Source organism: Siphateles boraxobius, unplaced genomic scaffold, assembly GCF_051911475.1.
Source record: "Siphateles boraxobius isolate OS27281-9 unplaced genomic scaffold, OSU_SipBor_1 12, whole genome shotgun sequence".
Taxonomy (NCBI): Eukaryota; Metazoa; Chordata; class Actinopteri; order Cypriniformes; family Leuciscidae; genus Siphateles; species Siphateles boraxobius.
In genome coordinates this window covers 2,719,490-2,863,668 of record NW_027508722.1, presented here as the reverse complement: position 1 = coordinate 2,863,668, position 144,179 = coordinate 2,719,490, and the positions used below count along the sequence as shown (strand labels likewise).

Here is a 144,179-nt window from a genome sequence, read left to right as displayed (position 1 = left end):
TGGTTACTTCAATGTTAAGGTTGGTTTGTGTTGCTACTGTTTTCTTATCTGTGCCTTCCAGCACCATGGTGTTGTGTTTGGCTTATTTAGTTTAATAAAGTTTGGCTGCTGTTAATGGATCCTCTACGTGCTTCCTTGTGGAACCAACCCTTGGCAACTGTTCAAAAGTGTGGGGTTGGCAAGATATATATATTTTTTCTAAGAAGCCTCTTGTTATCACCAGGGCAATTATTGATTAAAAAAACGTAATTTAAATGTACTGTTTTCTATGTGAATATATTGTAAAATGTATTTATTTCCTGTGATTCAAAGCTGCATTTTCAGCATCCAGTGTTGCCAACTTAGCAACTTTGTCGCTATATTTAGCGAGTATTTAGACCCCTCTAGCGACACATTTTCAAAAAAGCGACTAGCGACAAATCTAACGACTTTTTCTGGTGTTATTGGAGACTTTTGGAGACTCTCTGACGTGAAAGCACATATCGTTCTTACTCTTCTCAACGAGCAGCGGGTGCTGCCGTGGGTCCCACCCCCATCCCAAAGCACTCACAGGCGGCCCAGTCCTCGCGCAGCAGCCCCTCCCAGCTGCAGTTAGAGCACCCCTCCTCGTATAGACTGCAAAAGAATCGCGCAAATGAGTCGCTATTTTTAGCGACTTTTCAAACGTCACTCACTCTAGCTACGTCTACCCTGTTCAGTAAATGGCTGAGAGGAGCAGCAGCACATTCATCTGTTGAGCGCACGGCCGCTGAGAGACATGAATGAGCAGTGTTTTTCCACGGATTTATCACTTATCTGCTTTTCTTTTTTATTTTCATTAAATAATTTAGTTTCCTTCCTTTTCTTGTGCTTACTGTATTACTTGTAATACTCACTATCACAAAGCTTTTGTTCATCCGGCTCCCGAACTCTCTCAATTCAGATAATTTTCCACATTGGCCTATAAAAAAATTTAGTCATTCACTAGGCCTATATCATAGCTACTCGTTCTATTGTCTGACAAAACATATATAGGAAATGAGAACAGCTTTATTTTACATTCAGCTATATTATATTTTAATATATTAAATACAGTATGTGAGCTGAGCGTTAATTTATAGAGAAAACACATTAGACAAGCAGAACGCAAGTACGACGCGATAACGTCACGAATATGCTAATTGACGTATGACGTCATCTAGCGACATTTAGCGACTTTTAGGGAAGGCGTTAGCTACTTTCCTTTGAAAATAGTTGGCAACACTGTCAGCATCATTACTCAGTGTCACATGCTCCTTCAGAAATCATTCTAATATGCTGATTTGCTGCTCAAGAAAAACAAGAAAGAAAAACAAAGATGTTTTATTGACCCTAAAACATTTTAAATGGTAGGATAGAAATGTTTTGGAAAAGTTTAGTTCTACATAGAATGAAAAAGAGAAAGGTCACACACGGTCAAGTCCATGAGTGAAAACTTGGCTTATAACCTTGAAATGTTCCTCCTTTAGTGTTTATTCTTCCAGTATTATCCTCTAAAGTTAGACTAGGCATCTGTTAATCAACCTGTTATCAAGTGTACACAGACAAACATAGATGGAAACTCCCAGAGTTAGCGACCAACACACTTGAAAATTGAAAAAAAACATATGGAAAATTCAGAGAAGGACCGTACAGGGGGGGAGGGGGGCAACCAGTTGTCCTGGGCCTTGTGATGAGTTGAAATTTTATATTTCTAAATGCATATTCATCTTATTGTGAACAATTCATCCATGTTTCTTTTTTATTTTATTTTTTAACCATAGTTTAATCAATATGACATAAGTGGATCTTCCAGTAAAACACCAAACTTCTCTCTGGTGACATCTGCAGGACTTCTCCTATCATTTAGTCTGTTAAACTCCACCCCTTTAAGCACATGCTCATCTGCGTCTATTTTTGAGAGCCTTTTCACATCTTAACTTCCAATCATCACCTGCTGCATAGAACCACGTCTACATTTTTTTTTTCTTTTTTTGATAACCTATCACGCTCAAATGTATCCTACAGGGCCATTGGGAGCAGTTTTGTTTTGTTGTCCTGATTCAGAGAGTAAAGTACAGCTTACAGGAAGCCTGACCAGAGATGATGTCCACATGTGTCATTCCTCGACGGGTTTGGCAAAGCATACCTCTTCAATGTGAATGTCAGCCACTGCTGCATTTATTTATAAAGGTGTTTATCAAGGGTTGGCTATTTCAGCCTCTAGTCTTGCACATTCTTATGCACAGCTGATTGTGTCCCTCGGCTGACAGTGTGAGGAACAGGCAGAACAGAATAGCTTGTTCCTCAGTGTGTTTTGTCTTTGGTTTTTATGAGGGATGACAGCAAATGTGATGAAGTAATAAAATTAAGTGTTTTAGAGACTTTACAGACTTTATCAAAGAATTTGCTGATTTTTTATCGGAGTTAGTACTGGCTGCAGATAAAGACCTAATTGTTGGTGATTTTGATATACATATAGATAACGAAAAAGATGCATTGGGATTGGCATTTAGAGACATTCTGAACTCTATTGGAGTTAGACAACACATGTCAGGACCCACTCATTGTCATAATCATACTTTAGATCTAATATTGTCACATGGAATCAATGTTAATGCCGTTGAAATTCTGCAGCATGACATCTCAGATCATTATCTAGTCTTAAGTCTTAGCCAAGGTTGCAAAGCCGACTCTGTGTTACAAATATGTTAGAACTATCACTTCTGCCACTAAATATTGCTTTATTAATAATATTCCTGATCAGATTCATCTCCTCAGCATCCTAGATAGCTTAGAAGAACTCGATATTGCAACAGAAACTTTTGACTCTCTCTTTTCCAGCACTTTAGACACAGTTGCTCCTTTGCGCTTATAGAAGATTAAAGAAAATAGTCCAACCCCGTGGTACAACGAGAACACTCAGGCCCTTAAGAGAGCAGCCAGGAAAATGGAGCGCAACTGGAAGAAAACAAAACCAGACATTTTTCGAATTTCGTGGAGAGAGAGCATGGTTGCGTAGAGAAGAGCCTTAAAAACTGCTAGATCTGCTTATTTTTCGACTCTCTTAGAATGAATCAATCACAACCCTAGGTATTTATTTGACACAGTGGCTAAAATAACAAGAAATAAAGCTTCTACTTCTGAAGTTTCCAAAGAGCATTGCAGTAATGACTGTATGAACTTCTTTACTTAAAAGATTGATCGTGTTAGAGAGAAAATTATAACTATGCAACCATCTACAGTACTACAGTATCGCATCAGGCAGTGCATTGTAGTGTCCCTGAGGAAAAATTCCATTCATTCATTGCAATAGGAGAGGAAGAATTGTCTAAACTCGTTAAATCATCTAAATCAGTGGTTATCAAAGTGTGAGGTGCGGGGGGGGGGGGGGGGTTGGGGGCGTAAGGATACTGCAGGGGGAGCGTAGGAGAACGTAGCAGAAAAAAGAAAAAAAACAGCCCTTGCAATGACGTTCAAGTGTGTGAATAGCACACTTGAACGTTCAAGTGTGTGAATAGCGGTCAGCGCTCTGCCTTAATAAAGCGGCATCAAACTGCAATTACACTGAATTGTTCTTCTTCAGACCATTGACTTGTCAAGCCCAACATGGAAGTTGCTCGCCGTAGAAAAGCACCTCTTCATCGGACCGAAACTCAAGCTGCTATTGTGAACGGGGCGCTCCGCTGCTGTGCGTGTTCCGGTGAAAAGACGAACAAGAAGCTGAGCTTGTGGCGTGAGGCGCTGTCAAAGCAGTCATATATTTGCGCTTTTATATATTGTTCATCCAAAGCATCACTGAAATATTTAAATGTTTTTGTTGATTTAAATTAAAAGTTAAGTTCTGTATTATTATTCTCTCGTACTTTTATATGAAATAATGACATTACAAAGTTTAACTATTGCAGGTGTTTCTCATTGCACGTTTTTATTTATAATTTTTTTTTTTTTTGGTGGGGGGGAGTTTGAGAACTAATGATCTAAATCGACAACATGTATGTTAGACCCTATACCGACTAAGCTACTGAAAGAAATGCTTCCAGAGGTCATTGATCCTCTTCTTAATGTAATTAATTAATCTTTGTCACTAGGATATGCACCGAAAACTTTTAAGCTGTCCAATTAAACCTCTTATTTAAAAATCTCAACTTGATCAAAGAAAATTAGTCAATTACAGGCCGATCTCAAATCTACCCTTTTTGCGTAAGCGCCGACGTAAGCGCCAGTGCCGTTGGGTGAAATGCAGTGGCCGGCTGGTGAGGTTGAAGGCCCGTCTCGTGTGTTGTTCTACACCTTCTTGGACTGAGTTTGGAGCGTGCCTAGCCTCGTTATTCCTCGACGCTCGCTGGACCCTGTCGACGCCTGGCTGATACCTGTCGTTGGCCTGGAAGAGGTATTCCAGCCCCGCGGCCCTTGCTCTCCTCGTCCCCGTTGGTGTGGGGTGAATCACTGCAACTTGCGGTCTCTGTGTCGGGCTTCCTGGACAGCCATCGCCGCCGACCCGCCGGTTCCTGCCAGGATCGGGTTGGTAAATGCTAGATCACTAGCAAACAAGACTTTTGTATTTCTTCACGTCCCGAGGATTGGATTTCCTCTGTGTAACTGAGATATGGCTGAGTGTTGGTGAGTCCAGCGCTTTCACTGAATTTTTACCCAATAATTGCTGTTACTTTAACTCTCCGCGGACTTCAAGCCGAGGAGGAGGAATAGAGACTGTCTATAAGAGTCATTATAAATGTAAGCAGCTATTGCTGTCATGCTCTTTCACCAGCTTTGAACGGAGTTTATTTGAGCTTGAACGCTCTCACACAGTGTTGTGTGCTCTGGTCTATCGGCCTCTCAAGTACAATAAGGATTTTTTAATGACTTTTTTCTGATTTCCTAGCTGAAATCATGCCTAAATATGACCGTGTTCTTATTGTTGGGTATTTTAATGTTCACGTTTGTTGTCCTGATAAGCCAATGGCAAAGGGTTTTCTGAACCACATTGATTCCTTTAATCTTCTCAATGTAGGCTTATACAACTTGGACCATTTACTTAAAAGGATTTTGAAGACATGTTTAATTTGAGAAACATTACTATCCAAAGACAATTTAGACCAGTACTTCTCAAAGTCCGGACTCGGAGGGAATTCAATCCGGACCCGCCTCCATTTCATATTTCAAGAGCACCAATTGTGTGTAAGGGATTAAAAGTGTGGATTTCCTACTTTGATAAACACATGTTAAAATCATTCGTTTAGTTTTTTATGTCTTTTTTTTAGATGGTCCGAAATTAAAGCCAAGGCGAGATATTTAAAGTTTTCCTCCGTGATTAAAGTTGCCATGACATCAAGTTAGCCTATGACTTTTGACTTAATCGGGCGCGCCGCGACACTTCACCGCAGTAAGCGTTTGAATGGGTGTGGAGGATGTCATTGTCCAGGAAAAGAAAAGTTGAAGAGGGAAATAGACAGAGAGATATGCGTTCATTTTGCCCCAATCCAGTACGAAGCCATTCTGTTTGATTTGTAACTAGACAGTTGGAGTTGTGAAGAGTGGAAATGTCAAACGACATTATGAAATAAAATACAGACATTTTGTACGGCAATATACACAAAATACAGAGGTAGGAACAGCAAAACCCTGTCTTCTTTCTTCCAAACACTGAACCTCATCACACTGGTGCCGAAACCCGGGAAGGAAGAAGATCGTCGGGCTTCACCAGGCACATCGTGAAGCACTGCTGGGCATGAGGGATGACCAGGAGCGATGGTTCCGAGCCCTCGTCCAAGCCCAGCAGGACGACCGAAAGCTGTTCCAGAGCTGGATTGACGGGGGTGTTCGGGCCACTCCACCTGCCACAGCCCCGCCCACTCACGTGCCTCTAAACAAATTGGGAATCCAGTAGGATCCAGAGGCTTTCCTTGACCTCTTTGAGAGGTCCGCAGAGGCCTGTGGTTGGGCACCCGTGGACTGGTCAGTGCGGCTGATTCCTCTCTAAAGTGCAGGTGGCCTCACAGCAACTACCAGTCCAGAACCTTTCAGAACTACCAGTCCAGAGCCCGTCTTGGCTTCAACGAGCCCAAAAGGGCCCACGTCACTCCTCTCCTCATCTCTCTGCACTGGCTACCACTTGCTTATCGCAACAAGTTCAAGGCATTGACGCTTGCTTACAGATCGACCACAGGCTCAGCTCCCTCCTAATTTCACTCACTCCTACGAGTCTACATCCCTACCAGAAGCCTACGATGGCCACAAAATGACTCTGCAGAACATACTCATTCACGGTTCCATGCTGGTGGAATGATCTCCCCACCCTCGTACGGAATACAAAATCCCTGACAACATTCAAAAGACAAAAAAAATATTTCCTTTTCCTTTAAATCCTCCCTTGTCTGGCTTATGCTACTCTGAACTTTGTATTTTGAGTAATTCTTGCATTGTTTTTGCCTCTCCACAATGACTTGACTTGTCTTTAGTCATCAGTTGTAAGTCGCTTTGGATAAAAGCGTCTGCTAAATGACTAAATGTAAAAAGTAAATGTAACCCCTGGTCTATGAAGACCTGAAGCGCGCCCTCCTGCAGAGGTTCGGCCGGAGTCCAGAACAATACTGACAGAGGTTCCGATCTCTGGTCACTGGACCTCGGGTAAACCGGCCGATCCTTCATGACGGCGCAACAGCTCCGGGACTCATGCCGCAAATAGCTGATGGCCGGGGGAAGCGACATCGAGGAGGTCATCGACAAATTAGTGCTGGAGTAGTTTGTGACGTGGCTTCCGAGGAAGTTCGCACAGTGGGTCCAACGTCGCTGAACCAGGCCATCCAACTGGCGGAAGACCAGACGGCGAACCCCTACCAGCAGCTTCTCTCTCTCTCTCTCTCTCTCTCTCTCTCTCTCTCTCTCTCTCTCTCTCTCTCTCTCTCCCTTTTCCCCTGTGTTTTCCACCTTAGGTCACAAGGGGGTTTCACGCCCCGACTGGCACCCCGATGGAGGAGTGGGCCAGCGGCAGAGCTGACAGCTGGTCCCAGAGCCCCGCCCAGGGGGGCTGGGCTAACAACTAACAGCACCGGCACAACTCCCATTCCTCCGCTCTCTCCACGCCGATTCCTTGACCTGCTTCTTGCCACTAGGCAAGGGAGGTTTGGGCCGGCCTGTTGGTGTTGTGGGGACCCGGGTCATTTTATTGATCGGTGTCCAGTGACAGAGGTAGGGACAATGATCCAGGTACCGGACACTCCGCAGGCCGCCCCTGATCCAGCTGGCCTGTATCAGACACCTGTGAGTATAAAGGGGGGTACGTATCAGTCTTTGGTGGATTCAGGATATAATCAAACCTCCATTCATCAAAGCCGCATGGTTAAAGTTCGGTGTGTGCACGGGGATGTGGTGAATTATCCCTTAATGTCGGTGGCTAATCAATTTCAGGGGCAAAATCATAATGTATTGGTGGCGGTTAGCCCGCTCCTCTGTCATCTGCTCATTTTAGGGACAAATTGGGCAGACTTTAGTATATTAAAGGGATATTTGTGTGCGGATGTCTCTTGGAGGGAAGGGGAGCGGGAGAAGGGGGCGGTTACTCAGGTGGGTGAAGCTGAGCCAGGACCAATGGGAGATGAGACAGGGGAACGGAGTGCTCTTGAAAGGAGAATCTTCTCAGAGTGTGATGATTTTACCCTGGAACAGTCCCAGGACAAAATGCTCAAACATGCCTTTGAACAGGTCTGTTCCATCGACAGGCAGCTTCTCCAACCAGATCGACCACTCTCATATCCTTATTTCGCTATTTTAAAAGAAAAGTTGTATCGAGTGACCCATGACACTCAGTCAAAACAAGATACGACTCAGTTGTTGATTCCAAAAAGCCCTCGGGAAATGCTTTTTCAGGCGGCTCATAGTAATCCAATGGCGAGGCATTTGGGACAATCAGCAGCACTTAATCGTCTAATGACCCGATTTTTCTGGCCGGGCATTCACAAGAACATGCGCGTCTTGTCGGGAATGTCAGTTGGTAAATTCCATGGCCTCTCCAAAAGCACCATTGTGCCCACTTCTTCTTATGCAAGTCCCCTTCGAACGAATTGGCATGGACCTCATCGGGCCATTAGAAGGATCTGCATGGGGGCATCGCTTTGCATTAGTTCTGGTGGATTATGCAACATGATACCTAGAGGTAGTGCCGCTACGCAGTATTTCCACAAAGAGCATAGTGGGCGCACTGTTTCAGTTAATCTCCCTGGTGGGAATCCCGAAAGAGATTCTCACCGATCAAGGCATGGCTTTTATGTCACGGACTATTCACAAACTTTTCGAATTGTTGGGCATTAAAACGATTCGCACTAGCATTTATCACCCACAAATGGACGGCCTGGTGGCCACGTTGAAAACCATGATTCAGAAGTTTGTTCAGGAAGACAATAAAAAAATAGAACAAATGGCTAGAATCCCTCTTGTTCGCTGGCACAAGATCCCGCTGGCACAATCTCTCGCACTGGCCCCAGGAGGAGATCACCTCTCACCCCTCCCAGATCACTGATATGGCCAATTTACAGGAAGAGTTTGCCGATGTGTTCTCGTCCCTGCCTGGGCGAACAGAACTTATTCAGCACCATATTGAGATGGAGATGGAGGTGGCGTAGTAGTGCTCAGCCGGCCATATCGATTGCCTGATCGATACAAAAAATCGATACTTTAAACAGTTGGAACACAGCAGAACAGCTGAAGTAACCAAACTTTCCAAAGCATATAGTGGTACTGTACAATAAACCCATTTCTTAATAAATCCATTTTAAGTCAGAAATCATAAATATTTATAGTTCTCTTACAAGAGGTTATCTCGTATTGTGTAAGTTGCTTACGCTATGGGTAAAGTCATCTTTTCTCGAGTTATTGAAGCCAAAAATTATCCTAAATTTTGTATTTATTGTCAACTCAGTGCAGCAGCTAGCAGACCTAGAGCAGGCTATCTAGCGTGCTCATTGGTTGCTCTGCGGCAACTGCAGCAGCCTACCGTTGAGCCAGGCGTGATGTCGTGCCCTCTACACGTCACAGCCCGCCCGAATGGGGGTAGCTTAGCGTATATAAGTCAGGCTCTGAGGCTGCAACTCTGATTTTCATCTCTTCAGCGAAGCTCTTCGCATCGCTTGATCCTGAGAGAAGCTGCCGCCGTTGAAACCAGCGACTGCAAGCAGAGGAAAGCGTCTGAGGAAGCCGGTCGAACTCGCCGCTTTCAGCCATCCATGCCTGCTACGCTATCCAGCGACAGTATCCTTTGCTCTACTGTGTGTGTTCGCCGCTGTGACACTTTTCCTAAAAGAGCTCCGCTCAGCACCAGAGACCGCCATGTGATCTGCGCTCTCTGCCTGGGACAGGAACACGCAGCCCTTGCGCTCTCGTCAGGGGGCTGCGTCCATTGTGAGGAACTTCCGATGTCGACCCTGTGGGCTCGACTCGAAGTTTTCAACCCTGAAGCTGTCTCTCCGCCCTTCATGACACCGCGCAAGAACAAGCGCCGTTATCAGAGGCAACCGGAGATTGATGTGGCTGTGAAGCGCTCGCCGGATCCTCTCCCTTGAGCCTCTCTCTCGCCTTCTCCGCCCCCCCTCACGGACGCGCAAATGCCGGCTCCCGCCCTCACTGCCGCCACTTCAGGGGACGAGGCGGAAGACGACGCCGCAGGTGACAGCTGCTCTCTCCTGGCCTCGGACAGTGAAGACTGGTCGGGTTCTCACCACTCCGCCTCTTCCTCGGCCCAGGAATCCGGCAGCAAGCGTGCTGGTGTGGACGCGGAGCTTTTGCGCCTTCTCTCTACGGCCGTCGACCGGCTCGGCATAGAGTGGTCACCGCCGAGAGAGCGGATTGGCCTGCGGATTCTGAACTATTTGGACGATTGGCTGATTCTGGCACAGTCAGAGATAGAACTTTTATCTCACAGAACAGTGCTCCTCAGTCATCTGGAAAGCCTGGGTCTCACGGTCAACTGGACCAAGAGCTCATTACTGCCCGGTCAGTCAGTTTCCTTTCTGGGAATAGAACTGGACTCTGTGGCTATGACGGTGCGGTTATCGACACAGCGCACGCGCCGTGTTCGTCAACTGGCCACGTCTTTCCAGTAGGGCAGCATCGCTTCTCTGAAAACGTTCCAGAAAATGCTGGGCTGTATGGTCTCAGCTGCAGCAGTGCTTCAGCTGGGCTTACTGCGCATGCGCACGCTACAACGCTGGTTGAATGCTCGAGTGTCTCACCGAGCTTGGATTCTAGGCTGCAGACGAATCAGAGTGACTCAGAGCTGTGTCTCAGCTCTGCAGCCCTGGTTAGCCGCTGACTGGTACCAGCGGGGGGTGAAGATGGGAGCCGTCTCATATCGAAAAGTCATCTCGACGGACGCCTCCAGCCAAGGTTGGGGCGCTCTCTTCGAGGGCAGACCGGTCTTTGGCCTGTGGTCAGACCTAGAGAAATGCCTTCACATAAACTGTCTGGTGATGATAGCGGTCGAGAACGCGCTGAAGCACTTTCTCCCACTAATAGGAGACCACCATGTTCTAGTCCGATCAGACAACATGTCTGTGGTGTCATACGTGAACCGTCAGGGCGGTGTCAGATCCAGGAATCTCTACGATCTGACGGAACGCCTCCTCGTATGGTCCCAGCACTTTCTGCGCTCGCTGAGAGCCGCGCATGTGCCAGGCCATCTGAACGACGGCCCAGACAAACTGTCCAGGAAAAACGTTCCCCTAGGGGAATGGTCCCTTCACCCCCAAAAAGGCCAGTTACTGCGGCGCCTTTTTGGGAAAGCGGAAGTCGACCTGTTTGCGTCGAAAGACAACGCTCACTGCCCAATGTTCTTTTCAAAGAACGAGGACACGCTGGCCCAAATATGGCCCAGCCTCCCACTCTATGCTTTCCCTCCGGTCTCTCTTTTACCACAGGTAATCAAGAGGATCAGGGAAACGCGCCACTCGGTGCTCCTGGTAGCCCCGCGATGGCAGAACCAAGTCTGGTTCCCGGAGCTGACGCGGCTGTCACACACAGCCCCTTGGCCGATTCCAGTGAGGAGAGATCTCCTCTCTCAAGCCTGCGGCTCAATCTGGCATCCCTATCCAGAGCGCTGGTCTCTGCATGTATGGTTAATCAACGAATACCCGTTGTCTTGCCAGAAGGAATGATGAACACGATTACGCAATCCAGGGCTCCCTCTACGAGGTGGCTCTACGCGTCTAAATGGTCCGTGTTCTCCAAATGGTGTGCCGAAAGAAATCTGGACCCACGGACATGTGGGGTATCGTGGTTGCTTGGTTTCCTTCAAGAGCTGCTGGACAGGGCCAGGTCCCCCTCCACGCTTAAAGTTTATGTGGCGGCCATTGCAGCATTCGCTGAATCAATGCACGGCCAGTCATTGGGTAGGAACGAGCTGGTCATTTGCTTCCTACGGGGAGCCAGAATGATGAACCCCCCACGACCCCCGTCGGTTCCTATATGGGATCTTTCTTTGGTCCTAGAGGCCCTGAAAGCATACCCCTTCGAACCGCTAGACTCTGTGGACCTAAAGTACTTCTCGCTCAAAACTGTGACAGCTCTGTCATCAGTTAAACGCGTGGGGGATAAACGCGGGGCGGGCTGGGCCTCCCCGTCCACATTTGTTAGGTTTTTTAACCTGGAAGTCCCCGCCTTGCAGGCTAGACTTCTGTCAGTGTGAGTGGGATGTACGTTTTGCCCAGACCTGATCGTGCGCAGACTACTCTCACGTGACTTAGCTCTCCTGGTTGAGCTGCACTATATGGATTGATATGTCTAAAATAGACCGGCAAAGCCCCTCTGTATTTCCTATGGGTGCTTATGAACAATGTCCTGGGCCGCGTTGCTGGCCACCTGATTCCCACTTATCTATGTTCCCCGGGACTCCCTGGGACTCATGAAGTGGATGCTGGCACGCACGGCGTTGACAAGGGGTTCTCGTAACGTAAGCAACTTATGCAATACGAGAGAACCTCTCATAAGAGAACGTACTCGGTTACGTGCGTAACCTCGGTTCTCTCTAGAAGAGGGAAAGAGTATTGCGTAACCTGCCGTGCTGGCGCCACAAGCGTTTTCGCTTCAGTCGATGAAAACCAGAGTTGCAGCCTCTGAGCCTGACTTGAGCAACCAATGAGCATGCTAGATAGCCTGCTCCAGGTCTGCTAGCTGCTGCACTGCGTTAAGGATATTTTAAGGATAATTTTTGGCTTCAATATCTCGAGAAAAGATGACTTTACCCGTAGCGTAAGCAACTTACGCAATACTCGTTCCCTCTTCTAGGGAGAACCGAGGTTACGTACGTAACCAAGTGCGTTACTTACAATGTTTATAACTTAAATGGGTTTAATTTGTGGTATATATGCTCTATGAATATTTAATTATATTATATCTTACTGTTAGGGTAAAATGGTAAATATAAATGCTATATTTACATTAGGTCTGATTCCATTATGCTCTTTACACAAATGTGATATTGGATTGTATAACCAAGTGCACACTAGGACTGAATATTACTACCCTTTATTGTTTTAAAGGGATAGTTCACCTCTAAATAATTTTTTTTTACTCAATCTCATGTCATTCCAAAAATTTGATAGATATTTTAAAGGTATGTTTTAACTGCTTTTGTCCATACAGTGAAAGTAATTGGGGTTCAAAACAACAAAACAACATGCAGGGTTAATGCATGATGATACAATTGTCCTTTTGGGGGTAAACTAGCCCTGTAAGTTTGCATCATACTGTACATCTGTACAGCAAAGGTCTGTTTCTGATATACTTGCAGATGCAGACAATAAATTTCAAACTGGTTTGAAATCTGGCCAACCAGATTGGCTATCATGCATGCTCAATGTTTGACTAGCGAGAGAGCAGAACTGATGATGAGCGCCAGCCAATGAAATGACAAAAAGGCCCAAGATGATGGCGAAAACAGGGGAGCCAAAACAATTAACATGCCATCAAATAATCAGTTAGCTGACTCCATATAACTTTCTCCATATTTTTCAGGTAGATGTGTTTTGTGCAAAATCACTCGACCACAAACCCTTCCTCCAATTTACACGTTTGTTGACGTGTTGTCATGAATCAGTTATCATGCTGCTATGTACGTGAGTCTGTGAAAGAACTGATTTTCAGGATCATAACAACAGCGTGCAGCAACATGACAGAAAACAAGAAACTGTAATTTATTTATTTTTAAACGTGTGCAATTGTGACGAGCTTCAATCTTGTAGCATGTGCTTGGTCTAAGAGCAGAGGTTATAGAGGACAAAATCAGTTAGTGGTCTCCTTAGTCGTAATATTCATAACAGACCTTCAGAAGATATCCTCTTGTTTGAAATATTAACCTTGCACAGCTGCCGTTATCTCAGGACCCTGGCAGGAATGTGTTAGGGAGGAGGAGTTGCTAAAAGAAAAGAGATACGGTCCAGATGATCTTCAGGCACTGACCTCGCCAGTTTTTCCCTAACTTCAATGTGGCACAGTGGAACAAAGTGGATCTCATAACAATATTTTTGTTCTTCTGTAATCCCTCACCCTACCTGCTGCTCTCAACCAATGGCTGAACTATAAAGCAGACAGTCTAAACTCTTCATTAATCAAGTTTGAAATTCCCATCTTGTCCGATGACCTTTCTGGAAAAATGTATAATTAACTGCTTATATGTTAAATGATTATGAACGGCTGTTACAGTTAAACAAATATTTTGCTTCCTATATACATTTTTACAGTCTATTTCAAGAACAAAAACACAAATTGTCTCAAGCAAGACATAAAACACAGAAATATGAACCCTTAAAGAAATAGAATCTTTTGCACACACTGGTAAACCTAACAAATGTCCATAATACAGCACATTATTGTTGACTTAGTTGTGTAAATCTTGCCATTTATTTGCATACTATCCCTTGGTTACTCAGAAAAGTTCCCTCTAGTTTAGATTTGTACAAATACAATTTTTTTGTGAAGGAAGTGAAAGTTTTTGAGGCGGGGCATTCTCAATTGAATTATCGATAATTTTCCCGAATTATGCAGTTATCTTTCTCTTTAGTTTTGATCACTCATTTTCCAAAGTCAGCTTAAATTGCGAATACAAATAAAATTTTGAGGGAGCACCACAGAAGTTGACTCCACACATCAATGTTGTCTTCCTGAAAATTGTTTTGTCACCATTAGGGATTAGTGTTGATTAGTGTTTGCTTTAATTGAGCATTCATGGGACTTGCCTTACATTAATAGAAGGGCAAGAAGTCATGTTCTGGGGGCTGTCAAAGGAAGTCTGTGGGATAGGCTACTTCTTGAAAACTTTTTAAATAATTTGCCAATTTATGTTTAAAGTCCCCATAAAAATCAAAAGGTTTGAATGAATATGTTAGCCTTACTGTTATCTATAAGCTAGTGTGCTCTAAAACAATGAATTCGCATTTAGAAGATATAAGCATTCAAAACGTACAGCCTCACTCTTCCTCCAATATGGATCAATGATTTTTATGACATCACACTGCACTTCAGCTTCTCATCAGATTTGATCAAATGTTTAATCACTGCCATTTGAATTGTAATACTTATTTATTTTATTTTTATTAGGGTAAATCTAGAAGCACGTGTCTACTCTTTACGGAGGACACAGGCTTCTACATGGGTGCACTGATAAATGCCCTAATATGATAAATGCCTCAATATGTACATTTTACATTGAATGTTTTATACCTGCATTGGAACATGTTTTAATGACTTTCTCTGTCTGTACCAACGGGACGTTCACCTTTTTTTCTTCATGCGTCAATGCGCTGTGGAACAGTTGAGCATACTGAAAAGTAGGCCTATATTTTCTAGTTATGCTTGAGTTGACTATGCTATGCTGTTTAATAAGGTTGGCAACTAACATGTTTGGTTTCTCTTGAAAAGGGACCAGGCTTTCCTACCTTTTTTTTTTTCAAAGTCACTGTTTTCCTGTGATTAAGGCCACGTCCACACGAAGCCGGTGCGTTCCCTATCCGATTTTTTTTTTCCCTCGTTCTAAAAAAAAACTCCGTAAACACGGCGTCGTCTCAAGAAATATCTGCGTCCACACGAAACCACTGAAACCGACTGAAAACGGTGTAGTATATATGCCAGACCAGTATGGGGCACTGTAATTGTGCCACAGAGATATACTATACACGGAGAATAAGACTTTGAGCATGCGCATAACCTTGCGCGCTGTATACGAACCAAGAAGAAGAAGACGAAGATGGCGAACGCAAGAACTTCAAGAGCAAGAGTGGAGTCTTTCGTATGGACTGACGATGAAGTCGAACTACTACTTAGAGTCACACTCGACTACAAGTCCACTAAGCTGCAAGAAAACGTTGACTGGGAGTCGTGTCACTCCAAATATTGTGATATAACGGACGCGTTTCAGGCACAGTATCCAGGAGAGCTAACCGAGAAGGATTTCCCTCACGATGCTAGCATGGTCACAAAAGCCCAAGTCACCGCAAAGATGTAAAATATACGCAGCAAATACAGGCATGTGGTGGACACAGGGCGTCGAAGTGGTCAAGGACGGGTAGTACTCATACTTTATGAGCTTTGCGAGGAGATCTGGGGTGGTTCGCCTGCTACACGCTCCATCGACGCCGGCATCGAGACAGGTGACCTGGAAGAGTCGTCTACATTGACAGTGGAGCTGCCTTCCGATTCTTCAAACTCCACTGAATCCCTCGACTGTCTTCCATCTGCGGTTGTAAAGCAGCGCCGGGATTTGCTCCAGGTAAAAATTGCTCCAGGTTTATGATTTCAAACTTAGCGAGTATGAATGTGTGAGGCAATATGCAAAGCGCTTTGGTGGCCATGGGTCTGTTGAAAGCGCTGTATACATGCAGTCCATTTACATATGATACAGTTTGTTTGATGTGGGCAAACATGAAAAAGATTCATTTAATTTGCTAAAAAATGTTTTGATTGTTTTGATTACTCAACTTGAGGGTGAGTAAATGATGACACAATTTTCAACTTTGAGGTGAACTATTCCTTTAATTTTAGTTCAATTTAATGCATTTGTTTAAATGTAGCTAAAATCCATTGTGTGGAACCACTTACCATAACATTTAGTAAATTCAATTAATTAATTTTTTTTCAGTGTAGTTATGATGGATGCATGTTCTTTGTGTAGGTGTGTTGGTTTAAGGCATTATTCACATAGCTTTCTGAACTTATTTTGCGTTGTAATAATACAAAATTTCTTTGATATATTTAAGGCAAAGTTGAAGACAGCCATAGAGGAGACAGGCTGAAAAGGAAGGTTTCCACTGATCCGGCAGAGGAGGACCTTAAAATAAAGAGGAGGATGTTGGAGTTGATGGAGGACTCTTCTCGACGCAACTCCGACAACATGCTGCAGATAAATACAAACATTGCTAACATTACCAGCACCATTCAGGAGGGTTTTTCCTTCATGAGGGAATTATTACAATGGCAATTTACACCCACCCCCCCCCCCCCCCCCCCCACCCACCCCACAGCAGCAGTGGTCAGTTCCAAGGGCACCCCGCATCATTCATGAACACATCACCACACCCTACTACACCAGCCTTCCTGCACACACCTCGGCCCGATGAACCAGCAAACCAACCTCGACAGTACCGCCCTGAATTCTACACACCTACACCACATGTCACCCCACTTCAGCAAACATCATTTTCATACAGACGTGCACTGCTGCAAGATGACACAGAGTGACTGCCCTGTTGCACTATATAATTCTTGATTTTAAATTGTTTGCACTGCACTTCAGTTCTGTGCATGGTTGCACTTTATACAGTTTGACCTGTTTTGTGTAATTATTTTACCTGTTGTAGTTGACATGTTGTATATAGTTATTGTATTTTGTGCACTGTTGCACTTTATACCTGTTCAATATTACCGTTTTTTTAAAATGGTTCTTTGACCTAAATATTTATTTTCCAATAAAAAAAAGTTCTGGAATTTTTGCAGTCATTTATTTTATCAAGACATATTCAACACAACACTTTCAAAATAATCATTAGTACATTTTCCAAAGGTAAGTAGTGTAAATACTTTAAAAAAAAAACTGAACAAAATAGAAGAAAAAAACTGGATGGCCAGCATTTTTAAGGGTCAAGGTACTTTGTGAGTACTCTCCTCACTCTCTTTCCCTCTCCTTCATTACAGTCTTTGAGGTAGTTGTTGCATTGTGTAGGAGGCTGTAAGTCTTTATCACCTTGCATCGTTCCCAACACAGTGTGTTCAGCCACAGTCTCCTTAGTTTTCACAAAAATTGTGGAGAACAAAGCAGGCATAAATGACAAAGGGCAGGTCCTTCAAGTTGATGTCCTTAGGCTTTTTCAGTGCAGCAAATCTGGCTTTTAGACGACCAAAAGCACACTCAATGACCATCCGTGCCCTACACAAACTTAGCCCAAAGTACTGTTCTTGAGGTGTGGAGCCACCGTTTGCATATTCCTTCATCAAGTAAGGCAGCAGAGGGTAGGCTGGGTCACCAAGAAGATAAATTGGTATGTCCTCCTCGTTTTCCACAATTTGTTTTTTCAGAGGAGGGATCTGGCCAGTCTTAAAGTACAGGTTGAGCTTTGAATTAGCAAAAACCCGTGCATCGTGTACACTCCCGGGCCAGTTTATCACAACATCCATAAATCTGTACTTATAATCACAGACCGCCTGTATATTGAGAGAATGTTTTCCTTTCCTGTTGATGTAGTCCATTGAGTTGGTAGATGGCTGCTTGATTTCTATGTGTGTGCCGTCGACCGCTCCCAAACACTGTGGCATGCCATGAGCACTATGGAAACGCAAAACCAGATCCTCGGCCTCGGACTCTGTAAAAGGCAACTTGATGTACTTTGAACCCAGGTGGACAGCGATCGCTTTGCACGTTTGCCTGACAAAAACAGACACAGCCTGTCGTGACACGCCGAAGGCGTTAGCAGTCTTCCTTAGCCGTCCCTCGTCGCTCAAATAATACAGAGTTAACGCAACCCTTTTGAGTGTAGTAATTGGTCCCCTCATGTTTGTTGTTTGCCCTTCAATATACGGACTGAGTTCCTCGCTCAAGGCGACGAGAGATGCTTTGGACATGCGGAAATTCTCCCTCTATTCATCTTCCACAACAACGCCATTGACAAAGTTGTCCCACCAACTGCTAGTTCTACCTGGTCTTATCCAAAATTTTCTCCTGGTTGCTCTCCTGGTTGTCTTTCGCGGTGGATCTAAGAGCATGTGGCGTATGGTGTTGTCCATTATCGCTTGTTGCTCACCACAGTTGCATAGAAGCAATAGATTTTGCTGTAATAAAGCTAGTAGGCTTAGTAGCTTCTGCAGCACGAGCACAATCATGTAGTCCGCCATTATTGTTGTTGATGTTACGTGTGACGCAGCCGACACGTGATGTGATGACATCATCGTTTCACAAAATATACGGATTGGCTGTACACACGAAACCGCAAGAGTGTCGTTTTCAGATTCATCCACTTTGGGACCCGGTTTCAAAAAATAGCGGTTTCACTCTCCCAAAACGCCGGATCCGTGTGGACGAAACGCCAATACGATAAAAAATTTATACGTATACAGCGAAACGCGTCTTCGTGTGGACGGGCCCTAATAGGCATTTCTTATTTTCTTCTTCATTGCTTCTTGTTGTTTGATCATTTGTTTGGTTATCTGTGATTTTGCTCTTGGGCCTACCACTCATGTGCCACATTTATAGTAGCATTGTTTTATTTTCTTGACTAAGTGTTGCCATTTATGCTGGTGGTTCTCCTCCCTAACTAAGTCTTCTGGGTAGGCTATCTCTGTACAAGGCCGGATCCACACTGATGCTTTGCTCCTTCTTGTCAGGGGACCACACTGGAAGAGACACTGAATGGGTGTGACACTGTGTGATACTTTTTAGTGGTATCTAAAGATCTTAAGTGTGTAGAGCTTGCTGTGTTGCATGCTTCGACTGGTGTTGGGTTGCTGTCTCCTGTTTCCGTCTCCTCAGGGTCCTCCTGAGCAGGGGTTTGGAATTGGCTGATCCGATCTTCCTAGACTGAGGAAATTCCACCAGTCATTTATCGCAGTATTTTTTTAGATCCGTCCTGCTAACTTTTCTACACTTTTTTTTTTACTAAAATATAATTAATTTGGAACACATTTACATATCTGCCTCTTGTCGACTGTCCCTTTGCGAGGGAAAAACATAGAATTAGCCACACTATATTCAAAGGGAGATTTGTGGTTCCTCCTGCCCTCCATCAGGTGGTGGCGTAGTCAGACTAAAGAAGGAATACTGTTTGGCAGGTACTACATATGCTTTCCACAGGGGCGAAGACCTCAAAACATATCGGACCAATTTGAATTCTGCACAGAATGCTATATTTTTAAGTGATATGGAGGAGATTAGGAGGAAAGCTTTGTCGAGCTCAACGGCTCTAGCTGAGCTGTGATATAAACTAAACGCTATTGGCTATTTTTTAAAAAGGGGAGGAGCAGTTAAATATGTCTGTCATCCTGTGTCAGTGGAAATTACGTCACCACTTTGAATAATGCTGTGTGTTTCAAGGCACTTCAGTGGGCCTTTAATGTTGTAAAGTTGCCATCAACTTTCAGCTATTTCATCTATATCATGGACATTTAACATTTGTAAAAAAGAGGGCTGATAAAGGACCCATAAAATTCTGACAATACCTTGAAAATGACCTCAACATGATTTGTGTTGAAACACACAGGCATCAACATTCAGCATGCACAACCCCATAATTGTAACAATCAAATTATTTTATATAGTTAGATAAGACTTTGGACATTGGACAACAGTTTGGTAATAATGACAACAGACAACAACAGCAAATAAAACCTGAATGTAGCAACTGCGATGTACTTGTTGCTGAAAATAGATAAAGAGTATACTCTTCCGTTTATTCCAGGTTTCCTCGAATATTGCCCCCGGATTTGAGGATCCCTCCCTGGTTTATACAGTGAAGAAATTACAATATCTTTAACATCACAAGTTAAAAGTGATATGGCGACAAGGAACATGTTTTTCAAGTTATTGTGATGCCACAAAAGAAGAAATCATGCTTCCTGGATGATGATCCAGTAACGTGTTGTACAGTACAATCAGATTCTGCATATTGAGTGGCACTCTGGTTCTAACCATAAGTGTAATATCATGTTTTTTGGATTGCAAGTACTTCAATACATATTAAAACATTTAAAACAAAACTTCTCAAGTCAAAGCAGTGTGGCATTAGCCTTGCAAGCCAGACCCACATCAAGATGTTAGGTCTGGGAACTCACCATTGGCATGCCTCAATTCAAGGGGCAGGATAAACAGTTGTCTTTCAAAATCCCTCTGCACGCAATAGGACAGCGCTACAACCAACCAGAGCAACGAACGGTTGTGGCTAGGTGAGTCCCATACGTTTTCCCACCAGTGTCGAAAGACCGCTGTTCGCCAGCAGCAGCGGCCATCTTCTTTGTTTTCAAGTAGCAGGGAATTCACGCCCAGGAAAGTCACATCTCTGCCGTCATTATATTAAGCCCGCCCACCAACTCTATACACGATGTGATTGGCCTGACTAGAGTTTGGTTTTTCCAGCTCGAAAGCCAACGGAGAGTTGCTAGACGACACTGGCTGCAAAATAAATGTTGCTGCCGCTAGGGTGCGTCTACAATTCTAGGCTAGTGTGGCATATAAAAGTAAAACATTAAAACAAACATATTATATACATTATACATATTATAGCAATTATTATAGCATTATACATATTATAGCAGTATATAAATTTACTACTTGAACCCATATAAGTAATAATATTTGACAATATTCAGACTTAATCACAAATTAAACATACAAGTAATCCATTTATTAATAACAACTTTTTTAAAATGTTTCTCTGACTACAATAAATTTATATTCTTTAATTCATATCGAAACTGTATTTTTCAAACTGATCCAGCTACTGACCATTTGCGTTACAGTGTTATTTTAGCATCATTGATATACTATTATAGTTTTGTTATTATTTTGAATTTTATTTGTATATTTTCTGTTATCATTTTAATTTTTATTTATCATTAAGTTATTTTAGAACGTCAACAACTGAATGAAATGCTGCCTTGGCAACTGGCTGATATATATATATATATATATATATATATATATATATATGTGTGTGTGTATATACAGTATTAAGCAATGAAAAAGTTTTTTTTATGGATTTAGTTTTACCTAAAGGGACACTATGTAGTTTTTCAACATTCATAATATATTTCCAAGACCCTTGAGATGGTACATCGACTTACAATTGGTTGAATGACACGTCTGCCATCGCTTTTACTGGCACTATGTAACTTCGGGTTTCGGGTAGGAACCCGAGCACAAAAAGAACTACAAAATTCGACTGCTTTACGGCATGCGTCACTTCCCCCACTTCCTCAAATTCTGACGTGAGAGCCCAACTAGCGTTTGATACCCGTCTGTATGTTTTTGTCATGGGCGAAGCAACAAGTAAAAGGAAGAAGGCAAAGGTTTTGTCAGAGTGGACCAAAAGAAGAAAAAGGGAGAGTGACAAATTAAAAGGCCGGACGAGGATCAATATTGGAGGGAACTTTCTCTCTCTAACTTATCCTCGTTCTTCCAGTAACATGCACCCTGTCACAAGCGCAGCAGTCAGTCATCTATAAAGTGTTTATAAATTTATAAATAAATCAGGGAGTCAGGGAGCTGACTACCGCGCGAAATGTAAAAGGCTGAATAACATGGCAGGCAATGGTACTGAATCTATCTGGCCCTCCATTTATCTTCATGAATCAAGTGATGCTGGTAGAGTAGCGAATTATCAATCTGGTAGCTAGTAACGTTAAACACAAACATGCTAGTTTACGATGGTTATAATAAATAATCTTTCAGGTTAACTATCCTAATGTCTGCAGGCTGATAGTCATGTTTGTTTATTTATTTTTCTGGTGAAAGTGTCTTGCCTCAGGCTATAATGCAAATCGATTTTCAAAATTGCAATAATCATGTCTAACGACATCATAATGGACATTGTTACGAAATAATGCGATGTTCATGTAACTTTATTGAGGTCATCTGGCATTTTGTAATGTTTACATTACACTCAAAATACACAAATGAAATTATACAGTAGGCTATTGACTATTTACTTGTAATTTAGCTGCAATCAAGTAAAAACGTTATAAGCCATTAGAGACGCTCTGCGTGAGTGGTGGTCTATTTACGACAGTAACGTTAAATACAAGTACTCTACCGCGACTCATGGGGGCGCTGTTTGACAACAACGGAATTCCTGCATAGTGTGCCTTTAATGATAATAACCACTAAAATGAGTGTGGCACATTATTTTTCTTATGTATCCTCCTTGTTATGCTGTGTCTTGACTAACTCAGAAGCAAAGTTCACAGCTGTTCTTTTGTTCCCAACTATTTTTATATGGAGGCTTTGTTTTGACAGTCTTGAGTCACTACATTATTTTAAACCAGTGAATGCAATATTTATTATTTCTTTACAGTAAAATCAGATCCATTATTGAAACAAGCCCTGCCTAAGTAATCATACACCTTGTGAGTGATGCTACTGATACAGTCAAATCAATCATCATCAAACTTGCAAATCACCAGAACAATCTTCACAGAGAAAGAACTCAACCTTTTGTATCAGGCCACAATCCACATTGTGATTCCATAATGAATACAGAAAACATACACAATAAACATATAATTTGACTTCCAGAAAGTCCTTATCAAGGGGATGAACTTTGTGCTGTATTATCTTGCAAGTATTCTTCTCTATATGGTTTTACCAGTGCCCACAATGAAGACTTGCGTGGCATTAACTTTCACAACGGATTACTGGCAGCTGATAGACTGGATTTCTGCCAAACAAGCCACTGCAAACATGCAGCTTCCCATGTAGGCACTTGGACTTAGCCCCATAGAAATGAAAGCACTGCAAAGAGAGAGTTCTTTCATTCATGAGTAAGAAACCTAAATGTTGTAGATTGTCTCATCAAAACAGGTGAAAAAAAAATTACAAATGTAAATTGATTCAGTGAAAGCAATGCAACATTCTTCACATGGCTTTACACGTAAAACAGTGTCAAATGTGGTCATGCATAATAATGTATTGTAGGAAGTAATTGGTTACATAACTGACATTTGAGTCTGGTAATTGCTTAGGTTCTACGTGCCACCGGTCAGGGGTGCTTTTTCTCATATAACTACCATAGTACGATGCATTGTTGGAGAAATAATAACTAGCTAGTCAAGACTGTTTCCTGCTATCATGTTAACATGGTCACACCTCTGTCATTTTAAGTTGGTTCAACAAAATATACAACTGTCGTTATTGATGTCACATGTACACTCACCGAAAGGATTATTAGGAACACCATACTAATACTGTGTTTGACCCCCTTTAGCCTTCAGAACTGCCTTAATTCTACGTGGCATTGATTCAACAAGGTGCTGAAAGCTGCTGTTATTGTTGCTGCTGCAGAGCAATACAGGACTTGCTACTGCCAATACATACACGACACGCTGCTGTGAGCAAGTAAGTCATACTGCTGCTATACAATATAGCATTACCCATAGCAGATCTATACAGGTGGAGCTGGGGAAGGTGGAGTGTTTCTGAAAGTGCACTGCAACTGCTACAGCAAATGCTGACCAGCATTTGAAGGTTGAGCAGCGAGCTCATTGGCTACTGACACAGCAGGAACCAATCAGCTGTGCTGTAGAGAATGATGTGATTGCATGTAGACTGAGTTGGGATTGACCTATAAGCCTGCGCCATCTAGAGTTTCAAGACAGAACTTTGTATTTAAACTGGAAATTATGATTTTCAATTAGACCAATATAAAACTGCACTTTAAAAACTGCACAATATAAAACTGCCAATCTCTAGATATGGTGAAGGGAATGTGATGATGTGGGGATATTTTAATTCCAAAGGCCAAGGGAACTTTATCAGGATGCATATTATCCTGGATCCATGAAATAACTGGCCTTTAAAAATACAAATCTGCCTGGCTCTATGGGAATTTAACATAGGGGTGTCCTGACTTATGCACCCTCTATTTTAAGGAAGAACATTTATTTATTTATGATACATTATTCATACACAAAGAAAATTGGTGTCCTTAAAGATTGGATTTTTCCTCATTTTTCTAATTAAGGCATTAAGATCAATTTCCAAAAGATTATTTTTTATTCCTCTTTTTAGGCAACTTTAGCATGGGTGTCCTAACTTATTAACATCACTGTATGTCAAGCTTCTCATCTGCATTTCGTGCCTCTATCCAGACATATTAGTCATTCCAAATGAATAACTGATACGGTTGATGTGGCTTTGTTTTACAATGAATCATCAAAGTCAGATGCCCTCAATGAGTTCGCCAAATGAGATTTATTGCCAAGTTCCAGTGGGCTTTACGCAATGACAATCACGTCCTTTATTCCAGAAATGTCAGTTCCCATTCACAAAGACAACACATATCACATGGCCAAATCACGCTGCTAAACACACTGAGCCATTGAAAACGGTGTCATCTTCTACAGATTATTGGATTACATTTATGTTTACACTTTATTTTGATGATCCCCTTTAGGCATTCTGTTGACATTCTTGCAAAGTTACTTATAGTCAATATAATATCTGTTGGGGACCATCATGATAAAGAGTTAGCAGATATTAAGCAGACAGTCTACTAATACTCTAATGAGAATTAGTTGACATGCATGTGAAATGTTACTTGGTAAAGAGAATGTCAAAGGGATCCATCAAAATAAAGTGTTACCAGATTTATACTTTACATTTCCATCTTCAGTGCTTTTAGACTGTGATACAATTTGATTTCTTTTTCAGCTCATTTCATTGATATGATTGCCATAAAACATATTACAAATTGATATTACAGCTTCACTATTTGTGTAACAAAATGCATTCAAGTTATTTAAATCTGTTATCTTTTCCAGTTGATCCATGTGTTAATTAAAAAATTGAATCTTTCTAGTAAAGATAATTGCAATAATATTCAATGAGAAATTTCTCACTGGTGATTTATTTTGTTTGGATGGGAATAGGCATTGTGGGAAAATGCTGCAGATGTCATTGAGCCTTTGGACCTGAACATGGGGAGCGGCTCTTTCTTTGTCTTTATGACATTCTCCAGTTCTTCATTTGTATGAACAGGGTCAAATATGTTGTGCTTGGGGAAAGAGTTGTAAAAGAATGTCCAATGCCAATGTTGTAATACATTATGTATTATTAACATAAGGCATTAGTCGTGTGATTCGTTTGTACTGTGGCCAACACAAATACTTTTCTAACAAATCACTAACAATGTAACCAAGGGCCCTTTCCTCACAACTTAGTCTTGTTGGGTTATAAAAGCCAACAACATCAATAACACATGCCTATACTCTTCTTTTTTCTTCCTTGCCTCCAACGTAGAAATTCACAGGAAAGATCCTGCGGTGAAGCATCTGCTGGGAAAATATGTTTTCATGTCCCAAAGAAATCAGCCTGCACGAAACCGTTATGAACGGACATGAACACTGTAACCACATCAAGATCCTCTGCTTGTCTTACTAACACATAGGGTTTTTTTCAACCTTGGTAGTTTTATTTCCCAGGTTTTGTTTGTGTGTTTGTTTGTTTCAGAATTATTATTGTTAACTAAAACATTTAACGGTAGTTACATTTTACTGAAATAAAATAATAAAAAGTATTGTTTAATTTCGTTTAATTTGAAGTATAAAAATAACTAAAACTACACAAAAATAATACAAACTCGATAGACATATTTTTTAAATAATTATAAAAATTACAAATACACACAACAAATTGTAACCAGATTTAAAGTGAAAACATAAAACATAAAAACTAAATTAAATTAAAAATCTTAACAAAAACTATAATAGTACATTAACCGCTTATTTTTTAATCCCCCTGAACACTTTTCACCATAAACGATTATGAAAATAGCATATCAGTGTTTACATAAATCATGACAATCACGTTTACATTCTGCCGCGACCAAATAGAAAACTTTTTTTTTTTTCTGAAAAGTTAGCATACTTGCTTACCATGGAGCCAACAGCATCAGATTGGTTTATCGAAACATTAATACATAACAGGAGAAAATACAACAGGAAACAGAATATGCATACAAAGCAAACAAGCTTTGTTGTTATGTGAACAGTGATGCTGTTGTATGAGGATTCTGAGCATGCTCAGATGATCAGAGCTCCCTCACTGGTCAGTGTGCGCTCATCTCACACGTGCGTATGCAGAGAGACGAGGAAACAGGAGATGTCCTTTAAAAAACAACAGAGACAAACATCTTGCATCTTGTGAGCATTTCAGTATTTGATTTTAACATTGTTTTTTTATCTGGAATGGACATATTTGTATAATTGTAAAGGTACAGGACAGGTATTTGTCATTTATGCCAAACACCCAAAGAACGAGAATTTGCCCTTACAACACCTGAGAATACAGGTGATGGACACAACTCGTCTCGCTTTCAATTCATCAGTGTGCATATGAATTGGTCGCACAAAACAGGTTGTTGAACTGGAATGACAGGCAGAATTCAAAGAAATTCAAGATTCACATGATAACAAAAGGAATTTTAATAGTCCAATATAAGCTTACAGATATGACAACAATTTAAAATAATTTACAATTCCATCTTATTATCCTCTTCTTTCATTTTATTTGATGGAATGAACAAAAGTCTATCTATAATCACACCATGGTCCTCATATTCATGAAACACAAGCAGAATTAACTTTTGGGTTGCACTTTATTTTACTGTATGTGTACTTACAGTGTAATTAAAGTGTACATAAAAAAGTACTGGGTAATATAAAGTAACTACATGGGTTAAGAAAAGGTTTAGGGGTAGGTTCAGGATCAGTACTAGTTATTACCCAGTTAGAAAGTAATTACATATTATTTTCATGGGGAAAAGGACTGCAATACTGTAAGTGCTTCCATTTTTTGTGCAAATCTTTCAGTTATGTTGACGTACATTTTCAGATTCATGAAAGTGTATATATATATAATATATAACGAAATATATATATAACGAGATACAACATATTAATATGACCCACACCCAGGACACACTTAAATTGATGATAATGTGGTTATGACGGGATGGAATGACATGACTGATCTATTCTACTCTGCTGTGGATGGAAGAAGACAGTGGCCCTGGTTTGTGGTTTTAATAGTGTTTTCCACCCTCTAGTGGTCTTGAAAGAAAACAGATCTAATTTCTGATTTACTACTCAACTTGGGAAGACTGGGTTAATATGTCAAATAGCAATGCCAGATGGATTGATTGACAGGTGTTAGCCATCATTACATTATATCACCTGAAAGGTTGGAGACAGAACAACAAAATTACAGTTACTGTTTATGTGATATATTGTTGAAAGTGCTATATAAATGAAGGTGACTTGACATCAAAAGAAGAGTATGAAGTTGTGTAAAAAAAATATTTTAAAAAACAGCTCAGGTTGTTCCTTTGAATGTTTTTCACTTGTATTTAGTTAATTTTGTTAGGTGTAGTTGTTACCTTTATTTTTTTAAAACAGGTGAAATTACAGTACTGTTCGATATATATATATATATATATATATATATATATATATATATATATTCTATGAGAAGTCTTAATATCTAAAACATGTTTGCCTATCAGGGAAATTGGTCTTGTTTTTAAACCCGGTAAAGCCTGACATATGAAATAATTAAAATATATAATATGTTGGTGGGCCTTAAGACAAAATCTTTTTTTTTTTTAAATTTAATTTATGGCACATATCATATAAAGATAATATGGAGCTCAAAATCTCAGTTTTATTCAAGAAATCAAAAATTAGCAATTCAGTGCAGTTGCTGGTATTTATATGACCAAAAAGTAAGATGAAATTTTGATGCTTGTAAAAGTAAATCAATGAGATCTTTATAACAGTATAGCGACTACTTACATAAAATGCATATGAATATCAATGGTCACTCTATCTGCCAATGTTATGGTCATGGATGGTTGCAGGAAGGCAGGCGGAGATATTTTCCAACACAAAGGTTTAATAATAATTAAATACAGGACAGCAGAACAGGCAGCAAAACACTAAATATAATGGAGATCAGACAAAGACTGACTGAACTAAAATACAAACACAGATGACACTGATTTACAGAACACAGGTGATACAGATGAACCGATAATGACAGTAGACGACATGTGACGACAGGCAGAGAAGTCCAATGACAACAAACTAAACAGAACATGCCCCTCCCCACAAGGCTGGCAACAGGAGTGGGCGAAGGGCTGGAGAAGGCAGGCAGAATATCTGGAGAAGGGTTAGGTTGAGAGGTGATAAATCCAGAGGGATGGATGAAGATCCATGGAGGCTGAAGGGCAGGAGGTTTTAGGGCGATGACAGACAGAGGAGAAACCGATGGGGGAAGATGACAGGGAGGAGACGGAAGTTCACCGGGCCATGGTCGAGCAGAGGGTTCAGAGGGACACGGGGAAGCTGTTGGCTCGGACGACTGAGGTGTAGACGGGTACACAGAAGGGTGCGGTGGAGACAGAGTGACTGAGGACCAAGGAGGAGCAGAAGGGAGTGAGGAGTCCAATGGAGCCGGGGGACGAAGGGCTGGGGCGTAGCCAGAGGAGTGCAGTTCAATGGTGAGGGTAGGTCGACGAGCGACCAAGGCGGATCCGGGGGGACGAGGGAGCCTGGTGGAACTGGTGAACTGATGAGCCACGGCGGAGATGGAGGTCGGAGCCTATGGACTGATGGGCCCATGTGGAATCCTTGTGGAACGCAGTGGCTGGAGTTGGATCCCAGAGGATCCACTGTCCAAGATGGTGCTGAGGACTGGAAGCCCTCAGCGAGCCCACCATTCCACTGGCGTGTTGAGGGCGAGTGATGGGAATGACAGGAGGCAGAGGAGAGGAGGATGATGGTTGGATGATGAGAGGCGGCGGGAGAAGGAGGTTGGGTTGGAGCTCAGGCACCGTGGACAGCTTTAGGCTAGGGGACAGACTCTGGCTCGGGGACAGACTCAGGCTCGGGGACAGGAACATGAACAGTTCTTGTGGCAGGGACAGGTCTAGGGACAGGTACATGCTCTGACATGGCGGCAGCCATCCAGGCTGAGGGCTCAGGTGGTGCGGCGGCGGCAGCCGCCATCTTTGCCGAAGACACAGGCACGGCTGATCTGGCGTGAACAGTCTTTGGCTCGGTAGGCTTAATGTGAAGCTCGGCGGGACAAGGTGGCACGAGACTCTGGAAGGGTGGTCTCGGAGGCTGCTGGTGATGGTGGTTGTTCTCTGGATCGGGACACAACGCCCACCTGGCGATGGCTTCCCTCCAGCTTAGTCCATCGGTGTTTGGGAGGTCGATGGACTGGGGGAAATTGGCCCCAATCCAGAAAAGCAGCTTGAGGGTTTCATCGTCGAGGGGGCTAGTGACGGCTCGATGAACAAAGTTCTCCAAAAAGGAGAAAAATTCCATGCTCTCTTGAGCTATGGCGACAAATATAGCCCTGTCGTCCATACGGGCTGGTCCGATCTTCTCTCACTGGTGGTTGCAGGAAGGCAGACAGAGACGAGGATATTTTCCAACACGAAGGTTTAATGTTAATTAAATACAGGCAGCAACACACTAAATATAACAGAGATCAGACAAAGACTGCCTGAACAGATGGAACTTAAATACAAACACAGATGACACTGATTAACAGAACACAGGTGATACAGATGATGATGATGATTAACTAAACACAGGTGATACAGATGAACTGATAATGACAGAGAAGACAACACGTGACGACAGGCAGACAAGTCCAATGATAACAAACTAAACAGAACACCACTGTGACAATTATGTCTTAGTTAGATGATAATTAAATGCTTAGTTTTATGATCAAAACTGTAGTTTTATTATATAACATATAGTGCAATACAATACAATGTTGATTGAGAGATGTATCATAACGCATATGTGGCAGCTCTATGATTTGATAGGGGGAGTGTAAACTGAAACACAAATTTACACCTCTAAAATGCTCGACTACACCACCCCAGAGGCAACATTACCAGGGAATCGCCTTTCAGAATGATTTAAAGCACACAAGTTCGGTTACGGCTGAGTCAAGATCAGAAACAGGTGTAGTACAAAAATATATAATTTTATTAACAACCATTAAACAGCATGTACCAATAGTCAAGGAAAAAAAAAGGATATCACTGACACACTGCTACACCTGCTCCAGGGCTGAGAACCACTGCCTATCCTCAAGAAACCACGGCAACCACACGTGCACTCACACTGCACCTCAAATGTGAACCACCGCACACGGAAGAGGAAACCGCCACCAAACAGAGAGGAAGGCTCGTCCACACACACACACACGGGTCTGGGTCCCCGACCCCCCTGGAGAGAGAGCGAAAGTTCCAATTAAACGTACACTTATTCTCCTAAAACTTGGTACTCAAAAAGAAAAGAAGATGCAATCATAAACACACAAAACCTTAACAAACAAAATCAAATAGGAAATGCACAACTAAGTAAATTCACAAACTGGGTCGAAGAGAGATTGCTTAATGACTGAGTTAAAGTACTGGGTAGGCAATTAACCAGATCACAAAAAAACTCAACTATCCCACAAGAAAATAATAGTAAAAAAAATACACAGACGTATTGACCAAAAGAAGATACAAAAAAAGAAAATACACAAAGCCGAGCCAACCAGGCTCAGGATGTTAAATAAACACATTCACAGAGACATAACTAGCACAAATAAAGAAAAATAATTTGCCAGAATGAATCAACCATGTAAATTATACCAGGTCTCATTCACAGATATCATAAAGAAACAGAATAAAGAAATAAACCAATTAAAGGGAAACATTAAAACACAAAAGCACTTTCCATCTCGACATTGGCTAGTGAATTGCTAGTAATGGTCAAACCGTTTCGAGGAATTGTGGAGGAAGAGAGAGCGAGTTACGTTGCCGAATCTGTGACACACCAGGCGGCCACTCCAGCAGACGTTTAGATTGTCCAGCTTCGGAACTCACACATAATATCGGCAAAACGCCACGCAACAGCAAGTGAGCACTGATCACCGGCAAGGTGCAGTCGATCCGACGGTCTATACTGCAGCACCCTGCTGAAGGAGATTCAGCACGCTTCAAGCGTCGTCATGCGAGGATATATCCGCCCAAATCCTAACCATACGAACAGCAACAAAGAACGCTGCAACGGCAAAAGGGAACAGCCAACAGAAAGCCCACTGCAATGTCCCGCACTCTGTCATATCACGGAAAGATAAGGAAAAGATTAATTAACCCACCCCATAACAACACGAGTAATAATAAACCATTATTACTAGAATCAGAGGCTGATTCTTGCAATTCCATTAGTAAAAAGAACATCATGGCATTTCAATAAAGATTTGTCATGGCAAAAATGTATGTCACACATACCTGAAGCCCTATTTTAACCATGTCCCACTTTCCAAACACCAAAAGGCCTAAGATCATCCCAGCAGTAGATGCTATTGTTCCTCCCCATGAGGATGATTTCACAGCTAAAGCTGCAGCTCCTCCCATGGACACACCAGCCGCTCCAGCCGCCCCACACAAAGCCCCCGCCGTACCACCTACTCCCAGCATCAGCGGCAATGCTTCAACAATCATCAAAACAACCACTGCAATTACAGATGACCACACTATCACCTTTCCTCCAGCCTCTCGTGCCATCGGACCGCCGACTGTTGCACCTAAACCAACCTGACAAACTTCTGACACAAAGAATCCTGCAGAAATTGCCTGTATGGAGGATGAGTGTGTCATCCAGATGCTAACATTCTCCTTGCTTATGTTTTGTCCTGCCCTTCGCATTTTTACAGCCATGCCTGCCACCTCCTGTCCGGCATGAACAGTCAGCACAGCAATGGCAAATGTGGCAAACATTGCCATGCATCCCGTAAACATCCAAAAGCTCAAACGCCGTGACCTCATGAGCCAAAACGACATGCTCAACACCAACACTAACAGGATAACAAAAACAAATCTGTAATCTCCAAACCCAAAGATGCCAAAGCCAGTGGTCACGAATGCAGTCACGGTCATCGGAATGCCAGATAATGCAAGAAACTCCGTGTATTTGTCCACCGCTTTGAGCAGCCTTTGTCGAGAAGTCCTCTGGTGCATTTCCAGTTCAACACCCTTCCTTTGCTGTCTCTTAATTTCTTCTCTTTCTCTTTGCTGGGCCTTCCAAGCCTCTAGATCTTCCTCTTTCTCCATCTTGCAGGCAATAATCCGCTGTTCAGTTTCCCTTTCTACCCGCTGTCTTAGATCTACTTCCATAGCAAATAGATTCGCTTGTTCTTTCTTGTTAAGTTCAGTAAAAATTCCACAGAATTTCCATTCCGTGCATGTAAACTTCACAAAGATGTACATTAATAGTTTTAAGACTGTGAAAATACCCAATGCCCAAAGCAGGCTGACCATCCCGTAGCTCATGCTCAGTTTTTCAGTGACGGCCCCTAGTGCTGCACCGCTTGAGGTTGTGGCGATGCCCGCGGCCAGTCCTGCTGATGCCCATCCCTCACTCGTCCTCACTCTTAAAAGAAACAAGGCCACAGAAGCGGCTCCGATGACCCCCGTTACTACCGCTGTCATTGATGTGATGAGCGCAGTAGTTCCTAGAAGCAAGCCCAGTCCCAGAGCCCCAACACTCTTAATGCAAGAAACGACGGGATTCAGATGGGTTCCGGAGATGATCCCTGTCATAATCTGATTCACTGGCATCTCTATGGCTCCCAGCGTACTTCCAGCCACTGATCCAAGCACAAAGCTAATGGCATACTCCATTACTGGGCTCTTGCTCTCTGGAAAAAAGTTGAGAACCAGCTGTTACAAGTTATTAACATCAAGTCAATAACAGAAAACACTAATATTGACTTTTTTACCAAAAGCTAAAGGGTGTAATTCCTGTGCCACTAGTGTCACTAAACGGAATAATCACAGCATTTTTTGAGTGACCACAGAGCAAATTTCTCAACTTTTTGTCCCTTTGTTTAAACGTGTGTGTTGACTGAAACATGTCGAGCCAGTTTACCCAGGTGCCATAGAACATGATGGTGTGTGTGTATTGTGACAACATGCAGGTTGTAGTTAAATATAATGTGACAACATAGGTTTTAACTTCAGTCAACAAAACTGTTTTCCTTAATATTGAAGTAACAATTATCTCATTTTGCAATAAATACACTTTATTCACACTTTAATTATGTGCCATTCATTATACAGAATTGTCAAGTCATTGTCAGTGATTGTCAGTTTAGATTAAATGTTTGTTAATCAGAATTGCCCAAAACATGTTTTAAACTTTTGCTCCTAGTTTTTTTAATGGTCATCTTAAATGCTCTACCTGTAGAAAGGTATGTGTACTGTAAAATGTCCATTAACTTTTTTTATTTTATGATTTTTTGTCAATATTTATTATTTATAATGTATAGTATTATAATATATTAGTCTCAATTAATATGCAGTTTTATATCAAGTGCATGCATAATAAATAAATAAGAATTAACAAGATGGTACACAAAACTAGTTTTAGATGGAATTTAGCATATCACACCAGAGGACATTTCAGCTTTCTAAAAGTATTCCATGTTAACTATACCCAAATATCTATTTCAAAATTGAACAATGGTAAGGAAAAACAACCCTGCAGATATTATAATATCTCATCTGTCCAAACTGCCATAAATGTACACCTTAGCAAATCTTCAATAACAGCTCTAACCTCCAAGTTTTATAACTATTTTCCACCATTGTTAAATGTTAATCGGGCTTTGTCTTACTCTGCTGTGATGGCACCATGGTGATTCGGGCAAACAGGTAAAGTCCTTTCGCTTGAGTGTGTAGATATCACTCGCCCCGGCTCTCTCCTTTCCTTCAGTAGCTGAGACAGCAGCTCCTTTGCTGACAGCTCTGTATGTGTGTGTGTGTTAATACCAGTCATGTTTTACCTTGCGAGGACTTTTTTTTTGGTCCCCATGAAAAAAAAAAAAAAACAACAACAAAAGCTATCATACTAAATTATTATTATTAGTAGTAGTAGTAGTATTATTATTTTGAATATGTAAAATTGCAGATAGCTTTTTGTAATGGGTGGAGTAAGGGGAGTGTGTGTGTGAGTGTGTGTGTGTGTGTGTGTGTGTGTGTGCGCGCGCGTGTGCGTGTGTGGCCTAAAAACAGCTTATAAATCATACTAATTGATGTTTTTTGAAAATGTAAACATGCATATGGCTAGTGTAAGGTGGTATAATAACTTATACAGCTTGTACACTTATTAATATGTCTATGGAAATTCCCCATAAAATAAAGTTGCCGGCGTGCACGTGATGAATGTTTGTGTGGGCTTCCTTGATTCCTGGTTACTCTCAGGAGTCCTAATTTTATCTAACTATTTTAAGGAGTTTTTCTTTGCAACGTAGCCTTTGTTTTTTTTTTATTGGGGGTTCGTGATGTTCTATCATGTTTTGCAATGATCGTGACAGGGATAACTTTTCACGAAGAAAACTTCGAAACTAAATAGAGGCGGAACCTTTCCTGAGCGCCTCTGGTTTCACACGGACTGTTTAGCGAGTACTTGTAAATATCAGAAAAGATGGCGACGCTCATGAAGAAGCCACATGTCGTTGTTGAAGATGGAAATGGTGAGAAATTGTACTTTCACAGTCAAATTATAATGTAGCACACTTAGCATGTCCGTTTTCTAGGTTACGTATTATTAATCGTTAATCAAACGAACGAGCTTGACACAAACTGTGTTTAACTCCCTTCCACACAAGCGGTGATTCAAATTCGTTTACAGGATACGTATTTAGAATATACAATCATCCTTTTTGCAATATTTAGTGACTTGTTAGACAGCTGACTTGTCTTTGCTAAAAAGTTTTTTTTATCTCAATTTATTAAATGTCAACTGGCTAGAATTACACAGTTTAGGGTCATTCTAAATTTACGCACACATACAACATGTGACTGCAGATTCTCTCAACTAACTTCATGGAGTGCATCCTGAGATGCTGTTTACATGCTATTCATATATTTGAATAGTATAACAAATTTCAAGCATTTAAGCCTTTTGATCAAGAGATTCTGAAGATTCAGTCATTTGTGATAACATTTCACTGCTTGTGTCTAACATTTGGTACATTTTAAAATTAAGCAGAAACTGCTTGAACATTAACTGTGATGCCATTACAATGTATAAAATTGATGTTGCATTGATTTTTTTTCTGTGATCTGGATGTTCAGAGGAAGAGTATGGAGTTTCTGATGACAGCATCAGTAATGATGGAGAGAGTGGACCAAGAAGTGATCAGGAGGGATCCGATGAGGGAAGTGATGTAGAAGACAGCGGTGATCAGGATAGAAAGAGTGAAGACGAACAGAATGGAGATGCTGAGGAAAATCCAAACGCTGGATGGGCTGAGGCCATGGCCAAAATCCTGGGGAAAAAAACGCCAGACAGCAAACCCAGCATCCTCCTGAAGAACAAGGAGCTGGACAAGATCAAGGAGAAGGAGAAGAAAGAGCGTCTTGAAAAAAAGAAACAGGTGAACCTAACAATGGGTATAATTTGACCTTTAGCAAAGCTGGGCTTTACCAAATCTCACATGAATTTAAAAAAAATTGTGAACAGCAATTTCTTTCAAATCTAGACAGGGGTCACATTTTATTTAATATTAAGCTATCAAGGGCTGGAATGAACCGTGACATAGCAAAGCATTTTTATCTGCTTTTTTTTTTTTTTTTTTGGTTAAGAAATGTTACATTTAGCCAAATGCTTAAAGGAATAGTTCACCCAAAAATTCAAATTGTCATCATTTACTCACCTTCATTTTGTTCCAATCATGTATAAGTTTCTTTCTTCTGTTGAACACCAAAAGAAGATGTTTTAAAGAATGTTGGTAATCATACAGTTGACGACACCCTTTGACTAGTATTTTGTTCCTACTATGGAAATCAATAGCCACGTCAACTCTTTGATTACCAACATTTATCAAAATATATTTTGTGTACAACAGAAGAAAGAAACTCATACAGGTTTGGAACATCTTGAGGGGGAGTAATGACAACATTTTTGGGTGAACTATCCCTTTAACACAGTCAAGGGAAATAAGTGTAAACTAAGTGTACAAAACTGTTAATCCCTATGGTACTAAAAACACTTTAGCTACTGTCACTTTTAAGAATCAGCACGTAAATGACAAGAAATTTCATTCATTTTTTTTGGAGCAAACTTAGATGTTGCTTAATGATGTTCTACATATTCAATTGTGAATAATGCCTGCATAGTTTTATGCTCAGTAGGAACTTCTAAAGATTTGAAGTAAGATTTAAAAAGGCTGTAAAACACCTGTTTTCTTCATCGCATTGGAGAGGTGTTAAAGGCACATCACTCCAGAACATGTTTTTTATACATGTATAATGTACAGATTGATAAGAAACGGACATGGGAGAATATGTGCCGAGAGAAGCCTGATGTGGTTCGAGACCGAGAGCATGAGAGGAACCTACAAAGAGTTGCTACCAGGTGAAACCTCCTACAGTTCCCTTTTACTAACACTATTGTGATTAGCCAAGCAATTTATGACCTCTTGTGCTATTTTTAAGTTGAATGTAGTTCATTGTTTCTTTGTGTGATGCCTTTAGAGGTGTGGTGCAGTTGTTCAATGCACTGAAGAAACATCAGAAGAATGTGGATGAAAAGATGAAGGAAGTTGGGGGTTCAGAGAGAAAGAAATCCAAAGTTCTGTCCACCGTGTCCAAGAAGGACTTCATTGATGTACTTCGAGGAGCAGATGTGGCTCACGCATCGACCATGAAGAAGGAGAAAGTGGTGAGATTACTTCCCCATACACTTGCTCTCTCTCTCTTTCCTCTTCCTTTTTACATGGCACATTTTCCTTGCTTCAAGTCAACATTAAGTCAAAATGTTCTCTATTTACCAGTGTTGTTATTGTAAACTAAAACAAAATCAATTTAATTAAAATATAAATATTAAATGAAAAAAATAGATATGTCTTGATATTTAACTGAAATAAGATTAAGTTGAAGTACTAAAAATACCAAAACTGAAATAAAAAGTAAATTCAAGATAAATGTAAAATGTTTTACATGAATTTGAACATTGTTTGTCTTAAAGCACCACATAGACCTAAGCCCCTTCCACACAGAGATTCCGGAAAATACACGGATAAAGTGTCCTGGGATTTGACCCGGGTTCGTTTGATTTTGGTTCATTCACACTGCGAGTGGTTTTCCGGAATCAGAGAGTGCGTTCACACACAACCCGTAAAAATCCCTAAAAGACACGTGACATCGATGTGACATGTAGCCTAATGTCTCAGCAGCGTCTATAGTTTGCTTATGAGCTGCGATTTCTCTCTGGAGAAACCACGCTTGTGGATTTTTCCCTCTGATTCGATCATAAACTAGCGCATTACGTACCGTTTCACTCCTGCTTTCACTTCACTTCAGCGTCATCATTACGACACGGCACTGATTACGGCTTCTGTTCACACAGCGCGCGTTCCGGGACTGATCCCGGCAATGTTACTAGGTCCCCAACCCAGCATCAATCCCGGGTCGTGTTTGCGTTCACACTGAAGGCGTTCTGGCAATTTCCCGGGATCAACGCGCTGTGTGAAAGGGGCTATATAAACAACATTATAAGCTTGATTTTCACTTTAATTTCACTCATTGTGTTCACTTGCTGGCACTGTTTACATTTCAGGCCTTTTTGAATTAATTCATGTGTGTGATTAAAGACTGATTCTTCTAACTTGTTCTGTTGATTGATCGTAGCGTCCTGTAGAGGTGAAAGTGGAGAATCCATCCTGGAGCGTGTTAAAGGATGATTTCATGATGGGCGCATCCATGAAGGACTGGGATAAAGAGAGTGATGAAGAGGACAGACATGAGCCTTCTGAAGACTACAGCAGTGAATCGGACTGATCCATGTACATCGTGTAGTCCATGCATACAAGTCCTTTTCCAGACCCTCCGCACAGAGAGAGAAGACTCGACATTACCCAGAGTTCTCAGAGGGTGGATTAATGATACTGGAGTAGGGACAGACACTCATCTGTAATGTTGCCCTGATCTCCTAGTAAAGATGGGTCTTTTTTTGAGTGCATTGATGAGTGCTGCAGGTTAAGCCCAACTTCAGCACTCTATTTCTGTATATAGTCATTTATATCAGTGTTTTTTTTTTTTTTTTTTGCTAATAAATCATTTCTGTCATTTCTGTTGTCTTTTATATTGGTGCAGTATATCATGTTGCAGATAAAGTGAGCAGTACGGAGAATCATGGCTGTTAGTTTCAAAATATTAGACCAATCCAAATATTGCAAATTTACAATTTAAGAGAAAAATTCCCTTTATTAAGTGTTTATAATGTCATGTTCTTTTTGCCTTGTTTTGGTAAAAATGTGTAAGATACTGGCTTCGTTCTAAAGTAAAATTTTCATGCTTTCGACAGGCAAGAATTCTCTTGCACATAACATGTTGTTCAGCACAACAATGTTTATCCTTGCTACTAGCGAACATGGGATTTTCTTTAACGCTTTGTGGTTTTGTTCTTGGTTTGACGATGAGATGTCATGCAACTTGTCCATTATTTGCCTAGCTTCTATCATTTGATGAATTTGTGCACAAGTACTGTATAGTTTAATTTGATGCTGAGCCCTTAACAACAGAAACCATGGGTGCTTTTCATTTCTTATTTGTGCATCCTCATTTCCTTTCCTAGCGTTCTCCCGTCTCGTCTCCACACACCGTAGGGTGCAAGAAAAGAAAATGAGGAATCGAGGGAAATCTTATTTCTATATTGGAATATTCTTGATCATGTGAGTTTCGCTTAAAAGCGTCATCAGCTGTGCTTAAGGGATCTATAAAAGTTTGGTTATTTAAGAAATTCATAATAAAGCAAGATGCCCTTTTAAAATATGAGAGATGTATTGTTTATTTAAACTGAAGAGGTAAAAAAGTTAAAATTAATGTGAAGGGAGAGGAGAATGGAGGAGAAAGTAATCAAGGAAGCATGCATTTGAGAATGGAGGAGAAAGTAATCAAAGAAGCATCCATTTGAGAACTGAAAAGCACCCTATGTTGTTGGGCAAGTTCATAGACCGTTAAACTTTCCAACTTTACCCAGCACACCTGACTGGTAGGGTGCTTCTCATTTCTTATTTGTGCATCCTCGTTTCATTCCCTTGCTTCTAAACCTCCCTCGCTCCTCGTGTCTGATCTCCACCCCTTAGGATGCGAAGGAAGGATACACCGTGTATCCTCACTCATGACTCCTCAGGAAGATCCTCGCTCCTCATTCCTGAGCTCCTCGCGGGGCAGTTAGAGAATTTAGATGTCCTTCCAGTTCGATCAGTTTCCGGATCACGAGCTGGAGGAGGGAGGAAACGGGGAAGCATCAATGTGAGTATTGAGAAGCACCTGAAGTTTCTAGTAAAGGTCCAGAAGACCTGGGTTTAAGTGTGTTTAATAAGGGTTGAAGCTAAGCTCTACAAGACAGTGGACCTCCAAGAGCAGAAGAATCCTGATTTGGATACTTTTAATCTGATTGTTACATTAGGTGTGAAATGTGTAGTTCATCACACATCTCACAGTCTCGAAATACTTATTGGACCACTGTGACCTTAGTCGGGGTTTAATTCTGCTTATGGCTTCTGCCTACTTTCCCCAACACACCAGCCTAGAAGCTTCTAGTAATCCTGAAGATCTTGATAAGCTGGTTCAAGAGTTTGATTAGGTTTGGAGCTGGATAGTGGCCCTTCAGAAGTAAGGTGGACACCATTGGCTTTAGTTGACCACAAGGAGGCGCTGCTGTCAAAGTAGTTCAGTGTTTATCCGCTGGTTTGACTCTCTGACCTCCATGAGAAGCCGGTTCTGTACATGCATTCTGAACTCCTATGGAATTCATACTTTCCATAATGATATGGGCCATATGGTGTATTCTATTCTCTTCAGCTCATTAGGATTGTAGGTTGTAATATAACTGGCCCTTTAGCAGAAGTGCACTGTTGGCCTCTCTGATTGGAGGATTGCCAGGAGTTGACCTCTTGCCGGAACGACAGTTGCGCTGATTCTAGACTTTCTTTTCTTTATCTCTCTCAGTCCAGCTATGTGTACACACCCAGTTGAGATATATTTACCCAGTGTCTGACAGGGTACGTTAGAGGGTACAGCACTTTTAAAGGCCCATTTGTCACTACAACACTGTGACCTGCCACTCAGGAATGCCCGCCCTCTCCAGGGCATGTTGACAGAGTGCCCTAGAAAGGGTCAAGCTCCTCTATTGCTCCCTTACTCATCTTTTCATAGTCACGAATTGCCTGTATCTCAAAATCTCTTCCTCATTTCATCAGCTTGCTTAAGTCAAAGCAAGTGATTGTGAGAACTATCGGTGGACCATGCAGACGAATAATTGTTTTGCAATTTTCAACACTTAATTTGATTTGGCTTATTCCTTAACATCCTTAACCTTTTTCTCCCTCAGTCTTACATCTGTCTTTGTTGGTACTGATTTAGTGATAACATCTGGTTTACAGCAGTTGGTAGGGCTGTCGGTGGGGTTCTGAAGGCCTGTCATTCCTGATAGATTACTGGAGTGTGGGCCCGGCACAAAAGGCTTTGGCAAATGATGATTTTTTTTTAAACATAAGCTCAAGCGATGGGAGAGTAAATCAAGCAGGTGCTTTGAGGGAGTCTGCCGTTACTTGTTCCACACAGAGAATCTGCCTCAACCCTGTGATCCAACCTCCCAAAATGGGTTATCAGCTAGATTTTTATGCACTGATGCAACAGCTGGGCCTGCTTTCTCGTTCCTTATCAGTTGCCTGTGTCATAACAGTAGTAATAACATAAGCTATTTTTTTCACACAAAAAAAATTGTACTATACATAATGAAGCAAGATAACAGTTCAGATTAGATGAATGGTTTTATACTAAGACTTCTCTGTCTCATTTCATTGAATTTATAAAGGTTATAAATATAAACTGCACCACACTGCAGAATAATAAAGTCAGTATTTTATGCCTGAAACCTTAATGCTGTTTGCCTGATGATGGATATTATACACGAAGACAGTGAATTATGATTGATAATTTCATTGTTTAAAAAAAAAAATCAACCCTGCTATCATGATTTTGTTCTGTAAACAACTGATAAGTGGGTGTTTCTAAAAAAAAAAAACTTTAAACACTTTCTGAGAAGCAGAATCTTGAACACACAAGACTTGTCAAATGTCAAATTAAAACTAAAACTAGTAGGCTAACTTTCTGAAGGCAGAATTATCTCAACTTTATTTAGCTTAAATAAAAAATAATTTAGCTTGCAGCATCATTAATTAATTGGATCAATGCTAATTGAAGTTGCAATGTAATGAAATAACGATTAAATACATTACATAATATTTAAAATCTTACAAAAATCACAGTTTAATCACAAACTTTCAAATGACCCGGTTAGTTTAATTTATGTTTTTTGTCTATTATTTCCACTTTATCCCCAATGTTAATCATCTGAAAGACTTAAACTAAACACTACAGGTTACCTATCACATGTAACACTTTAATAAAGTAATACATATTTACAGTATGTTTTGTTGATGTGCCACCTTGGACTAATGGTTACATGAGCGTTTTTACGCAGTTGTAATAGCCTGTGCCACTTTGGCGATCTCGAAATCTTTTTAATGCTATATTTTGTGGTTTACTTTGACTTTCCATTGGGGAGGTTCAAATTAGGAGGCCAGGCCCCCCAGTCTGGTTGGGCCAGAGCTAAAGTAGCTTACCCAGTCCGTGGGCGTTAGGATCTGGCCGCAGTGCTGAAGCGAAACGACACGCTGAGATATTTACACTGAAGTGCTCGGTAAACCCGCGCGCTGCGAATCTCCCGGTCTCACCGTGATGACCACAACCACGTGGTGAAGTCAGTCCTATATAAATCTCTCTCTCCAGCCGGCTGCCTTCAGATGTACATGTGAGTGCTGGCACAGGGACCGTTGTTTTCCACCAGAAGGAATGGAGGCGTGCGTAAACCGAAAAGGAAATCGCTTTTACCTGCTCTTACAGTAATTTACCCCACCAGTCCGTACTCTTTTCTGTTCCACGACTTTAGGACGCGTGAGACGGGTACAGCTTTATTTTCTTCAGCATCTGCCGGTGCCAAACGCGCAAACCTGTGCGTCAGAGGAGAGGCGATGCGACTTGCGGAGTGAGCAGAGGCTTTTCCTGGACCTCCACATCTTCTCATAGAGTGAGGGTGAGTGGGAGGCGTGATTGCGCGGCCGTTTGGAGAGAGTTCGCGGCGCTCTGATGCGGTGGAAGTGCGCGCAAAAAGCCCGCAGGCGACGCGTCTGTCATCAACAACTGCATCAACGGAGCTCTGAGAAGCAGAAACTTTTGATGGCCGAATCAATAACTGTTTTAGTGCCCCGTGCTTTTGTGCACTTACTATGAAGTGATTTGGAATGAGGATCTTAGTTTCTCGCCAGAATATAACGGATCTGACAGACCATTTCATGTTGGAACCTCGGATGGATTTGCAGGTACAATAGAGAGAGAGACGTTTGCCATTGATAATAGTGCGCAAAGTTTGAAGTTGGCAATATATATTTAGTTGAAATGATTGGGCTTCTGCGTGACTGAATTCATTAATTACAATTTTCAGACTCGCTTCTGGTACAAAAACAAAGGCACAAAATGAACTTGTACGTCTTGAGTCTCCTTCTGACCTTGGATTTAGCCACAGTGGCCGTCAGTTTATCCACATGCAGCACTCTGGACATGGACCAGTTCAAAAAGAAGAGGATCGAGGCCATCCGCGGTCAGATCCTCAGTAAGCTCAAGCTGAGCAGTCCTCCTGAGATCTACCCCGAGCCCGAGGAGGTGTCCCGGGACATCATCGCCATCTATAACAGCACACGGGACCTGCTTCAGGAGAAAGCCAACGAGCGCGCGGCCACCTGCGAGAGACAGCGCAGCGAGGAGGAGTATTACGCAAAAGAAGTGCACAAGATAGATATGCAGCCCTTCTACCCTGCCGAGAGTGAGTGTTTCAAACCTGTTTCGGGGTTGGGGTACGTGTAACTGAAAGCTTGTAGGTTCTAACCTCGTCATCACTGTGCATTGGGAGTGTAAGTCCAGTAGTGTAAATAGGATCTTATGGGCCCAGTAAAACACACTTGATGGGCTCCCTGCCACCCCCACCCTCCCTCAGTCCAAATAAAAGAATACAAATAGGAATACATGAAAACAGTTTTATTCCATCAATGTTTGCAATACGCAGATCATCCCAAAGCACCTTTTTAACTATCAAAGTACCAACAATGCACAGGATAATTTAGTGTCTTTGTGGTATTTTATTGAGTTTTAGTATAATTTCACTTTGGATAAAATGCATAAATGTAATATGTGTGAGAGGTTACAAAATTTAAAATTGGCATTAACTCAGTTACCACAATCTTATAACATTGTGGCTGGTGGTTTCGGCTGTCCCAGCACCTGGTTTATGGTTTATTTTCTTCTTTATGAGATTTGTATTTTAAAATGTCCTACATAATTGAAAAGAAAAAAAATGCTGCTTGATGGTTATAGGCTGGAGTACTCCGTTATTGTTGTCTAACGTGAACCTCATGTAAAGTGGGATTATTTTACTTTGCTAACTATTGCCAGACTCTTGACTACATTCTAATTGACTAGTTTGTCATTTAGGTCACATATTAGAGGTTCAGTCCCACTGGAATAACCAGGCTCCTTTTTCAAGCACACAGTGGCAATGCGTCACCCCTTGGAGGGGTTTAAATCCACAGGCTTTCAGTTGCAGCGCAGATTTAACCACTGAGCCACAGTCACCACATCACAGGCTATAGTGTGGTCTCCCCTGATCAATATTTGTGCAGCTGTCTGCAGTGAGGACCGTCAACCCTCCTGCACCATCTTCACATTATTTACGCAAATTAGCTGGGCTGAGCAATCATTTGAAAGGATATTTCATGTTCTCTTTTAGCAACCCATGTTATCCCCCCCCCCCCCCCCCCCATCACACACACGTTTGAATAATGCTTCTCAGTGAACTGAAATACTTCCCCACTGTGTCTTGAAAGTCAGTCCTATTTAAGCAAACCAATGCTTTTAAATGTCCTTATTGTACCATTAATTATGTAATTGTTTTGAGTTCCCGGATCAAATGTGAGTATACAGCATAAAAAGCAAAATAAATGAGGAGATATTTTATGCCCCGGGGTATATTTTGGATTAAATGTTATTCTTGGCTCTGCTGGCTGTATAAATACTCCAAATATGAATAGAGATGGCCCAGTGCCAGCCCCAGTCAGTTTACAGGATATAAATAATCCCATGTCAACAATCAGAGAAACACTGATTATTTTAGAATTGAACTTTGGCAATATGCACTTTGAGATTGTGGGTTAGATCACAATGGCTCTGCTCCAAAACCTGAGCTGCCTACGTAGTTAGCATTTGAAGGCATCATATGCACGCTCCGTTGGATAAAGTATAATATGCATCACTTTTTTGTAATCAAATTCAGTGACTTTTTTTTTATACACCAAATGGATCAAATCCGCTTTGTTCATTCTTGAAGTGAACTTTTGCCTGTATGGTGATTAGATTCACTGTTTTGGACGTCTGCCTTGAACTTGAGCATGCGAGTACAGAATGGCTCGTCTGGTTTGTGATGTGAGTTGTCTGCGACAGGTTTAAAGCAGTCTCATATGTGTCCCTACTGGGTATTGCAATCCCAGAATGCATTGCAACGAGCTCAAGCGAAGCGAAACAGAAATGTTGATTAGGATATAACGGGGCTAACCTTAAGGGAAATGTACTTTCCAGTTCTCAATCTAAATTCTAAATGCATTTAACAATGCATAAAATAATATAGTTTAAAAAAGGAGAGATTCTGAAAGCTATGCAGTAGTAACAATACATATATTTTATTATATGATATGATTAATATTATTTTTAATATGATAGTTTCATTACAAAGATGGTGTTTATCTCTAAGCTGGACACCCAACCTAATAAATTATATTTAACTTCTGAATTCTAACCATATCATGATAACAAATGGAAAAGTCAGACAGCTATTTATTATCATGTTAATTATTGGGCCTTTCGTCCCAACAGCAAGGGCACCTTTCACCCCAAATACCAAACTTTTACATAGTCTTCAGTTATTGAAAATATGTTGATTTAATTACTTGAACAAAACTGAAAATCATTAACAAGACCTTTGTCTCAAAAAATATGTTCAGCAATTGTATCAATTCTCATTTGCTACATAAATTCACTTTATTTTGATGGTCCTTTTAACACATTATGTTGACTATAGCTCTCAGTAGAGTATTAGTAGACTGGTAGGGTTAGAATAAGTTGACATGTATTTGCAAAGTTACTTATAGTCAGTAGAATGTGTGTTGAGGAGCATCAAAATAAAGTGTTATCAGATATTAAGCAGACAGTCTACTAATACTCTAATGACAGTTAGTTGACAAGTAGTTGCAAAGTTATTGTCATATTAAATATTATACTTATTGTCAACAGAATGTTTAAAAGGGACCATAAAAATAAAGTGTTAACCATTTTAAATATTGAATCAAATTAGCGCAGAATGATTGCATCAAGAATCAGCCAAATTTTCATGTGAATCGTGAAACAACGATGTTTAGAAAAGTGCTGCGGTAAGTTTTGTGCTATATAGCGGTTTTAGAGGAAAATAAAATCAATTGCGTCTTTTACCACAGTGTGAATTTAGCCCCGTTGTACTCTATAAATATAGTTAAAAAGTATGGACGAAAAAATAGTTTTGTCTACTTAAAAATGAACAAAATGTACCAAATATTTGTGTGTTATGTATTTTATTTAAAGTTTACTGGTGTTAGCTTAGCAACTCGCTAACATCAAACTTACAGAAACCAATTGTGAGTCAAGCATCCAGTGCACTTCCTGTGAGGAGTGCTATTTGTAGTCACTGATTATGTAGAGCGTTCCAAAATGGTCAGTGGTGAGATTCCATTTCAGATCAGAATCCTTAGAAGGCAGCTGCCTATGAAGATAGTGCAGATCCTGGAGCAGAGCCAATGTGTGGCAAAGAAACAAAGAGCAAATAGAAAAGAACGAAGAATATGTAGGACATAGTTAACTTTTTCCTGGACTTGGAATGAAGTGTTCTGTGTCAGAATAATGTGCTGGCTAATAAACACGTACAGGCTATCTGCCTTATTTGGTTGGGGGCCAGGAAGCGCTCGCAGGGCACAACGGCACTGGAAGCCACACAAATATGGGAGAGAGAAAGAGAGAGATATAGAGTGGGGCTCATGCGGAGACAGAGCGCTGGCAGAGCCCACACAGCACTATTTAAACTCGAGAGCAGTGTGCGTATGCCACATGCTCCATGGAAAATTCCAGCCTGAGACCCACTGTTGCTGGGGTGTGGAGCTGGAGTCACTGAGAGGTTCGCCCCTCTCCCCACCTCCAGACAATCTCATGTGCTCTTACAAATAAAGCTTGTGAGTTCAGCAAAGAACTCTCCTCTGATCGAGAGTTGCCTGGATGGTTCTGCGGAGTTTAAAGGTGGCCTATTATGCTTTTTTTTAAACTATTTCAACTCACTTTCTAATGTTGTTGTTTGAGCATGAAAAATGTCTGCAAAGTTCCAAAGCACAAAGTCACTCCAAAGGCAGTTATTCTGAATATCAGTGTTAGTTAGTAGTTAGTAGTGTGTTGAAACTGCCGGTTATGGAAAGGGGCGGGACATTTCCCAAACAAACTCGAAGCGCTTGACCAATCACAACACACTGATCCAGCCGACCAATCAGAGCACAGTGTGCTTTTCAGAAGGAGGGGCTTCATAGAGACAGGAACTAAACAGAGCGTTACTGACAGACTTGGAAGAGCGGAGCTGCAACAATGGAGAATATGGGGGAAATTTTGTTTTTTGAACATTCAAGCATGAAAAACGGTTCTTATAGAGCACAAAAACAAAATCAAGGCTTTGTAAAAGGGCATGATATTGCCTCTTTAAAAAGTCATTGTGGTGCATTATGGTTTTTCAGAACAACATGGTATGAGGGTTCTTTAAAGCACCAAAATAAAATGTTTCACTTTTAAATATAAAAGCTATATATTTGAACCGATCAAGAACCTTTAACATCCACAGAACATTTCCATTCTACGTGGGGTTCTTCTGAGGCGAAAAATGTTCTTTAGATTATTAAAATGTTCATTACACTAAGACAAAAATGTTTCTTTTAAGAACTGTTCTCTGAAAGGTTATTTGGCTTGGGGCAGCAAAAATGGTTATTCTATGGAATTTGATACATACTGTAGGGTTAATTATTTTTTAACGGTTAAAAATTTTAATATTTTTTAAATAAAACACTTCTGCTCACTATGGCTGCATTGATTTAATCAAATATACAAAACAAAATTGATATATTATTAAATATTATTGGAATTTAAAATATTTGTTTTCTATGTGAATATATAGTAATTGATTCATTTGATAGAAACATTTCTGATTATTATCAATCTTGAAAACTGCTGTGCTGCTTTATATCATTTTAGCATTATTTTATAAATAGAAAGTTCAAAAGAACAGTGTTTATTTGAAAATTTATTTTTTGTAACAATGTATTAGTCTTTAGCTGTAACTTGATCAATTTAATGCATTCTTGCTGAATAAAAGTATTGTTATTATTATTATTATTAACATTATTTCTAAATCGGTTTGAGGTTAAACCTTTGAACATTAATATATGTTCTTGCATTGATATAGTTCTTTTGGGTGTAAAAAAGTTTTCCAATGAAACCATGCTTTATAACCCGTTTTGGTTCTAATTGGAATCATTATTTTTAACAGTATTTTTACTCACCAAATTGCATCAATTTTCAGTTTACAGCTTTATTATTAGCAATAACGTTGCTCATACATCATTCACAAAGTGAAGTTTCCAACAGTAAACACACACAAACACACACACACACACACACACACACACACACACACACACACACACACACACACACACACACACACACACACACACACACACACACACACAACACCCGTTATTTACTGCAGTCTCATGATACATGGATTTTTCTGCCCCGTTATTTAAGAAACAAACCAACTCGTTCAAATATCGTCCGTCCTGCAGGAACCTCCATTAAATCTAATGTCCCATACTGCTCAACAGGTCCGCATGTTTTCACTGTTGTATTAAATGTCCATGCATGCATAAATGCTAACATACCGTGGCCCCACCGGTCTGTTTTTAAACGCAGGTCTCTTGGAGCCCAGTACAGAGCTCCCTTGTGACTGTACACAGGAACACAAGGCCGTCTCTGTGCACCGGGACCAGGCTCTAGGAAATGGTTTATGTTGCAGCCGTTTTATGACTTTGTGTGGTTTATGCTGTTCAAGAGTATATGACTTAGTATATATGTGCTTTGAGTGCTTGCTGAAGTATGCTCTCTGTTTGCGCTGGATATCAGCACCATATTTTTTTGCCAATAACACACCTAACCTGTTAAAAAAATGACAGTGAGTCATTGAGCAAAAACAGCTGGACGTGGCTGTTAAACTTCTTAGCGTTATCTCCTCCGAGCAACTACAATAACACTCATGATTACACTGTTAAACCAACTTTCATGCAATTAATAACTAGCCAAACAAAAGCAATATCTTAGCATTAACCCAGCTAACAGGGAATATTCTCAGAAAGTTCATGCAATATTCTCTCAGATTTATGAACAAACGTTCTTCCAGTAACGTTACCAGAACATTCTTTCAAAGTTATCTGCTATTTAATAACATTCTCAAAACATTAGCACGAAAACATACATCATTCATATACATTATCTAATATTTATCATTACCATTGCATTGGTGTGAATGGGCCTTTGGGGTTTGAGTAAGTAGAATAAGTTGACATGTAGTTGTAAAGTTACTTATAATCGGTAGAATGTCAGTTGATGAGCATCAAAATAAAGTGTTTTAAGCAGATATTAAGCAGACAGTCTACTAATACTCTAATGAGAGTTAGTTGACATGGAGTTGCAAAGTTACTTATGGTAAGTGGAATGGAGTGGAGTGGACTCGAAATAAAGTGTTACCAATGTGGGTTTTTTTTATGTCATACAGTTACTTTTGAATGTTCTCTGAACATTCAGCAACATTTCCATAATGTTTGCAATATGATCAAATAGAATATTCCCTAAACACTCGCACAACCAACAAAAAAAGTGTTTAAAACATTTAAAATGCTGGACGTTTTAAATGTTAAAAAATATAATTTAAGGAACTTAATGGGAACTTTGGCATGTTTTGCATATTAGCATATTAGAAAAATATTTTTGTTATCAGGCAATATAATTCATGCTCCCTATGATTTGCAATATAGCTTAAATCTACATTTTCATAAAAGGAATTAGCTAAATTGAGCTTTGCAGTTTTAGATTGACTTGATCATTGATTTAGTTTGTATCATGATTTGGCATCGTAGAAATGAAATATTTTGAGCTCCTACACTCTTTTAATGATTGTTCAGTACAGAAACCGTAGATAAAAACTTTCCAGTTTTCATATAGACAGCTTCATATGATTTATTATAGACCATTAATCATTACAGGAGTTTGTTCAATATTTGATTTGTGTTTATTTAATCACTTTCCAGACAAAAATTCAGTCTTACAGGAGTGAATGTACTGAACTATAGCAAGATACCTGTAACAGTGTAGTTCATAGAGTAAATATACGTTGTCTCCCGTACATTACACATACTAACATACATCTAAATGTTCCTCAAAATGAAGAATGGCTGCAGTCAGTGCCAGACGGCTCACTTTCAACCCTGTGGGTAAAATCACTGAGAATGCCAAATGATCCAGATCACACTCAACTCATTTTTCACTAATATATCATTAACAAGCACTTTGCTCAACATATCAGTCATTATTGTACAACCAAATGAAGGAATGTTTGTGAAAATGAATGAATCAAGTTTTCATTACTTCATCAGAATGTACATTAAGTAGTGATTTGTTGAGAGTTATATAATGCACTAATGTAGCTACATTGATGAAGTTATTATGACGTGTTACCCAAACCTCTGTGACAGTGAGGTTTTGTCTCTAAGCAAACATTCAGTCATGAAAAGGTTTGCAAACACCCTAAATTTAAACCTGCATTGAAACAGTATTGCTTCTGTTGCTATTTCTGCTCGTCTGAGGTCAGCCGTTCTGTTAGTTTAAGAGCAAAATAATTAGTGCCTTTTAACACTGTTGTAGACAGAAGTTCCTCTTTTATCTCTGAGAAAATTACAGGGTGTACAAACTAATTTGTTACACATGGCAAACGGAGCTGAGCTAATTTTACCCAAATAACAAAACAGTCCAGAGAATATCTGCCATGCTGTATAAACACGCTCACAAGTTGATACTAAATGAATCATAGATCGATGAGAAATTAAATAGTAGCTAAATGATCTGAAGATCTTATCATTTGAAACCTAACACACTTACTTTAGAAAAGTCTGCTCATCACCTTTTTGATCAATCGGAGTGACATTCAATTATTTTCTTTGTGCAAATACAGGATCCTCTGTGTGTATGCAGTACTGCTTGTTTAGAAAGTTGAAATTGTTCTCGAGTGTGTTTGGAGTGCATGGGTGTAAGAAGTGTGTCAGCATTTGTGTATGTTCCAGAAGAGGCCGGTGCGTGTGCATGACGGATTATGTTTAGTGACTCTGAGAGATCTCCTAGTGCCTCTCCCTCTGTAAATAAACACAGCCGTGCAGACAGGCCATCCCAAAAACAACCCAACACACCAGAGCGAGTGGGCCAAGGGCGGCGCTTGAACCTCCATTGCACTGCCTGTCACAGACTCACGTCAGCTCTTCTGGGCCTGCGTGGCTGTTTTTTGAGGGATATTGATGGATACAAAAGGAGAAAACTGCAGGGAGAAAACGTGCATGACATCGTACAGCCAGCCAATCAGAGCATGGGTAACACTTTATTTCGATGGTCCACTGTAGACGGTTGACTAAGTATGAGTAACTTTGCAACTACATGTCAACTAACGTTCATTAGAGTATTAGTAGACTGTCTGTTTAATATCTGGTAACTCTTTATTGTGATGCTCCTCAACAGATATTCTACTGACTATAAGTAACCTTGCAACTGCACGTCAATTTCACTGCAAAAAATGCTTTTCTTACTTAGTATTTTTGTCTTGTTTCCAGTCCAAATATCTAACAATTCTTAAATCAAGATCCATTTTCTAGATGAGTAAAATGACATAAGATATGATGTCTTGTTTTCTGGGGGAATTCATCAAAATTAAGTGAGTTTTTGCTTAAAAAAAATAAATTATCTACCAATGGGGTGAGAAAAATTATGTTAATTAAAATAGAAACAAGGTTATTTTTCTCACCCCATTGGCAGATCATTTTGCTTGTTTTAAGCAAAAACTCACTTAAGTTGTATTTATTTCTCCACAAAACAAGACTTAATATCTTACGTCATTTTACTACTTTAGTAAATGCATCTTGATTTAAGAAATGTTTGATATTTGGACTGGAAACAAGACAAAATACTAAGTGAGAAAAGTATTTTTTGCAGTGTATTAACCTGAACCCTAACCTAACAGTCTATTAATACTGTGTGGCTGTTTCAATACAGCCGATTTGAGTGATATTGATGGATACAAAAGGAGTTAGATCTCAATCAGAACATGGGTAACACTTCGATGGTCCACTTTAGACGTTCGACAAACTATAAGTAACTTTGCAACTACATGTCAATTAACACTCATTAGAGTATTAGTAGACTTAATATCAGCTAACTCTTTATTTCGATGCTCCCCAGCAGACACTCTACTGACTGTAAGTAACTTTGCAACATGGCAACTTACTCTACTAACTGGAACCCTAACAGTCTATTAATAGTCTAATGAGAGTTAGTTGAATGTCAAAAGTAGACCGTCAAAATAAAGTGTTATCAGAGCATGTCATCCACCAGCTTTGATTCCATTCCCACAAATGTATATTGCACACAAAACTGGAAAGCATTGTATTGTACTGGCAAGCTCTAATCTGTCTAATCGTGGAGTTTAGGCAACTTCCAAGAGTAGAATGTTTTCAATCACACACTGCCTGGAAACAGTTGCTTGCAGGGTAACAGGTTGATACAATGAGTTTTGTCTCAGTAGCAAGTGAACTAGATATTCACAGAAGATGTGCATATTCCGCTTTGCTTTCGGAGTTGTCAATGAAATAATTGGCCGGTTTCACAGACAATGTTTTAGTTAGACCCAGACTAAAATGCATGTTTGAGCTGTTTTAACTGAAAGCAACTTGCACAGCCATTGTTTTGTCTCAAGATGCAACCAGTAATGTTTTTTTATTTTTTCAATTTAAATGCCCTAACTGAACTAAGGCCTAATCCTGGCTTAATCTAAGCCCTGTCCGTGAAAACGGGCCATTGGTTCTTATCTTTTGGTCTTGCAGAAAATGTTTTCTAACCTATTATTTTAAGTTTAATATTTGAAGTCTCTAATGCTCACCAAGGCTCCATTTATTAGAACAAAAATACAGGGAATTTTTTTTTTAACATTTAAAATAATTGTTTTCTAGTTTAATGTCGCATGATCCTTCAGAAATCATTCTAATATGTTGATTTGTTGCTCAAGAAACATCTGATTAAACAACTGATTAAAAACATTCTGATTATTATCAATGTTCAAAACAGTTGTGCTGCGTCATATTTGTGTTGAAATTGTGATAAATTTTTTCAGGATTCTTTGATGAATAGAAAGTTCAAAAGTTCAACATTTATTTGAAAGATAAATATTTTGTAACTTTATAAATGTCTTTACTGCTGCTATTGATCAATTGAATGCATCCTTACTGACCCCAGACTCTTGAATATTAGTGTATTTTTTTCTCTCCACACAACGACCTATTATTGTGGTATAATCTATATCTAACATAACATAAATGCACCTCTAAATGGAAGCTAAAAAAAACAACATGTTTTACATGTCATTCAGTCTTTTCTTGTCTATATGGGCGGTTCTTTACCAGAATGAGCTGCGATGTGGACCAGACTTTTTTATAGCAATTTAGTCAGTGGTCTGGCTGAGTGAGATTATCCACCAGCTATTTATTTATGAACGTCTACTTTTGCACATGTCTTTGGGTTCCCCTCAGATGTGAGTGCGAGCTGTTGATATTATGAAAGCTTGAGGAGAAATGAACCAAGTTGGATCGGAGCATTAGGAGTAGACTGAGTGCAGATTTACCGCCTGTGTGTGTTATAAAGAACATCCTGATCACAAAATCCTCGGCTTCCTCAGAGCTGCCTTGAGAGATTTGATTTTGGTCAACTAAACATCTCTCGGTGAGATTCTTATTGTCGAAAAAGGGGGACTTACTACTTACGCAAGACCTGGACCCTCTTCTGCTTCTACTAGGGAGCTAGCAACAGCCAAACTGCATTGCGTAACAGGGAAAGAGTGAAAGGGGGTGAGACAGAAAGAGTCTGAGTAAAGGATGAGAGAGAGAGAGCGATTGTGAAAGAATAACAACTGTTCTTCCAACGCTTTTATACTGTTTACAGGCAGAGTGCAGGTCTCATGTAATACAATACTCTAACACGAGCTCAGCACAGTGTGGGAATGAAATCTGGGGCCCTTCTTCGTGTCCAGGGCCTCGAAAGAAGTGAGAAAGGAAGATCGAGATGCTGTGGGAGGTTAGAAAGTAGAGGACCGGCAGATGTTACTTTTCCATGCATACTGAGCTTCCAAAGAAAGACAAATCAATTTTTTGCACACAATATTGTATACCACACAATATTCTATACCACATAATATTCTGTACCTCGTAATCATATCTGCACGGAGATCATGAGTATCAAATATAATCATCAGGCTTTTGAGGTCCAAGGTTTATTTGTTCATCTTTCAGTCATCAATGCCCCATAAATAAAAACTACAGAGTTTTTGATCATAAAACTAATCACCTTTCTAAGACGTTGTCACGATACCACACACAGGAAACAGGGGTAGATCCAATAGCAGTTTATTCGGGTAATCCAAAATCATAAAACCAGTCCAGGCAGGGGTCAAAACCAAAAGGCAATCCATAAACAAGAATCAAAACAATAAAAGGCAAGAACACAGACCTCCAAAGTGGTGTGACGAATAACAACGACTCCGTGACAAACACTAAAACAGACAGGGTATATATACACTCAAACTAACAAGGTGATGGGAAACAGCTGAGTGCAATGAACTGATGAGTGACAGACAGAATGCTGGGAAATGAAGTCAAACGTGAAAGACACCGTGAGAACGAGGACCTCTAGTGGCAACCCAGGGAACACAAACCAGACACTGTGACATAACCCCCCCTCTACGGAGCGGCTACCAGACGCTCCAAGACCCACAAAAAACAAACAAAACAAGAGACCAGGAGGGAGGTGGAACGGTGGAGGATCAGGGGGAGGGATGGGGGGCCAGGTCCATGGAAGGGAACAGAAACAGGGGGTGATGGTTTAGCCGGCGGCCAGGGCGAAGCAGACGGTCCATCGGGCGGCCAGGGCGAAGCAGACAGTCCATCGGGCGGCCAGGTCGAAGCAGACAGTCCATCGGGCGGCCAGGTCGAAGCAGACAGTCCATCGGGTGGCCAGGGCGAAGCAGACAGTCCATCGGGCGGCCAGGGCGAAGCAGACAGTTCATCGGGCGGCCAGGGCGAAGCTGACAGTCCATCGGGCGGCCAGGGCGAAGCTGACAGTCCATCGGGCGGCCAGGGCGAAGCTGACAGTCCATCGGGCGGCCAGGGCGAAGCAGACGACCCCTCGGGCGACCAGGGCGGTGAAGACCCCTCGGGCGGCCAGGGCGGTGAAGACCCCTCGGGCGGCCAGGGCGGTGAAGACCCCTCGGGCGGCCAGGGCGGTGAAGACCCCTCGGGCGGCCAGGGCGGTGAAGACCCCTCGGGCGGCCAGGGCGGTGAAGACCCCTCGGGCGGCCAGGGCGGTGAAGACCCCTCGGGCGGCCAGGGCGGTGAAGACCCCTCGGGCGGCCAGGGCGGTGAAGACCCCTCGGGCGGCCAGGGCGGTGAAGACCCCTCGGGCGGCCAGGGCGGTGAAGACCCCTCGGGCGGCCAGGGCGGTGAAGACCCCTCGGGCGGCCAGGGCGGTGAAGACCCCTCGGGCGGCCAGGGCGGTGAAGACCCCTCGGGCGGCCAGGGCGGTGAAGACCCCTCGGGCGGCCAGGGCGGTGAAGACCCCTCGGGCGGCTCCGGCTCAGGAGCAGACACTGGCTCCGGCTCAGGAACAGACACTGGCTCCGGCTCAGGAACAGACACTGGCTCCGGCTCAGGAGCAGACACTGGCTCCGGCTCAGGAGCAGACACTGGCTCCGGCTCAGGAGCAGACACTGGCTCCGGCTCAGGAGCAGACACTGGCTCCGGCTCAGGAGCAGACACTGGCTCCGGCTCAGGAGCAGACACTGGCTCCGGCTCAGGAGCAGACACTGGCTCCGGCTCAGGAACAGACACTGGCTCCGGCTCAGGAACAGACACTGGCTCCGGCTCAGGAACAGACACTGGCTCCGGCTCAGGAACAGACACTGGCTCCGGCTCAGGAACAGACACTGGCTCCGGCTCAGGAACAGACACTGGCTCCGGCTCAGGAACAGACACTGGCTCCGGCTCAGGAACAGACACTGGCTCCGGCTCAGGAACAGACACTGGCTCCGGCTCAGGAACAGACACTGGCTCCGGCTCAGGAACAGACACTGGCTCCGGCTCAGGAACACACACTGGCTCCGGCTCAGGAACACACACTGGCTCCGGCTCAGGAACAGACACCAAAACTGTAACAGCCACAAGAACAGACACAAACACAGAAACAAACACTGGTTCAGGAACAGGCGCTGGCTCTGGCTCAGGTACAGCAGACACAGGCTCCGGCTCTGGAACAGGCATTGGCTCTGGCTCCGGCTCAGGTACAGCAGACACAGGCTCCGGCTCTGGAACAGGCACTGGCTCTGGCTCTGGAACAGCAGACACTGGCTCCGGCTCTGGAACAGCAGACACTGGCTCAGGCTCAGGAACAGCAGACACTTGACTCGGGACCACTGGACTCGGGACCACCGGCACTGGGACCACCGGAACTGAGACCACCGGACTCGGGACCACCGGGTTGTTGGGGAGATACGAGGCCCTTCTCCTCCTCCTCCGTCCTTGATGGCGAGCTGCAGCCTCAGTACTAGACGGGACCAGGGGCGAGGACTTTGGACTGGACAGGACCAGTGGTGAGGAGGACCTTGGGCTGGACGAAACCAGTGGCGAGGGCTTTAAGATGGACGGGACCAGCGGCGAAGATCTTGTGCTGGGCGGAACCAGCGGCGAGGATCTTGAGTTGGACGGGACCAGTGGTGAGGACCTTGTGGTAGATGAGCCCCACGATGATGACTTTGTGCGGGGTGGAACCAGCGGTGAGAATCTTGTACTGGACCAGTCCGGCGGCTCCGGATCAGAAGAATGGAAAGGCGGAGGATGGTGTCGTGGAATTTGTCGACCACCTCCTCCCCTGCAACCTCCCCGAGTTCCGGAGAACTTTGCCAGACGAGTCCCCAGAAACGACTCACCATCTCTGATGGACGAGTTCGCTGAAGCCTTAGCCGCCGCTGCTTCCTCAGTCTGCTGGGCCCATAAGCCAAAACATTGAAAAATGTTTAGTCGAGGCGCTTCCTCCCCGACCTGCGAACCTCCTCTCTGTGGTCCCCTTCCTTCCCCATACACAGGAGAAGGGTTATGGAATCCCGAACTGCTGGATCTATTCATCGTGACGGAGTCGTTCTGTCACGATACCACACACAGGAAACAGGGGTAGATCCAATAGCAGTTTATTCGGGTAATCCAAAATCATAAAACCAGTCCAGGCAGGGGTCAAAACCAAAAGGCAATCCATAAACAAGAATCAAAACAATAAAAGGCAAGAACACAGACCTCCAAAGTGGTGTGACGAATAACAACGACTCCGTGACAAACACTAAAACAGACAGGGTATATATACACTCAAACTAACAAGGTGATGGGAAACAGCTGAGTGCAATGAACTGATGAGTGACAGACAGAATGCTGGGAAATGAAGTCAAACGTGAAAGACACCGTGAGAACGAGGACCTCTAGTGGCAACCCAGGGAACACAAACCAGACACTGTGACAGACGTATTATTGGGAAATATAGAGCAACAAGTGGTACTTATAAGCATAGTATGTCAGTAGTCTGTTGTACTGTTATAATTATGAAAATCTAATTTATTTACATTACAAGATATCAGAATTCCATTGCACTCCCCCCCCCCCCCCCCCCCATATATAAATATCAGCATCTGCACCAAATTTCATATTTTTGCTCAGTTTGAATCTCTGAAAAAAAAACGGAGCTGTTTTTCCTCCTCTAGCATGAGCTCCATATTCTCACTATATCATACCATATGAGCCATAAAAGCCTGATATATCAAATGTGATCTTCAACAAAAAAAAAAAAAACAGATTTTTAAAAACTATTTATTAAATAATTTATAAAATAACTATTCCATTTCAAATGTCAGGCTTTACAGGGTTAAGGATTTGAACTCTGGTGTTAAATTTCATCCAGAACCATTTGTGCTACAGATATGATTCCTCAAATAACACAGCTTGTTGAGGAGAGGTGTGCTATACATACATGTACAGGCACCCAAGTCATTTACAGAGACTTGAGAATAGACTCTTGACTTTTTTGGTCAGTAGCCTAAGCAACCACTCATAACACTTTGGCAACCATTGAGAAAACCTTGTACTACGGGGCTGTTGAATGCTTGAATCTGATTGGTTGACTAACAATCTAAGGTGTGCAATTACTTTTCAGGGAAACTCACGGCTAAAGTAGTTCCAGACAGGTCTTGACCGCAATACAGTTCTACATCACTTTGCCAAATGATTTCAGTTATTTCAAAGGTCCTTACAGGCTACCAAAATAACCAAAACGCACAGCGACACTGACCAAGGAAATAAATATATTAAACAATAGATTTTAAAATGACAGATTATTTCCATGTTTTTGCCACAAAATTACGTTTTATTATGTACAGAAAGCACGTACTCTTTCTCCCCCTTAAACGCACATACAGTACGGACACATACTCGCACAGAAACGTGTTGTCAGTGCTGCTCTGACGATTTTATCGGTAAAATAGTTGAAATCTTTGACAACAATGACATTTCTCACTAGCGAGGTAATAACGGCCCTGTTCTTGAAGAAGATAAACGTACAGTTTCACTATACGCTGCTGAACACTGTTGTGAGATGCACAGACTCGGGTAATTCACACATGCTTGATAACTCTCTCTCTCTCTCTCTCTCTCTCTCTCTCTCTCTCTCAAAATGGCATTAATTACTGATTAAGTCTGTTATCAGTGGCTCAAAATGACAAAATTACATTTTAGAATTAGCAATGGAGGCTTGGGATTTAATGCGAAAGAAATTAGTCCAACACAAGAACGTTCATCTGAACAATGTTTCGAGTTGTGGTAACCATAATATAAATGGAATAATTGACTCCAAGCCGTTGAATTATTAGAAAAATAATGCACACCCGAGGTGGTAATGCGTGGCCGTTACACCTTGGGTGTGGATACATAATCAAACGTTGTTAATTATCAATTAGTTATTACTCTTATAACCATTACTCTAAGAGTAACTAATTACTCTTATCTAACAATAAAAGTTCCTAATAGCACCTTAAGGGTGCATATTACTTCTCTAAGTGTATTGCTTTCAGAGACAAGCAGTTGTACCCCTAAAGGTAAAAAAAATGCACAGCAACATTTGCATGGCAAGAACTAATCACACTTTCTTCAAACAAAACAAAAAACAAAAAAAGAAACAAAAAAGATCCCTTAAAATTTTTATTTTTTTTTGCAGATTCAAATTAAAGTGCCAACATTAATTCTTCCAGCTCTTTGTCTATCATTTTTCTGTGTGTGTGTGTTTTGGACGGTTGCTCAGAAGGAGTCCTGCGGGGACTAAGCAGCCTTCATGGAAGGGTCTTCAAGAGTATGGGGTATTTTTAGTTCCTAGGGATTATGAACAGAGTTGTTTTCAATTTGCTATTGGCAGGTGAGCATCAGGACGGAGGGAGGAACTCTTCCATCTCACATTCCCTCTCTTTATTTCTCTCTCTGTTTTCCCTCTCAGTGACTTTTCTCCCTCCCACTCTTTCCCAGTCTTTCATTTCTTTCCCAGCATTCCCTTGTCTTCCCACTCCCACTCCTCTGCCCTCACTGCTTAATCTGGCTTCCGTTCGGCCTCTCAAGGCTTCGACTCTCAGTAGCAGTTTTTTTTGGGAGCTACTTTGGCTGATTCAACGCAGTGTTCGAGATAGGAAAAACAGTGTTTACTAACAGGTGCAAGACAAGCGACTCTCCAAATGTCCTGTACATACAACAGCAGACAGGAAGAAAAAAATGTCTGCATGAACAGGTCACCAAAGTCAATTTCCAAAGTCAATTTCAAAGTCAGTTGAATCATTTTTTATTTGTGGAATGCAGGTATACTAAATGTCTTGACTTTTCATTGCATTACATTTTTATTTCTAAAAAGCAGCTCCCAATGCTTTCATCCTCTGCAGCCAAAGATCTGGCTCTTTTTTCTCTCTTTCTCTTCTGCACAAACACTTAACTGGAGTTTTGTCTAGCTTTATGACTGTACATTGCCACTATATTGTGGCAGTTTTCATTATATTGTGCCAGCAAATCGGTTATCGTCATATTTATGTCAAAGACGTAACAGACAACTATAGCTGTTATGCAGCACAAATTTCAGCCAAACCCTGAAAATGCATGCTATATGCTTGGGTTATATAGTATGCTGTTGGCAGTCTCTGAGTTTTAACAGAATTTTATGTGGTGCTTTAAACAAAACTGTCTCCTGTTTTCTGCTGCTGTGTAATTTTAGCCTTGGAAACTAAGTTACTCACTATTTAAGTAGCTAAACTACAGTAAGCCTAAGTAGTTAGTTTCACTATAAGCTACTAATACAAAGCAGCTAACACCATTTAAGATATGTGGGGGAGGTGGGCTATATCAAAGCTATTTCAAGGGGTAATATATATTTTTTATAACTATCAGATGACATAACTTTGTTATTTTTTTCTCTCCAATCTGAACATTTGAACAGATCAATTTACCCTTTTAAATACCACTTTTAGAAAACTAGAAAAAAAAACAATTCATAAACACTTCCTTTTGAAGGTTTGGGGTCAGTTTTCAATGAAGCCTCTTCTGCTCACCAAGGTTGCATTATATAAGTAAAAACAATAGTATTGTTAATTATTTTTTCCAATTTAAAACATTATTTATATATTGATCATGTAGTGCTTTTCCGGAAACGTTTTAGTTGGACATTCGTCCAACATTTTTAAATGTTACTGCTTGTTGTCAAAAGTAAAATCTGTATAATTTTTGAACAATAGAATGTTCCCTTAAATGTCACATGTAACCAACCCTCTTAAAAAAGGGAATTAAAAACAACCCGATGGGAAACCCAGTGCTGGGTAAATATTGCACAGAACACATGCTGGATTAAAGTATCCCAACCAATGTCAGCTCATATTGACTAAAAGCTGGGTTAATTTTACCTCATACATGTTTTTTTTTTTCTTGCAGCAAATGTTATTTATATATTTATTTAATTTTTATAAATTATATAGCGGAGCAAAACATGCCTCCAATGTAATTGGGGAAAAAAACTACAGATGTTCTTGTCTGAACAGTAGGCTAATTATTGGATACACAAGAGAATGCAAACTTTAAAGTTGTTCAGTGAAATCACCTGTGGAAGTTTTCTCTCAGAACAGGAGACGAAATCATCCGGTTTTATACAGTTTGGCAAACAAGCAGGGAGTTACTATAACCCTAGCAGGCTGGGTACTTTGTGTGGTAGTGTGTAATTTCCATTATGGGTTACAGAAAACTTCCCAACACCATGCAAATAAGCCAACAAATTGACAAAAAATATTGTAAGTTTTGAATGCTCAGAGAACCTTACGAAATAACATTTTCATAACTCAATGGGAATCTTAGCAAAATGTTCTTAAAACTTATTTATGTTACTCTAAAAAATGCTGGGTTGTTTTAACCCACTTTGGGTCAAATATGGACAAACCCAAACGTGGGGTTAAAAATGTAATGTAAAAATCTTAAAGGAGCCGTATGTAAGAATGTGGCCAAAACTGGTACTGCCATCACTTTCAAATTACTGTAGAGCGGTGTATCCCCTCTCCCTCCTCCCTGACTCGAGGTTGCCAGATAGGCTGCAGGATACAGCAGGAACGTAGGCTGCTACAAGAAGCTTTTTCTGTTAATTATGTTTATGCTTCAAATGAGAGATGTTTTGCAAAGTAATTATATATCGCAAAAATTTACTAATGGCGATTAGCCAAATATAATAGTAAAGATGTACGCTCGTATGTGACAGTAGATTGTTAGAACAGTAGCTGTTAGTATACTAACGGTAGGTATCTGTCATTAATGTAAGTACAAGCACACGCCTCTGTCACTCTGTGTAACCGATATCAAAGATACAGCTATTCATTTAGCTGACGCCATAACTGAAAGCGACCAGCTGTATTTTTTAACTTACCCTGCAGAACACGTCCATAACGCTAAAATATTTGATGTGAAAGATTACGTGTCATTCTATTATTTTTAGCTGTAGAACTTGCATGATAAACAATAATGGGCGTGCTAATGTTGTTTTCCTCAGCGTCTCAGCATAATAACAGAGAAACGGGCTCTGATAATGCATTGCTAATGTTAGTAATGACGACTCGCCGTTTTTATTACCCCAACAATTCCTTACCTTTTCAATTCGATGACCCACCTCCTCCATATGAATTAACGTAACGTTAACTTGCACGAACATGCATAACTTTGTTCGTCTGTCATGAATATTTGAAATGTCTATTTACATCAAGTACAAGTCAGCCAAACATAGATGAATCTTACCTGTCCAGAAGTAAATTAGCAACGTTGGCGTCCGTCTTCAAATTCTTCTCCGTTTTCAGCCGTCTCCATCTTTGAAAGGCATCTCCTATACAGATCCTTGTTTAATTTCGGACTTTGTCACGAAGTATTTCGGATTCATAACGAGTTTTTTTTTTGTTTCGCAACGTTAGACATTTTTTTATCCGATTCCGACACGTTTGTAGCTGCAGCTGTGGTAACTAGCAGAGCTGGCAACCCGGATGCTGCAACACTACTGACTTGGTGATTGGTAGATAGGTGGAGGGTGGCGCCAAAACACAACATGACAACATCAACATCAGTTGAGGGCTGCAACTTCACTTTTTAAATGACAATATCCTGGCCGGACTACTGTTGTCAGTGATATAAGTATTTGAAATGAACATGATTTCTTAATGTCTAGTGACATATCAGGGCCATTTTATGATTAATTGAAATACATTTCTTACATACAGCTCCTTTAATTATAGGCTGGGTTTGTCCATATTTGACCCAAAGTTGGGTTGAAACAACCCAGCAGTTTTTAGAGTGTATGCTCAACTGAATGGAAAAAGTAGCTCATTATTGGAAAGGCAACAATGTCTTGAAAAGAGTTTAACTACTGTCATGTTATTGAAATGTTGTTCTAGTTAGTACAAGAAGTACTACTGTCGAACAACACATCCCAGCAGCAGCTTACAGTGTGAGGTTGACCTCTCCACCTCCGGTCAGCGTGCACTGTCCCGTTCCCTCTCCCTTACCCTCACAGGACAGGACGAGAGAAGCGCATCCTGCTGAGGGAACGGGGGAATCCGAGAGCATGTCTTACAGAAGTGAGAAATGCTCAAAAGTAGGTCAAATGCTTTCCCTCCGCTCTCCTTCCCGGAGTTTTAGCACAGTGCTACCAGTATTTGGTCTCAGTTTCCATTTTCAAATGGTAAAAATGACTCTGAGGTTGCAAACGGTTGCATCCGGCAATTTCTTAAACTCATAAATCAGGATCAAGTCTTTTGAATATGAGCAAATGTTTGAATATTTTCCTTATAATTCACTGCTTGTAAAAACTGAGAAAACAAATATAACCCCATAAATAAGGCCCTTAATGTCATCGTTTTATTGAAGCCACATGCCGTGCCATAAGTCTCCACGGTAACTAAAACTTATACCTTTGAAAATAATATAAACACTTTTCTGTGTGTCTATGTGTTAAACATAAGTAAGCTTCTCTGTTTGTTTTGTAATATTTAAGGCTAAAAAGGTTTTTTTGTGTGTTGGAAAGCTCCTCTTTTGCTTGCTCAGCTGTTTAAAGAAATAGTTCACTCAAAGAAAAATGGTAACACTTTATTTTGATTTTCAACTTTAGATATTATTCTATTTATATTCTAACTATAAATAACTTTGCATCTGCATGTCAAGCAGTCATTAGAGTATTAGTAGACTTAATATCTGCTAACACTTTATTTTGATGCTCCCCAACAGACTACTGACTACAAGTAACTTTGCATGTACATGTCAGCTTATTCTACTAACCCTAACCTAATACTCTAATGAGAGTTAGTTGATATGTAGTTGCAAAGTTACTAGTTAGTAGAATGTCTAAAGTGGACTATAAACATAAAGTGTAACCAAAGCCTCTACAAACATATGGTAGCTTTGTATGGGGAAACAGACTCAAATTTACGTTGTTATTCAGTTAAAATCGTATTTTCTGCTGTAGCTTTCAGATCTCGACATGATGGTGAGTAAATGGGACATAATTTACGTTTCTGAGTGATCAATCACTCAGAAGGAAAATTGGTTCCAAAGCGGCACCAACTCTTTGCTGGACTAGAACCGTTCTTTTACCACGTCAAGCTTACGTCGGGGGCTGGGGGCGGGTTTAGATGTGTTCTAAACATCTTTTCTGACCATAATATAGGATCGCAAAGCCAGGAGAAACATTTGCAGAAACATAATTTAGTCCGCCATTGTAATTGTTATGCTTGAAGTTGGTGCAAGCGTTTCTATTTTTTTTTTATTTAATCTTTTTTATTGAAAACATTATGTAAGCAAAGAAGAAAACAGTCACAATATAGAACAAATAAACGGAAAGAAAAAAAGACACAAGACAGGGGTACATAACTAATCAGAAAAGATTACGGTAACATTTTATTTCGATAGTCCACTTTAGACATTAAACTAACTATAAGTAACGGTGCAGCTACATGTCAACTAACTTTCATTAGAGTATTAGTAGACTGTCTGCTTAATATCTGCTAACACTTTATTTTGTTGGTCCCCCAACAGATATTCTACTGACTATAAGTAATGTCTCGGGTTATGACTATAACCCTTGTTCCCTGAGAAGGGAACGAGACACTGCGTCGAGAATCAACTCTTTTGGGACGCTCCCTTAGCGTGCGCCTCTGAAGTATGAATGAAACTGTTCCAATCCTGATTGGTGTTGCGTCATGACGTAACATGTGACGGCATAACCGGATGCATAAAAGCGACGCCGGCACACACACACACTAGCCTAGCGATGAAGCAAGACGCTCTAAGGCCTCGAGGGGCGTGGCAGGACGACGCAGTGTCTCGTTCCCTTCTCAGGGAACAAGGGTTATAGTCATAACCCGAGACGTTCCCTTTGGAGGGAACTCTACACTGCGTCGAGAATCGACTCTTTGGGGAACGAGTGCCCACTAGGCCACGCACCGAAATAGGCCTCTCCCGGAGTGAAACTGTTTAGGCACTCAGCAAGGACTGAGCACGTGTGCACCAGGCGTACAAGGAAGGTTGAGACTGTAGAACCTAATAAAAGTATGTGGAGTAGCCCAACCGGCTGCCTCACAGATCTCCTGTAGAGGTACTCCCGAAAGAAAGGCCCTAGAGGAAGCTATGCCTCTAGTTGAATGGGCCCTCACGGCTAAAGGTGAAGGCAAGTCGCGCACCTTGTAAGCCTCAGTAATAGCCTGAAAAATCCAATTACTAATAGTCTGTTTGGATGCCGGGAGCCCCTTCTTAGGTGACCCAAAACATACTAATAATTGGTCCGACCTTCTCCAAGAAGAGGACCTCTCAAGGTACATGCTCAAAGCTCTGACGGGGCAGAGCAAATGAAGCTTCTCTTCTTCTGCCGACACATGAGGCGGAGGATGGAATGCCTGAAGGACTGGAGACCGAGCCGCATTAGATGGAACTTTAGGCACATAGCCCGGACTCGGGTGCAAAAAAGCTTTTACTCTGCCTGGGGCAAACTCCAAGCAAGCTGGTGTCACTGCCAGGGCTTGGAGATCTCCCACCCTCTTAAGTGAGGTAATAGCCAAGAGAAATACCAATTTTAGCGTTAAGTCCTTAGGCGAAGCCGACTGCAAAGGTTCGAAGGGGGCCAGGGATAACCCTTCAAGAACTATTGCCAGGTCCCAGGCAGGAATCCTGGACCTGCTTGCCGGTCTCATCCTCCGAGTACCACGGAGAAAACGAATGACCAACTGGTGCCTCCCCAGAGGCCCATCACTCAATGGCGCATGGAAAGCCGCAATGGCAGCCACGTACACCTTAAGTGTGGAAGGGGAGAGACCCGCAGAGAAACGATTTTGAAGAAACTCCAGAACTGAAGCCACTGGGCAGTTAACTGGATCTAACTCCTGTTCTCTACACCAAGTGGAAAATACATTCCACTTGAGGCCATATAATCTCCTAGTAGACGGAGCCCTAGAGCTAAGTATGGTTTCAACCACTCCAGTTGATAGACCAGCATCTAGGTACTGAACCCCCTCAGAGGCCAGACCCACAGCTTCCACAGCTCTGGGTGAGGGTGGAAGACTGTGCCCTCCGCTTGAGACAACAGATCCCTCCTCAGAGGAATCTGCCATGGCGGAGCTATCAGGAGTGATATTATGTCTGAAAACCATACTCGGGTCGGCCACAATGGGGCAACCAGAAGTAGACTGATGCCCTCTTGACGGACCCTCTCCAGGACTGCCGGAAGCAGAGCGATCGGGGGAAATGCGTACAGGCGAAGCCTCGGCCAGGCCTGTACCATGGCATCCAACCCCAGTGGAGCTGGATGCGAGAGGGAGAACCAAAGTGGACAGTGGGACGTCTCTCGAGACGCAAACAGATCCACTTCCATCGGTCCAAACCTCTCCCATATTAGCTTCACCACCTCTGGGTGAAGTCTCCATTCCCCGGGCCTCAGCCCCTGCCTCGACAGGATGTCTGCTCCCTGATTCTGAACCCCCGGAATATACATTGCTCTGATAGACAGTATTTTCCCCTGGGACCAAAGAATAATCTGATGCGCCAGTCTGCACAGAGGGCGCGATCTGAGTCCCCCTTGTCGGTTCAGATAGGCTACCACAGACGTATTGTCTGATCGTACTAAGACATGGCAACCTTTGATGTCTGGGAGGAAGCTCCTCAAAGCCCTGAACACAGCCATCATCTCTAGGCAGTTTATATGCCACGAATGATGATGGTCCTGCCACAGACCCCTGGCAAAGCGGCCATCCATGACCGTGCCCCAGCCAGTGAGGAAGGCGTCTGTCGAAACGGTTTTCCGGCGACCTGACACTCCCAACACTGGCCCTTGGGATAGGAACCAAGGTTTCTTCCATATTTGTAGAGAATGAAGGCATCTGCGCGTTACTCTGATTATACGAAATGGATTCCCCTTGGGAGAAAACCCCTTGGTTTTTAACCACCACTGAAGGGGCCTCATGTGTAGAAGGCCCAAAGGAATGATGTTGGATGCCGCTGCCATGAGGCCCAGCATTCTTTGAAATTGCTTTACAGTGATGGCCTGGCCTAGCTTTAACCTGGATACCATCGTCAGAATCGACTCGATACGTGCGGGAGACATTCGTGCCTGCATCGTAATCGAGTTCCACACGACTCCCAAAAACATCGTGCACTGGGATGGTTCTAGCACACTCTTCTTTGTATTGAGTCTTAACCCCAATTTCTGAATGTGGCCAAGGACGACATCTCGATGCCGAGCTGCCACCTCCCGAGACTGGGCCAGAAAGATAATTCAATATACGGATGCCTTGAAGTCTCAGTGGAGCAAGGGCTACATCCATACATTTGGTGAATGTGCGGGGAGAGAGTGCTAGGCCGAACGGAAGAACCCGATATTGGTAAGCTTCGCCCCCGAAAGCGAACCTCAGGTATCTCCTGTGACATGGAAGGATGGAGATGTGAAAATAAGCGTCCTTTAGATCTATCGTGACAAACCAGTCCTCGGATCTGATCTGACTCACGATTGCAGGAATGGTTAGCATTTTGAACCTGAACCTCCTCAGAGACCGGTTCAAAACCCTGAGATCTAAAATTGGCCTTAACCCCCCATCCTTCTTTGGAACTATAAAGTACCGGCTGTAAAACCCGGACTCCCTGTCTAAAGGATGAACACGTTCTATGGCTTCCTTTAGCAGCAGAGTCTGTACTTCTTGTTCCATCACCTGAGCCTGCTCTGGAACCACTGTAGTCTGCACCACCCCCGAAAACCTGGGGGGGCAGCGCGCGAACTGCAGTCTGTACCCTGATTTTATTATATGCAGGACCCATGCAGATATGTTGGGAAGATGATACCATGCCTCTACAAAATCTACTAAGGGTACCAGCCTCTCGAGACTGGCCTCTGGTGTTTTTCGAGCATTTTTCTCGACTCCCTGAAGCGGAATACCGGCAGGGTGTAGTCGAAACGGTTTTTGTGACCACAATTGATGCTCTTTCTTTGTTATAATATTTTCGCTGGAAAGAGATGCGGCCCGAAGCGTCGTTGACGGCGGGCAACCTACATCGTTTCCTAGAGGGCTCCGCTGCGAGAACAACCTCGGTTGCTCTACAGCGGAGGGGACAGCCCTCAGAGGTCCTACCACTTCGGTTAGGACCTCTTTCCCGAAGCCCTCCTAGCCTGAATGACGTCCCTCAGGTCGCCTTTCTGGCTGGAGGACTTCGATTTCTGAGAGTGTTTCCTCTGTTGCCAAGCTCTAGGAGGAGGGGCTCTAGAGGAAACGCTCTCTCTTTGCTCTGCTCGGTGTGAGGAGCTGGCTGATGGCTGGGGCTGATCTCTTGGCCCCACCCTACTAGATTTAGACTTCGCCTTACGGGGGAGGTACTGCTGGAACGCCGCAGATTGTTTCTTCGCCTCCTGAAACCTGTCGACGACCGATGTAACGGCGTCACCGAACAGGCCAGAAGGCGAAAGCGGCGCGTCCAGCAGAAAGGATCTATCTTTTTCCTTCATACCAGATAGATTTAGCCACAGATGTCTCTCCGTGGCCACCATAGCTGCCATAGAGCGGCCAATGGCGCGGGCCGTCTCTTTTGTGGCCCGGAGAGACAGATCTGTGGCTCTTCTCAACTCCGCAATATCCTCAGGAGTTGGCCCCTCCCCCTCATCTAAATCTTTCAGGAGGTCGGCCTGGTATGCCTGCAAGAGTGCCATAGAGTGCAGACATGAACCAGCCCGACCTGCCGCCATGTAAGCCCTGCCTATTAATGCAGATGTATCTCTGCAGGGCTTACTAGGCAGCGCCGGGGTTTTTAGGGAAGATGCAGACTCAGGGTAAAGATAACCCGCTAGAGCCTCCTCCACTTTAGGCATCTTCCCATAACCCAAATCCCGTGCCCCCACTACATTGCTGTAATCCACCACACTGGGATTGGAGACACGGGATGAGTGCGGTTTATCCCACGATCTCGAGATCTCTTTGTGGAGATCGGGGAAAAACGGCAAACCCCGGCGCTGAGGTTGTGATCTGTGCTGCAGGAAACGCTCATCAATCTTGCTTCTCACTTGCGTTCCCTGCTCATCATGTGGCCAGCTAATGTTGAGTCTGGCCACAGCACGAGTCACAACCTCTACCACCTCCTCATAACCTTGGCCGTGAACTGGCGCACCTAGATCACGGTCATCATCTTCAATACTGAGCACATCCACTTCCTCGGAAGCAGAGAGCTCAAGCATTGGGACCTGATCATGGGCAGGAGAAGCCGCGATGCGGGCTCCTGCACCACTCTCAGGGGCCACGAGATCCTCAGATGAAGAATGAGAAGGTGCCTCAGCAGTCTCAATTTCATCTAAAAGATCCCGCTGCGAACCCCACGATCTCAATCGCCGCGCCGCCTCAACAGACGTGGGACCAGAACCATGGGGAACGCGAGCCTGACCGTGCTTATCAAAGCACGCCAGCCGGGAGCGCAGCACTCTAATGGGATGGGAAGTGCTTCACAGTCTACACAAGCAGCCCCCTCGAGAGCTGCTCGTGCATGCTGCGCTCCCAAACAATTCACACATAAAGCATGTGTGTCCCCACCCGTGATAAAACGAGGGCAAGGGTGCACACAAGCTTTAAATTGTTCGCTGGCCATTTAATCAAACTTTCTGTGACAAACAACACCAAATAAGACAGACAGTTTTCAACATAGAGCGCTCGCTGAAGAGCGAAAAGCTAGTGTGTGTGTGTGCCGGCGTCGCTTTTATGCATCCGGTTATGCCGTCACATGTTACGTCATGACGCAACACCAATCAGGATTGGAATAGTTTCATTCATACTTCAGAGGCGCACGCTAAGGGAGCGTCCCCAAAGAGTCGATTCTCGACGCAGTGTAGAGTTCCCTCGAAAGGGAACTCAGCAACTACAAGTCAACTTGTTCTCCTAACCCGAACCCTAACACCCAACCCTAACCTAACAGTCTACTGACAGTCTACCACAGTCTACTAATACTCTAATGACAGTTAGTTGACATGTACTTGAAAAGCTATTTATAGTTAGTAGAATATCTAAAGTGACTATCGAAATAAAGTGTAACCAAGATTGCACATCAAAGGAAAAGATTAAAAGACTTACATATTTCAATTGTTTTTAAAGCCTTCTTGGTACACGAGTTAGAGATAATCCCAAAGTAATGTTGTACTTGCAAGCGTTTCTAGCTAAGGCGTATGGCGTCGTACACAGTGACGTAACGACGTCGTTCGATTGGCACTCTAGTCAGTGGAAAAACAAACCGGTTCTGAGAAGGTTCCCAAGTTGAACCAACACTGAACAAACTTTGAACCAGCACCAGTTCCGAACCAGTTATTTTTTGGTGGAAAAGGGGTAACTGTGAAACACAGAACACATATTGTCATATGATTTTATGGTGAAATTTGTTATTTGCGTATTTCTTCCCAGAATAATGCTTGCTGGCTGATTTGATTCAGTGTGAGAAGCGCAGACCGAAACACTGCCGGCCAAAAAAAAAAAAAAAAAAAGTTGAAATAGGCAAATAAGAGTCAATGATTGGATCATTATCGCAGTGATTATTATGTTTCTAGCATGTTATATGTTTGGCAACAGTTCTTCTAACCCTAACTGATGGGAGTGTGTAGCTTTTTATTTCTTAATCCACCATGTAGGAAGACACATCATAGCCATATTCCAGGATGACAGTCAGGATTCATCAGGCTCAGATTGTGAAATAATGGTTGTGAGGAGCATGAAGAATCATTTTCACACTTGCATTGTCTCTTCTAAGTCCAGACATTACATTCACTTAAAAACTTTGGGATGTGCTGGAGGAGATTTTACAGAGTGCTGGACTCTTACATTGTGAATACAAGATCTTGACCACCTCTTGAAGGAAATAAATTATGTTATTTTGATATTATTGCAAATTACATGCTAGAAACCTAATAATCTGCACTAATGATCCAATCATAGAATCTTAAGCATTTGCCAATGTAAATCAGTGTATGTGAAACAGGCATTTGTGAAAGTAAAAGGTTTTAGATGTCGAGCTACAGTGATATTAATGCTTTATCAATTCTGTTGATACCCAGAAATACAAGTTGTGATTTGCTTGCAAACTGTATGCCATTAAATTACAACGTGATTGTTATTTATTATAATCCCACACAGAGCTATCATGCCTGAGGAATCAAGTTGTTCATTGAAAATACTTTGATTATAGTCAAAAGTAAATTAAATTTACTTAGATATTGCTCAAATGTTATGTGCTTCCTTAATGTTGTGCCAATTTTTCGCTCTGGTATCAACTATCAATATTTTTCAGGGTAATGCATGCATTAATTGTTGTTAACAAGGCCAAATAGCTTTTCCTCCAGGAGTTTTGGCCCCTAATGAGGCCCGTGACAGACGACCTGAAACATCTGTAGGATATGAGTGGGGCGTTTAACTGTAATGTAGATAGGTATACGCTCAAGTGTTAGTGTGTGTCGTGGAGGAGCAGCGCTGTATGTGTAATTTGATTCAAACGCTAACTCTTTTCCCGTCAACCACACATCTGACAGCGTTTTCCAGCCGGAGAGAGAGATTGTCCGCTCACCACAGGAGTTATTTCGAGACTGAAGGACGGAGAGCCGTGTCATCGAGCAGACAAGCTCACTAATCTATCAGTTTCATTAAAGCCTGCAGGAAATCCAGCACACAGGAAGAAGGACTGGGGTCAGTGGGGGAGCAAAGGACACTGGGATGCATTACTGGCACAGGTGTTTGATCAGTGAGTGTTCAGATCAGTAACCAGGATGCAGTCTCCATGTCTATTTAACTACTTAATGCCTTCAAGATGTATATTCCACATAGGGTAAACAGCTTATTCACCGACAGGGCTTACGGTTTCAGTGTTTAAAATGGACATGATGTCATGGCTTCACAGATGTGCTTAAGAGGGTTCAGTTAAGGTTTATATATTGGAAACTGTGCAGAAGCGTCAGATAAGTGTTTTTGATAACTTAACACAGTGAAGCTCTGTAATGTCTTTCCTCTCAGGAAGGAAGCTCTTGTGAGATCAAGCCACTGTGCATATTATTTGGAGCACATCACAAGTGCTCCTCGTTCACAAAGACTTCCTGAGTTTAAGATCCAAGTGTTTGCAAACCTGATGAGCGATTTATAGGAACTTTAAAAGTCTATTTGTGTGTGTGTGTGTGTGTGTGTGTGTGTGTGTGTGTGTGTGTGTGTGTGTGTGTGTGTGTGTGTGTGTGTGTGTGTGTGTGTGTGTGTGTGTGTGTGTGTGTGTGTGTGTGTGTACGAATCATTAATCAGGGCTATTGCTCTTTGTGGGCGCTTTATATCGGGTTCAACCAGTTAAATTTCAGAAGCAGATCTGACTAATCTTTTCCAATGTTATCTCTTTTTATTGAAAACCTGTTACATTATCACACCATTTTTTTGGATGTTTGGTAACGAGGTGCTATCAACGAGTTTATGTAAGCCAGTAAAATTCCTTAGATGGGAATATTAAGCCCTTGCAAGATATTTTCATTCTTGCACGATCAAAAAGAAAATACGGCCAGCTGAGAGTGTCACTTTCACTTTTTATAAAACCTATAAATTCAGGTCATACAGAAGTGGCCAAAAGTCATGTCTGGCCTTGGAAAATTGACATCTTCACATCTTATTGAAATATTATTAAAAATGTCTTAAAGATTTTATAAGCGTTATGAGTAGTTGTGCTTGGAATCGATTTTTTTTTTTTTTTGATACAATGAAACATGCCAAATTGTACAGACATCATTTTTGGTCAGGCTGTCAGGAAAGAAACTATGGACACATGCAAAAACAAGAGAGAACCAATGGAATATTAATAACTGATTATGATGTAGTCAATCTGCTTTTGTGTGCTTTTTTTCATAGTGAAATAAAACCTGTAGTTCTACTTTGCCTTTTTTTAATATTGCTTATTCCGCAGCTAGCCATATTTTAACCATGTTCATACTTTTAGCTGGATAATTGTTTAATAATGGTTAATAGTGAACTATGACATGATTTAATTTATGATAAATATGCTTCACATCGAGTTCATTATTTTATGTTAAAACTTTGTAATGCAATTCAAAAGCATAAATCTTACATTGAGGCCTAAATATTTTTTGAGTGTGTCACATGACCTTTAATTTCAGATGACACGCCCATAGCCATCTGGGGCCAGTTGTTCAAAGGTAAACTGATCGGATTTTGGTTATCGGATTGGATCAAATCTTGAAAATGGGTTGTTCAAAAGGGAAAGAATGAGTCTGACATCAGATTAGATCATGGAATCCAATCCTAATTTTAATCTGGATCAAACCTTCAGTTTGTGTTGTTCAAAACTTGTCAGTATGATTTGGATAGCTTTGATCCAAAAAAACAGTATTATCCTGATCCCAACAGGGGATAGGATTTCAAGGTGGATTCCAAGAAGAAAATGTAGTAAAACTTTTAAATTGGTCAAATAATACTTTTGTATCATTTAGTGTATATATACTTTTATTTATATTTTGCACTTGACTTGTGTAACCGTTGTAACAGTGATAAAGTAGATAAAGTAGACATAGGCTACCAATAAAGCTATTCAGTAAAGTAAAGTAAAATTGAAAAAAGATTTTGTCCCCATGAAATAATCCCCCAAACAGATTTCAATAACAAACAAAAATAATATAATTCAATTTTTCTGTCATTCATCACCGTATATTAATTTCAAAGAAACAATCATCAGAGATGAGCCTGTCAAAAATAATTTCTAGCAATTGCATACTATACGTCCAGTCAGTCCCTCATTCAAAAAAAAAAATTTACGACATTTTCAAAATATCTACAATGTATTTTTTTTTTTATCTGTTGTGGCTCAGATGAGGGGTCATAAAAGAAATTTACGAATGGAAGTGGATGTTTTTGTTATTTTTGTGTTTTGTCTCAAAATAAGAAGCATTTGCAGTGACTCCATATTGGCTCTTCTACCTGTTCTTTACATAGCTAAAGGATATGTTGTCCCATTTAGAGCACTGGTAATCCGGATTTGGTAATCTTGAAAACTGTGTATCTGGATCAGGGTGACCCAGTCCAATGTTGCTTTGAAAAACCGGCATGAAAGTAAGACGGATTACCTGATCCTGAATAGGAAAAAATGGGATTTCCAAATCCAGATCATTTTGATCCAGATTAAATGTTTTGAACAACTGGCCCCTGGACATAAAACTTAAAGGCACATTCTCGATCTTGCATACTCTAATCTGATTGGTTGGCTGACTTTTGAGGAAGAACTAATCACTGAATTTTCAAAGCTTTAGGTCAGTCGCATGTAATCATTGAAAGAGTTTGATGTTGGAGGCACTTAGGAAAGATTAAACCACATGTCCACGAGTAGCACTATATGTTCTGCTTTGTTTATGCGCAATAATCAGTACTTATCACTTTTGGATGTCTATACACATTCTAATATTTTCTGTGTTTCTCTGTAATTATAATAAATTCTCTCTGTGTATGTTAATGTGGTTCTGATGAGTTTGTTCAGACCACAGCGGCACCACATGTAACTAATCATTTTTATGTCACGTTCATATAAATCAGCGGTTACAGAGTCTCCGCTACTGAATCTCTGTAAATCAGCGGTTTTCTTCCAGCGTCAGCTCAGATTCCCCAGTGGATTGCAGAGTGACAGGAAGCTTGCTGTGTATAGAGATTAGAAAGATCATTATACGTATGTGCGCTTTCACTGGTGTGTGAACTTAGAAGAGCGTGTGCTGTGGTTTCCAGTGAACCCTGCTCAAAGCGTCCAGTGTAGAACCAGCACAGCAGAGCCTTTCATGAAGTCGAGATGTAAATACTGCGCCTTATACTTGCTCATTGTAAGAGTGACTTTGTCTGTTGATGGAGTTAGAAAGTTTCAGAGAAGTGCACTAGTCTTGGCCCTTCTGTCCAGCTGGTCAAGAGAAGAGTTGGAGTTGGCTCCTACATAAATTTGATCAAGCTTATAAGGATTTATAGACTTCTGGTGCTTGAGATGTTGAGCATTTGGGAACTGACACTTGACGTTTTTAGAATAGGATAAAGCACAAGAACCATCACTACAGGGCTTTCCTTTAAAACCCTGATTGTTCTTACAGTCCCTGCAGCTGCCAAATGTTTTCTTCTGTCCATCTCATGTGCGTAGGCTTATTAAACAATGCCTTGAGCCTGTGTGATCCCTGGCTTCTGTGCAACGCTCAGGGTCCGTTTAGTGCTTCAGGCCTCATCATACACCGTCTGACAGCGTCACACACATGGTTTCTCTCTGTAGGCATACTAAGCTCATGGTTGCTGTTTTATGTGTGTTGTGGTAGGTTAACCCTCTCGAATCACAGGGGATAAACTGAGTATATCGCTGTGTCACACGACATCACTCCGCCATAATTCATGCAGAGTCACGCCGGCCTGCTGCCATATCCCTTAGATGTTAGCTTACATAGTTGTGCATGTGGCTTTGGTTGTCTTTGTTAATTTGTTGAGCTACTGTGCCGAGTGTCGCTCTCATCTCGCTGTTCCACACATGGTTCTCAGCACGCGGTGTGTGTCTGTGTGTACGGAGCCTGTCAAAGCACATGACATTCACACATGGTTTTGAGTACTGCATGAATGTTGGGCTACTGGGTTCACTCGGGAACATATGGAGCGGGTCTGTACCCCAGCTGACCCTCGCGTGACAGCTCGGCCCGAGAGGTGTGTCCCTTCATTGTTTCATCACACTTTGAGTGTACACACTACATCATTGCCCAACATGCACCAGGGCTCACACTTAAACAGTGACATCATCACAGCACTGTGCATTGCCTCTACAAGACTCAACATTTTAAATAGTTTAATCGCCTTGAGTGCTATGAGCTGTGTTAAATGTTTTATATTATAGTTAATAATATGTTAAATGCAATTAGTAGTACTAAGAGTTCTTTCTGACCCACTTTAGTAGGACTTAAGTACAGCTTTATGTTATTTTATACACTGACAAATAATTGTGTAGGATTTACTTTGAAATTATTTTCACAAGTAATTACACAGAAATGGCAAGTAACACATTAAATTAGACAAAATTTTGAAGTAGAAAGTGTGAAATAGTAAACTCACCTAAAGGATTATTAGGAACACCTGTTCAATTTCTCATTAATGCAATTATCCAATCAACCTACCCCATGGCAGTTGCTTCAATGCATTTAGGGGTGTGGTCCTGGTCAAAACAACCTCTCCACTACAAATAGGAAAATTAGGGTAAAATTTGCAAGAGCTCACCAAAATTGGACAGTTGAAAACTGGAAGAATGTTGCCTGGTCTGACGAGTCTCGATTTCTGTTGAGACATTCAGATTTTGGCGTAAACAGAATGAGAACATGGATCCATCATGCCTTGTTACCACTGTGCAGGATGGTGGTGGTGGTGTAATGGTGTGGGGGATGTTTTCTTGGCACACTTTAGGCCCCTTAGTGCCAATTGGGCATTGTTTAAATGCCACGGCCTACCTGAGCATTGTTTCTGACCATGTCCATCCCTTTATGGCCACCATGTGCCCATCCTCTGATGGCTACTTCCAGCAGGATAATGCACCATGTCACAAAGCTCGAATCATTTCAAATTGGTTTCTTGAACATGACAATGAGTTCACTGTACTAAAATGGCCCCCACAGTCACCAGATCTCAACCCAATAGAGCATCTTTGGGATGTGGTGGAACGGGAGCTTCGTGCCCTGGATGTGCATCCCACAAATCTCCATCAACTGCAAGATACTATCCTATCAATATAGGCCAACATTTCTAAAGAATGCTTTCAGCACCTTGTTGAATCAATGCCACGTAGAATTAAGGCAGTTCTGAAGGCGAAAGGGGGTCAAACACAGTATTAGTATGGTGTTCCTAATAATCCTTTAGGTGAGTGTATTTTCTTGTAAAACGTTCTCCGATAATTTACAAAATCAATTTCTTCTGTGTAATTACTTCTATTGTCTTTAAAATATGGTTAAAGCTTACTGACAAGCATGTATGGTAAACGTCTCGGGTTACGACTGTAACCCTTGTTCCACGAGAAGGGAATGAGACACTGCGTCGTCGTCATGACGACACTAGGGGAATGCCCCCAGCATAGCGCATCTGAAGCATGAATGAAATCTGTCCAATCCTGATTGGTGCTGCGTCATTTCGTAGTAGATGACGGCATAACCGGAAGATACAAAGGGACGCCCATCACACACACAGATTAGCTCTTTTGCGATGTAGCAAGCGCTCTGACCGTTATAGGTGTGGCGACGAGACGCAGTGTCTCGTTCCCTTCTTGGGGAACAAGGGTTACAGTCGTAACCCGAGACGTTCCCCTTCGAGGGAACTCGCACTGCGTCGTCGTCGTGACGACACTAGGGGAATGAAATGCCCACTATGCCACACCGTAATCACGCCCATCCTAGTGTGAAGCTGGAAGACCAGGCACACTTAGGACGCGAGCACTCTGGCGCCAGGCGTCACGGGGAGTTGCAGACTGTTGAAACATATGAAGGTGTGCGGGGTAGCCCACCCGGCCGCCTCGCAGATCTCCTGAAGCGAGACGCCAGAAAGGAGAGCCACCGAGGAGGCCATGCTCCTGGTGGAATGTGCCCTCACGGCCATAGGTGAAGGCAAATTGCGTACCTCGGAGAAGCCGTGGCTATAGCCTGGACAATCCAATTGCTGATTGTCTGTTTAGACGCAGGCACCCCTTTCTTGGGTGAACCAAAGCACACCAACAACTTGTCTGACTTCCTCCACTGAGAAGACTTCTCCAAATAAACCCTTAGAGCTCTGACTGGCCAAAGCAGGTGAAGTCTCCCCTCTTCCGCCGTCCCTTGAGGTGGAGGATGGAAGAACCACCGACCGTGCCACACTAGACGGCACCTTGGGCACATAGCCCGGTCTAGGATGCAAGATGGCCTTGACACCGCCAGGGGCAAACTCCAGGCAAGTTGGCGTGATAGCCAAGGCCTGGAGATCCCCCACCCTCCTCAGAGAGGTGATGGCAAGGAGAAAGGCCACCTTGAAGGTCAGGTTCTTTTCCTCAGCCGACTCCAGTGGTTCAAAGGGGGCCTCAGCCAACCCTTCAAAAACCACCCCCAGGTCCCAAGTTGGGACTCTGGAGTGAGCCGCAGGCCTCATCCTCCGACCCCCACGGAGGAAACGTACAACCATATGGTGCTTTCCCAAGGGCCCAGCACCTATAGGCGAGTGGAGAGCCACAATGGCAGCCACATACACCTTAAGTGTGGATGGGGTAAGACCGGCGGAGAAACGATCTCGGAGGAACTCCAGCACTAAAGTCACTGGGCAGTTAACTGGGTCCACCTCACGCTCTCTACACCAAGTGGAAAACACATTCCACTTTAGGCTCTACAGTCTCCTGGTGGAAGGAGCTCTGGAGCTGAGTAGGGTCTCGACAACATCTGCTGACAGGCCAGCCTCTAGGTACCGAGCCCCCTCAGGGGCCACACCCAGAGGTTCCACAGCTCTGGCCGGGGGTGAAATATTGTGCTCCCTGCCTGAGACAGCAGATCCTTCCCCAGAGGGACCTGCCACGCAGGCCGTCTAGCAGTGCTACAATGTCCGAGAACCATATCCGGGTCGGCCAGCGGGGTGCTACTAAAAGTAGGCTGATCCCTTCCCGGCGGACCCGCTCCAAGACTCCCGGGAGCAGAGCGATCGGGGGAAATGCGTACAGACGCAGCCTCGGCCACGTCTGTGTCATAGCGTCCAGCCCCAGCGGAGCTGGATACCTGAGAGAGAACCACAGTGGACAGTGGGACGTCTCTTGAGACGCGAACAGATCCACTTCCACTGGGCTGAATCTCACGCACATGGCCCCCACCACCTCGGGGTGGAGTCGCCACTCCCCGGGCCTCAGCCCCTGCCTCGACAGGACGTCTGCTCCCTGATTTTGGATCCCGGGGACATACATCGCTCTGAGAGACGACAGTTTCCCCTGGGACCACAGAAGGATCTGGTGTGCCAATCTGCATAGAGGGCGCGACCTCAGACCCCCCTGATGATTCAGATACGCGAATACAGAAGTGTTGTCCGAGCGTATCAGGACATGGTGGCCGCGGAGGTCCGGGAAAAAACTCCCCAGAGCTTTGTAGACCGCCAGCATTTCCAGGCAATTGATGTGCCAGGAAAAATGCCGGGTCTCCCACAGACCTCTCGCAAAGCGGCCGTCCATGACCGCGCCCCAACCAGTGAGAGAGGCATCTGTTGAAATGATTTTCTGGCAACATGATGCTCCCAGCACTGGTCCCTGGGACAGGAACCAAGGCTTCCTCCATATGACAAGGGAACGAAGGCATCTGTGCATTACCCTGATCATACGGAACGGATTTCCCCTCGGGGAAAACCCCTTGGCTCTCAACCACCACTGTAGGGGTCTCATGTGTAGCAGGCCAAAAGGTATGATGTTGGACGCTGCTGCCATGAGCCCCCCAGCAGTCTCTGAAACTGCTTCACAGTGAGGTTGTGGCCTAGCTTCACTCTGGAGACCATCGCCAGTATGGACTCCACGCGTGCAGGAGACATCTGTGCCCGCATCGTCGCGGAATCCCATACAACTCCCAGGAGCGTAGTCCTCTGGGAGGGCGTCAACACACTTTTTTGTGTGTTGAGTCTCAACCCCAGACTCTGGATGTGGGCGAGGACGACATCTCGATGCCGAATCGCCAGCTCTCGCGACTGGGCCAGAATCAGCCAGTCGTTGATGTAATTGAGCACCCTGACGCCCTCGAGCCTCAGGGGTGCTAGAGCTGCATCCATGCATTTTGTAAAAGTGCGAGGAGAGAGAGCTAGGCCGAACGGAAGAACCCGATATAGGTACGCTTCGCCCCCGAAAGCGAACCTCAGGAACTTCCTGTGACATGGAAGGATGGAAATGTGGAAGTATGCATCCTTCAGATCTATCGTGATGAACCGGTCCTCGAACTGGATCTGAATCTTGATGGTTGGAATTGTGAGCATCTTGAACCTGAATCTCCTCAGGGACCGATTCAAGTGCCTGAGATCTATTATAGGACGCAACCCGCCATCCTTCTTGGGAACTATGAAGTACCGGCTGTAGAACCCGGACTCCCTGTCTGGCAGAGGAAAACATTCTATGGCCTCCTTGACCAACAGGGATTGAACCTCCTGTTGCATAACCCGAACCTGCTCTGGGCCGACCACAGTCCAGACCACCCCGTTGAACTTTGGGGTGGGAACTGAACTGCAGCCTGTAACCCAGCTCTACAGTACGCAGGGCCCACGCAGATATATTTGGAAGGCATGACCATGCGCCGAGCTCTCAGCGGTCCGGCCGCAATTAGGACCGCTTGGAGGAAGCCTTCTTTGCCTGGAGGACGGTTCTCAGAGCGACCTTAGGCTCGGAAGGCTTACCGCGAGAGCGCCGCCTCCTTTGCCAAGCTCCCTCGGGAGGGGCGCGGGAGGCGACACTCTCTTTTTGCACCTGTCGATGCGAGGAGCCTTTAGAGGCAGCCTTCCTCTAAGAGCCAGAACAGCGAGGGAGGTATTGCTGGAAGGCCGCCGACTGTTTTTTAACCTCCTGAAACCTCCCGACGACGGTATCAACCGCGCCGCCGAAGAGGCCAGAGGGTGAAATCGGGGAGTCTAGGACAAAATGTTTTTCTCTCTCCTTCATCCCCGACAAATTCAACCATAAATGCCTCTCCACACACACCAAACCAGCCATGGAGCGACCGATGGCACGGGCCGTCTCCTTGGTGATGCGGTGGGACAAGTCAGTGGCCTTCCTCAGTTCCGTGATATCCCTAGGAGAGGGACCCTCACCCTCATCAAGCTCCTTGAGGAGGTCGGTCTGGTAGGCCTGCAACACCGCCATGGTGTGCAGGCAGCTACCAGCCCGCCCAGCCGCCATATAAGCCCTGACCACCAGCGCGGATGTATCGCGGCATGGCTTAGTGGGCAGTACCGGGGCCTTAAGGGACGATGCGGCCTCGGGAGAAAGATAGCTCACGAGAGCTTCCACTACCCGAGGCATTGTCCCATAACCAAGCTCAGCCGCCCCCAACACGTTAGCAAAATCAAGTACTGGGGGATTGGAGAGCCTGGCTGAATACGGTTTCACCCATGACTTGCACAACTCATTGTGCAAGTCAGGAAAAAACGGAAGGCCCCGGCGTGGAGGTTGAGACCTGTACTTAAAAAATCTCTCATCCAGTTTGCTTGGTGGCTGGATCCGCAATTCTTCTTGTGGCCAATCAATTCTTAGTTTGGCCACAGCGCGGGTTAAAACCTCCACTAGCTCCTCTTGAGCAGGCGCGTGAAGTGGCTGATCAATGTCCACATCACCCACCTCGATGTTTAAATTATCTGACTCAGATCCAGATAACTGAAACATCGGGTCCTCCGCCTCGCGGGAAGAAGCCGCTTCGCGGGCTTCTGCACGGGGTGGGAGAACCTCTGAATCCTCAGACGAGGACCGGGAAGATGGCGTAGCAGTCCCGTGTCCCCCTGAGAGATCCATCTGCGAGCCCCACGATCTGCGGCGTCGCGCTACCTCGGCAACCGCGGGCCCAGAACCGCGAGGCTCGCGAGCCTGGCCGCTTGAATCAAAGACGGCCAGCCGCGAGCGCAAAGCCCTGAGCGGCAGCTTCTCACACTCACAGCCGCTCTAGCGTGCTGCGCGCCCAGACAATACACACACACAGCTGGTGTGTGTCCGTGCCCGTAATGTAGCGCTGACACGGATGCACACACTGTCTAAATTGCTCGCTAGACATCTTATATATTGTGCTTGATGTCACTGCAAATATCTATGGTACAAACAACAGTAAATAGGATGAACAGATCACACAGAGCGCTCTTTTTGCAGTCATTAGAGTATTACTAGACTGTCTGCTTAATATCGGCGAACACTTTATTTTGATGCTTCCCATCATGTACATGCCAACTTATTTAACTGTTATGATTATTGTCTTGTTTCCTGTTTAGTGTTTAGGACTCTTATGTTGAAGTATATATTCCTTGTTCCCATTGTTCCAGTGTTTCACTTCCATCTGTCCCAAATGACACACTTTACACTATGCACTTTATCTCTATGTACTTATGTACTGTGTACTCAACCATGTAGTGTATGAATTGTATATGGTTATTTTGTCATTCAACATTGGAGTCTGATATCTCCTCCGCTACGTAATTAACCCCAAACCCCCCCCCCCCCCCCCACCTTTTATACAAAAGTACTAAACAAAGGTGTAAACGATTTACTGGCAAAGGGACTGGATGTACATACTTTAACTCCACACATGCAGGTACATAGGGAAAGTGTCTTAGCAGGTCAGTAACGGTTCACTCTGTGTTTGTTCCAGATGTCATCTCTCCAACACATTACAACCCATACTTCAGGAGGCTAAGGTTTGACGTGAGCTCCATGGAGAAAAACGCTTCAAACCTGGTGAAGGCAGAGCTCAGGATCTTCAGGCTGCAGAACCCAAAGGCCCGTGTGTCTGAGCAGCGGATTGAGCTTTACCAGGTAAGTCCTATCCTGCCCCTCAGCCCTTCATCATTCTTGCATTTCGTTTGACTTCATGCACTCATTCAACTCCCCGAACAACTGTCATGACAGCAGCAGTACAACAATCTTGTCTGGACAATTACTTGCACGCAAACTTTGGCTTTGGTTTTCACACGTGAGAATTAAGATATTGATTATTAAAATATGTTTCTAAGAAATACTATTCAAAGTTTGTGTCAAACTATTACAATTTCTTAATTTATGAGATCAGATATGATGTATACATTGTTTTTACTTTTATGCCCCCAAAACATTTAAATTAATTTTATTTCAGAAATTATTTCAGAAAACATGATTATCCTAGAAGAGGTGTATTTAAGTGTAGTCATTGTATGTAAAACATCCAATTTAATGTATTTTTAAAGGTATACTATAACTTTTTTGTTAATTATCAATCCTTCTGATTTTTTTTTGTCTTACCCTGATTCACTATGCTATTGTGTACATGCGTCACTCGCCCGTGTGTATCTCGTCATATCTATAAATAGAGTAAATTTTAGAGGTTAGTTGTCACAACGAGTGAGAAAGGTTGACATGGAGCCGCTAAATCTCGCGCCTCCAAGGAATCGCCCGTTTTAAACAAACGCAAAACAGAGGAGAGTCTGCTGGAGAAAAGAGAACGACAGAGCTCGTAATAAAACAAGAATCAACATTAGCTTGGCTTTTGAGAGATGGCGAGGACTGAGGGATTTAAAATGTTGTAAAAGCGATGCAGAGATGGCTTTTTTATTACTCAAAAGGTGAAATAAGCTATGTTATTGAACAGATAAATTGCCATATGTAGCTCTATGACAGACTTCATGGTGAAGCATTATCAATTGTGAAGGCTCATTTCATTATGGTTGTTGTAGTGCTGTGATGGAGTTTTTTTTAAAGGAAGTACCGTGTCTATTAATGGGTAAAGCTACAGTAATGTCTTCAGCTAGTCAACTTGAGATGCGTTTTTCTATCTAAACTGATATACATTGACTGTATATCTCTTAATAGTGAATGTTTTATGCGCAGTAGGATAATCTCACTCTCTCTTTTTTAGTTATGATAAAGAACCATATTCATCCGCACAGTCATGCAGAGCCGAAACACAATAGAAAACAATGTTCTTCCGCAAAATGCATGCAGTTTTGTATTTTAAATGCCAGAAGGTCAAAAGATCCGGGCAAAAAAATGAGCATTATGTCATTAACCCATTCACTAAAATAGCACTCTTGCTGATGTGATATTGCTTAAATAAAGGTGACAGGCAAAGATGGAAATTATATGTCATCAATAGCAGGTCACCTCTTTAATCTTATTAATATTTGAACTGTTTCTCATAAACTGCAATTAGATTGAATGGAAATTAAAGGGTAACTAAACCCCTGGTCAAAGCCTGACTCCACCCACTGGCAATATTTGAAAAATGCTGGAAATGTGGGCAGAGCCCAGCGGAGATAGAGGCGACGAACCGAGGGCGGGGGTGAGCGGGGGGGGGGGGCGTGCACCTGAGACCCGCAGTGACAGCTGCTGTCAAACTAGCTAAAATGGAGTGACGCAAGTAGCTTTGCAACAGAGCGGTCATTTGAAGTCGAAGACTTTTCTCCCCCACCTTCACCTGAAGTGGAGGAGGGTGAATTGTCTGTGGACACCAGCTCAAACTGCGGTCTTGACTCCCGCATCGCGATCGGCATCCGATTATTCTTATATTCAGTCATTTTGAGGTAATTTTTTCCAGGATTATTATTACTATTACGTTCAAAATATTTTGCTGCTATGTGAAAAAAAAAATCAGCAAATCGCGCCGGCGCGTTTGTCGACACCAGAGGATTAACTTTAGCCTAATAAGAAGGAACATAAATTGTGATTAAAAATATATGCTCACTCACATCATGACGCCGCTGCGGTGGTGGAGTTCATGCAGGTATGAAGAGCAGCGTTTGGCAGCGCGAGCTGTGTGGAGAAGCCCATTTCCACCTCCATTGCGTTGGAGAAGCAATCCCACGTAAAATGCAGGTTGCACACTGGAGCGATAGGCGAGATTAACTACCTAGGTTACACGAAATAATCTAAATAACTATATAAATGCCATGCTAACTAGATGCTAATATATACAGTATCTATCCTGATCGTTTTCAATACTTGTAATTCCAACTCCTGACTCGCTACAGTAGTTTTGACGGAACCAGATGCTTTTATACCAGGGGCTGCCAAGGGCGTGGTGAGCTCGCACCAAGGGCATGACCGAGTGACGTCAGAGAGTATTCTACGTCAGAGAGTACCCCTACCGCAGGAGCTTTCCGTTTAACCTGAAGAGGGCAGCACTCAGACGTTTTTACACCATATATTTGAAAATTAAAACACTTTATACCCAAATGTCAAAAAATGTACTCGAATCAATGAACAGCATTTATGAAGCTCCATTCTTACAGATAATTAACTAAAAAAAGTTGTTTTAGTGTTTAGTTACCCTTTAAATGGAGACTTGCGTCCCTGGCTTCTCATATTTATCAACAAAACTTAACAATTCAGAGATTTCAATAAGAACTCAAACATTTCTCATCAAATACTCCCAAAACCAAATGATCTGAGCAATGCCATCCAAATTATAGCCCTATACTCTAATGGCGCTTTTCCACTGCATGGTACGGCTCAGTACGGTTCGGCGCGGCGCGGCAAGGTTCGGCTCACTTTGCTTTTCCACTGCAGTTAGTACTGCTTCAAAGTGGCTGGGATTATGACTGATCGTTATAGTTTATCTAGTTTATTTCGTCCACTGACCATGATTCAGCCATTTCGTAGGTGCTACAGCGATGGCTGTTACTGGCTATTTAAATCCAGCGGGTTTGATGTCTCGCAAATTCAATGACGCTGGTAGTGACAATTCTGTCTGTCTGACCAATCAGTGATCTGCAGTGCTTTCACGTCACATTTTAGTATCGGTACGGTACGCTTGGAACCTCAACAGAGGTGGTACCATTTATAGCAAGCCGTACCGTACCATGCAGTGGAAAAGCACCACAAGCGAGCCGTATCGAGCCGAGCCGTACCGTACCATGCAGTGGAAAAGCACCACAAGCGAGCCGTACCGAGCCGAGCCGTACCGTACCATGCAGTGGAAAAGCGCCATAAATGTATTTATATTAACTATGGAAGCTTGTTTCCACCAAAGAAAAATAAATAAAAAAGGAAATTACAACTTTTATAAGGCAATTGTGAGTTAATAACTTTCAATTCTGATGTGTTTGTTTTTGCAATCTCGAATTTTTAACTCACAATTCTGACTTTTTTCTCAGAATTGTGATATAAACTCCCAGTTGTGAATTATAAAGTCCAAATTGTGAGATAAAAACTCGCTATTGTGAGACAAAAGTCTTGCAAAAATATATGTTATTCCTTGGAAACAAGCATCCATAATCAACTCTTGTTTTATATGTTCATTTTTATTTTTACTAAACGAGGTCTAGGAAATACACTGAAAATGCCTCTCAGAAATTGCTAGTGCATTTCATAACTTTTGTTTTTTACAGTGTACAGATAAATAAATAATAAAGAAGTCTTCTGAGCTATGAATGAGCCTGTGAATCATGCCAGAGTTAATTGTAACCCGGACCACTTTTCAGATGGACTGGTTCACTAACACGCACTCTAGTTCAGAAAACCGTTTTCACACCAACCAAGTGAACCAAACTCTGACGTCAAACAGGCTTGTGTACGCAGTGTGAAAGCGCCCACACATGCACTTTTTAACCTCTCTTCTCCTCCTCCTCTTTCCTCGTATGTTCGTTTATTTATCTTAAGGGTGCTGTTGAGCTCCGGCCCATCGATCAGCGGGGTTTTATGTGTGTGTGGAGAGAAGTGAGTGTGGAATGCTGTTTGGTGATTTAGAGTTCCGAAGGTCTCGAGGGCCAAATAAAATCCCAGTGCTGTCGAGGTCTGTGCTCCCCACCTCCCACCTGCCTCTCCATTTAACCTCGCTCCCCTCCTCTCTGTTCATGTGTCAGGTCTGTCATGACAGGTGCAGTAAACACTGTCCCACTAACACAGAGATGGTGAATGTGTTAGGGAGGTTTTAAAAGGAGTTTGCAGGGAAGGGAGAGGTTGATCCTGCTCCATTTTTATTATTCATGTTGATGATCCTCATGGAGCTGGTCAGGAAAATACGGTCATTATAATTAAAGTGCTTTAATTAAGTGCAAAATAATAAAGTGCAAAATATTACATTTAATATAGTTTATCTGCATATTACATTGATTAGTTCAAGATGGGAGTCAAAAACAGTCAATCTAGTCACAATACAGGCAAAAGTTCGCTTCAAGAATGGACTGTTGTCTGAAGTGAACTGATGAAACAGCTCAAACTGAAGAGTGATATTTTATGCAATTTCCCTATATTTGGTATATACTTTATTCATGGTGTCAAACCGCAAGACCAAGAAAAAGGCAAACCTTCTTCTTTTTCTAATGTTATGAATTATTTTGAAGACGAAATACTCCAAGGCTCGAACTCAAAAACCTTTAATTAACTGGGCTAAATCGTTAAAAACAATTAAAAGTGTAGATCTAAGCATTTCGGCTACACCGCCTTCTTCAGGATACATAGCAATTGTCTTCTTCAACTATTAGCAATTAGTGGATAATCAAAGACAGCTGGTTGAACATCATGAATTATTATTTGATGAATATCAGTGACATTGACAGTCGTCACATGACTTGGATAAAACTTTTTCAGATATTTAAAAATATTCGAACAAAACTGCTTCACAATGTCAGCGCACTAAAAAAAATTAAGATCAAAACCTATTTTAATTCAGGAATGAAACTTGTTCATCACAGAAGAGGTGTTTTAAGTAATTGTAGGCATGAATAGCATTCATAATGTTACACTTTCGTTCAAAAGTTTGGTGCAATGTCGACTGCATTTTTTCTATCAAAAATGTAGTAAAAACAGCAATATTGTTGAATTTTATTGCAATTTAAAATAAAATAAAATATATGCTGATTTGCTGCTCAAGTAACATTTCTTATTATCATCAGTGTTGAGTTGTTGTTTAATATTTTTTTTGGAAAACTTTTTCAGGATTATTTGATGAACAGAAAGTGAAAAAGAACTGCATTTGTTTGAAATACAAATCTTTTGTAACATTATAAATGTCTTTACTGTCTTTTTTGAGCAATTGAATGCATCCTTGCAGAATAAAATTATTAATTTCTTTCAAAAGAAAATCGTACGGTAGTGTATTTTAGAATAAATGAATAGATCCCTCATATAGTAATTCAGCTCTCCTGTTAAACCAATCAAGTGTTATTTGAGTTCAGCGTGGAGATTTATCTTGTGTAACTGCAGTAGATTCCAAACAGTCCCAAAAGCCCCTCGACTGCTTTATGGACAGCCGACCCCTGTAGCTCCAGTCTAAAGATCCTACAATTAGTATCTCCATTTTGGCCTCCGTCTGAGCCTCTCCATCCCAAGTTCACCTCCACGGCCCGATGGAAGGAAGCTGAGCCGTTGCAGTGTTACAGCTGAAGCAGTGTTTTACGCATTAAGAGCTGCTCTGTCCAATGTAAACACGCAGCCACGAAGGACAGAGGAATAACAGTGCACCCTGTCCAGCATCTGTTTCCGCCACCACAGCCTCTCCAAGCATTTCCCAGACCTGGCTAATCAATCAGGGAGCTTCCAATGGGAGGAAGGGAACTGCTGTTGAGGCACTGGATAAGGGTACCGTTTCATACGGGGTGAACGAGGGCTGGCACATCGATGACAGCGTTCGCAGTCTGCTGATGCGTTTCCTGTTTCTTTAGATTTTAGGTCATAAAGAGCTCACATCACCCACACAGCGCTACATCGACAGCAAGGTGGTGCGCACCCGTATGGAGGGCGAGTGGCTGTCGTTCGACGTGACCGAGGCCGTCAGTGAGTGGCTGCTGCACAGAGGTAAAGGAGTGTAAGACAGTCTTTTACTAGAAATGTCTTGTACATATTTATGTCTAATTCCTGCTGGAAAATCTAAAAACTCAAAATCAGCTTACAACCAAAATTGAAGATTAATGGTATATTTTTCTCCAAAACATTGACAAGAAAAATTCAATCTTTCTCCACCAAAGATATTGATGACTCATCTTGTACTCAAGGGTGTGTCCCTTGTGAAAAAGAGGTGTGCTTAATTGTATTGAATGTGCACTTGTAGTGTACTAGAATATAGGTAATATAATATGAATTGAAATAAAAGGCCAGTACTTTTATGACTATGTTTCTCAACTTATGAACACTTTCAAAAAGTTCACTGTAATATCAAATTAATGGTTTTACTTAAAGTACATTAAGTTATGCATTTAGGCTACATTAAATAAGTACACTTTTATTGATGTACTCAATTCTTTATTATAATTTTAAGCATAGTGTTGTATTTGATATAATTCATGTTTAAATATACTAAATTGCAACTTCATCATTCCAAATGTCTGATTACAAATATATTAAAATATGTGACATACAAGTTCCGATAGAAATTATATTAAACTATATTTTAGTTTACCATAGATGCTTGTCAGTACATTTGGTAAGTACACTTTAACCATTCAAAGACAATAGAAATGATTATGAAATCAATTAAAAAGATGTACCACTTTAGTGGGTCAAAATGCACTCTAAAGTTCAGCTAATTGCATTTAATTTAAATTTAAACCACAATACATGATCATTTGACTGTAAATAACATGCAATTCAGTGTTCAAAAACATGACATTCAGTATGCTAAAGTGTAATTATTTTTCACAAAGATTCCATGACCCTTCGTCTAATAACTAATGCTGTCACTAGCTAAAATATATATATATATATATATATATATATATATATATATATATATATATATATATTTTTTTTTTTTTTTTTTTTTTTAAGTAGCTACCATTATTCGTTTCAGTGGACTAGCTTGACCACTTTAGGTTGGTTTGACCTGGTTTTGTAGCAGGAAATAAGAACTAGCAAAAAATTCTATTTGAAATGAAAAACGGCATTTTTTTCAGACATTTTTGGAAACAAGTAACATTGAATTAAACTTGACATTTTGAAGTAGAAAGTGTGAAATAGTATTTGCTTGTAAAAATGTACTTTAATGATAAAAAAAAAATCCTTCATGCATGCAAAGTTTAGTGAGTTTTCACCATAGCTTACCCAAGTGTATGAGAATAGCAGTAATAACAGGCCAGAGCATGATGGTGTAGGATCATCGTCAGCATACATGAGCTCATAATAGTTGGAGCCCAGCGGTTCTCCATCACATTACGCAAGAGAGCGATAGACATCCGCGCAGCAGAGATATTCAGCATTACTAGCGGCTGTGATGAATGCTGGAGCTGAGAGACAGCAGTGACGGTGTGTGACTCCTGAGGGATCATGGAGTGGGCTCACTCACATCAGATGAGCTCATTTATCTGCTGTAGATTATCTGACCTTGCTGTGCAAGTGTTTTATTTTTCTCTGTTTTTCTCTCCCACCAGACAGAAACAATGGATTCAAGATCAGCCTGCACTGTCCCTGCTGCACATTTGTGCCGTCAAATAATTACATCATCCCCAACAAGAGCGAGGAGCTGGAGGCACGCTTTGCAGGTGGCTTTGGGTGGGGGTGCGTGTGTGTGTGTGTGTGTGTGTGCGTGTGCGTGTGTGTGTGTGTGTTGGGGGTGGGGGTGGGGGAGGAAGAAAAATGGAAATAAATGTTTGTCAGAAAGAAGTGGGTCTGATTAAAGGGTGCTTAAAAAGTCCACTACCCGTCCAAAGTCTGGACACACCTACTCGTTCTAGATTATGCCTATTTGTCACATTTTAGAATAATAATCATAGTCATCAAAACTATGACACAATACAACTGAAGACATGGGAATTATGTAGTAACCAAAAAATGTAACACAAAAGAAAACTAGCTTATATTTGAACTTCTTCCACCAAGTTTCCACCCTTTGTCTAGATTCCAGATTCTTGTCAGATAATGCTTTTTAAAACTGTATTGAACCGTGACTATCTGGTCCTATTAAAAAGTGTATGTTTTGACAGTGCTTTCAAGCAATATTTCATCAACCCAAAAAGTTACATTACAAATTGGTCAGATCACAGTTTAAGGGGTATTAATGCACATGTTAATGATTATTAATATCATCTAATGTTCTTGAAATACTCCATATGTTGTGTGCATTAAAGCATACTGTAAACATGTATGATTAAAAATTACACTTACAGCAGTTTTTTGTTTTTCTATTAATTTGATTCTGTTTTAATGATGCGACTCCTAGTAAAATCACTGTCGCCTCTCATGGTTAATTGTTTTGTTAATGATTTATGCATTTGGCAAATCTGATTGGGCAGATTTTATCCAAAGTGACTTGCATTGTTTTTAAGGTACACTGAAACAATAATTACACTTTTATTTAAAAAGAAATAAATAAATAAATAAATAAAAAAAAAAATATATATATATATATATATATATATATATATATATATATATATATATTTCACCTGCTCTTAATTTGTTAAAAAAACAATTATATTATATGTATATATTAAATTATATTTTTTTATAAGTTCAAAAAGTTGTATAAGTTCAAAAATATTTATTTCCGCAAAGACACAAGCCAAAAATGCACTTAATATAGAATGATATAATATTGTTTGGGCTTTTTACCACTTCATTTTACCCTAAACAAAAGCCAAATTAGCTATAGCATGAAAGTAGAATTTTCACTTAGGATAAAAAACATTGTATTAGTCTATGATTAATTTAGTTTACTATAGTATAAATAAAGACAACTTCAAAAGACCTTAATGGCGATGTCTTTTTGAAGAATGCATCATCCTAACAAATAAAACACAACAATTTTTTTTTTATAAAATTCACAATAATTTGTTTCTTTTAATTTTTCTATGGATTGCATTAACAAATGCGGTTTAAACCGGAAACCATGACTTTAAATTAGACCAGTATACAAATGCACTTTAAATTAATGACTCAGTCATTTGATTTTTTTCATTGTATGCAATGTACTAGTTCATGCATTCCCTTGGAATGGAGCCCATGACCTTCTCAGCACCATGCTCAACAGGAATGCCCCGTATAATTTGTTAAATTTCTGTCTGATTTCTGGTTTACAGGTATAGATGACAGCTTTGTGCACGGAGGGGATCTGAAGATGTTTAAAAAGCGCCGTCACAGTGGCCAGTCTCCACACCTGCTGCTGATGTTGCTTCCATCGTACCGTCTTGAGTCCCAACACAAGAGCCACCGACAGAAGCGAGCTCTGGACGCAGCCTTCTGCTCCAGGTAGGACCTTTTCCCACAGTCTGTATATGAACCACAACATGATGTTTAAAACAGCACTCTTGGTGTCTGTATAGATACTCATCTGACATTAGTTAAAAACAGCCAGATGTCAGTCCAGGATTATTCAATCGATGAGCCATATATCAAAGCAGACTGGACCACCTATCAATGCTGATTGAACTTAATCAATGAACTGGAAAACTTTTCACTGTTAGATTAAAGCTAATGTGGCTCAATTGTCTTTTAATAAAAATCATCTGTATTCTCTCTCGTCCAACCCATTGCTGACACGATCATATAACAATGTGCTGTTAATTTTATACTTCCTGACATATACATGATAATATCCAGTATTAACAATCTGAGAAAATATCAGACATTTCTGTCCAAATCCTAAAGAGAAAAATCGACATTAAAATGAAAAAGTGGACTGATCTGATTATCAGTGTTGGCCAGAATTGAAACATGAAAGAACCACTTTTTTTAGAGGGTTTGGGTGGGACGTCTCTAAGGACTCATCCCTTTCCTCTTTTTTTTCTTTTTTTTTATAGCCAGTAGACATTGAACACATCACAGCTGTGAACCATTATTTGCTTCTTTCTAGTCAGTTGTGGCTTATATTAGAGGGAGGAACATTCTCAATCTAGAAAGCATTTGATTGGTCAGAAAACTGTATAGTGCAGGATGAGTCATCACTATTTTCAATGTGTATAAATGAGTTAGAATTGAATTAGCCAATTAAAGTGATATCACATTAATCCAATACTCTTTTTGCAATTTGTTTTAAATATTTTAAATATGAGGGAAGAACCAAATAGTAAACTTGATTAAGGTATTTATCTGAAAAAAAATGATTTGGAAGAAAAGACAAACTGCAGCTACCGTTTTTTATTTTACTTTGCAAAAAAAGCATTGAAAAACAAAAAGCTCGCAGGAAAAAACACAAATTGACTACAACATAATCAGTTATTAATATTTGGTTGGTTCTCTCTTGCTTTTGCATGTGTTCATCATTTCTTTGTATGACAGCATGACCAAAAATTATGTCAGCACAATTTGTCATGTTTCATTGCGTTATCACAAATAAAATAATCGACTCCAAGCACAACTACGCAATTTGCTCACAAAATATTTAACACATTTTTAAGAATATTTGAATGAAGGGTGGGGTCGTCAATTTTCCTGGTCACTACTCTACTGTACGTTGTGTGTATGAAAATGTTTATGGGTAAAAATATAAAATGTATTATTAAAAACTATATTTAGAGTAGTTATATGATTTTCTTTAAATCTAATTTCATACTAAATTTAGGTTCAAGAACTGAAATGAAATTTAAAGGCTTCACTAGCCTGATTTTATTCTCAATGCTGAACATTTAGCATACCACTATTGTACATGTGCTACAATTGCATTTGTAGAACAGAAATTCAATGGATTCAATGGTAGAAAATCTGTTGATGTAAAACTAGTCATGTAAACATATATAGAGAAGCTATAGAGAAGGTTACTGCCATTATTTCTGCCAAAATGTTTTTTTTTTTTTTTTTCATTTTAAGCTTACAGTTGATTATTTATATTTTAAAAAATATGTAGTTTCGTGTAAAATCAAAGTGTAGCAAATAATTTTTTCATGCCAAACTTCTCTGGCCCTCAAGCCATTGGGTTAAACATCAGTTCTGTTTATCATATCACAGAAATGTGCAGGACAACTGCTGTTTACGCTCTCTCTACATCGACTTCAAGAAGGATCTGGGCTGGAGGTGGATCCACGAACCGAAAGGTTATAACGCCAACTTCTGTGCAGGAGCCTGTCCGTATCTGTGGAGCGCGGACACTCAACACAGCAATGTAAGACAGATTTCAGCTGCTTTTGCAACTCAGCGACTGGTTAGGATGAACACTTGTACAAGTTATTGCCTGTGTCGGATTGGGATGATTCTAGATGTAAAGCTTCTAGGTGCTGAAGACAACAGATTAATATAAATAGTCTTAATAACTGCTTTTTATGTCCTGTTTCAGATCCTTGGCCTCTATAACACCATTAATCCAGAAGCGTCTGCATCTCCTTGCTGTGTGTCTCAGGATCTGGAACCCCTCACAATCCTTTACTACATCGGCAAAACCCCCAAAATTGAACAGCTCTCCAACATGATTGTCAAGTCCTGCAAGTGCAGCTAGGAACCGATTAACTCAATTACCAAGAACACACATCCACACAAACAAACACACAATAATTTAAACCCAATCACAAACATGCTGGGCAGGGAGTCAAGGTACAACAGAGTAATTCCTACAGAATAGTTCCTACAAGAAATACAGACCATCAAAAACTCTCCAAAACCAAGATGATACGTAAAAACACATATCTGAATGGTGTGTGGATGTGTGAACTTGTGCTGGAAACAGCCCTGTCGGCATGTGTCACATCACCCACTCATCACTCTATGGATGTGAGTTTGGCAAACACTGGAAGTTTGTTATAGGTGTCTATATGTGAAGCAAGCGGAAGAAAAATCCCTTGTTCCATTTATTTCAAACAAACACTTTTTTCTTTTTTTTTTCTTTTTTTTGTCATTGTTGTTTTGTTTCCCCTCAATTCAGATATTGTTTGCTTGAATATTTGATCATATTTAAAACCCATGATATTGTTCACCAATTCTGGAAAGGTGGAAAGTTCTGACAAGCATTTGTCTCAAACTGTGTTGCTGCCACAAATGAACTCTATGTCTGGCGCGGACTAAACCGTTTTTACAAGGGGTTAGAGTTGGCGACTGACAGATGAAATCATTTTAAAGTTAATGCACGCCTCAGAAAGACAAAGTTTTACCACCTTACATGGTGTAAAAAAGGCCAAGACCAACAAGTCATGTTGCTCCAAGCAGCCAATCACGTTTTGATCCATTGCGAACAGTCATTTAGGTCAGAAACATTCTCTACACAACTGCAGTCTTGAATGACTGCCATTCACACTACCATTGCACACTCTTGCATTATTGTGGCAGCAACAAATATATTTTCCATCAAATGTCTGTGCCATTAAGCCAAATGTTTTATCATGCAGATAGCTAGATATAAACATGTTGACAGTGCCAAGCAAGATTCTCTTCAAATTGTTGTTCCGGCATGAGACTTATTGATCTGAAAGAGAAAAGTGACTAGAAGTTTATGCAAAAAGATGGCATTTCTGAAAAGAATGACCATGACTTTTTGATACTCACCACGCAGAGCTATACCAGAGCATATAGTGCCTGGTTAAACTGGAATAGGGGTGGTTAGTGAACAAAACGCTGGTTTTGCGCTGAAATACGCCACGCAAAAGTGGCAACTTTGTGAATTCAACCCTTGGTCCCTTATTACAGAGTGAGTGCAGCTATGATGTCAGCAACTCAGCAGTGTTGAAAGGAAGTGATGTCTAGTAATGAAATAGGTATGTTTACATGCACTAATTTTCATCAATCGAATGGATCAAATCCGATTTCATATTCTAAAAGTTCCCTAATCCAATCCACATATTCATTTACATTCGTGTGTATTCCATATTCCAAACAAAACTTCACGTGACTAGACTTACCCCAAGTAAAAGTTTTTTGCCTTAATGACATGTAAATAGTGACCAGTTCGGAAGACGTGAGAAGTCATGCCTCGCATGTAAATGTAGCTATTAATGTGAGAAGAGTTGTGTCAGTAAGTAAGTAGTAAAGGATGAAGAATGTGAACAGACATGTAATGGACAGGTCGTGTAAGTGAGAGACAGTATCCCCAGTTCATCCTTTTGAACATGTTGTGCAGAGGCCAGCTTGACAAATGCACTGCAGCAGCCGCGGACGCTGACGTCGACGTCCATAGCGTTTTCTTGGAGAAATGTTTTATACACATCTCAAAGTGTCTTCCTGAATTTGTGATTTTGTTTTCTCTCAGAGAAAGTGATCCTTTGTTATGAAGAATTGCACTGACTATTTTATTTCTACAATTTTTTATTATTATTATTATTATTTGTAACTATTGTTTGCTGGTTTTTATTCGTAGTTATAGCTTCACCCACATAACATGAGCTGATGATGTGAGTAGCTTCCAAGTGGAGGTTCACCTTCTAAGTCCTTATCTTAACCAGAATTAGAGAAACTGGTGCCAGATCAGTTTAAAAGAGAAACGTTGACTCATGCCCAGGATTTTTAGGTGACACTTATTTTATTTGTATTAGGGCAAGAATGCCATTGGATTTCCTGCAGACACAGGAAGCAGAAGGAGACACCAGCATTGTCACACTAGAGCTGTTTATTGTTATTGTTGTCTATGATGATGATGATGATGTCGATATTGTTGACCCACTATGATGTATTGTAACACAATAATGTTGTGGTGCTCTAGTGGTAAATAAATTATTTAAGTGACAAGGGACGGTGTGTGTGCTCTTGTTTGGATTATATTTTTTCTTTCATTTTCTATTCAGACGAGTTAAATATATATAGAATTAAACTTAGAAGAAAATTAAACTTATTTTTAGGACCATAAAGAATATTTAATATATGCTATATTCAAGCATTCTTTATGGTCTCCTAAAAATAAGTTTTATATTCTTTAATAATCCTCTGCTAACATAAACAGACTACATTACACTGCCTTATGATGAAAGCTTAAACATTTAATTCCATTTGTTTATTTAACTTACATACTGCGTGGGCAAGTCGAAATAAACTACAGTACAAACCCTTGCGCTTATTCTGACGATGCTCTGATACTGTATTTCCTCCCAATGGCCCTTAAACTCTGGAGGCTTGCCAGGCTCATTAGCCGAGAGTTTGTGGTTCCTTATTTAGGAGTGAGACTCGAGCAGCAGAAAGCTCTGGAGACTGTCAATCTGGAATTAGGTTTGGATTGATTAAGACTCAACATTCTACAGATAAATGCTCTGCAAACGGATGATGAAACACATATAGGCTGTGTGAAAATCGCTGGTTTTTACCAAGTTCTTGGGACTGGCGTTTTCAGTCGGATGTCATCTTGGTACTTCACAAGGGTCTTTCATAATTTGACACAGCAGTGCAAACTCTGACATAGGACACAATTATAAACATTAGTTTGCGAAATTTATTCCACTATGTGTGGGAATATTTCTGGGTAAAAATACTGATAAGTCAGATTATTTGTAAAGATTTATATATATATATATATCTAATCGAATCCTTTCTAATTACCTGCTCTTGAAAAAAAAATATCCTGGGGTTTCTCAATGGATATAAGATATGAATTCATGTCTTACCTTATGGATTACTTTTATGAAAAACAAACTTTTGGTTTATTTGGAAAGTGTTTAACTTTTAAGAACACCTTGATGATAACTCAAATTTACTTGATAGACAGAGTATAAAAAAAATAAAGAGGTTAATTGTCACACAATGGGTTGCAAACATGTAAATAAAGGCTGGATTTATTTACAAGCACTCATTTATTTTAAGCAGAATACACTCAATTACACTTCTCAAGAAATCGTGGAATAAAAACAGAAAACTGAACAACCACAGTTTAGACAAGATTAGGCCAAGAACAACTGAAAATCAGGACTATATATACTCAAACCAATCAAAAAGCAAGAAACAGGCATTACAACTTAATTAAACATTTAACAACTATGGCAACAAATGAAAACAAGGAAACAGAACATCTCTGGGTTATGTATATAACCCAGTTCTCATGGAGAGCCTTCCAGGAGAGACACCAGGTCTGCAAACCATACTCATACATGCCTGCCGGAATGCGGCTACCAGAATCAACTGCAACTTTTTCTGACAGACCCTCACCAAAACTCCCGGAAGCAGAGCAATCTGAGGAAAGGCATCCATGGCATCCAGTCCCGGAGTAGCTGGAGGATGGTGAGAGAACCAAAGGGGACAGTGGGTTGACTCCTCTGAGGTAAACAAGTCCACTTCCGCCTGGCCAAACTTCTGCAATATGGGCTCCACTATTTAAGGGTGGATTTACCAATCCCCGGGCCTCAGCCCTTGCCTCGACAGGACGTCTGCTCCCAAAATAGAGGTGTCCGGGGATGTACACTACCCTCAGGGTGAGCAGTTTGCTATCCGTAGCAGGGCGTGCTGTGCCAGCCTGAACAGGGGGCACAAACAGAAGCCGCACTTGTGATTTATATAGGCAATTACACACTTGTCCTTACACACCAACACATAATAACACCAGAGATCTGGGAGAAATAGATACAAAGCTAGAAAAATAGCTCTCTTCTCCAGGCCTTTGATGTGCCAGGAGAGACGAGGCCCCCCCGAAGACCTTGAGCAGCGCTTCTATTCACGACAGAGCCCCAGCCTTTGAGGGAGGTGTCAGTCATGATTAACTGGCTAAGGTAACATGCCCCCAGGATGTGGACCCTCCACAGGAGTGAAAACGAGAATTCCTCCACATAGAAAGGGCATAAAGCCCTCAGTGCGTGAGCCAATCTAAAATGGCATCATTTGTAGTGCTGGACCTGGTGAGGGATAAACTGCCATAACACCTCGGATTGTTTATTCGCCACCTGAAACCTGTCAACGACTGCCTCTCCTTAGCCACCATGCAGCCATAGAATGGTCAATAGCAAGGGGCGACTGCATATTGGCACGGAGAGACAAATTTGTTGCTCTGCGGAGCTATTTATCCACATCTGGGCTAAGGCCCTTGTCTGTGTCGAGTTCTCTGAGCAGGTCAGCCTGGTAAGCCTGTAACACAGCCATGGTGTGCAGGGACCCACCAGTCTGACCTGCTGCCTCATAAGCCTTGCCAACTAAAGACAATGTAACTCTGCATGGCTTTTGAGGGCAAGGCTGGCCTCTTTAAAGACGAAGCAGATGCGGGAGAGAGATAGCCCGCAAGCATCTTTTCTATAGACTTATGTACAGTGAACCCAGATGACAACTGCCCGCTGGTCGCACTCGACTCATAAACCTCCCTCTATGTCTAGTTCCTTTAATCTAGACCCCCCTGAGAGCAGAGTGAGCTTCCAACTCCTGGGTGGGACCCACGGAGTCTGTAGATAAAGCGAGAGAAAGGGCAGCGCCCGTCTCACGCTCCTGTAACAGCGCCATCTGTGAGCTCCATGATCGAATTAGACGCTCTGCCTCGGCAGATCTGGGACCCGAACCACGGGGGGGCAGATATAAAATTCCCTTTATCGTCAAAGAGGGTGAGGCACGAGGGGAGCTTCCTGACTGTAAAACACTCACAGTGAGGGCAATCAGCTCCCTCGAGAGCACATAACTCGTGTCCTTCAGCCCCATGAATAGAGCGGGAGGCACTGTGAAACACATCTCCTAAACTTAGACATAGTTTTTCTGGTAAAACTTCACAATAAGGTTCTTTAGTTAACATTAGTTAATGTATAATTAACTAACATGAACTTACCATGAGCAATCCATTTGTTACTGAATTTGTTAATCTTTGTTACAGTTATTTAATAAAAATACAGCTGTTCATTGTTAGTTCATGTTAGTTCACATTGCATTAACTAACGTTAACAAGATTTTAATAATGTATTAGTAAATGTTGGCATTAACATTAACAAAGATTAATAAATACTGTATACGTGCAGTGCATTATTAGTTCATGTTAACTAATGTAGTTAACTAATGTTAACTAGCGAACCTTATTGTAAAGTGTTATCGTTTTTCTTTTCTTTTTTTCCTCCTGTTTTAAGTCAGACATACAGTTTGCATACACAGTAACAGACAGACAAAGTGGCTTCTGAAGACAAGAAGCTGGTGATCCTTGCCAGATATTATTTATAGAATTGATTACGCAGTTTTGCATCACCTGAGTTGATCCTAGGCCAATAGCTTGGCATGTACTACTTTTTGCCGGTCATTTACATAACAGCATTTTGTAAATTTTTAGTAAATTTTTAAAGCTGCATTACAAAATGACAAATTCCTAAAACAATCAGTCCTTCAAGTCCCATTACAGTCCCAGTTTAAGGTCCTTTCCTAATCCTTTTCCACTTTTCTACTACAGATTAATGATGGCAAAAGGTTTGGGACAAGCTGTTTTGCAGCTTATTTTCAATAAATGTCCTTCTTAGATTAGGGGGGACATTTTTGGTTCTGAACGTCACTATGTTTTATACTACAATGAAGTAATTTCAAATGATCAATGACATATCGATTCCTCATGCTATAAACTTTGTTTGCTAATAAGCTGACTTTCACTCATCCCAACAGGGTGTGCAAACACAGAACTGATGTGCAACTAGCTCAGATGTGGCTTTGTGTTTTTTTTGGACTCTTTAGTGCAAGGTCCCTTTCTTTAAATGTGGCTTACTCAATTAGCTGCATTTTTCAAGATAACCTGGAATAAAGATGCATAAACCAAGATGTTCCATTCTTTTGAAGCAAACTTAAATTGACCAAGCTAAATAAATAGGGCTAAAGCCAAAACATACTTTATGCTAGGAAGCAAATGGAGATAGAAATGGTTCGCTGATAGAAATGTGCAAGTGCACTGTGCTGTTGTACAGACGTTATTAAAGGTCACAAATCTAATTTCTCAATTCTTTCAAATGTATGTGCTAGGTTGTTTTTTATTCAGGTAGCTAGATATAAATGTGTTGACAACTTGCTCAGCAGGATTCTCTTCAAACTGTTTCTCCATGCAAACCCAAAAGGGAGCTCAGTTGTATTGACTATCCACTTTTAGTCTACTTCAAATCTTAAAAGTATATATTTTTAAAAACTATACTTGCAGATAATATTATTGATATAAAAGGCCACTTAAGAGTACTTAGAGTACACTAAGTGTACTGTTTTTTAACACATTTTAGTGCACTTTATAATCATGTCAAATTAAAAGTGTTACCTTCCAGTACATTTTAAATCGTTACGTTTCAATCATTAACAATGCTTTGTCATTGTAGCGAGCAGGACGAGGCCGAGGGATGTGAGAGAATGGCGCGAGGCCTGTGGCGTGAGTGATAATGAATGACACCTGTGAGACGCACCGGTCTTGCATCTCTCATGGAGGAGCGGATGTCACGGTATAGTTGTGGAAAGGAGAGCGAGGACTCAAATGCAGAGAATGAGTATTTATTTAAGACAGAAAAAAAATGCAGGTATAACAAAAACAAAGCAGGCACGAAACAGGTCATTACTCATAACACGGGTGAACATCAATAACGAACAAGCACACGACTACAAACACAGGGTGACTAAATAGGGAACAAACAAGGAGGGTAACAAACAAGGCAGGTGGGAAAGATTAATTCATTATCAGGAAACGAGATGGGAGATGGGCTAGACAATTGACAGGAGAGCACATAGCACAATGAATACAAGACAAGCCATGTGCTCACAACAGACCAGACTAAACACAAACAGATGACAAACCAGGAGTCTCACAGCTCTGTCACTAAACCCAGAGAAGACACAGATAAGGGTGACAGAACTTTGACAGCGGAAGCATAAAAGGAGGAGCGAAGACGTTGAAGATCGAGAGAGGAACAGGCCTGATTTTATGTCGTGTTTTATGTCTGTTTTGGGTAGCCAGCAGTCGTCCGCGAGGGACTGCTGGCGGTTCCTTTTGTTTTTGTATTTGTTTTATTTTGAAAATTAAAGTCTTTAAATGTTCGCCGGTTCCTGCCTCCTTCTTCCCTGAATCATTATTACAGTCATCCTTTAAAGTACACTATAGCATTTACTAAAATCGCATGTAATGCACTTGATTATAATTTTAACTGCATTGTGTTGTATGAAATTACATTTAAAGTTAATATATAAATATGTACTTAAGTCATACTTAAGTGGCTCAAAAAACACTCAAAATTTCAGCTAATTGAATTTTATATACATTTTCATTTAATTGTAAATAACATGCAAATAATTGTTCAAAAACATTACATTGAGGACACACTAAAGTATATTATTTCAATGATAAGTACTCTTTTTAAAAGTATGCTAAAGTGTACTTCTTTTCCACACGGGAATATAGTTGCTAATACACAAATGACTGGACTGGATCGACTCCATTCCTAGAGTTTCCGAACAAATGGGTTTTTGGGGGTTTGGACTGGTGGGAGAGTGAACCCGAAGTTACCCCGTGAGTCAGTTCTAGAGCTCCTCCTGTCCGATTTTAAGGGAAAATCAGGTCCATCTGAGAAGTCAAATGGTATTCTTAGGTGCGCCGAATAAACACCACAGACACAGTGTCAGAGTAAAACTATATTCAAAATAAGATACACTGGTGTTTTGCCAGATGAGAAGTTTATTCTATGTATCATCTTTTTACTACTTTAATTCATTTCACTCTAATTCTCTTTTAATTCCTTTTATAACTGTTTTAATTTCCCTTGCTTTTATTTTGTTTATTTTCTATGCAAAGCTCTTTGAATTGCCGTAGTGTGATTATTTTTAATTCCTTTTTATGTAAAGCATTTTGAATAACTTTTATCCTTGCTTTTATTTTGTGATTATTTTTATTCCTTTCTATGTAAAGCACTTTGAATTGCCGTAGTGTATGAAATGTGCTATATAAATAAACTTGCCTTGCATTGCATAATTGTATTACTTTATAAATTGAACTATGCACAGGTTCATATTTTTACTTTCTCACACTGTCTTGTAGAGAACAAAAACACTTTTTCCTTTTATCACTTCTCAGTTTCTCTCATCGACTCCTTGCTCCCTGCTTTCATTTTATCAAGTGTTCATGTGCACACACACACACACACACACACAAACACACACACACACACACACACACACACACACACACACACACACACACACACACACACACACACACACACACACACACACACACACACACACACACACACAGAGCTCATGTAATCCAGCAGGAGAGGTTTGAGGTGAAAAGGTCTCTGGTCCCTTGGGATCTGAATGTTTTGGGGATACAGTGATTCAGCCACAGCTGGCTGCACACAACAATATGAAATTAGTGAGAAGCATTTGCAGTGGTGATGTCAGCACTAAACCATGCAGGGACCCCATTAGCACACAGAGGAATTTTGAGACTACTTGTCAAAGGCTGTTTGTGTGTCCATTCATGCAGAGAGAAAAAAATAAGAGGAAAGCAACGTTCCTCTTGTCTCAAATGTTTGTATGAAAAATGCAAAGTATTCCTTTGATGCCGTGTTGACATCTGTCTCTAGTGCTATTGGCCTGTCTCATGTGTGTCAACACTAATTGCCCTGCAGACAGAGGCTTGTATTGCATCTGTAATTACACAGGAAAGCCTGTTCCTTTGAGCTGTGGATTAGTAACTCTTTGTGTTAGCATTGAAAAGGGGCACGAAGGCAGTCCGGGTGAAGCATCACACAGAATCCGAGTACAAAGTGTTCCTCCACTCAACCCTTCCCTTCAGTTTGACAGGCGTCTTGGAGATGTCATGATAGAGAGAGATCTGTGGATATTCAATCCCTGCAGCGCCGGTCTGCCTGGCGACGGGGCCAGACTCTGGACCCCCGTTACCCTCACACAACATATACGGTCATATTGAATGCAGCCTAAAGCGTGGGAGGAATGAGGACAAACACAGTTGAAGAAGGGTGGGGATGTATTTATAGCACATACTCGAGGCTAAGTGAGGAGATGGGGTGGTCTGTATCAATCCCTCTGGGAAAAAAGACGATGTGCTGGAGTCATTAGTCCCCTTTTCACAAAGTTGGTGCTCAGTTGGGAACTGTTGCATGCATTTCCACTTCAGAAAAAGTCTTTATGAGCCAGTAAAACTGGCTCTGCAATAGAAAATGCTTTAGATGTTCCTGAACACTCATGTTAAAATCTCTTTATTCCAAACTTATTTGCATTTCTTTGTTTTGTGGAATGCAGTTGAAGCTATATTGAAGAATGTCTGATTTTTGTCCAATGGACAAAATTTAGTTTGGACCCTAAAATTCTTCAAAAAAATGTATCTCGGTTATTGCAGAAAAACTGTTTGTACCCGTTTAGAACAAGGGTTGGAACAACGTGATGGTGAGTATAGGTGCGTTCCATTCGACAGGGTCCCTACACAAGTGTTCACTGCTCCCTACTCCCTGAGCACGATATATCAGTTGAAGTGGACTTCACTGACAATAATCGCTCATTTGGAATGCTCTGCAAACGTAATCAAAGAAAGTTAACGATGGGGTCGCACAGATTATGATATTAACATAAATAGAAATAGATATAGGCTTACATTAATATGTTGATTTAATTTAATATCACATTTAAAATATATACACTATACAATAAAACATTAAGTAGCCTACTAAATATAATGAAAAACTTTTAGACTTAATTGACTATTGCTGCTATTACTTGACTATTAACAGAACTGAAACTCTGTTGTAAGTATCATGCAATTTGAAAATAAACTTTTTTATTTGGTTAACTTCACAAACTAGCTAAGCTGGCTACATTCACTGAGGTAAATTATGATAATCGTTTATAAATAAAGTCCCTAGGATAATAAAAAAATAGTATATGTAAATGTAATATTCACCCCAATAACCGTTAAAAATACTGTAATTTGTATAATAATGACAACATTTATGAATACTTACACACATACGTAAACTCCTCCATCGTTATTTATGACCGCTCTGACTGGTGATGACGTGGTGCACAAGGACAGATGGGTGATCATCGCTCTCCACTTCCTGTGAAGTGATGTATCGATGTTCCCTTATTGCCGTTGGCAGTGCCCTTCGAACTGAATGATTGGAATCTCACTTAAGATGGCGAAATACCCTGTGAAGTCACCTTCACAGTCCACTTACGGTTGAATGGAACGCACCTTATGCCATTATTATTTTTTTTTCGTCGGAGTGGGGGGACTACATTAATACAACCACCATGTTAACACATGAGGAACCTAAGCCCATACTTATCTATTTACTAATAGGTAACAATTTACAATAAGGTATAATTTGTTATTTTTAAAGCATTTAATAACCTTTGTTAATTTAAGTAAAAATATAATTGTTCATTGTTTTTTTACAGTGCATTAATAAATGTTAACAAATACAACTTTTGTGTTTAAAAACGGGTTACATTTTATTTCCATAGTCCACTTTAGATATTCTACTAGCTATAAGTAACTTTAGTAACTTTACTTTTAGTGACTACAGTAGTGGCCAAAAGTGAGGTCCATCCTAGGAAAATTGACATCTTCACCCTCTATTCAAAGATTATTAAAAATGTGTTAAAGATTTTTTTATGCATATTGTGTAGTTGTTCTTGGAGACAATTTTTTTTATGTGTGATAACACAATGAATCATGCCAATTTGTGCAGAAATAGTTTTGGGCCAGGCTGTCATATAAATAAATTTTGAACACAGGCAAAAAACAACAACAAAAATTATTTTGCAGCAAAGTGTGGTCTAGCAACTCTCCGTTGGCATTCGAGCTGGAAAAACCAAACTCTGGTCAGGCCAATCACATTGTGAATAGAGTTGGCTCTAACGGCAGAGTTGTAACGGTTCCGCGTGATTTCCATAGGTGATCTCCCTCTGCTACTTGAAAACAAAGCAGATGCTGCTGGCGAACAGCGGTCTTTCGAATCGGCTTTGGCCGCGACTCTGGATGACTTGGAGTTAAGAGAACGTCACTTAAGTCATTCTTAAAAAAGAAAGATGTGTTCGGAGTTTTGACAACCGGATACGGCAAAAGTTTAATGTATCAACTAGCTCCTCTGGTGGAAAAACGCATGGGACTCACTCAGCCAAAACCGTTCGTTGCTCTGGTTGGTTGTAGTGCTGTCCTATTGAGTGCAGAGGGAATTTGAAAGACAACTGTTTATCCCGCCCCTCGGATTGAGGTATGCCAATTGTGAGTTCCCAGACCTAACATCTTGATGTAGGTCTGGCTTGCCAGGCTAACTGTGCGCCTCAAAGCAATGAGAATTAATACGGAGAAATTAACCCAACAGACATGAGTTCCTGGGGTTGAGTCCATATCCAGACTGTAAAACTTTATGAATGTGTGCGGGGAGGACCAGACTGCCACCCCACAAACATCTTGCAATGATGCACCTTTAGCTAGCACATTAAAGGCGCCACTACAAGTAGAATGACCCCTGATACCTTGAGGCGAAGCCATACTGCATGCCTCTTAGGCAAAGTCAAAATCATCAACTATCTAATCTGCTCAGAGATGGGAGAACCTCTCCCACGGCCTTCAAAGCAGACCAGCAACTGATAGGATTAATGCCACAAACCTGAGAGGTCAACGTAAATCCTCAGTGCTCTGACTCAAAAGGTGAAGCGTTTCTTGCTCCAGCAATTCAAAAGGCAGGTAGGAAAAGGCTAGAAGGACGACCAGATGGACTGTTGAAAATGGCACCTTTGGAACGTATCCCAGCTTCGGGTGCAATATGACCTAAACTAGTCCAGGGTCAAAGTCTAGACAGGAAGGGGGAACTGACAAGGCCTGCAAATATCCTACCCTATTTAATGAAGTTTATTCTAATAGCAGAGCCTCCTTGAGAGTCAGAAACGTCTCTGATGCTGACTCCAGCGGCTTGAATGGGGCCTCTGATAACCAGGACTATAGAAAGATCCCAGGAAGGAACTCACAGTTTGCAGATAGGCCTCAGTCGTCTGGCTATAGACTCTGTTAATCCAGGACTATTGAAAGATCCCAGGAAGGAACTCGCAGTTTGCAGATAGGCCTCAGTCGTCTGGCACCATGAAGAAAGCGACATATCAGAGGATGCCTCCTTACAGCAGATGATACAGCCGTGTACACATTAAGGATAGCAGAGGATAAACCATCCTGAAAAGCACTTCAGTAAAAACTCCATTACTGAACCACTGAACTGGGCAGTGGACTGGGTTAGATTTGTACCTTTTGCCCCATGACTCAGAGAGACCACTTCAGGGCATACAGTTCCGTAGTGGACGGAGCCTCATTATTCAGAATGGTCTGTCTCAACAACCTCGGTTGAGAGACCTAAATCTACGAGCTGGTAGCCCTCAGGGGCCAAACCCACAGCTTCCATATCTTGAGCCGGGAATGAAGGATTGCGCCCCGAGCCTGGGAGAGAAGGTTGGAACCTGGTTGGAATCTCCCACGGAGAGCCTTCCAGGAGATATAATAGGTCTAAGAACCATACTCTGGCTGACCAGAACAGAACAACTACCAATAGGCAAGCTCTGTCCTAACAAACTCTGGCTTCGAGAGAAAGGTGTACAGACGTAGCTTCGGCCACGCCTGTACCATAGCATCCAGCCCTGATAGAAGGTATGAGGGAGAACCACAGAGGACAGCGGGTTGATTCCTCGGAGGCGACCAGATCTACATCCACTTTGCTGAACTTTTGCCACTGGATTTGCACCACTACTTCTAGGTAAAGTCTCATTCCCCAGGCCTCAGCCTCTGCCTTGATAGGATGTCTGATCCCACATTCATGTGCCCTGGAATGTAAACTGCACTCAGAGACAACAGTGTGCCTTGAGCACAGAGCAGAATCTGCTGCACCAACCTGAACAGGGGGCACAAACACAGACCATTCTGGTGATTTATTTATGAGACTACCAACGTATTATCAGTCCAAACCAACATGTGGTAACCCCTCAGTTCTGGGAGAAAGTACTTCAAAGCAAGAAATACAGCCTTAATCTCCAGGTAATTTATATATATATATATATATAGAATGGACTCAACTTAAGCAGGAGACAATCATGCCCGCATGGAGGTCGAATCCCATACCACCCCTAATTTGTTAATTAAGTTGACTAGACTGTGCACGCTGCACGCACGTGCAACCTAATTGGACAATTTATAGAAAGACATGGTTTCTTGACATTATTTTGCATGGTGCACTTAATTTGATGTGCTGCTGCTGAAAAGCAGTACAGGAAAAACTGCTTAAAATATTATTTCATACTGGGGTAATTCTAGGGTGTCAGATGGGGTGGCAATGCTTTTTCTTATGTTGGCAGATGCCACCCAATGCCGCCCCAGCCCCTGCCCCTGTCCTTCTTGGAAACTAAAAAGAATTACAGCTGTAGAAGCCTGACTCTCTTAAGGGTAGCATGTTCTATGGCCCTTTTGCCCTTATTTTTACTCCGGAAGGAGCTAGGTCCTGGCTGAGGAGGGCTCGAGGAGGCCTCCAGCTCCTGGCCGGGTGAGCCACAGATGGCACTCTGTGGCAACCATAGGAGTCATTGCACAACCAATGGAGTGGGCCATTTGCTTAGTGGCACAGAGGGCAATGTCTGCGGCCTGGCAGAGTTCCCTGACTGACTTAGAGTCAATAGCCTCACTGGAGTCCAGGTCATTGAGCAGGTTGGCCTAGTACACATGCAGAATAGCCATAGTGTGCAAGGACGCACCAGCCTGACCTTCTGCTTCATAAGCTTATCCCACAAGGCCGGATGTAACTCTGCAAGGCCTCAAGGGCAGTGTGGGTTTCTTTGGTGAAGTCACCGCCACAGGGGAGAGATAGCTTGCGAGTGTCTCTTCGACCCACTGCAATAGAGCATACCCATACTCTCCACGCCCCACGATGGAGGAATAATTTGACATCGAGGGGTAATGATCTCGAGCAAAGTATGGGTTGACCCAAGACCGTGATACCTCAGTATGGAGGTCTGGGAAGAATGGCAGATTCCTACGAGGCTGCTGACTTCCCTCACTAGAGAAGAAGCGATCATCCAGCTTACTACTTAATTTTTTCTCATCCAACCATTCTAATTCATGCTTATCCATATGTGAACCGCATGATTTAACCTGCTGTGCTGCCTGGGTAAGTATGAGGGCAATCGGCTCCCTCGAGAGTCAATCAAACGTGCTCCGGTCCTAAGCAGATGACACATTGACTTGTTTCATCATCCCTGGTGATATAGCCGCCTGTAATTCTTTGAAGCCATTTCTTTACACACAAAGACAATTACACAACTGTAGACAATCTTCTTTTCTTTTTTTCTTTTTTTTACTCCTAACACAGAGAACAAGACTTCCCACTCACATGCAAATAAACGGCATTCTGAAGACAAAGAAGTTGATGACGTGTTTCAGGCATCTATTTATGATGTGCTGCCGCTAAATCACCTTACCACGCTTTTGGCCAATCAATATTTCTGTTTCCCACATGTGCTTCAGACACCGGCTCATGCATAAGCGTTCCCATAGCAAAAACATCATGAGCATTTAGTTCCACTCGAAAAGGAAAATGGATGTCTTAATGTTTAGAGAACATTCATTTTCAAAACCTAATGGGAGCATTAGCATAACATTCTTAGAAAATGTTTTTGCTTGCTGGGACACTGGTCAGAAGTAGAAACACCACAATATATGTTCCAAATCAAATTTTGGGAGGAGCATGTTCATGTCATCCCAGCGATCACAAAGCTACTAGGCTACAAAATATTGAAACTGTCACTGAATCCTTGTTTGCACAACCCTAATCATATCTGTTACACACGTAATGATGAAAAATGCAGTCTGGATTAGAAAATCACCAAAACTGTTGCTATTACTTCTGAAAGAATAATCGTCATTGTGAGATTATCTGTATAGTTCTACACACTGATATATTAGAGCTCTGCTCTACATTAGGCGGTGCACTAAATGCATTTCAGTGTGGGAACTCAATGTCTTTCTCCTGCTGCTGTGAGAAACCTTGCCTGCTACTGAGTGAGAGGAAGTTTAGGCTCCCTGTGGAGCATTCCAGCTTTACATATAAAATATGACCCACCACAGTATAAAATAACAATTAAAACTCAGCAGCCCCTGGAAGTAACCCAGCTTCTCTTGTAGGTGCAGAGAAGCTCAATGTGTTTTGGGTGTATGATGATCATTCATGTTAGTTGTAATAATAGTATTCTGGATTTATTTTTAAAGGGAACCTGACATCTGCAAGCCTGCTTATATTCACAAAAACCTCTATAACAGTCCAGGACTTCACATCTATCAGCTCACTTAATGCGTAAGAATATGTTGAAATTGTTTGTATAAAACTAGTAATCTGAATGATTTACTATACCTTAGTTACTCAGAAAGCCCTATTTTAGATATACTGATCTGTGCCATTTGTTGGTGGAACAGAATTGTGAGATGGAACTCAGAATTCCGAGAGAAAAAATGTCAGAATTGTGAGATATAAAGTTGTAATTACCTCTTTCCGTGGTGGAAACAAGCTTCCATATCTATTTCTCTTTATTTATCTATTTTAATATTCAACAATATTATTGATCTGCCTGCATTGATACTGGACGATGGCATCACTGTTTTCCCCAGAGCTGTTATAAATAAATGAAGTAAATTAATAACTTTTTTTACAACAGAAATGAACCATCAATGAACTTACTTAAGCTGGACTATGTTACTGCTTTCTTCTAGATCTGCTGTACAGCAGAAACAAACTTTGTTGCATTATTTTCCTGTTACCATTGTAAAGCTGCTTTGAAACAATCTGTATTGTAAAAAGCGCTACATAAATAAAGGTGACTTGACTTGACTTGACTTGACTATTTAATTTAGTTAAACTTAAGTTGGCTGAACTTGAATGGTCAAACTGAGGTAGTAACACTCATATTTCCTGGTTATCTATAAAACACACAAGTTACCCAATAAATGTTGTAGTAAACTTTGTCAATTCAAAAGTAATGGACTACTTGCAAATGTCCTCAGGTTCTCTAAGTAAAGACAGCTTATTATGGTGGCTTCTGGAACAGAGCGTTTATGAAGATTGCATCCAGGTCAGAGATCATCTTCCAGATGCAGCCGAACTGCCACTGAGATAAATGTGAATGCTAACAGTTACTTCTCTCTCTAAGTATATGTGCACTCTTAACATGCATTAAATCATCTCATTACTTTATGAACATTTTTTCTAACTGAGGCTAACCCCTACGGCTGCTAGTCTCACCTCTAACTGTGATGAGCAGGTTTATTTGGATGGTCTCAGGTGAGACATTCCTCATAGCTGTGTCGGTCACCATAAGCTTATTCAGCACATACGCATCCAGTGTGTTTCATCACCTCACGAGAATGAAGCTCTGTTTGTGAGAAAGGTTTCATTCAGTTCATTTTGTTCCTTAAACCTACTGGTCAGGATTAGTTAGCTCCTGGCTTAGATAGTGCAGCAACAGAACATTTAGATTGTCAAACTGGTCAACTGGTATGGCATTTATGGTGATGCTGGTTTACCAAGGTCAAGCTAGTTAAGCAACCAGCTAGTTATGCTAGTGACCAGTTAAACTAGTCTCTTTCAGTATGGATACTCTTGACAAAGAGAAGCGTGCTTAATTGTATTGAATATGCACTTTTAGTGTACTTCAAATATTAAAAGAATATAAAAAAATGTACTTGCAGATATATTATATAAATTAAATAAAAGGCCACTTAAGTGTACTTAAAGAGTGCACTTTCTAAATACTTAAGTACTATTTTAAAAGTGCACTTTGTAATTATGTCAAATTAAAAGTTTTACCTTAAAGTACATTATAAAATGTTGTTGTAATAAAAATTGTGCTGCTTTAAAAAAGTATACATATTATTATGTGTTGACTAACATATTAAAGCACATGTACAGTACTTGCTTTTAACTAGTGTGTGATTTAATGTTACATTTAAAGTGAATAATAATAATAATAATAATAAATTGAATTTACATAGCGCTTTTCACAAACTCAAAGTCGCTTTACATGGCAGGTAGATAATAAAAACAATACAAAACAAAACAGAACAAAAAAACTAAACAAAATTCAGGCACAGATGAAAGTGGAGGGGGCGTGAGGCTAAGGTTTGGCAGAGGTGAAAAGATAGGTCTTGGGGTGGGACTGGAAGATGGTGAGGGACTAAACACGTAAATTAAAAGCATGATAACAGACAAAGAACATAACTAAGCAGATAGTATAAATACACTGAGAACTAGGGCACAACCGTCTTTAGGGGTTTACAGAGAATGGTCCGAAAAAAGAGAAAATAACCAGTGAGTGGCAGTTCTGTGTGTGAAAACACCTTGTTGATGCCAGAGGTCAGAGGAGAATGACCAGACTGGTTCAGCTGATAGAAAGGCAACAGTGACTCAAATAACCACTCGTTACAACCGAGGTCTGCAGAAGATCATCTCTGCATCGAACCTTGAAGCAAATTTACATTTATATTTACATTTGTTCATTTAGCAGATGCTTTTATCCAAAGCGACTTACAAATGAGAACAATAGGAGCAGTTAAACTAACAATAGGACAACAATATGCAAGTTCCATGACCCTTCCCAGTTTAATCTAACACAGTATGTGAACCATTTATTTTAATTTTATTTTTTTATGAGATGAGCTACAGCAGCAGAAGACACACCGGTTGATCCAATAGAGATTCACATCATGGATGAGCAGCCAACAAATATGCAGTAACTGCGTAATGCTATCATGACAATATGGACCAAAATCTCTGAGAAATGTTTCCAGCTTATTTAAGGCAGTTCTGAAGGCAAAGGAGGGTCCAACACAGTACTTGCAAGGTGTACCTAATAAAGTGGTCGGAGTGTGTTTATATATAAATATATAGTTAGACACGTGTCCTAATAGGAGAAAGCATTTGAGCACATCTATCAGTTCGTGTGGATGAGATGTATTGGTGGAGGGCAGCGAGGTCAGAGCAAGGTAACAATAACCATCACTCCTTTAACCCTGTTGTACCTTGTCTGTGTAAGGAAGCAATTAAATGGCACTCAATCTTGGGTGGTGATGAATGCTTTGTACTCTGGTACCAGTAGGGATCCGAGTGTGACCCGAGGAACCCGCTCAGCTTGTGGTCACGAATGCTGCACCCCGCATCTAAAGATTAATGGTGTATAATGGGACGCACCCAGCTTGCTGAGATTAATAGCACGTAATGACTCGCGCCAGCTTCCAAGATTAATGGCACATAATGGTTTGCTTTGCTGGGCGTAATCGAGCTGTCAGGGGTGGCTTTGAGAAATTGCAGAGCTAACATCATTTTTCACATGTCCCTAAAAAGTCCTCCACAGCTCTGATAATTCCCAAGTTTGCCAGGCCTCTGGGGAACTGGTGCACCTCTGCTGTGTCTCAAGAGCTTCAAGACCTTCAGCCTTTCCTGCTGTGTGTTTGAGTGTGTGCTGTTAATCTTGCACATATTTGTGACTGCAGTTTTAGGACACCCACTCTGACATATTATCTCTGTACACTCTTAAAAACAAAGGTTCCAAAAGAGTGTTTTCACAATGATGCCATAGAAGAACTATTTTTGGTTTCCCAAAGAAACCTTTAGTGAACAGTTCTTAAAAGAACATTTGAATAATAATCTAAAGAACTGTTTTACATTATAAAAAAACTTTGTGGAATGGAAAGCTATCATGGATGTTAAAGGATAACCATCAAGGTTTTTAGTTTTAATAAGAGTGTTAGTCAACAAGTGCATTTCAGACAGCATCCATGCAGTCAAATTAGGCCTCTGAATAGCCGATAACATCTTTTGTGCGCTACGGGCTACAAAAGCAAACAGATGATGTCTCGCTTTTTTGCCATTTTGTGGAAAACACAGTGGCATAAAAAAGGGTGATGGCTGCAAATGACCTCCCAAGTAAATGATTCCTCTCCTTCATCTCCTTGCATCCGCTCCACACAAATAGACAGACCCAATTATAGCTGCCATGAGTCTGCTCTTTACCAAAGGTTTATCTCCATCCCATAAACTACAGCTTGGCTCGTGTTCAACAGCTCTGGCTGTTACATATATGGGAATCAGCAGAGAAACTTTTGGGAGAGACTGCGGACAATCTGTCCCTGTTGGCTGGCATTACTAGCTCCAGCACGCAAACTCAAACAAAGACGAAAGACACAACCCTGCACACCAAATACACAAATGCATTCATGGAAGTTCATGCAATTACAGCATGCAGAAACACAGAAACTACATGCATGCACATGCTCGACACACTCTAGTCCACAATTTATTCGGTGAGGTCAAGCACATGAAAAAGAACTGAATGCTAGAGCCTCCATGTGAAATGCGATTTTAATTGAATAAAGCATTTCTTGATTTGCTGCCAGGAAACCCAACTGTCCCTGTCCATCAGTTTGACGGGTTTAATCGAGGTTAAACCTGCCAACCCATCCGTGAGCATGTGTGTGTGTGTGTGTGGTGAGTACTCTCTGATGCAGCCCTCCCTCTTATACTAAACAATGTGCTGCCTTTCTCTCTGCCAACATGGATATACTCTAGCAGGCATCTCAACGCCACAGGCTGTGTGCACTGATACCACACTAATGCCCTACAAGAGCAAGATCAAAACAGACCACTGCACAAGCTTAGAGCCCTGGTGGTCTCGTAACTCAGCACACACACAGACAAATACACACTCATTCAAAGTGTTTATCAAATCAGCCAGTAATCTTACATCTGAGGTCAAATCTTTTGGAGCATGACAGGGCCAAGTTAGTTGAGTTTTGTTTTTCTCCCCAGTATCAAAGCTTTGTCCATTGACTTATTAGTGGTGCTTGATAAGGCAAAAATCACTATTAGTACACTTGTGGAATTGTTGTACATTTAGCATACTTTAAAAAAAAGAGTATTTACCACAGAAATAATAAACTTAATGTGCCCCTATTATCCTATTACGTCATTTTAAAGGCTCCTAATTTTTCTCCTACAATAGGTTTACATGCATCCAAGGTCAAAAAACACTTTCATTCTCTCCCATGTTGAATTTCGATATTTGAAGGAGTCGTCAGTAAAATGACGTGTTGTGGGCTGGTCCAGTTGTTTGTCCAACATAGGTAGGCATTATGCAAATGTATTTTCTATTCACATCTCCCTTCACATCTTTTTAATTTATAGTCCTTATCCTTTGAGCGCTGCTGATGACGCTGTGGAGTGACGCTCGAGTGATCAAGTATTCCAATGTATAAAAAAAGCTTTCATTCGATTCCTCCATCCTCATTTTCTTTCCTTGCGTCCTTCTCTCACATCCTACAGGGGGAGGAGCTGAGGCGCTAGGAAAGGAAGCAGGGAAAGGAAACGAGGATGCACAAATAAGAAATGAGAAGCACCCCTGGTCTTGTTGTTCCCTCAGAGAACTCTACTTGACTCCTTTGGGATACCTGTTACCTTCAGTCATCGGCTTCCTTCATCCATTTTCAGTCATCGGCTTTGTTCATCAGTCTTCAGCCTTGATCTCCATATCAGAACCTACATCGGATAAGACTCATTAACTTCAAGATTCATCCAATACTCTACAGTCTTCAGTTACTTACCTGCTTCCATCTCTGTGATATTATACGTCAGCAAATAAAACCTGTTATCCACTTTACCTGTGTGTATCCTTCTGTTACATGACAATGGTAAACTATTATATTTTCATGTAATTTCTATTGTAAGTGATGTATTTAAATATGTTTGTAATTACACAGTTGCAATTTAGTGTATTTAAAATATAAAATGTAATATTGATTAAATAAAATAAGTGTACTTCTTTAAAGCATGACAAAATATTAATACAGAATTATTTTAAAATGTACTTTAACCCTCTGGGGTCCAAGGTGTTTTTGGGGTCCTGGAGGTGTTCTGACATGCTCTGACATTTGTGCTTTTTTCAGTTATTTATAAACATGTTAATGGCAAAGGTGTAAATTCACTCTATATAGCACAAACGGGGCTACCATAATATGTGAGCAAGATGTATGTACATGTTTGTATTTTTGAGAGAATATTGTTTATGCATGGTTATTTAAAAAAAACTAAAACTTAAAGTTTCTGAAATAAGGCCACAAAACACATACTAAATATGTGTCCACAACACTTTTGACTAATGGATTTTTGCTTCAAAATGATCTGAAAATCACCCTGCCAAATCATTCATGTAAAACAATACATTGATTTAAATTTAGTAAAACACTTTTTGTTTGGAAAGGCAATATGCGAAATGGGCGTGACTCATGTATAATGGTCTGATTCACACCTGTGAAGACAAAAGACCTGCTTAATGAGCCTGCATGATAAAACTATTAGTTTGAAATAATTTCAAATGGCACTTTTTAAATTTGTTCTTAAGTGTGTTAAGAAACATTCATGAAAGTACACTCTCTTTAAGTGCACTTAAGTGCCATTTAATTCTAATGTTTATATATTTGAGTACAATTTTTACAAAAAAAACATTTAATTAACGTTCATTTGACTTGAATTAGCCATAACCTAAAAGAAAGTTACTCTTTGTATAGATATACACACGCAAAATGATGATGTTATTACTCTGCACTCAGAATTTTTCACTGTTATGTTTGGTGGTAAATGTTATTGAATACTTCCACATTAGCACATATTCTCTGTTTCCGCCCTAGTCTCATAACTCTCACGCTGTGAGACTGGCCGACTCCAGTGCTGACAGACGCTAGTGGTGCATCATGGGTGGTTTGCTGAGGGTGTAGTACCTGCTGGCTGGCTTCACCGACAGCTGGAGCTGACACTATCTCTCCTCGCAGTGATGTACGGTACCTGTATATCTCGCTGGGTGGTTTGAGAAGGTGAACTCCCAACTCCCCCTCAGGCTGCAGTGACTGACAGGGAGAGAACGCCTCCTGGGCACAGGTGTGAGTGATGGGGGAAGCGCTATTGAATGTGAGGCTGGCAGGATCGTGTGAAAAAAAAAACAAGGTAATGCTTTCACAGGACAGAGATAAAGAAAGAGAGGAGGAACTCAGACAGATACTCTTCTAAACAGCTCATGACTTCACACAGGTTAACTCCTGAGCCATGACTGACACTACAGACGCCTCTCTCATCCATTCTCACCTTTCAGCTAAATTCTGTTTTGTGTAACAGTAGCTTTCAAATGATGATGAGGAGGAATGACAAAACAGCCTTAAAGGGATAGTTTCCCCCAAAATATAAAGTCTGTCATCATTTACCCTCATGTTGCTCTTAACCAGTATGACTGACTTTCTTTCATTGAATGCAAAGGAGAAATTTTTGGTAACAAATATAACCTTGTTGTAATGTGTTAATATTAGTTTAATGCAGTAGTTAACATGAACTAATCTATCTTTCCATATCAAGATGAGAACTTATGCGCAAAATTGGAATAATGCATTAAACATTTGCGAATAAAGCAGTGTTCCATCCAATATACTCAAAAGAACAAAATCATCAATTCCTGGGAAATTGGTGCAAAATATGTGTCATGAAAATGGAAGTTGCTGCAATCGGGGAAGCCACTGTGGCTCTTTTTTTCCTATATCATAAATTACTGTAAAAAAATGGCAATTACACATTATATCTTTTGGGATTGCATTTTTGGGAATGCAATCATGTGAGACGCTTCTGGGAGATCGTTATACCAAATCATTCTGATGACAAACTTTGGGTCAGGCATTTCAGAATGATCAAACCAGCATTTGAGATGCTGTGCAATGAAATTGGTCTGCTGGTTAGTCCAGTTATCCAATCACATCCACTCTTGAGTTTTTTTGTTGCGCATCGATGAAATAAGGCAAGTGTATTATCATCATAGTTTATGTGCATGGCTTATTATTGGATAAAAAATGTATCCGCCTCAATTGAGCGCATATGTTTTTATGCACATTTTTAGAATTTAAATGCGCATCTTGGCATTTCTATCCAGCGATACAATAGAACACAGATACTGAGAACTATTTCTAAAGCATTTATTAATCTATTTTAATAGTAATTTCAACATTTACTGATAATTTATTCAAATCAAAAATTAAATCAAAACTTTAATTAACATGAAATAACAATGAACAGCTGTATTTTTAGTAACCAATTTTAACAAAGATTAATAAATACTACAACAAATAAATCGCTCATTGTTACTTAATGTTAAATTAGCAATAATATTAGTACTTTATTTTAAAACCTTACTACAATTTTAAAGAATGTGTTGGTTTGTCCGTAATAACGTATTGTTAAGGTTGAACTGAAAGTGAAAGTGACAACTTTTCTACAATTTCTAATCATAGTAAACAAGACAATGGGAAAATAAAAATCCTAACTACATGACTTAACTCAAAACTTCCAGATAAACCTGGAAAAGGGATCTAGTCATTTTGTTTTTTAGAGAGGAATCTTTTTTTACCGGTCAGAGGTTTCTCTTTCATAGCTTATGAAGCTTGGATAATTTACACCTGTCAAAAAGTGGGCTCAATTGTATTGAATGTGCACTTGTAAGGTACTTAAAATCTTAAAAGTATAATATATAGTCTTACATTTATATATAATAAGATGATATAATATTAAAGGGGTCATGGATTGAGAAATACAATTTTCTTTGATCTTTTGACATGTAAAAGTTTATTGTACAATTAAAACATCCTGTAAGTTTCAGAACTCAAAACTTCCTCATTAGTCTAAAATCAGCGTTTATATTGAAACCAAGCTTGAAAAATTACTCACTTCATAATATTGCAACGAAAGACTGCCTCTGCAGAATTGATCAACGTCTATTTCTTCATCATCGCATCTTTGGCCCCCCATCGCTTCTTTTGGTGTGTTAGTGAGATGAGAAGAGAGATACAGGATTACTGGACTAAAAATAACATCGCCTTCTAAAGGATCCTAATGCTAGGAAAGTGGTTATTTTCAAAAATGTCTCAGTAGAGCATTATTTATGTGTGTTTGGTACATTTCCCTGTGAATTCTTTGGTATATCAGTAGCAAGATATGTGCCCAACAGTAATGCCACAACATGTAAGTAACAGTGGTAATTCTAATGCCTGATCTGTGACTAAACGCTCAACTTTACATTGTTTCTCAAAATAGTATATAAATAATCTGTTATTTAAATTGAGATTAAATGATAGAAAGCGATCAAAGAACGCTCACTTTAGATTCGCTGTATCTGTCAATCAAACAGTGTGTGTTTATCATTGACTGAGTTCTGGACTCCCGTTATAATCAATGACGCTGTCTACACTGCACAATGAGTCTCTTATTTACATCGTTTTTGCACTGTTAGTTATGATGAAAGCATTAGTGAGATTGTAGAAATCAAGTTGCATTGACGAGATCACTGCATTCATGTCTGTCACTGGCTATCGCTGCAAACATTCATCTGACAGAAGTAGATCTAAATATAATGCTATAATCAACACTTTTCACGATTAGTTAATCTCGACAGCTGTAATAGTAAAAACATAATAAAAGTGTTCAATAGAGTTCGACATGGAATACTTTACGTGGGTGTTTACGTTGAAGTCTCACAGCAGACGCCCCTTCCAACAGAGGGTTCAAATGAAATATCTAACTTTTTAAAAAGAAAATAAATTTAAAAAAATGTAACTCTTAGTAGCAAACAAATTAGAAAGTAAATGGACACTTTTTGATTTGTTTGATTTTTGTCCATTTAGTTCCATTGTAGTCTAGGAGAAACAATTGAGCTATCTATTAAGGAGAACTTCTTGTTATTTTCTTTCCTGTGGGAATCTAAGAGTTCTGTGTGTTTAACTGGAGAGTAAAACAGAAGGCCACTGGTCTGACAGAGGGCATCTGATGTTCTTCACTCAAGCAAGGAAAGCCCCTCTCCACCATATCTTATCCAAACACAGCGAGCTCCGTGCGATTCTGTGTCTGTGGCCAGTTTTATAGACAGGCTGTGTGTGGGAGGCAGACAGAACAGAGAAAAGCAGAGTGTGTGATGGACTGTATGTAGGGGTGTGTGTGTGTGTGTGTGTGTGTGTGTGTGTGTGTGTGTGTGTGTGTGTGTGTGTGTGTGTGTGTGTGTGTGTGTGTGTGTGTGTGTGTGTGTGTGTGTGTGTGTGTGTGTGTGTGTGTGTGTCTGTGTTTAAGCAGGGCTGGTGTGTGTCTGCTGCACTGTCAGCAAGTGCTGGTGCTTTCCTGTGTGAAGGTCTAAGCTCTTCCTGTCATTGGCCAATGAGTCAGAGTGGCATGGGAACATCTCTTACTCATTTCCATTGTATCCCAAATTCAAACACACAGAAGCATTCTGAAGGTCCTCTTTTCCAGTGCTCTTTCTAATCCATGGGTATCTAATCCTGCTCCTGAAGGGCCAATGTTCTGCAGAACTAACCTCAAACTTCCCCCAACGCACCTGCCTGCAAGTTTATAGTTTCTGAAAGACCTTGATTAGCTGATTCAGGTGTGTTTAATTAAAGCTGAACATGATTCAAATTTGGCTAGCTGTGAAACAAGCGAAATTCAGTTAGTTAGTTTATGATTACTGACAAATATGCATCAAATCAAACGTTTATTTGTTTATGATAAATCTGTGTAAATCAAATGGCTGGCAATTTTACATGCAATTCAAATAAAAAATATTTAGGCCTAAATGTAAGATTTATGGGTAACACTTTACAATACGGGTGCACTAATATGCATTAATTCATACTTAACTAATGCACAGATAATCATGAGTTAATGTATGACTCATGAAGAACTAAACCATTAGTTAATTATTACTGCATCAGCAACTAAGTGTCTATATGATTAATAAATTAAGTAATAAATGAATTGCTATTAATTAAACGTGTCATCATGTATTAATTCCTTAATAACATATTTTGATTATCTGTGCATTAGTTAAGTATGAATTAATGCTTATTAGTGCAACCGTATTGTAAAGTGTTACTGATTTATGTAAGTGCACCCCTGTTCTAATCTGATCAGATATAATTAAAAAAAATTTTAAAGTACCGTAAAAGTACTGTAAAAATAGTCTTGTGACTTGTGAGCTAATTTTCAATATTCAACTGAAAAATCAAAATGGACCGAAATCATTGATCAAAACAGATTTTTTGCGTCTTGACTGCATCAGCATCTTTTTTGTGCATACAATGTGGATCAGCTACAACAGATTAACGTCAGCAATGTGGACGCATTTCACTGTGACAAAAAATTATGCTGGAGTAAGCAATATGTAGGATTTGTTCTGCTAAAATTTCAAGAGGTGGCTCATTGCCGAAACGTTACTACAACTGGTTTATCAACTGCAAACTAGTTTGTTACCACAAACATTTCGGGGTTTTAGTTTTTGGGTTTTGTTACGGTGCATTACTAGTTTTTGACTGAAAATTTTTCCATCAACTGAAACTTAGAATGACCAACAAAATCTCATTTTAATTTGTAACTATTTTATGCTTTGGTGAATTGGTGGCCAATTTGTAACTGGCGAACATCTGGAAAATCTCATTTGAAGGTTTTTGTACGAAAAGTTTAAGCCCCACTGATGGTTTTCGTGTGACTCACATCACACAAATCACCACCTCGTAAAATAGTTACGTTTTCCGGCGAGATCGGGTTGGAAATGACATGTTGAAGCGCAATGCCAGCTATGATGTCATTGACAATTTGTTGCGTTCTAACTTAAATGCAATGGGTCAGTTTCAATATGTGGCAAAGCTAAGTTGTGCTGGTCCACCAGTTAGACCAGCACCAAACCAGCTTCACCCAGAAGGCGAATTCATCCTGGACTTTTCAGTAAGGTCGAAGGGGGTCGTGTTACTCTGGAAGCAGGAAACCAGAGGTTGTAGGTTATCTCTCAGCAGTGTAGAAGATGTTAGACAGCCTGCTACTTTGACACACAGTTGTTTCTCATTACCCCCTCTTCTCCTCTTGTTTCTTCCCAGTCTCTGTGACCTGAGATTCCCTCCAAAACACATTTTTGACTTTATCTGATGTCATCTCCCAGCCAGCTGTTAACTGATAACATTAACCTGGACTCCACTGAATGGGATCCCACTCGTTAGCTGTGACATGCCAAAGGCTTCATGAAAATCTCTCACGTGAGCGTTGCGCACCAACAGTTTGGAAAAATGGTCAACCACGGTGCACGGCGAATGGCAATTAACCGACTCGACTGACAAGCATGTCCTCTTGACCCTCCCACATAGAAAAAGGCTGCTCTAAATCGCTCATTCCTACATTCCCACTCAATTTAAAACACACATCTGCAACCAAACACAAGTGAACCAGGGATGAACCCTGTAACTTCAGAGGCAGTTCCTGGCCTTCCCAGTCAGCTCTCATCTCACCTTTCCGGAGCATTATGAAAATGGGGAAAGAATGTGAAAAATTCACAGCATTATGGCCAAAGAGAATAATCTCCCAGGTATGACGGGGGTGGAGGACAGCCGAAGTGAACCGCTGCGGAGGGATCCGCAGTATGCACATTCTTAAGTGGGTGTAAGAGGTGCCGTAACTCATGAAGTGCATTGTCTCTGGGTCTGAAGGCACTGGGTAGATGTTTTGATCAAAATCAGGGGATGAAACAATGTGTGCTGGAGATGAGAGACACAACGAGAGCTGATGAGCTTGAGAGAGCAGATCAGTAGTTGTCAATCATATTCCTCATGCCCGGTATACATTTTGTATGTATCTCTTATCTGATCAGAGGTGCGTTAAATTCGACCATACATGCCCTTCACAGGGTATTCTGCCATCATAAGTAAGATTTTAATTCAAAAGGAGCAGATGTGTTCAGTTCAAAGGGCACTGCTAATGGCATAAAGAATAAGTGAACGTCGATACATCACTTCACGAGAAATGGGGTGGGAAAATGTCGTTGCGTATAACTCCAGGACTTGACTAAGTTAGAATAAAAAAAAGCAGTAAAAAAAGTTGAGGCTTCAGGATATTTGTTGAGTTTAATTAGCCCCATGCGTGGTTTGTGCTGGTTGTTCGTGCATGTGAAGTGCGTGAGATGTGACTGTTACTTGTGCAAATCTCATTATTATGGTTTAATAAGAAAAAAAAATCTAAATTATTACATATTAAATAGTTTATTTTCACATTAAACATTGCCAGCCATTAAACATTGCAACAGACATGTATCTATTGCACAGTTTAGCACTTTTAAAAATAAAAAAAATAATTATGTTTAATTAAACAAATTTATTTGAAACAACTGAATATTTATTAAAATGCACTTGGATGTATTATATTGAGCTACACATGCCTACTAAATGAAAGGATGGTAATGTTTGTTGTATTTATTTACAGAAGTGTATTATATCATACCTCAAACTTCTCTAATAAGCGCTACTGGGTGCAAATTAATGTTTCGAAGTGAATTGAACTTCAAGTAATATTGAGTAGGGAAGACTGCATACGAACCCTGTCAATCGGACAATCTCAGTCCTGGAGGGCCACTGTCCTGCACAGTTTAGCTCCAACCCTAACCTAATACTCCTGGACCAGCTAATTAATATCTTCAGGATTACTAGAAGGCTACAATCAGGTGTAATCAGTTCCAGTGTAAAGAACAAACCAAACATAAAGATAGACTTAGGGCCCAAGTTCAGGAGTTTATTAACAGCAGTGGTACCAGGCAGGTAAATAGGCAGGTGAGTATACAGTTGATAACACAGGAGTGAAATAGCTGGATACAGGTTGACAACAGGAGAATAAAACGGGGCAGCCCCAGCCATCTACTTCCAGCTCCTCATACCGACAGGCACAGAAGGAGAGTGTTGCGACCCAAGCTCCCCTCAGTAATCACAGGGGGTAGAGGCAACACTCTCAGTCAAAGCCTGTGAAGGAGAAAACGGATCTGAGGACTGTTATTCTTTCGAAACGGGATTAGGGAAAGAGGTCCTGACGGTCAGGTCAGGCCCCAGAGGATGCCCCCTGGGAGCGAACTACACCTGCTCCTCCTCGGAGCCCTCAGGAAATCGATTTGTTAACCCCAATGAAAGAAGCCTGTAGAAACATCAATTTGGTTAAACCCTGCCATGAATTCACTTCAGGGTACCGAGTCTGCCCTTCTAAATACATTGAGTGCAGCCTTGAGAGGCTGATTCCTCTAGTAAATTTCCTGCATGTATAGGTTGATAATGTTACAAAGCACAAAGTTGATGCAAAAGGGTGTGCATCTCTACAACGAAAAACACTAGAAAACTTGAAAAACCTTATTTGTAGTTCAGCCATTTATCTCAATATATCTCATTGGGTGGTTAATATATAATTAAGTTCAATGGTATTTTGCAAACAGTGGTGAGCCCCGAACAGGCACAGGTTATTGAGCAAGAAGTTCTCTTCTGGCCATAGATCTTATTCCTCCCCCAGAGAAAACCACCTGATTCTATAGTTCCGAAAAAGGATGGAGGGTAACGTCCTATCATAGAACTTCGTCAGCTGAACCGGTCTCTGGGGAGCTTCAAGTTCAAGATGCTGACGATCCCTCTTATTGTGAGCCAACTCAGGTCCGAGGACTGAGGCCCAGATTGAAATAATCAATCGAACAATCAATTTATTTTCCATATATCTCCATCCTGCCGGAACACAGGATGTTGCTGAGGTTCCGTTTCGGTGGCGAATCGTACCAATACCGGGTTCTTCCGTTTGGCCTAGCACTGTCCCCGCTGTGTGTGTGTGTGTGTGTGTGTGTGTGTGTGTGTGTGTGTGTGTGTGTGTGTGTGTGTGTGTGTGTGTGTGTGTGTGTGTGTGTGTGTGTGTGTGTGTGTGTCTCAGTCCATGTAGCCGGGTAGAATTGTTGTTTTTATGAAAACTTTCCATGCCATCATTTTGCATCATAGGTTCAATCATTTTTTGATCACTGACTTTTGATCTTTTCAACAGAAAAAAAATGTTAAACAATTCCAGACTGTGCACTGCCAACCTGTTGCTGGAAAAAGTTTGATTTTGGTTGTCTGATGTCATTCAGTTGTGTGTAGATTCTATAGTCATGATTTTATTGTGGTAAAACACTTGTTTGTTTCTGTCTCTTTGAATCTTAGGGCTCAATCTAATCCTGGGTCTCTAACATGTTTGTTTTGCAGCTCAAAGACTCATCCGGGGTCACAACATAACATAACACACAAATCAACCCTGCGCTGCCCTAGAACAATAAAGCCTTGTTTTATTAACGGCCATTTCCTGTCGGAAGTCTGAGATTCTCATCTGCTTAAACATTAACAGTTTGCTGACATAGCTAGTCACTGCAAAGTCTCTCATGGCCCAGTCTTTAGGCATAATTTCTGAGAGAAATCCTCATCTCAGGCCAGATGTTCTAACTAAAATGTATAAACTATAACCAAATTTGTACAGTACATTGCTAGTGTTAGGGATGTTTATTAGGTCAATATATATTTCGATAGTCCACTTCATAAATTCTACTAAATATAAGTAGCTGTGCATCTGCATGTCGACTGACTCTCATTAGAGAGTAGACTGTCTGCTTAATATCTCCAAACACTTTATTTTGATGCTCCCCAACAGACATTCTTTGCAACTACATGTCAACTTATCCTACTAACCCAAGACCTGACCTAATCCACCTTTTTCCTGGTTAGCGAATTTACCCATGATTCATAGCGGGTTTGAACCGGAAGCCGGTTGTCCTTTTCCGGTTCGAAGGTTTATGAAGATTAAGCGCCGCTTGCTCAGAACGCCGCAGTGATGTGCTGGTTAGAAAATATGTGAAATAAGTAGGGCTGCCCCTGCCCGTGCACGACTGAAGTTGGGTTGGAAGTTATGTATACTATATGGGAGAGAATGGTAAACCATAATGAGCGTTTTCGTAATATATTGCCTATTCTGCATCTCAACGCACGCATAAGCCCCCCCCCCCCCCCCCCCCCCCCCCCCGGCAAAAGTAATGATTATGCATTAAACATTTGAATTGTTTATTAATAACTAGTGTTTTCTGTAAGTGTCGACTGCAAAGATAAATATGATGATACTGACTCGCCATCTTCTCAGTAGTGAACTCGCCTAGAGAAATGCACACTTCATACGGATTAACCTATAGCCTACATAAGCAGAGAGCAGCCCATTTCTGCTCGTTTTTAATTATTTTGTTTAAAAGTACACATTTCAAGCTTTCTATAGATATACTTATCATGTATGTGAGGCAAGTAGCCTAACTTATACGGTGAGTTTCGTTGATTAATAAGACGCGCTCCAGTTCATGCGCCCGCGCCTCCGTGTCCTGTATATCTACTATTTGTGCTTCTTATTTATTATTCCAGGCAATTTGTTGATAAAACATTGATAAAAATGAAGATACAATTTATACTAAACGAAATTCACTTTAAAGAAAGGCTTTCTACAAAACAAAACTTGATAAGTGGTCAAAATCATGTCTGAGCCATTCCAAATGTTTTCCGATATATTGGGCATCGTATGATCATATCTGACTCATATTATGCGGTTCCCTTTTCATATAATCAACTTAGATGAAATAAATAAATAAAAAACATTATATTGTGAAACTTAAATATAAAACGTATGTTTAGGTTTTTTTTTTGTTTAACTTATATTTTAAGCGTCCCACTGCTCCGCTTTGCTCACGTGCTCTGGTGTGTAGCCTATAGCCTTTAAATGCATGTGCCCATCCCTACTGGTAACGTATTACACCTTTTTCGTTGGATGCTTCAGTTTTAGCACAGCTAACCAAAAACGTCTACTCTCTGGTATTGAATGTAGCTGATACGAACCGGACATAGGCATTCTCTCCTTTTTATCTTATGCTCAAAGCACCAAGTTTCTAAAAAGTTTTTTATCTTCTTTGAATTGTTAAAACAACAAACAACAGCACATGTAGAGCCTGAACTCATTCTCTCACTGCTAATACAGTACGAACCGGAAGTAGGCAACCGGAGTCGTCGTCGTGGCGGCGCCCATTGTTTAGAGCAGAATAAGGTGGATAGTCTAATAATAGTCTAATGAGAGTTAGATAACATGTATTTGCAAAGTTTATCAATTCTAAGGGATGTTAATTCATTAAATTAATAATTTATATACAATAATAATTTACAGTAAAAATATCTAAAAATCTTTTAAAAGCTTTGTTTTAAATGGTTTTGCTTCTCAGCGTGTCTTGTTTTCTTGGGATATTTTTTTTACTAGAAACCAAAACATACATAATTTGTGATCAATTATCTCCTCAGACGTACAGAAGCTGTACAGAGCCGAGAAAACAGAGATCGAGAGTGAGAGGATGGGAAACCTGCATAAGAGAGGTGTCTGTGTTGAAAAAGGATCTTTCTGTAGCGTGTTAAGCTGAAGGATCCATGTGCCAAATCTGAGATTTGGTCGCCTCTTCTAAACGAGCTGTCCGACGTGCAGGCACCTGCCGCCGTCCCACCCAGCAGCCCTAACACACGCACACTGTCTCCCTTACACCTTGGCCGCCATCTGATCCTTTAGTTGCACATAATCCTGGACAGACGTTTCTTTTTTTCCTACTCACAAATGCATAATAACCATTACATAAGCAGCCACACTGCTTTCTGTCAAACAGTTATTTTGCATGAAATATGTACAAATGCTATAATTGGTGAACCACGTAAATGTGCATTGACACGCTCAGAAACAGTGTGGCCCTTAATGTTTTTTGCGCTTATAATGACAATGTGACTTTACAAAGTGATGCACATTTTTGTTGTTTATGTGTGTATTATTTAGCATCCTATAGGAGACATGACACAGGGCACATTACCTTGTATTTACTTTTGTATGAAAGCGTGCTGTGTGCAGCCTTTCTTATCATTCTTTTGTGCGGTGTCAGTTCAGGACCGTACCTAGTTCACACTCGAATCTGATATTTGCCACGTTTAAAAGATAGTGTAAACAGCCAAACAAGAAAATAGTATCTGAGCAATAAATCAAAATTGAGCATTACAGCTTGCAGTGTGAATGTAGCCTAACAGTCCAGTCTCAGAATAGCATGCAAATAAATACATGCTGGGTAAGCTTGCAATAACCCACCAAACACAGAACGTTGGCACAACGTACCCAACCTTCTAACAACGTTTTAACTACATGGCCAAAAGGTTGCTATGACTACATTGTGTTGTTAAGGTTGTTACTGCGTTGTCACAATGTTGACATTGAACCACCCTTCAGGGCCATTGCTTAAGGTTGTGCCTAGGGTGTCAGAACGTCGTCCCGCAGTTGCTGAATGTCGTGCAGCAACATTGCTACAGCCATGTCGCGTCTTACAATTCTACATTGTTACAATGTTGCTAGCATGTAGACAGCGACGTTGCCATAGTAGAAATGCAGTACGCCACAGACGTTGCAACAATGTAAATGTGTTTGCTGGGTTTGCAATATTGAGTTTGGGTTTGCAATATTGCTCAACTTATCAGCCGACATAGTTGTTCTTGTCTTTTGGAATCATTTTTATCAACAAATGCATGTGTACATCCACTGTAATTCTGATAGTGGTATATTTATGACATATTTATAACTCATACTTACTTAAATGAAAGGGGCTCCAAAGTTGCAAAAATACACACAACTACAAACAGTTGCTCTACTTAAATTATATTTAGTATGTGCATTTTTTTATATTTAGTATATTTTACTATGTGTAACATGTAGTTGTTGTATGTCTGTTTAGTTTCATTGTGATTTGGTTGTATTTTCCGTGTTGTGGTTTGCCTGAGTTCCCTGTGCTTAGTAGTTTCCATTGTTCCTAATTTACACACCTGTTCTGCTTTCTGTTGATTACTCAATCTGTGTATTTAAGCCTTCAGTTCATTCAGTTCTTTGTCTGGTCTAGTTTGCATGTATTGTTTGTGGTTGCTTTTTCTGAGAGTTGCTTCCTGTGTTTTTCCTTAAGATTTGTAATGAAAGATTATTCTAGTTGGGTGCATCGTCGTAAGCTTCATTGCAGCCACTCACCTGTGACAGAAGACCGAACACTAACACAATTTTTCTTTGCTGCGTCAGATGCTTTGCCTCGAGCAGAAGGACCGTTCACTGGAGGACCACACTAAGGACTTTTTTAGATCTGCTATGCCTAACCCACTACCCAGACTGCTTGCTCTGCATTTTTTACCACACCAGCCTCAGTGAGCAGTCCAAGGCAGACCTGCCAGTGAATGGTCCTAAGGGAGATTTTGCCGCAAATGCGGAGTGGGTGCTGGTGAACTGCGGATCCCCATTCACCATGTGTCTAGCCATGGAGGACGTAACCAGCCCCACTCCGGACCCAGAGCCCAGCCAGCCACCGCCCACACACTGCACAGAGCTGACACCAGAGCTCACCGCAGACACTGAGCCCGAGCCTGCCGCATTGCACGAGGCAGACGAGAACTGACTGACAGAGTTAGTTTAGTTTAGTTCAAAACGGGGCCTGGTTTGCATGAAAATTTGCTATTGTGAAAGCTGTCATGCTGACCCGGGTGGCACCGGGGTACTGAACCCGAGACTACCTGAAGGAGGTGGTCTGAGTTCGGTTGCACTCGTGTAGCACGATTCACGTGAATGTGAAAGCAACATGGACTTGTGTGCAAACTTTTTCAGGAAGAAAAGTAATCTGCGCAAGCATTTTAGCTGATGACGATGTATTTAGTTCAATAAAACACATGTAAAGGGTTGATAGTGTTGATGATTTAACTTGGATACGAGCAAGAGCGAGCCTGCAGTGTAATTGCGCATATCGAGTGCAATCAGGGCGGCAAATGAATGGCAAACCGCTGTCCCTTAAGACGCCTTCTTGTGACGGACATACAGTAAACCCAAGTGTCATTTACTCTGCTGTGCAAAATAGCACCAAATTAATCAAAAAAACACAATATTTTTCCTTGTTCTGGTTTCTATCATGCGTTGTGCACGTTTGTGATGATGTAGGATGAACGCAAGTGCACCAGGGTTTGATAGAATCAGGTTTAGTGTGAAAGCAGACCAACGCTGGCTAACCTTGAAATCTCAAGGTCTCCAGCTCCGCCGAGTCCATCACTCACCTCAACTTGTTGAACTGTCGGCTCCACCTTGGCTAACTTTTCTTACACAGTATTTCATCACTACTTTCATTTGGTCCTCATTGTAAAGGCCAAAAAATAAAATTATATATAAAAGAGAATTTGGTCAGAAAATGGTATTTTAGAAGCCAGCATAATGTCGCTGCCTATCTATTGAAATTGCCTGCAATGCCTTAAAATGCTGCCTAAGTCAGCTCACTGGGTTTTGGAGCAGAGTCTCTCTTAAATTTTTCCCATTCTCTGTGTATGTGTGGACACAGGACGTGCCTCTGTGGCCTCAGAGCCAATGGAGATTCCCCTCCAAATAGCCCCTCACCCCCACCTCCAACTCTCTTTCCCAAACTGTGGAAAATCTGACCGTTTTGCTCCAGGGATTCTCCACTGTCAAACAATAACAATGTAACATTACAGTTCTTCCACAGTCATTTTTATTTTTTGCTCGTTTTCATTCCCTCTGAATGGAACAAGGTTATCTGTGCTCTATTACCTGAGGTTATCATTAGACCCTCTTTACACTGACAGTGAGAAACACACGATTTCCACAAAAATATGAAGCAGCACAACTGTTTGCAACCGTTAATAATACAAAATGTTTCTTGAGCATCAAATCATCATATTAGAATGATTTCTGAAGGATCATGTGACACTGAAGACTGAAGTAATGATGGTGAAAATTCAGCTTTGCATGTCAGGAATAAATTACATTTTAAAATATATTACACTATAAAACAGCTATTTTAAATTGTAATATTTTACAAAATTTACTGTTTTTTTTGATTAAACAAATGCCTTGGTGAGCATAAGAGAAATATTTATTTATCTATTTAATTTTTTTTGTTAAATCCCCTAACTTTTAAACAGTCGTGTATGTTTTTCCAAAATGTTTTCTTTTGTGTACCACAGAATAAGGAAATGCATTCAAAGTTTGTAGCACGGAGATAAGAAAATTATGATTTTTTTTTTAAACAACAATAAACATAGATGAGGGAAAATTTGCTGTGGAAGTCGAGAAACATCCAACATTAAATGACAAATCCCTGAAGTTTCACAATGAACATCATACAAATCTTCCTGTCTAAAGTAGTATCACAGAAGTCATGAAAATACAAAGTAGGCTCTATATGTGTTTTAGTTTTACTCAGTGAACTTTTGTTCACACATTGCTCTGATTATCTGTTATTTAGTTTCGTCACGCAGCATTTTGGCATTAGTTGTGGACTGAAAAATCGCTTTTTACTGGAATCCTGCCACTTTATACCTACACTGAGCACCACTAAACAGCTCTGTTGATTATAATGGAAGTGATCTAGTTTTCTAGGGACATGCTGCACGCTTGCATTGGACACAGTGTTACTGTGTGTTGAGATTTCCAGAATCCATTCTAGAAGCTTCAGGCAGTGGATCCAGCATACGGCAGGAGATGAATCATAACATCAGGAAACAGTTGTTAGACATAAATTCTAATAAGGCCATATAAAAGCACATGGAGCAAGTATTAGAGGCATGCAGTGGGGAAATGCGGCCAGAGAGTGTGGGACCAGGATGGAGAGAGAGGTAAAAGAGAGGTCAGTGGGAGGAGAACAGGCTGTAGATTGGGATGAAGAAGAAACTTGTGGGGCTCTAAATGGAAGAAAGATGGAGAGGGAGAGTGAATACAAAATCTGAAAGGAAGACAAATAATCTCATACTAAAAATAATTTCCTTCTTCATACTTTTGGTCTGGTTTTCCAGTACAAACATTTAAACATTCTTAAATTAAGATGAATTTACTTGTGAAGCAAAACAATATAAGATAACAATTCTTATTTTCTGAAATCAAAATTAAGTGAATCAACATGCACCACTGCAAAATGTTCTATATATTGTAATCATCATGTTCACAACGTGAAATAATTACTTCAATAAGCTCATTGTTTCTGCCTTAAAATGTATACTGATGTTAGCTAACTGTCTGAAATACATTACCTGGACACAGTCACCTAACAGTCACCTTACATTTTGTGTAAACCTGCTTTGAAACAATATCGAAAAATTGTGGGAAAAAATTCTTAATCCATTGGCAGACATTGGTTCTTGTTTTATACGTAAATTCACTTAATTTTGATCCATTCCTTATTCAGAAAACAAGACATAATATCTTAAGCAATTTTGCTTCTCGAGTAATTTTAACTTGATTTAAAAATGTTTAGATATTTGTTGAGGAAGAAAATCCTTTTTTGTAGTGTATAAATATTCATGTTTCAAGCTTGTCATTTATTAATAATTTCTTGTGAACAAACTTCACACGTTACAGAACTAGTCAAGTCACCTTCATTTATATAGCACTTTTAACAATATAGACTGTTTCAAAGCAGCTTTACAGTGATAATAGGAAATTAAAGTAACAGAGATTTTTTTGGCTTTACAGCAGCTCTAGAATAAAGTTATTGTCCAACTAAAGTTAGTTTTGACCGATTCATTTCTGTTGCAAAGATCATTAGTTATTAACCTAGGGGCCGCTATCCGGACACCTTTCTAACAGAAAACCCTTAATGCGTTCTGGCCCGCTCACTCGCACAACAGCAGTGTCTGGTCGTTTGGGAACGCAAACCTTGAAATAGGTTTCAAGGTGCAAGCCTTGAAGGAAAAAAAGAAACATTTTTAAGAAAATGTGATGGTATGACATCCATGGGAGAACTTGTAGGTTGCAATGGTGAAACTATGTCTGACAACTGAATGAGAGAGACAGGATCAAAATGCCTGGAAGAGCTTGCAGAGCAACGTAGATTCAGATTCAGAATAAGTCACAACTGGGGCCAGAATTTGTGTTCTAATATCCTGAATTTTATCAACAAAAAATCCAAGGAACTTTTTACATGTCTCGGGGGGTTGCAGTAGGATGACCTACCATAGAGGGGTCATAATATAATCTATTGTATTAGAAATGACCTTAGGTCTATGGGCATTTTTAGCAATTATTTCAAAGAAATAATTAGATTTTGCAGTCTTGACAGTGACTTGATACTGTTTTATTGAATCACAAAACATTTCAAATGAAACCTTAAGTTTGTCTTTCTTCCACTTGCGCTCTGCTATTCTACATTTCTGCCTAATGGAACGGGTATGGTCAATAAGCCAGGGCTGGATGTTTGACTTATTTTTATATCGCAGCGATTTGAAAGGAACAGTACCTAGGATGTCAGTACAAGTAAAATTAAAGACTTCAATCAACTGAATACATCTCTTCAAACAACATGACTGTGGGGGAATATATATATATATATATATATATATATATATATATATATATACACACACACGCACACAAATAACAAAATCACAAAAAAATAAATTGAATTACTACAGCTTTAAGTAAATGTACATTGAAAACAGAAAATATAAAGTTAAAAACTAATTCAAACTATTAATTCTAATATAATATTAATACATTAATACAAACTATAATTATAGCGTCTCAAATAACACTGCAGCCAACCTATCCATGTCTGTTAATTATCTTTGTAATTTTATGTATTTTATACTTTCTAGTTTTGTCGGTCAACAGACATTTTTATGTAAATAAAAGAGAAGTGTTCTCAAGTCCAGTTGACAAGTCTGTTTAATTTGCAATGCATTATTAATTGGTTAGTTGCATTTAAAAATGTGGTTTTAGCATAGTTTTTAATCACTGTGAACCACATAACCACTGGCTTAATGCATTGGATTGAAGATGTTACTCATTTTAAAACACAGGATTCTACCAATTGGATCATCTGTAACATGAGAAAAAGCCTGAAAGCCACTATGGTTGAGTTCTCTCTCCCCATTTTCTTTCTAGCTTCCCTCTTTGCCTCATTTCCTTAACATCCCGTGCCCCCTTGTTTGCCCAGGCCAATTTCAGCATAAGTGAGAGAATGGAAAAACTGATTGCTCTTTCTCTCTGTCTAAATTCTCATTTCAGCTATGATGAATATAACATGTCGGAAATAATGAAATCTAACTGAACATGAAAAGTCTGGTGGCAAAAAAAAAAAAAAAAAAACCTTTTCAAAGAAAGCATCTGTTAAAATATAGTTGCAAAAGTTATAGAGTTTGAGAGGATCTGAACTCAATGACAACACCTGCTAGAAAACACATTTCCTTTCCTAATCGCTCAGAATTGTTTAAATTATAGGGATCTGTAATATGCATATCAACTCATTACGAGACGAGAGAAGCCAGAGAGCGCGAGGAACGTATTGGATAATTGCTGACACTAGCGGACTGAGTTAAACGCTGTGTGCGTGAAGTTGTTTTGTTTCTTTATTTGCAATAAACACCCGCAGTCTCCGCAAGCCGACCCTGTCCTCTTCCTTCCCTGAGTCATTAAATATCTGAACATTACTACAGTGGGCAAACGCATTTTTATCTCAGTGCATGCATTGTCTTAGTTTGGCAGCGCCGACGCTAGCTTAGCTTAGCGTAATAATGGAATTCTTTGTTGCCAGATAGCATGTCGTGAGTAAAAGTGATTATTTTTTTTATTTTTTTAAACGTACTCGGTTACTAACATTACCTCGGTTCTCTCTAGAGAGGGAACGAGAACTGCGTAATATCTTACGCTATGGGGGAAACCTCTGTTCCATGAGATATTGAAGCCAAAAATTATCCTTAATTTTGAATCAATGTAAAACGCGTTGCGACAGCATGCAGACATAGGAAAAGCAGCTTGTGTGCCTATTTATCTGCCCTGCGGCAACAGCAGCTGCCTATCGAGAGAGGCGACGTGATACCCAATGGGGGCGCTTCATTCATTTACGTCACGTCCCGCCAGAATAGGCGTGGCCTTGGCCTATAAATATAACTCGACAGGCTGATACAAACTGGTTTTCATCGCTGAAGCGAACCAGAGCTGTTGTATGCACGGCAAGATACGCAGTACTCGTTCCTTCTCTAGAGAGAACCGAGGTTACGTTAGTAACCGAATACGTTCTCTTATGAGAGTATCTCTCGTACTGCGTAATATCTTATGCTATGGAGAACACAATGCAACACGCCGTGCGTGCTGGGATCCAACACCAAAGTCCCAAGGGCAGTAGCCCGGGGCTCATATAGTGCATAATCACCATAGACTCACAGAGAGTCGGAGAAGAGAGGCTGCAAGCATAATTCCCCATGAAATAGCATCCTACAGGAGCTAGTTATGTTAACAGTGTTTCACGCAGACAGGGTGAAAGTGTTACGCCTGAACTGGGTAGCAGTACGGGTTATTCAACACCCATGGAGCTGTTCTATCGATCAGTGAGCGATGCACAAGCAAAACTCATTATTCTGCGCCGGCGCAGCGGGGCAGACAGTACTGAATTCTAGACCGACAGCAGCTTGGCCTGTAAGGCAGGAACCTCTGGGTTATAAAACCTTATAAATGTAGACGGCGAGGCCCAGCCTGCCGCCATACAGATATCTTGCAAGGAAATCCCGCTAGACCACGCCCACGACGAGGCCACGCCTCTCGTTGAGTGCGCTCTGACCCCCAAAGGACACTGCAGGCCCTTAGAAGTGTAAGCCAGCGCTATGGCATCAACTATCCATCGACTATCGACTATCTGTTTTGATGCGGCCAGTCCCTTGGAGCGTCCGCCAAACAAAACGAAGAGCTTCTCGGTCTGTCTGAAGACAGACGAGCGGGACAGATAAGCTCTCAGTGCACTGACAGGGCAGAGGAGACTCGCATCCTCCTCCTCATCCCGGGAGGGCGCACAGGGAAATAAACTGGGCCCTGAACGGTGTGTTGAGGGATTTGGGCACGTACCCGTGCCTTGGTCCGAGCTCCCCTGAGGAATCGCACGACCAGGTAGTTTTCCCCCAGTGACTGGCCAGACGTCGGTTTTGCAAACGCCGCTATGGCCGCCACGTATACTTTGAGCATGGATGGGGTTCTGCCCTTATCCAGCAGCTCCTGATGGAAGGAGAGCACTTCCGTAACCCCGCAGTCTACGGGTGAAAAAAGCCCTGAGCTTGACACCAGGCAGAGAACACCGACCATTTCGAGGAATAGAGCCGTCTAGTAGACGGGGCTCTAGCCTGCGTGATCCGTGTTTAACACTCCCTCCGGGAGGTTAGCGGGTACCCATTGATGGCCCATGCATGTAGGGACCATAAATCCGGGCGAAGATGCCAAATCGAGCCCTTTGCCTGAGAGAGGAGGTCTCTCCTCACCGGTATAGGCCACGGGGCAGTGTTGGTCAGCCGCATCAGGACTGGGAACCAAATCTGGTTCGTCCAGAGCGGAGCCACGAGCAGCACTGGGCATCCGTTGTCCCTGATTCATTCCAACACTTGAGGCAGGAGCGAGACGGGGGGGAAAGCATAGAGGGGGCAGCGGGGCCATACGTGGGCCAGTGCATTCCTGCTCTTGGATAAAAAGTTCGGACAGTGAGCGTTTTCTTGGGACGCGAACAGGTCCACCTGCACTCTGCCGAATGTCTCCCACAGCAATTGGATCGTCTGCGGGTGCAGCGACCATTCCCCTGCTGGGACATTGTTTCCGGACAGTCTGTCTGGTCCCAGATTCAGGTGACCAGGCACATGCGCTGCTTTCAGTGAAAGCAGGTTTTGCTGAGCCCAGACCAGGAGGCGTTCAGTCAGCCTTTTCAGTGCAGTTCAGTGTCCGACCGGACCAAGACGTGGTGGCCTTTTATCTGGGGACAAAAGCGCCGTAGGGCATTGTCGACTGCCAACATTTCCAGACAGGTTATGTGTAGAAGCTTTTCCCCTTCTGACCACCGGCCAAAGAACGGTCTGCCCTCGAGCAGCGCTCCCCATCCCGAGGTGGAGGCGTCCGTGGACACCACCGTCATGTTCGAGGGAGTCCCCAGACTCACGCCTGACTGATACCAGTCGGCTATTTTCCAAGGTTCCAGAGCCGAAACGCATTTCATGTCGACCCTGAGGCAAAACAGACCAGAGGTCCATGCCCGGGGTGGAACTCACGCTTTCAGCCATAACTGCAGTGGGTGCATGCGAAGCAGGCCCAGCTGAAGTACCGAAGATGCTGAGGCCATGAGGCCCAGCATTTTCTGAAACCTTTTGAGCGGGACTATAGAGCCGGGGCTTCTTCTCGCTCTGAGTGAGGTTCCGATGTTGTCGTTATCCAGCTCTGAGGAGGTGGATATCGTTATCTCTCTCCTCTGCTTGCAAGTTGCTATTGGAGGCTATGACTCATGCGGTGGTCAAGTTAAACATTGATTGGCTGGCTGAAAGGCAGGAACTGAAAGGCAGGAAAGTTTCCTGCCCAGTAAATCCCAGCCTCCGCAATGGGGCCTGCCACTCTTTCAACACTGAGGTGTTGAGGTCCTGGAGCAAGCTATTTTCTGCTAGGCTTTATAGTCCCATTGACTCAAACTATTCATCGATCATTGGGCTGAAAGAGCACAGCTATGGGGCATTGCCCAGGTTTGAAGAGACACTTGAAAGCAATCTCTCCCCTGAGGCTTCAGTGCACCATACTCACCTCTCAGAAATCACCAGAGGTCAATCTCAAGATAATGATTTCCTTAGTAGAATATTTGGCAGTGTGAAAACTTCTGCCAAACGTTTCTCAGTGAATCTAGCAGATTATAGAAAATGGCTAGAGAATTCAGTTCGATTCTTGTCCACCCCAATTCAACTAACTATCAATTAACTATCCACAATAGTCAGACCAGAGCAGGCTCAAGTGCTGGAACAGGGGGTTCAGTCTCTCTTGGTGAAGGAGGCTATAGAACGCCTCCTTCACCTTCCTCCTCCGAGAAAGATTCCAGGTTTTACAGCTGGGACTTCATAGTTCTCAAGAAGGATGGGGGGTTGCGTCCCATACTAGATCTTCGGTAGTTGAACCATACGTTCAGGTTAAAGATCAGCTTTATCGCGACTCAAATCAGATCTGAGGACTGGTTTATCACAATAGATCTAAAGGATGCACCTTTGCGTGGATGCAGCTCTGGCTCCGTTACGACTCCAGGGCATCCGTATTCTCAACTACATAGACAACTGGCTGATTCTAGCTCAGTGAGAGTAGATGTCATCCACGCCCACATGAGGTGTCTGGGGTTAAGACTGAACTCCAAGAAGAGCATTCTTTCTCTGTTACAGAGGACCACTTTTTTAGAAGTAGTTTGGGACTCGACTACTATGCAGTCACAACTGTCCCCTGCTCGAATCGAGTCGATCCTTTTGGCCGTAGGTAGGATCAAACTAGGGCATCATCACAAAACTAAAGACCCTTACCCTGATGAATTCTAATCATAAGTGGTTTCTGTAAAAGCATTTGTGAGAAATTTTAAAGGTGAAGTGTGCATTTCTGAAGATTTCTAAAACAAATTGCTCCATGTGTCTTTCTTCTTATCACCTTTCTTTCTTATACTTAATCAAAACGCTTCTGATTTGTGACAAATATGAATATAGGTAAGCTGTCGTTCTGTTTAAATTTTTTCCCCATGATTTATGTATTTTTTCTTTGTTTGGAGCAGCTTCCCAAAGGCCTTCCCAAAGATGTTCTGCACCATTCACAGAAGACACTGCTTGCCCTGTGCATTGCTGCTCTATATCTCTCAAACATAAACAGAGAGATTACATCACTGGTCAGTAACACAGAGATCAGGAATGTTTTGCAGAGCAGCAAGGCACTTGTTCACCCTGCCTTCAGGAGATCTAGGAGGAAACAGGAGGAAACCACCAGACAGAGAGGACCAAACTTATCTTTACTTTGGGGACTTTTGCAGACCTTGTCAGCACACAATGGTAAAAGTTGTTCCACACACAATGTCCCATGCTAAATAACCTGACAATCTCTCCAATTGTTGATGTTAGCAGATGTGTCCTTTTTCCTTCTCCACTGCTAAATCTCTTTGGCAAAAACACACGTATATACACGCACAGAGAAACATTGCATCACAAAGGTTCTCCTTTCTTCCAAATCCTGAGTGAGGGAGGGAAGAAAAACACAAGGGGATGATGTAAAGATATCACAGCGGTCCATGTTGTCTTCATTCCTCATGGTGTACATCAGATCAGATGAGGCTGAGGCAATCGCACAGAAAAAAAATAGAAGGAAAAAAGAAACAATTACTGAGCCTCGAAAATGTGTTAGGAGACCACTTCTGTTAGTCATAAATTATTATACCAATCATTAGTGTGAAAGGAACATTTTAAGCTGCTAATTAAGTCGATTTGAACATAACATGTTTATTATTGTTGCTCAGTATGTGGGTATTTCAGCAAGGTTGTAGAGATTTTGTGATATAAGAGCTACTTTGAACAAAGGAAATGCATACAGTGGATCAGAAATAATGTATCATATATTGTTAAATATAAGGCATGTAAATAGTTGTACTCTAAATTTACCAACTGTAGAAATATACTCCAGTATTAAGGTAAATATACTCCAGTATTTTTTATTTTTTTTAATTTTTTTTTGCTACCCAGAGCTGGTCAGAACAATGCTTTATTTTAAACAACAGTTAGTTTTAGACCTGCAATCTGATTGGTTGAGCAGCGCTCTTAGAGTCCAGTTGCACAGAGACTTTTCACTGCTTGTATCACACTGCTTGTGTGTGTATGTTTCAGACAGACTGGGTGCTTCTCATTTCTTATTTGTGCATCCTTACTTTTAATCTCCAACACCCTTAGGATGTGAGGGAACGATGCAAGGAAAGAAAACGAGGAAAGAGGAATTGAAGGAAATCTTATTTGTACATTGGAATATTCTTGATCAATCAAGCATCACCAGCTGTGCTCAATCTACCATTATATTGTTTAAGTTTGGTTATTTAAGAAATTCATAATAAATATCTATAAAACAAGATGCCCTGTTTTAATATTTAAGATGTATGGTTTATTTTTACTGCAAAGGTAAAACATAAATTAAAATGATTGTGACAGCTGGAAGTGGAGGAGAAATTGATGTGCAAATTGAGATTGCTTCAAGATGGCTTACTTTGATTGGTTTCCGGGTCACAGGCTGGAGGACGGAGGAACGAGGAAGGATTAATTTGAGTATTAAGCACCAAATTTCAATCCGTCATTCATAGTGGAGTTTTTCATCATGCCAGTAGGTGGTGACAAGAGACCGTCTTTAAGAGTCATTGAATCAATCATTCAACCAATTTTTACAAAAACATGTAATCATTCAGGAAAACTTCCGTATGTTTGTTGATGTTGCAATGTGGCAACATTTTAATCACAGCCACACTGATTTTTTCAGGAATCAATCAGATTCATTCCCATCCACCACTCAAAGATCACTCTCCCCGGAATACTAACCACTCACACCTGTGCACCATCAATTACCTCATCACCCAGCTCTACAAAACACCCATGCACACTTCAGTCTTTGTCAAGCCTCCAACAGGAATAGACCATAACCCTCTGTCTCCTGAAGTCTCCAAGTCAACCTGAAAACCACCACGTAACGTATACTCACCTTTGAAATACTCACCTTTGTATCCTTGTCCCGCTGTTCCCAGAAGTCCTGCCTGGTCCCATGTTCCCCGAGTCCTGGAGATTCGTCTGAGTGTCCCACGTTCCCGCCGAGATCTCCGTGTCCGCTACTGTATCTGAAATAGAAAAGGAGACGTATCAATGAACAGTGTCCGTCACGCCAAGCTAACTAAAGGAGGATCTGCTCACCTGGAATCCGCTCTGCACGTAGTGATCGTCACCGCACCTTCACCTGAACCTTGCCTATTCACCTTGTCACTTGAATCCTTGTAAATAAACTCACGTTTGAATTCACTTACCTACGCCTCTGTCTCTGTATCCTGACAGATTTACAGACATAACTGACTCATGCTTCTGAAATGTTGGTTTTATATTAAAAATATGGTATAATATAATGTAACATGTTTTTATATATCAGAAAGAATTATATAGTCAGATGTTGGGTGAATGTTGTCTTCTTTATGAAAAATAAGTAATAATATTTTTTTTATATTTGTTGAAATTGTTGGAAAATGATATAGCATACTGTAAAATTAAACTATAACTATGAATTCATTAACTGCTGCTTATCATTTTCCTTTTTCATTTTCACACCATTCTACAAGATTAGTTTGCAAGGAATAAAGACACATGCACATGATCAATAAATGTAAGTTGTAGAGAAAATGCAGCACTAGTCTAATAGGATCATCATTTACTCACCCTCACGCCGTTCCAAACTTCTGATTTATTTTTTTCTGTGACTAAAGATGATGTTTGATGAATGTTTTGAATGTTTTTGTGCATAGAATTACATACAATAAAGTCAAAGGGATACTTTTAAGCTCCAAAATGGACACAGAAGTGAAATTAATTCATGTGATTAGACTGTTATGTTTTAAGTTTTCTGAAACACATCGCGATACACAGACTCCATCAAACATCTACCTTCACACTGTGAGCCTGACAGCAATTTACTGCTCAAATCTGTTTGTTTTTTGTTTTTTGCATTGCTGTTCACATTGTTGTTTTAAATGTGGTAAAATATCAGATTCCAGTGTAAACAGATCATGGTCCTGGACTGACGCGTATGCGCAAAATAATGACAAAAAAGACATCACGCAGCACGCTGTTATACGGAAGTCAACACAGAGGACCATAAGGTAAGCGATTACGTGTTGATGTATTGTGTGATCTGCTGCGGAAGCCAGCAAATTATGTGCAGGCAATATACAAAACAAAATTTGCATGAATTAGTCGAATTGCAAAACCTTTAAGATTTATTTTTTTCACATTGTACAAATTCATACGAAATTGCCACCGTGTAAAATAGTTATGTTTTCCTGTAAGATTGGGTTGGTGATGCATGTTCTGGTTTTAACTTAAAGTGACTCCATTCTAACATGTAACATCAACTTTTTTGGATATCTTGTTTGACGTTACTGGCATTGCAAGTAGTACTGTACCATTATTCATAATAACCATAAAATGAACCTTTTCGTACAACATAAAACACACAAAAAACTGTTTCAGCATCATATCGTTAAAAGTAATTAACTGGCTGAAATGCAATCATTCAAAAATACAAACAACACAATTAAAAGACCATCATCATCAATTGTTCCCTGCATTTCATAAGGTTGTCCAAATCTAATCTGTTTCTTTGTTGCATAGATTTCGAAAGGACTTCCTGTTCCAAATGACTCTCATCATTGCAATGCCCTCAGTGCTGATGAAACTTCTCTGCTGGGGTCTGTGATTTTACAGCTCGGACCGTAAGTTTTTCCTTCCCCCTCACTGAGCACTCTCAAAGGATGATGGTAGTTATTTGTCCGTTCTGTACGAGGGGTGGGCCGGTGGGTGTTGGGAGGCACTGCGATGGGGAAGCGTCTCTGTGGCTGGTTTTTCTGTGGATCTGATCCAGAACTTTCACAATGGGCTCCCTGATGGAGATCCTGATTGCAGATAAATGCAACACGAGCAATAGGGGTGAGGTTGGATAGAAGCGTTTGCCAAAGCTGTGTACAACACAGATTTGATCTTCTCATGTTGCAATGACCAGCATCTCATCATTGCCTATTGTCTTCAATATTGTCTTCAGCAAGTCATCATCATGTCATATCAACAGCTTTCCTTTTATTCATCGGTGGAGAATATTCTGTACTTTGAGAGTGAAATGATTCTGCAAGGCACAGCCACCTGAGCATAACACTAACAGAAGGAGGAAAACATTTTGTTTTTCTACTGGCATGATTGGAAGAGGTATACCGGAGATATGCCTATATGACTCCGTCTTTAGAACAGTAACTGTTTTTAAGTACAAGTAATGCCATTATTTGGGATTAATGAACGATTCCCCTGTTCATGGACAAGGCCAGTTTGACTGAGAGAGGGAGGCTAAAACATGACAAAGTTCAGTGTTGAAATTTAATTGCAAAACTATTTTAAAGTCTGTAAACAAACTTTGATGGCTTGAGAAAGCCTGTTGGGAAAGTTTAAAATAGTTTTTCCTGTCACCAAAACAGTGTTACCATGTTCCTATCACATTTTAGCGTGTTGCTGGTATGTTGCTTGGATGTTTTAGTGTGATGATACCAGTTTTTAACTTGTTGATATGTTTTAGCACATTGCTAGCATGTTTCAGCATGTTGCTAGCACTTTTTAACACATCACTAGCATATTTAAATTTTCATCTAAACGCGTGTGGTTAGCGCCATGGTGTTCGCTTGTAGTATACTGCTGAAAAAGGTATTTCGAACTTCTTCATAACCCTAAGCAAAGAACAGAAAAAAAAACCTTCAGTATATATCAGGGCCTTTAGAGTGGTAGCCTGTATTGACACCAATTTTATTTTTCAACTGTACATTAAACTTGTAAATTCTAATAAAAAATGTTGCTAAAATGCACAGCCATTCACTAAAACTCCAAATCTCTTTGGTACCCCACATTCACTTAGGGCTGCATGTGCCAAAAAATCATAGGCCTGGGACATTTTTGTTATTTTTTTATGGGTGGTTTCCCAGACCCAGTGAATAGCCTATACAAAAGAAGACTTCAGTGGCCCTATGATTGTCACAAGGCCTGGGAGACAGTTTCCAGTTGTACTCTGAACTCATCAATTGCCCTGCATTTACGCAGCTGCATAACTCTGAATTCTACCCCTTTTTTGATGGTCGACTACACTCAGCCTTCCTGAGGCCCTGTGTGTAGAAATGTAATCTGACAGCACAGTAAACTGCTGTAGGTAAACTATTCAGTGAACTATTGTATGATCTCTTTATACTGTATATATACCTATGCTCAGTGCTGCTTTTCATTGCTTTGTTACACAATTCCAACATTCCAATGATAACTTGGATGAAGGGCCTCCTCTCCGCAGAAGCTTTGGACCATGGCACAGGCAATGATCTAATAACATTGGGAAAGATTTCAATAGCTGTGTCCAAGGTGAGAGGTCGGTTCCAGCACGTGTGGCTTGCTTGGGCCCACGGGGACAAAACAGGTGGGGAACAGCAACACTGAGAACATTTGAAGTCGTGTCAGCTTAGAAGTGATCTCATCATGACCACACAGCTGAAGAAGCATCTGAGCTGAGCTGCCTTATCTGGGTGGTGGTTGTTGGAAGAATATTTGGTGACACTTTACCAAAAGCCTTTCTATAATACATCATAAATATTTTTAATGCATTAATTATGCTTGTAATGCACCTTACAATGAATTGTATGGATTAATGAATAATTGTAACAACAGTTATAATTCATTCTAGTACTTATGTTATGCCTTTTTGTCATGTGTTTTCAAGTATAATGCATGTAAACACATGACAAACAACCAATTTCAGATTTAACAAGGAATCTGCAAATATTACAATGCATTTTACATTTTGGTTACAATTATTTATCAAAATATATAATGCATTTGTCACGGTTGGATTTCCTGTTCTGTTCATGTCTGTGTTTCTAGGTTAGCTTTCCAGTTTGTGAATTAGTTTAGTCATCTGTTCTCTGCCTGTTTGTTTCTTTGATTACTGATTGATTAGAATCTTCAGTTCAGATGATCCTTGTTAATTATCTCGTTAGCTCCTTTGTTTGCCCATATATTTAAGCCCTCAGTTTCTGTCTGTTCTTTATCTTGCATTGTTTGATGTCTATGTGTTATGCGGTTGTACATTCTCCCTGTTTGATGTGTTCAGAATTAGATTACAAGTTTGTTGAGTATCTCCTTTGTCATGCTCTTCATTACAGCCACCTATCCATGGACAGCATTATAACGTACATTATAAATACCTGT

The 144,179-nt window shown here is 41.2% G+C and overlaps 3 protein-coding genes and 1 long non-coding RNA gene across 4 annotated transcripts; 2 read left to right on the top strand and 2 right to left on the bottom strand.

The window, feature by feature from the left end:
- Positions 1-28,111: 28,111 nt before the first annotated feature.
- LOC143714687 (uncharacterized) lies at positions 28,112-34,239 on the bottom strand. Its single transcript, XM_077205977.1, has 2 exons — positions 33,932-34,239; positions 28,112-32,953 (listed from the first exon to the last, which is right to left on the bottom strand). The coding sequence occupies exons 1-2, from the start codon at positions 33,948-33,950 to the stop codon at positions 31,503-31,505; spliced, it is 1,470 nt and encodes a 489-aa protein (XP_077062092.1). The 5' UTR covers positions 33,951-34,239; the 3' UTR covers positions 28,112-31,502.
- A 278-nt stretch (positions 34,240-34,517) lies between these two features.
- On the top strand, positions 34,518-39,090 carry rrp15 (ribosomal RNA processing 15 homolog). Its single transcript, XM_077206259.1, has 5 exons — positions 34,518-34,789; positions 35,394-35,695; positions 36,578-36,675; positions 36,795-36,981; positions 37,950-39,090. The coding sequence occupies exons 1-5, from the start codon at positions 34,741-34,743 to the stop codon at positions 38,097-38,099; spliced, it is 786 nt and encodes a 261-aa protein (XP_077062374.1). The 5' UTR covers positions 34,518-34,740; the 3' UTR covers positions 38,100-39,090.
- On the bottom strand, positions 38,506-42,145 carry LOC143714854 (uncharacterized). Its single transcript, XR_013195636.1, has 2 exons — positions 41,954-42,145; positions 38,506-39,543 (listed from the first exon to the last, which is right to left on the bottom strand). It is a non-coding gene; the product is annotated as an uncharacterized LOC143714854 (long non-coding RNA).
- Positions 41,936-96,235, top strand: tgfb2 (transforming growth factor, beta 2). The gene is made up of 8 exons (XM_077206247.1): positions 41,936-42,709; positions 42,832-43,209; positions 82,341-82,504; positions 88,324-88,456; positions 90,025-90,135; positions 91,672-91,840; positions 93,536-93,689; positions 93,861-96,235. Exons 2-8 carry the CDS (start codon positions 42,864-42,866, stop codon positions 94,017-94,019), a joined length of 1,236 nt encoding a protein of 411 aa, XP_077062362.1. The 5' UTR covers positions 41,936-42,709; positions 42,832-42,863; the 3' UTR covers positions 94,020-96,235.
- Positions 96,236-144,179: the final 47,944 nt, after the last annotated feature.

Bases quoted from the DNA above. Each gene is read 5' to 3' on its own strand.
- rrp15 (XM_077206259.1), top strand. From the start codon at position 34,741: ATGGCGACGCTCATGAAGAAGCCACATGTCGTTGTTGAAGATGGAAAT. The intron at 36,676-36,794 runs GTGAAACCTCCT...TGATGCCTTTAG, and splicing joins CTACAAAGAGTTGCTACCAG to AGGTGTGGTGCAGTTGTTCA. The intron at 36,982-37,949 runs GTGAGATTACTT...GATTGATCGTAG, and splicing joins CCATGAAGAAGGAGAAAGTG to CGTCCTGTAGAGGTGAAAGT.
- tgfb2 (XM_077206247.1), top strand. From the start codon at position 42,864: ATGAACTTGTACGTCTTGAGTCTCCTTCTGACCTTGGATTTAGCCACA. The intron at 88,457-90,024 runs GTAAAGGAGTGT...CTCTCCCACCAG, and splicing joins TGAGTGGCTGCTGCACAGAG to ACAGAAACAATGGATTCAAG. The intron at 93,690-93,860 runs GTAAGACAGATT...GTCCTGTTTCAG, and splicing joins CGGACACTCAACACAGCAAT to ATCCTTGGCCTCTATAACAC.